This window comes from Balaenoptera ricei, chromosome 3 (genome assembly GCF_028023285.1).
Source record: "Balaenoptera ricei isolate mBalRic1 chromosome 3, mBalRic1.hap2, whole genome shotgun sequence".
NCBI classification, from domain to species: Eukaryota; Metazoa; Chordata; class Mammalia; order Artiodactyla; family Balaenopteridae; genus Balaenoptera; species Balaenoptera ricei.
This window is the reverse complement of record NC_082641.1, coordinates 173403914-173508719: the sequence shown is the minus strand read 5'-3', so window position 1 is coordinate 173508719 and position 104806 is coordinate 173403914. Positions and strand designations below refer to the sequence as shown.

General features: G+C 50.6%; 4 protein-coding genes, 1 long non-coding RNA gene and 1 other non-coding gene across 9 annotated transcripts; 2 read left to right on the top strand and 4 right to left on the bottom strand.

Annotated features, from left to right (window-relative positions):
* The first annotated feature begins 3616 nt into the window (after positions 1-3616).
* On the top strand, positions 3617-9976 carry LOC132364052 (uncharacterized). Its single transcript, XR_009502684.1, has 2 exons — positions 3617-3735; positions 8712-9976. It is a non-coding gene; the product is annotated as an uncharacterized LOC132364052 (long non-coding RNA).
* Positions 9977-11836: 1860 nt separating this feature from the next.
* ZSWIM4 (zinc finger SWIM-type containing 4) lies at positions 11837-31103 on the bottom strand. Of its 3 annotated transcripts, none has more exons than XM_059918279.1 (14): positions 30701-31103; positions 28458-28659; positions 26722-27078; positions 24958-25106; positions 24721-24871; positions 23694-23861; positions 22689-23051; positions 21233-21370; positions 20616-20870; positions 19843-19978; positions 17437-17591; positions 15813-15976; positions 14266-14347; positions 11837-13851 (listed from the first exon to the last, which is right to left on the bottom strand). In XM_059918279.1, exons 1-14 carry the CDS (start codon positions 30851-30853, stop codon positions 12992-12994), a joined length of 3333 nt encoding a protein of 1110 aa, XP_059774262.1. In that variant the 5' UTR covers positions 30854-31103; the 3' UTR covers positions 11837-12991. The 3 variants fall into 3 exon arrangements, with proteins under 3 accessions (XP_059774262.1, XP_059774263.1, XP_059774264.1); XM_059918280.1 differs by having other exon boundaries at positions 25027-25106; XM_059918281.1 differs by lacking the exon at positions 30701-31103 and having other exon boundaries at positions 26722-27002; positions 28458-28658.
* Positions 31104-37525: 6422 nt separating this feature from the next.
* C3H19orf53 (chromosome 3 C19orf53 homolog) lies at positions 37526-40544 on the bottom strand. The gene is made up of 3 exons (XM_059918278.1): positions 40414-40544; positions 40280-40335; positions 37526-37965 (listed from the first exon to the last, which is right to left on the bottom strand). The coding sequence occupies exons 1-3, from the start codon at positions 40508-40510 to the stop codon at positions 37822-37824; spliced, it is 297 nt and encodes a 98-aa protein (XP_059774261.1). The 5' UTR covers positions 40511-40544; the 3' UTR covers positions 37526-37821.
* Positions 40545-41790: 1246 nt separating this feature from the next.
* MRI1 (methylthioribose-1-phosphate isomerase 1) lies at positions 41791-47973 on the bottom strand. 2 transcript variants are annotated; one of them, XM_059918275.1, is made up of 6 exons: positions 46819-47973; positions 46505-46746; positions 45489-45664; positions 44034-44210; positions 43729-43953; positions 41791-42004 (listed from the first exon to the last, which is right to left on the bottom strand). In XM_059918275.1, exons 1-6 carry the CDS (start codon positions 47089-47091, stop codon positions 41859-41861), a joined length of 1239 nt encoding a protein of 412 aa, XP_059774258.1. In that variant the 5' UTR covers positions 47092-47973; the 3' UTR covers positions 41791-41858. The 2 variants fall into 2 exon arrangements, with proteins under 2 accessions (XP_059774258.1, XP_059774259.1); XM_059918276.1 differs by having other exon boundaries at positions 46505-46743.
* A 102-nt stretch (positions 47974-48075) lies between these two features.
* On the bottom strand, positions 48076-59916 carry YJU2B (YJU2 splicing factor homolog B). The gene is made up of 11 exons (XM_059918277.1): positions 59850-59916; positions 59075-59119; positions 57100-57321; positions 55659-55712; positions 54127-54209; positions 52330-52385; positions 50576-50636; positions 49952-50094; positions 49684-49856; positions 48872-49010; positions 48076-48774 (listed from the first exon to the last, which is right to left on the bottom strand). The coding sequence occupies exons 3-11, from the start codon at positions 57100-57102 to the stop codon at positions 48293-48295; spliced, it is 1194 nt and encodes a 397-aa protein (XP_059774260.1). The 5' UTR covers positions 57103-57321; positions 59075-59119; positions 59850-59916; the 3' UTR covers positions 48076-48292.
* A 31416-nt stretch (positions 59917-91332) lies between these two features.
* LOC132364199 (small nucleolar RNA SNORA62/SNORA6 family) lies at positions 91333-91493 on the top strand. The gene has a single exon (XR_009502746.1). It is a non-coding gene; the product is annotated as a small nucleolar RNA SNORA62/SNORA6 family (small nucleolar RNA).
* Positions 91494-104806: the final 13313 nt, after the last annotated feature.

Sequence of the window (104806 nt, the reverse complement as noted above, 5' to 3'; positions counted from 1 at the left end):
TAGGGGGGGAGACCCCCAGGAGGGACCCTCCTTAACCCTGCGCTTGCTGGGCCCCAGTCAGAGGGGAGATGGCAGCCAGATGCGACACCTCTTGGGCGCCCCCATTCTGGCCCGGTGCCAAGTTAGGGTGGCCGGCCAGGCCCTGATGTCATCCAGTGCTGGGTGGGTGGTGAGTCAGTCCTCGGGTGGGGGCTGGGCCAGGCCTGGGGGGCTCTTCCTATCTAACTCACCCCTTCCCCAGCACCCTGATGGACCCTGCCCTGGGGATTTCAGGCACCTGGCTGGGGGTCCCCATAGATCCCTGGGGTCTCTCTGCCCCTCTGAACTGTAGGTGGGTAGGCAAGGGCTTTTCTGGTTCTCTCAACACCAGTTTGGTAGGGTTGAATGAAAGGGTTAGTGGCAGTGAACTGGGGCCACCACACAATGTCCTTCCCCGGATGTGGGGAGTGGCTGGTGTCCTAGTGAGGGGGCAGGTGGTGGGATCCCAGCTCAGTCCATAACACAGCCTGTCACCAGGGTGATGGGAGGCAGGGGCCCTGACTGGCAAGGAGGAGCACAGCACCAGCCTGGGGCTGGGCTGGGAGGAGCCACCCTAACCACAGTGACGTGGGACTTCCTCGGCAGGGCCTGTTTGATGTCTCTGTGTGCAGCGTTGCCATGGGGCCAGGCAGGCGGCCCTGCGTATGAGCCGGGGTGACCTACAGGGTGACTGAGTCTGTCAGGGTCCTTTGACCCAGCTCCCCCAACCCAGGTCTGCATGACTGCGTAAACCTGGCGTACCTATGTGAACATGCTTATCCAGCTTTGACCCCGCCTCAGGCCCTGGACCAGGAAGGACATGGTGCAGCTCATCTCTGAATCTCATAACAACTGCAAAAGGCACATTTTCAGGCCCATTTTACAGATAAAGAAAGTGAGGCTCAGAGAGGTGTGATTACCTGGCCAAAGACATCCAGCTAGAAGCTGGGGAGCAAAAATTGGAAACTCAGTTTTTCCACTCTGCTCCCCCACCCCCCACCATCACACTGGTCTCCTCGCTGTTTCTCAAATACTCCAGGAACTTCCTGCTTCAGGGCCTTTGCACTGGCTGTTCCCTCTCTACCTGAAACTCTCTTCCTCCAGATGTCTGCATGGCTTCTCCCTTACCTCCTATAAATCTTTGTTCAAATGTCACCTCCTCCTCAGGGTAGCCTTTCCTGACCTGGCCCCCACCACCTCCCTCCTCATCTCCTTTGCCCCCTTCTATTCTCTCCCTAACACATACCACCCAACACACCATGTATCTTTATACCTGTCTATTTATTGTGTATTTCCCCATAGATGTGGACTCCATGAGGGCAGGGTTTTTTTTCTGGCTTGTTCTCTGCTGTGTTCCCAGTGCCCAGAACGGCACCTGGCACACAGCAGGCACTCAAGAATGTTTGAAGAATGAACAAATGGGCGTGTGTGTATGCCCTGTGCCACTTGACCGCTTGGCCTGGTCTCACCCTGGCCCTGTCCTCTCACCCCTCCCCGTCATTACAAAGGATCAGTTGGCCACTTTGGAGAGCTCCGATCCCTGTTGGCTGCTGTCCCTGGGTAAATTGGCCGGCTCAGGACGAGGGTGTGTGTGTGTGGTGGGGGCAAATGTCAGGAATCCAGATGGAGGGCTGAGGGCACCGGGAGGACCCTCCAAACTTGGGCTGAGGGATGCTGAGCTGTGGTGGTCCAAGCCACGTGCAGGGAAACGGCAGAATGGCTTACATGGGCTCAGGCCCTTTGGCACAGGTATCCCTGGAGGCCATCGTGGAGGAGGCATTTCCCCTAAATGTGTGCCCGATTGGACTAATAAGGAGAGGAGGATGGTTCTGGATGGGAGACCTTGCCCTGCGGTGTAAAGGTAGTGTTCTGTAGGGGCGGCGTGGAGGGGGTGCCCCACTATAATTTGGTCACTGTATGCTTCTGGAATGATGTGTGTGTGTGTGTGTGTGTGTGTGTGTGTGTGTGTGTGTCCACAGGAAGACTCTGGACCCTGGGAACTCCATTCCCCTGTTTGTAGCTGCTCAGGAAGCCATGTGGCGAGTGCCGCACCCCCTCTGGGCCCCACCCTGAGTCGGGGAATTCTGTGCCACCCCAAATCTCCCCCTGGGGCCCCACAGGCGGCTCTGCCCCCTCCTGCCCCAACCTGCCAGATCCTGCAGCCTGGGCCAGCCTGCCCCTTGGGCCCCAGAGAGAAGAAAGACCCAGGAGCCCCCAGGGCTGGGCCCCATGGGATAGTAGCTAGGTGTGGCTTCTGCCCCCCTCTCCGCAATCCCACCAAGATCCAAAGTAGGAGCCTATTGAGCTGAACTGAGAAATGAGGGACTCTGGAGGAATTCTGGGGTGCAAGGTGACCCAGAGGCACCCAACCAGCCCCTCCAGTCTTCTGCCTGGGTCTGTTGCTGGGTCACCCCCTCCCCATCCCAGCTTTAGTCTTATTGCCTGGGAAGTGGGGTGGTGAAGAATCTGACCCCCAGCCCTAATTATATGACTTCGGAAATGTTGGAGTGGGGGAAAAACTGTCTCCCAAAGCAATGCTCACACAGGTCTGGGAAGGGTCCTCTGGCTGCAGAACCTTGCTGTGGCATCATGGTGGTGGTGGTGGTCTGGAGGCCATTGGCCCCAGTCCCATCTTGGAGAGGGCAAAGTGGCATCCAGGCATGCCCAAGGAGGCTGGCTTGGCATCAGAGGGCACCCCGCCCCCCCTTTGCTGAGTTTTGTTCCCGGCCCCCCACCTGGGCACAGGGCCAGGCCCCAAGGCAGGGCCCCGTCCTGGGGAACAATGCCTCCGTGTTCCTCCTCCCAGTGGAGGGGAGGTCGGTGGAGGATGAGGTGGGACAGACACGCATGCAGGGAAGGAGGGAGGGATCCAGGGAGGGCCTCTCTCCCAGGGATACTCCAGGAGCTGGGGAGTTTCCCAGAGGCCCTGGGTGTGTGCCGGGAAGCCTGAGGGGGGAGGGGACCTAGACCAGGGACCACCTGGGCTGGGGTCAGAAAGTCTTCAATGGCAGCAGGAGAGGGTTGGGTAGGATAAAAGGAGGGACTTCCTGAGGCTAAAGAATGCACTGTGGAACTGGAAAGAGAGGGGATTCGCGTTTGGCAGAATCCCAGAATACCCAGGCCCATGCCCTCCCAGGGAAGGGAGGGGTCCGCGGTGGCAGTGTGACCGCCTTCCATCTCCCCTCCCCTTGTCTATGGCCTCCTGGGTTTCTCTCCCTGCCTAGGGCAGGACCTAGGCCAAGAGGAGTTTCGGAGGTGCGATGTGAATTAGGACCCCTGCTTCCGCCCTATCCCAGCAGGAAGAGCCTTCGCTGAAAAACTGGGGCTAGACCCCGAGTCCAGGACCCAGAGGGAGGAGTTGGGCTGAGTATTGGGCCCAGGAAGAGTTGGGACAAGGGAGGAGAAAGTTGGGGCTGAGTTGGGGACGGGACTGAGTTGGGGGACCGCAGAAAGAAAGTGGGGGCGGACCGGCTCCGGGGGCACATGACGGCGGCGCCCGCCCCGCCCCGCGCCCGCCCCCTGCCCGGCCGCGGGGGAGGAGACGGGGAGGTTTTAAAAGCGATTCGACCCCGCGGCGGGCCGGCCAGTGAGTGGGATGGAGCGCGGTCGGCGACCGCCCCCGGCTTGTTTCGGCCCCGCCGCCCGCCCGCCTGTGTCTCCGCCGGCCGGGCCGGGGCGGCGGCCGGAGCCCCGAGTGCCGGCTCCCTTCCCCCGTGGGTGAGTCAGGGAGGGAACCGGGAGGGAGGCGGCGGCGCCGTGGTGGCGGCGGCAACTTTTCCGCGCCGGACTCTTGGGCTGAGTGGGGGTGCGCCCGGCGGGTCCCCCGGCCCTTGGCGAGGGGGAGGGCGCCGCCCCGCGCCCCGCCGCCGGTGGCTGTGGGAGGACCGCGGGGCCCGTGTATCTGGTGGTGGTGGCGACGGAGTCCCGGGGCGCCCCCTACAGAGCGGGGGGAGGGCGGACCACCTCTACCCCGTCCCGTGGGGTCCGCCGCGGCCCCCCAACCACTCCCCCCCCAGGAGACTCCTGCGAGTGTGGTGGGGAGGACGGGTCCCAACGCGACCGGCGCAGGTCGAGGTGGGCAGGAGTTGGCCGCAGGGTGGGAGGGTATGTGCCTCGCTTGGGGTGGAGGGAATGGCCCCTGGGGGTGCATGTCTGGGCTTTGTGGGTCGGGGTCTCCCAGAATTATGTGGATGCGGGTGGGAGACAGTGGTTCAAGTTTTTGACATGTCAGTCAGTGAGTGAGGGGAAGGCCTTCCACAGAGGAGAGGGCTGGGGCCCAGCAGTACAGCCTGGGCTTAGGAGGGCTTGGGGGACCCTCTCCTCCCTTCCCACTCCTTCTGGCCCAGTGGAGAAGGGCTCATTCATAGGCAGGGGGCCAGGTTTGGGAGATTCCTGGAGGGCTGACTCCCCAGCCCTGTGTAGCTTTGGGGTCCCCGTGCCCTCGAGAGGCAGGAAGAGGGTGAAAGGACCCAGACTGAACCCCGACTCCTTCATCCTAGCCCCAGACTGACCTCTGACCCCAGCACCGGACTTGACTGCTACCAAAGCCCCCAGCCGTACACTGACTGTCCTATGCAACCCAGCCAGGCCCAGACCAGTGAGTGGCCTCTTGAATGCCTTGGAGGTGCAGTTGGCTCCCTGTCACCTGTCCCCTCTGCCCCAGCCCCAACCAGCTGCCTGTCCATGGCTGGTGGTATATGAGGGTGAGGCTGGGATGTGTGGGACCCTTGGCATGAGGGGTGTCCTCTGGCAGCCCTGCCCATGCCAGCGTGAGCTGGAGGGCAGTACCCAACAGGTGCCCAGGCTTAGAGGCGAGGTGATGTAGGACACACCCTGTCCGCTCGCCCACGCACCATGCCCGGGCCAGCCGGTGCGCATGTGTTCACATGCCGCCGTCCTGGGAAGGCATGGGCCCTAGGGCCTGGTGCCAGCTCTGTTCTAGCGCCCAGGGGGCACCCATTGCCCTCTGTCCTTGCAGGATGTCCTCTGGGAGATCCCTCAAGACCCCAGCGGGCAAGTCTTGTCTGTGGGCCTGGAGGGGGCCCTAAAATAGCTGCTAGCCTGGCTCGGGGCTGGCACGCGGAGCACATGCGTGACAGGGCGTGTCCGGGGGCGTCGGGCCTGTCTGTGCTGGCCCGGCCTCTGAGTCTCGCAGACCCTTGCTCACTGGAAAGAAAGAGCAGAGGCGGATGCTCCAGGGGTCCTCCCTGGGACCCCCCTACCAACCCCTGCCTGTTGTAAGTGGAGGCCAGATGTTCTGTGCAGGCCGCAGCTGCGGGGCAAACCCCTGTCCCATTTGCAGTCACAGGGTCACTGGCCCCATGGGTGCAGTGGGATGACCTGTTCTCCGGGGGCCCAGGTGCTGCTTTGATATACCGTAAGGCATTTTTCAGAGTTTGCCCTTCACTTTGGGAGGCTGGGTGGGGGAGCCTGTCCGAAGTGAAGGACACCGCAAGGAACCCTGGGCGGTCTGAAGAAAACTCCTTCCGGCCCCTCTCTGGGCTGGCTGGCTGGCCCTTTCCCACTTTGGATACACTTTATGCCAGGATCAGGCCTGGCTTTTCCTTAGACTTCCCGCATGATCTTGGGCCTGGTTCTGAATCCTCTGGGCCTCAGTTTCTCCATCTGTATATGGGAAGCATTGGGAAAAACGAGCGGAGAGAAGTGTGTGCTTCCCTTCCCTGTCCTGGGCCCTCACTTTCAGATCCCTTGGAGGGCACTCTGGCCACCTTCCCTCCTGCCATTGGGTGTCCTGGGTGAACACGGAGGTGTGCCTGGGGGAAGGCCAGTCCCCCGGGACGGACGTACTCGGAAGCCAGTGGGTGTGGGTGTGTGAGAATCCTTGGGCAGAGAAGGACACCGCCATGCTGGGCACAGCTGAGTCATGCTCTAGCGGCGCCTTGCCCCAGGGTGCTGGAGCTGGCGCCACCCTGGGTGTGGTCACTGAGCTGTGGCCCTGGGCAGAGCAGGCCTGGGTGGTCTGGGATGGGGTCCTGGATGGTGAGGGGCCAGGGAACTGACTTCTGAGATGCTAAGCCCCTTGGCCTCCCTCTGGCCTTGGTCAGGCGTCATCGTCCAGGACCATGGTCACCCACACCCTGAGAATACCTTGGGGAGCCAGGGAATCCTGACCTTTGGGCCTGGGAATTGTCAGGGTGCTATAGGAGGGGGACAGGGCCTGGAAGCCAGCAGCTGCCTTCAAGGCCAGTGGCCCCCAAAAGGCAGGCCAGGAGGCCAGGACAAGGATAAGGCAGAGATGGACATGGCAGTAGGGTGTACCCCTCAGTCAAGGGCCCAAAGTGTGGATGTTAGGGGTCCCCTGGGAATTCTGTCACTGGTCTGAGGGGGATTAAAGTTGAAGGCAGGGGTTGGAGCGCGGCGTGGCCGGGCACCATGGGGGCTGGGATGTGACTTGCATGGTTCCCCTATTTATAACAAGTGATTCAGTCCTCACTTACTCACCCCTTCCTGAGCCTGCCCCCCTCCCCCGAGCCCTGGGTGGGCAGCGGGGCCCACCCACTTACCAGTGCCCTGCCTTCCTCCAGCCGGGCGCCAACCTCTGAGGGCTGCCCATCGGGCCGGTTGTTATGGTGGCCACGTTGGGCTGGGGGTGAGGGGTGGGAGGCGGGTGGTCAGGCGGCACTTGGCTGGGCAGCCCAGGTTAGCGGCTGGCTCGGGGCCTGGCCTAGGGAGCCTCTGCGGAGAGTCTGGGCCCATTAGGCAAAGCGTTAGTGACAGGCTGGGAGGGCGGGCAGCAGCGGCAGGCAGGGCGGGGCCTGCAGCCCTTGGTATTTTCCGATCCCAGCTGCTCTGAGAGGGTGGAAAGTATTTGGGGACCAGGCTTGGGGGCGGTGGTGGTGGCGCCCCCGGCGGAAGCTGCCCCTGATTCATTCTTGGAGCATGGGGTTGTGGGGGGGCAGGCATTACAGAGTATGTCTCACGAGTCCACGCCCTGTCTGCAGAGCGTACTCAGACATACATCCATACATCCATCCATCCATCGGTGTGGCCTGGGGCCTGCTGTGCTCCCCGGGCCCAGGGCCCTTCCTCCCCACAATGCCTCCAGCTGCCAGGAGCTTGGCCCTCCTTGGACACCATCTCCCCAGAGCCTGAGAGACGCGCCTATGGTAACGGGGGCCCTGCTTCTGGGCACCTGCATGATGGTGCCCCCTCCGCTCGAGAACCAGGCCTTTTGCGCCTGCGGGGATGGGGAGTGGCCTTGGCCCCGGCCCGGGGCTCTGTGCAGGGGAAACCCCACAGGAAACGGGCCTGGCCAAATGGCCGCCCTTCCCGTTCTCGTCCCTGGGACACGAATGTGCTGTCTCACTTCCGGAGGCGGCCCAGGGAGGCCGGCCGCCCTGCGGGGCCTTGTCTGCTCCTGGCTGGTGCCCCTAAACCTTGAGGGAACAGGGCTGGGCTAGGGCCCGACCGTAAAGCGGGTGGCCGGCGTACATATGTGTGTATGGCGGGGCGGAGGCACAGAGCCGGACACCTCGCTCCACCTGTCTCCCAGCGGTGGCCACCGCCTACCACATCTGGACGCTGGGGTCCTACCCGTGTGCAGCGTCTTCAGTGCCGTCATCCTTCCTGTTTATGCCTGGTGAATGATGACAGAGTAGCCCCATCCTAATTACACACAGCACTCGCGGGATCCTTACCATGACATTATCCCTGCTTTGCCGATGGGGAGACGGAGGCCCAGAGAGACTGAGTGACTTGAGAGTCACCCAGCTGGGAAGCTGCGGAGCCAGGGTTCAAATGCAGCTGGACTGGCTCCAGAGTTGGGTCTCCTAACCGCAGGGCTCTCATCATATGGGAGGTCTCTGTTTACTGAACACAGGGCTGGCTTCACGGGCGTGTGACCTGTGCCATTCACAGGGTCACCCGCCACTGAGAAGGACCTGGAGCTTGGTTTCATGCTCTGCTGTCGTCTTGAAACTCTTCATTTGTGAACAAGGGGCCCCAAGTTTTCATTTTGCACTGAGTCCCACAAATTCTGTAGGTGGTCTTGGTGCCAGGTCCTTGCTAGGCAGCACTCTTGGTGAAACCTCACCATGCTATGTGGTAGAGACTCTTGGCTGCATTTTACGGATGGGGAAACTGAGGCTTGGAGGGCATTTGGGAAACTGCAGAGCTGGGATTTGCACCTCGAGCCTGGGTCCGGTGCTCTGGGGGCGTGCGTGCCTCGGGGGAGAGCTGGGCGCCCGCTGCCGGCATCCGCTCACTCTGGTGGGGCGCGGGCTGAGGCCTGAACACCAAGGAGACAGGGCCACGCGGGGTGGCCCTGGTGGTTTCCTCCTGCCCTTCAGGCTTCTAGGAAGTGGCGCCAGCTGGGGTGAGATCACTTCCTCACCCTCCTGCCCGCCACCCCCTCAGCTTCCTCTCCCCATGGCCCCAGTTAGCCTGCCCAGGGCTCAGTGGTGGGGGTGGTGAAGAAAGGGAGGGGGGACCTGGCTCTGGGAGCTCCTGCAGCCTCCTTGGCTGAAAGTGACCCTCTGGGTATCTCTACCTCTCTGGGCCTGGGAGGCATGGCTGGGGCTGGGGGTATCCAGCCTGGTGGTCTAGCTCTCTCTTTAGCTGCTGCTGCACATGGGGAAAAAGGGCTTCCCTGCAAGACCTCAAAGGATGGCAGCAAGCGGGGACCTGGAGGGCAGATGTCCTCAAATCTCATTACCTCCTTTTGTCTCTCCTAGGTGCCAGCTGCTGGCCCTGCCCGGTGCCCCCCCACCCCTGTGCCATGGCCGGCTGGGGTTCCTGGGGATGGGATTTGCTGCCTGTCACAAATCACATTGCCAGGGATTTCCAACCGACCCTGAGCCCTGCCTCTGGGGCCACCGCTGTCACTGCTTCCGCTGAGGACACTGACCCAGGGATGGGGATGGGGTGGCAGAGAGGCCTCCACCGCCTGTGTCTGGCCTGGGGAGCAGGGCTTAGCTGCTTGTGAGCAGGTCCACAGCAAGTCGTGTTCACAGTGGCTAAGTTCCGCCCCCCGGGGCCCCGCCTCCTCTGGCCCTGCCACCTCTCCCCTCCGCCTGCCTGTCCGACCTCCGGGCCTCTCTGGGCTCTGCCTCCCGTGCCTACTGAGCTGAAACACAGTTGATTTGTGCAGACTGGCTCAGTTCAGCAGGAACAGGAGTCAAGCCCCCTTGGAGTCTTCGGCCCCTGCCTTCCTTGGGTGGGCCAGTCGCTGCCTGGGAGAAGAGATGAGGACCCTGCCCTGGACCTGTGTCTGGAGGAGGAACTTGGGGACGAGTGGAGCCTGGGATGGGATGGGTGAACCCAGCTGTCTGCTGCAGGCCCCCTCCTCCAATTCTGCACTTGGGGACCCTCACACGGTCCCATCTCAGGCTGGGCTGTGTTCCCGGGGAGGATGGGTAGGCAGGCGAGTGGCCAGCCTTTCCATGAAAAAAGGAAGCCAGCTGTGTCCCCACCTGGCCGACCCTTGGCCCCTCCTCTCCCAAGCCTGGTCGGGGGATGGCTGGCTCGCATCTTCCCAGTAGTCAGTTACCCAAGAGGAAGCTGCCTTGGGCCCCCAGACCGTTAAATGCCAACTCCGGGCTTCCGGAACCAGGCTGGCCTGACCTGAACCTGCCTGGCCCCTTCTCCCTGGGCCCTGCGGCTTCCTAACTTGGGGGGGAGGAGCCATGACGCCCTCCTGGCACGTGGGGCAGGGAATGAGGTCCCTGTGGGCCCAAAGGACACAAGCAGGCCCTCTCAGTCCTTGGGTGGTCCCAGGGCATGGACGCATTGAGACTTTGTCCATCATCAGATGGAATGGGGCTCTTTTGGGGGTGAGACTGGGGAGGCAGAGTGAAGCCCCCCAGGCTGTCAGAGTTGGCTCAGTGTACCCCTGTTCCACTGGGGCAGGGGCAGACAGCAGCTTGGGGAAGTCTATGCTGTGTGTCGAGCCTGTTGTTCAATTAAATAAAAGCTGCCCCCTGCCTCATTCCTGAAGGTCTGGTGGTTTGTGATTTATTCTGGCCTCCAACCCTGGAGTTTCTGGCTTTTTGACTGGGGAGGGTTGATTGGTCTGAATTTACTGTCCTGGCATCCTGGGCTCCTGACTTCACAGGATGCCCATCCCTGCCCCACCTGCTCTGAGGAAGGTGATAATTTAGTCACATGGGTGGAAAGGGTGCCCTTGTCATGGAAAGGTGACCTTGAGGAGTGTCCTTGGGATGGGTGTTGACCCCGCATGAAACCCTGGGCTGGAGGGACTGACTTTCAGGGTTGGTGTGGTGACAGGGAGGACTGTTCTTGGAGGACTTAGATGGGATCATGATGAGGCACGCCCCACATCCAGGGCCGGGTGTGGGAGAGAATGGGACCCAATCTAAGCTGGTGGCTGGGGGTGACCCTGAGGGAAACACTGGACATTTGGGGATACCTGGGACCTGAAGGTTTTGATCTAGTGACATTTGGGGATGACTTAGACGTAAGGGACAACTTGGGCTGGGGGTAAGATTTGGGATGTCTGGTATCTGAGAAGGCTGGTGGGGAACTTGGGCTTGAGGTGTGTATGTGGGCCCAAGGGGGACATCTGGCTGTGACTGGGACCTGAGTCGCGCCCTACGTCTGTGGGAAACATCTATCTGTAGATGACTTTGAGAGGTGAGGGGCACAGTACGGGGCACCCCAGGTCTGAGGATGTTTGGAGGCAGCTGGGACCACAAGGGCCAAAGCTGATGTAGAGTGCTCAGAACTGCCACTCCTACCCTCCCAGGCCTACAGGCGGCACTAAGGAGCGTGCGGGTCAGCGTGGGGGTGGGGGTGGGGGGTCTCCCCGCACTTACCTGCGGGAATGCGTGAGGCGGGGCAGGAGGTGGGACCGCCTCCAACTGGTTCCCTCCAGCACAGGGAGGAGCCAAGAACCAATCGCCAGGCCCAGCGCCACCGAAGGCCCGCCCACTGCTGCGCGCAGGCCCCCGGCGCCCTCTAGCGGCCGGCTCCGCCCAGCCTCGCTCTGAGCCCCGCCCCTCCGGGAAGCCTCTGTCCTCGCCTGCCCCGGCCCTGACAGTGACCCAGACAGTCTGTCCCTCTGTCCGTCAGTCTCTAAAGACAGGAAGCCAGTAAAGGAAGGCAACCAAGGGCCTTCTTGCCGTCCACCAGATCCCTCACTCTATTTGGGGACTGGGAGCCTCATCCGCGGTGTAGGAGCCCAGACACGCCCCCCCATTGACCTCGCCCACCAAGACCTAGTCTAAGCCGAGTTCCCACCTTTGGGGGGCGTGTCTTCCCCACCCAGCGGCACCCAGCACCTGACACGCACCACCGCCCGTGCTCAGAAACTTGCAATTAACTCCAACAGCTAGTGCTGGAACCAGGGCACCCCCTAGTGGCCATTCCCAGCCCTGCATGGGCCATGCAGCCCGGGATGAGCAATCAGTGGCCCTACCCCAGCAAGGTACTAAATCTAGCTCTGTCTCTTTCTAAAACTGAGTGCCCTTTCTTAAACTTTGGAGCCTCAGTTTTCTCCTCTGTAAAATAGGAATGCTAATCCTACTGACTCATAGGGCTGTTATGACAGGTGTTGTAACAGATGACAGGTGTAAAGCGCGGGTGTCAGCCCCCGGCTTGCTCATAGTGAGCTCTCTCTCCCTGTCTGCTATCATCCATATTGTTACCACTGGAGGAAACCAGCAGTGGCTCCCATTGCACCCCTCACTTGAAGCTGTACCCAGAGAAGAGGCTGGAGATTTTCTGTGGGGGGAGGGGGGGGAAAGGCGGCCCTGGCAGGGGGCCACAATGGGGCGGGGGGGGGGGGCGGAACACGCCTTAGTCTCAAAATAAAATTAAAAAGAACAAACTGTGTTCAACCTTTAAAAAAAAGGAAATACAATATATGGTTCAATAAATAGAAAAAAAGTTACAAAATGTGGTAATCTTTGTCCTTAATTACAAGAGGAGAAAAGATAGAGGAGGGTGATTGGGGGGTGGGACACTCTCCTTCTCCCTGGGTCAAGGTAGGGGAAAGGGAGGCCAAAGAGAGAGAGCAGCTGGGACTTGGGGATGCAAATAGAAAGACAGGCTAGATGGAGAGAAATATGGGAAGGGGGAGTAAGATGAAGGGCAGAGCAAGGTGGCAGAGGATCAGCGGGAGACAGACAGAGGGCCAAAAAATGCTAAGATGTTGGCCTCTTTCCTTTCTAGATCGGGGGGAGGGGGGGGTGTCCTTGGCTTGCCTGCGCTTGTATCCCCCCCCTACACCAGGTTTGGAGGACAGTGTGAGCCTGGCTCGGTTCCTGAGTTGTATGTCCAGTGACTAGCAGGTAGGGGGAGGGACAGTAATGAGCCCCCAGCCCACCCTGGGACCCTGGCACCCAAGGGAATGGGAGTCCTGGCGGGATGGGTGGTGAGGTATGTGGCCGAGGCCTGAAGCCTCTTCAAATCCTTCAGTGGGGGTGAGCCATTGGTCCCAGCTGGGCAGCCTGGAGGGGGCGCAGACCTGCGGGTGGGACCCCTGAGGCAGTGAGGGGAGGGTACAAAAGTTTAGATGCCCTAACACAAGCCGTCTGGGCACCCAGAGTTGGTTGCAGGGAGGGTCTGCTACATTGACATTGAGAGCCAGTTTCTGGAAAGTCCTGCCTCCCAGCTCCTCCACCCCAGCCCAAGGCAGACCTGTGGGTTTGGGGAGGGAGAGCTTGCCTATTGCTTTTGGGGTGCTCAAGGTGGGGTCATACCAGCTGCACAAGCACACACCCCCTTCCAGGCCTCTGGGTGGTGGTATGGCTTCTGATCCTTGCGTCTTGCACACTCGCTAGGCACGCATGTGGCAGGATGCGACCCCCTGCTTCCCACCTCCTTCTGGGCTTGGAGGGGATGGCAGGCAAGACCACCCAGCTCCAGCCGGGCTCCTTCCCTGACTTAATACTGAAATGCCACATAGGCCTCCAGTGTTGAGGCCCGTGATGGAGGGCGGGTGCCACAGAAGCGGGGGCGAAGGCGGATGTCCCCACCGCCTGCCTGCTGCCCCTCAGCCGAAACGCTCCCGCACCAGGAGCATGAGCTTCTTCTTGCCCTTGTAGGTCTGTTTGAGGTTCTCCAGGAACTGCGCGAACTGCAGGTGCCCATCGGGCGCCAGCAGGAAGGTCTCGCGGGCCTTGCCCAGGAACTCGATGAAGTCGCCGTAGTGCCGCGGGCTGATGTGCGTCAAGCGAGAGTGGCTGGTGGTGATGTAGGCGGCCACCGCCGCGTCCAGCAGCTGGCACAGCGGTGCCCGGTCGGCGCCCAGCGGCTTGGCAGCCCGGCGAGCCCCGAGGGGCCCCAGGCCGGGCGCTGAGAGGGTCCAGCGGCGCAGGATATCGGAGAGCATGGGGGCGCAGTGGATGCTGCGGATGATGAGGGGAACGATGGCAGAGAGCTCGTGCCGGCCCAGCGAGTGGCTGAGCGAGCAGGCCCAGAGCACGTCGTTGACGGCCGGGTGGCTGTCCTGGTTGAAGGCGATGCTGAGCTGCGCCAGGGCCAGCGTCGCCAGCTTGTAGGCCCGCAGCGGCAGGCCGCGGTGCTCCATGTAGCGGGCCACGGTGAAGAGGTGTGCGTGGCCCAGGCCTCCGGCTGCGGCATCCAGCACGATCTGGTAGGCCGCCTCGAAGGCCGCGTGGTTCTTCTCGCACAGGGTGAGGGCGGGCAGGGCGCAGTTCTGCGGGTCCTTCATGGCGCACTGCAAGGCCAGGGTGCGGGCGCAGGCCCAGAGCTCCTCCCGCCGGGGCGCGTCCAGCTGCAGCCGCAACAGCGTGGCATGGGTGGTGCCCGTCACTGCCACGATGGTGGCTGCCTCCACCGGTGTGAATAAGGAGTACCAGTTTTGCATGATGTTCATCAGGGCTTGCAGGCCTGTGGGAGATGGCAGGGTGACACTGGTCAGGAATGGGACAGGGGTGTACCCTGTGTGCATGGGTTTACCCTAACCTACTATCCCCACCAGCCAAGGCTAAAGCTGCACCCCCTCTACTGCCACTCTTGGCTTGACAGAAACTTCACTTTACTTTTCCAAGGGAGGAGAGGGCAGCTGGGCTGGGTGGGATCTGGTGGGGTGGGGGGCTAAGCATTGGAGGGGACTGTCCCTTCTCCAAGCCACTTTAGCCTAGCCAGACTCCAGGTCTTTGTCCAGCTCGGTCCCCCCTCCCAACATTCCCTCCTGGTCTAGCCCTGAGCACAGGCTGGAGTCGGGGAAATGGCTCTGCTTCTCCCTCATGCCTGCCCAGTTCCACAGGGAGGTGGGTGGCGGGTCCCCTTGGGGACTCTCACCGACTTCCGTGGCACAGCTGACCAGCCAGCGCACCATCTCCCTCCGACGCCAGGTCATGGTGTTCAGGGTCATCCGCATCACCTGCAGCATGGGATGGGGAGGGGTAGAGAAGGGGGTCACCCAAACCAGGGCTGGCATGTGGAAGGGGGGCAGGGGATCCTTAAGGGCCCCGGGAAACTTGGAAGTTAAGGGCTGAATCAATGAGCCATACAATCTGGGCAAGGGGCTTCACCTCTCTGGACCTCAGCTTCCCCATCTGTAAAATGGAGATAAAAATAGTATCCACGTCATCGAGTTGTGAGAATTAAGTGAAAGTATGTAGGTAAAGCTCTTTGCACGGTGCCTACTTCTTCGAAGTGCTCAGCTGATGCCAGCCATTACTGTTAGTGTTGGTGTTATTCTGAGGCCCCATGGATCCTACCTGGGACGACAAACCAACCTGCCCCTTCTCTCTGGAACGTTCCATGCTTCCTGTCAGCAGATTTCCCCCTGCAGCCCCAAACAAAGCACCTGCCCTACAGGTCCCACCTTCTTCAGGTCCCACCCTCAATAAGCACCTTCCTTGCTGGCCTCTCTTCTGAGGCCCCATCCCCAGGTCCTGTCTGCAAGCTTCTAAATAGTGGGTCACCTGCCTAAAGCACCACCCTTATCTCAACTCCCACATATCCCCCACAATGGCTCCGCCCCCCTCAGGGGGTTGTTCAGAGGCCAATTTTGCCTCCTGCCAGCCCTTTGCTGGCCAGTTCTACCTGGGAAGGTATCACCCGAATCTGTACCTTATTCTGTTATTTTACTTTGGCCACCGTCTGAGTCCCCGCCCCCATGAGCCCCATACCTGTCTATCCCCTCAGGCTGCAACCATGCCTTTGCCTTGCCCTTGCAGCACTGTCCCTCGTCCGGCCCCTGAGGATGGCCTGGACACTCACCTGCAGGCCCCGCCTCCATGACTTTCAACCACAGACCCCACCCTCCAGAGATGGCTCTTCACTCACAGGACTCTCCCCAAGCCCCGCCCCTCAGTGGTGTGACCCCTCCTTCTAGGCTGCAGTCCCCTACAGGCCCTTTCCCCAAGAAAGCTCCTTGCAGGCAGGTTCTGCCCCCTCAGTTTCAGCTCCGCCCACCCGTGGTTCTTATGGCACACCAGCCCCAGGCCCCACTCCCAAGGCCAGCACCCTTAGGTTCTGCTCTCTCATGGCCAGTCCACTCACCTGCATGATCCGTGACCCCCTTCCTTGTCCTCAGCCACACCCCCAGAAGTAGATTCTCACCTTCAGGCTCTGCTACTGAGTCACTCATTCATAGGCCCCACCCTCACTGGTGACTCCATTCCCTCACTCTCAGGACTCTTGCTCACCGACCCTGCTCCTCTGTAGACCTGCCCAAGAGGTGCCGCTCACATCCAGGCCCCGCCCCCGGAGGCGAGGCTTACCCTCAGGCCCCGCCCCTAGAGGCAGACGTCACACTCAGGTCCCACCCCCAAGTGGCCCTCACCTGGCCGGCCCTCAGGCAGCAGCCCCCTGCCCCCATCCTCCCTGCGGCCAGTCACCTGCAGGCCAAGCTCCAGCGCAATGCCCAGCAGTGTGGTGTCCGGTGGTGCGCTGGCCGGCGTGGCAGTCTTGCAGGCGTCCTGCGCCAGCTTGAAGAGCAAGGCTGGAGAGTGGATGTTCTGCTGGATGGAGCCCAGTACTGCGTGCAGCCACTTGGGGTCTCCTGGGGTGGGGGGAGGGACAGAGGATATTGTGGGCATACCCAGCACCAGCCCCTGCTGCTGCCTGACCTGCTCACACTGGTTCCTGTACACATGTGCAAATGTGTGAATGTGGACAGTCAGGCACCTGGCAATGGTTCTATGAAGACCTGGACCACTCTTGGCACTCCCCTTTTTCTCTCCTCTGCCCCCTCCTTTCCAGTGGGAGGAAGCCACCCGGGGACCCACGGGACCCCTAATTGTCAAGGGCACCGATTCTGGACCCAGATGCCTGGGTTCAAATCCCTGCCACTCACAAGCTGTGTGACCTTGAGCAAGTCGCTTCACCTCTCTGTGCCTTGGCTGCCCCATCTGTACAAAGGGTAATACTAATGCAATGGTACGTGTCTCACAGGGCTGCAGTGAGCCTATACTTGTAAAAGCCTTAACACGGCAAGAGTTACACAATGTGAGCTTTTATTACTATTATTATCATTGGCCCAGATCCTACAATTCTGTTACTCTGCTCCAGCCACATCAGACTCCTCTCTGTTCCTCAAACATAACCAGGCACAGTCCAGCATCAGGGTCTTTGCACTGGCTGTTCCCTCTGCCTGGAATGCTCTTCCTAGATGCTATGGACTGAACTGTGTCCTCCCCAAAATTCATATATTGAAGCTCTAACCCTCCAGCGTGATAGTACCTTCGGGAGGTAATTTTGCTTAGATGAGGCCATGTGGCTAGGACCCCCCAGGATGGGATTAGTGTCCTTATAAGTAGAGCAGAAGACCAGAGCTCTCCCTTTCTCTGCCATGTGAGGACGCAGTGAGAAGGCAGCTGTCTGTAAGCCAGGAAGAGAGCCCTCACCAGGAACTGACCATGCTGGCACCCTGATCTTGAACTTCCAGTCTCTAGAACCGTGAGAAAATAAATTCCTGTTGTTTAAACTACCAAGTCTATGGTATTTTGTTACAGCAGCTGAGCTAAGACACCAGATACTGGCATGACTCCACCTTCACCTTCATGTCTTGGCTTAAGTGTCAACCTGCTTTATTCCCCTTCTTATCACTTATTACCTCTCACTGCATAACTATCTTCTTTACCTTATTTATTGTCTGTCTGCCCTCACTAGAATTAACACTACAGAGCACAGGATTTGGGACAGTTTTGTTCGCTGCTGCAAGCTCAGCACCTGGGACAGTGCCTGGTACATATAGAAAGTGCTCAAGGAGGGACTTCCCTGGCAGTCCAGTGGTTAAGACTCCACGCTTCCACTGCAGGGGGTGCGGGTTTGATCCCTGGTTGGGGAACTAAGATCCCACCTGTTGTGTGGGGTGGCCAAAAAAGAACGCGCTTAAGGAAAACTGTGGGTGGGATATGGTAAAAGGATAAAGGTAGGCAGGAAGGAATGAGGGAAAGGAGGGAGGGGAGTAAGGTAAAGGACGACATGGGGACGGGGTTAGGGGGCAGCCGCTGTCCTCACCCTTGGCGGCGGTCAGCATGGCGGAGGCCAGTTCACACTGGCGGGTCTCCAGGTGGCCGAGGATGAACCAGCGGGGGAAGCGGTTGCTCACGATGGAATCCAGTGGGTTGCCGTGAGGTTCTCCAGCTGGAAACGCTGTCTCCAGTATGGGCAGCCTGGGGTGAGAAGAGAAGCAGCCCTGCCCTGAGACAAGGCTGGAGTCTCCATCCTCTCTAGGAGAGAAAGGCCTCCTGCCTCAGCCAGAGCCTACCCTCCTAGGCCAGCAAATCCCTGGGCATCCAAAAAGATGGAGGATGTATGTTCAAGATGTTCACTGCATATATAAAATAGATAAATAAGGACCTGCCATATAGCACAGGGAACTCTACTCAGTACTCTGTAATGACCTATATGGGAAAAGAATCAAAAAAAAGAGTGGATATATGTATTGATATATGTATAACTGATTCACTATGCTGTACAACTGAAACTAACACAGCATTGTAAATCAACTATATTCCAATAAAAATTAAAAAAAAAAAAAAGATGTTCACTGCAGTGTTGTTTATACCCATCACTGTGGGGTTGATTAAATAAATGATGCTCTATTCACACACCAAGGGCTGATAAAGAGGTAAGGGCATTATTTGTGTCCTGTTGTGGTCCCACCCCTTGCTCACTCTGCTCCAGTCACTGTTCCCCTTGACATCCCTCACATACCACCAGGCACAGCCCTACCTCAGGGCCTTTGCACGAACTGTTCCCTTTGCCTGGAACACTCTCCCCTAGACATTCTTGTGACTCCCCCTCACCTCTTTCAGGTCTTTGCTCAAATATTTTTCAATAAGCTCTTCCCTGACATGCCCAACACATGGGAGAGTGCAACTTCCTACTCCCAACTCCTTCCACCCCTTTCTTGCATGTCACTATCTGACATAAAACATAGTTTACCTATAAATTTATTTACTGTCTCTCCCTAACTACAAGGGCAGCTCCATGAGGGCAGGAATTTTTGACTATTTGGTTCACCGACACTGCCTCTCCAGCACCAGGACAATGCCTGACACACAGCTGGTAAACAACAAATGTTTGTTGAATGACTCAATGTCCCCCCTAAGATATTTTGTTCAGCAGCTCACTGTTTACATGCATTCTGTGCTAAGAAAGTTTTTCTAAGCTGTTAAATGTAATCAATAGCATGGAATAGGAGTCAAGACTATCCTGGTTCCAAATATCTAAATGACTTTGCTACATAATTCGGGACACACCTTAAGCCTGTTTATGTGTAAAATGGGGGTAAACATACTTATTTCACTATGTGAGTCACAGATTTAGATCAGGGGGGTCAGCACCTTTTTCTGCACAGGGCTGGACAGCCAATATTTTCAGCTTTGTGGGCCATTTGGTCTCTGTCACAATTGTCACTGTTGTGTAAAAGCAGCCACAGACAATAAGGAAATGAGTGAAGGGTGCTCTGTGCCGATAAAACTATATTTCTGGACGCTGAAATTTGAGTTTCACATACGTTTCATGTGTCACAGAATATTGTTTTGATTTTTTTCCAAACATCTAAAAATACAAAAACCATTCTTATCTCATGGGCTGTACAAAAACAAGGCAGCGGGCCAAATTTGGCCCGTGGGCTGTAATTTGCTGGCACTGGCTTAGAAAAAAGTCTAGCACATGAAAGAGTGTTCTCTAAATCATGGCTCTTAACAGATTATTCTTTCCAAATATTCTGGAAAAATGCACTCCAAATTGTTAATAGGTGCCTCTGGAGAATAGGATCAGAGGATGGGGGACAGATTTCAATTTATCTGCTGGACATGGTTCACTATAGACGGGGACTTTTAAAATTCTGCTTCTATGATTTGCTGTTGCACATGGGAAATAACCCGGTTATTCATTGCAACATCTTTTTGGAAACAGTGTAAATGTCTATCAGCTCCAGATTGGTTTTTTCCTGGTGTATCCCTGCAGTGGTTCACACGCTATCTGACAGGATATAGCTTTTAAGATGCAAATGTTCAGTGAAAACAAGGTGCAAAGAATACGTGCAGGATGTGTCATGGCGTAAAGGAGAGCCAACTTTTAATTTTCAGATTATGGGTTTGCAGAAATATGGACTCTTGCAGTATAGATAAGAAAGTGGTAACACTGCTTGCCTCCAGAGAGCTTTGGGTAAGTTGGGACAAACCTGCCTAGAAAAGGACTCTGAATTCTGTGTCATGTGGATATTTCTCAAATCCAAAATAATATGACACATTTCTAATGTGTAATCAAGAGCACCGGGCAGTCTGGAATGCCCGGATGAGGGAGGCTGAATGAACCAAGCTGTGAGTACAGGCAGAAGGATGGGGCTCCCAGTAGCCTCCCATCCCCCAGTCCAGTCCGGCCCAGTGGGAGTTCCCAGCTGCCTCTCCTCACCTCATGGCTCGCAGCGCGAGGCGGTAGGCCAGGTCGGGGTCGTGGGGCAGCAGTGCAGTAAACAGGTAGCGGGCACAGGCGTGCATGGGCATGCTCTCCCGGAACAGCACTTCTCCAAAGCCACTGAAAGGACCCCCTGCAGGGGCAGCCTGAGATCAGCCTCCGGGTGTGGGTTTGCATGGCCCCTCCCCAGGTCTCCCCACACCCCAGGCTCTGAGCGTGGGATGGGCAGACCCAGGATAGAGTGACTGGGGCTAGAGAGGTCCCGGGGGAGGGAGCACAGGGCTAAGACTGAGACAAGCACTGGAAAATCCACAGAAAAGAGACCCTGGGCACCCCCTGGATAGGGGGCAGGACTCAGATGCAGGGTGGGGCCAGAGGGTGAAGGTGGGGCTGCACCTGCTCCAGGGGTGTGGCCAAGCCAGCTTCCCTTTGCAGTAGGGGAGGGGCCTCACGAGGCAGGACCGTGGGCAGAGCCAATCAAAGTCTACCTGGGCATCAGTGACTAGGCTCATTGGCTCCAAAGTGGGCAGGGGGTGGGGGTGGGGGGTGGGGCCTCATCACTCGAAGCCGTTATTGGCTGCCAGCACTGCTGGGGGCGGGGCCAAGGGCTGGAGCTCACCTTTTAGGAACTGCCAGGGTATGGAAAGACAGTAAGGACAAGGAGGTGGAGCTAGGGGCGGGGTCTCCCGATCCAGCAACAACCAGGCCACTACAGTACAGAGGCGGGACCCTATCTTTCAGGAACGGCCAGGCTAGCAGTGGGGCCTCACCTTCCAGCAGCTGTCCCGCCTGCTTGCGCAGCACCTGCACCAGCCGCTCGTCCAGCTCCACCTCCTCCAGCAGGGCCAGCAGCTGCTCCTCGTTGCGTACCACCTTGTCCTGGGCATACAGCCCCTCGGGCAGGGCCCGCTGCTGTCCCAGGCCCAGCAGTGCCACCTCTAGTGCCATTGCCAAGTAGGACTCCCCAGGGCTCCCGGGCACCGGGACGTGCTGGTAGGCCACCTTCCGCTTCTCAGGGCCTGAGTCTGTGGGAGAAGGACACCAAGGCGGCTAGAGGGGAACCCCTTTTCCTGCGACTCCGGTGGTCCTTGACCTTAAACATGGACACTGTGTGTGGGGTGGGGGGGAGGTTTAGGGAGAGCCCAGCTGCTTCCGCACACACCAGGGGGTGGGGCCCACCTTCCAACAGCAGATAGGCCTATGGTGGCCTCACTTTCAGGAGAAGCTAAGCCTCTTGGCACCTGGCACTGGCCGAAGGGTGTGGCCAAGTGTAGGGGCACGGCCAAGTATAAGGGCGTGGCCTCACTTTCTAGGGGTACTGGGCAAGGGGGCATGGCCAAGAGGTGGTGATTTTCCTACCTCCTCAAGGGGTCCCCAGTGTGGGTACCTGGGTAAATGGCAAGAGTCTCCTCCTCTAGGTGACAGGCCTCCAAGAGTGCCCTGCAGAGGCAGCCAATGGGGTCCAGGGGGTGGCCCACCCATCCTTCCATGTTGGTGATGCAGGTGGAGCCTTTCTGCAGTAGCTCTGCAGGTAGGAAGAGAGGGCTCAATGCCCAGCCCCCCTCCACCAAGCCCCCAGGGGGGGCTTCCTCTCCCTGAACCCCAAGCCCAACCTCCCACTGCCCACTCACCATCTACCCACCCAGCACCCTTTTCTCTGCCCCTTGAGCTCTGCAGCAGCTCTCACCTCCACGGCCCTGGCCTCCTGTCCCACACCCAGACCCAGGCCCGGCTAAACTGGGTGCTTTCTAAAACATCCAACCAGTGTCATTCCCCTCCTTATAACCCTTGATCCTTCCCACCTCTCAGGCCCAGCCAGCTTTCAGGGCTCCCAAGGACTGATACGAAAGTTTCCCTGAGGTGGTCACCCACCCCACCTGGAAGCCCATCCTCCAATCTCCTCCCACAAGCCGTGCTCTCCCTTGCCTCTGGGCTCCTGCCCATGCTGTTCCTTCTAACTGGAACATTGTTGCTCCCTCCCCTTCTCCTGGGAAACTCCTAAACATCCTTAAGATCTCAGCTTAGCTCTCGCCTCCTCTGGGGGGCTAACCCTATGCCTCGAGGCTAGGTCAGGGGTCTGCTCAGATCCCAGTGCCCCCATTTCTCCCCCATTACACCCTGTGTTCAATTTCCTGGTAACTGACCCATCAACTCAACTCCATCACCCAGAGAACACAACTGGTAGCCTCTCTCCTGAACCCCCATATCTAGTCCACAAACGTGTCCTTTTTTGGGCCAATACAATGTGAGTTTTTGTTTTTCCTAATACAGTTTTCAAATTGTTGCCCATATTGAAAAAAAATCAGTAAATTCCACATTAGATAATCTGGATTTCTTGCTTCTCTTGAAAAATCAGAAGATCTGGCCACACTGGGTCCATGTTCCTGAAAGGCACGTGGCTAGATCTATAGAAACTACATTTCCTAGACTTCTTTGTGTGAGGTGTGGAAGGTGGGAGAGAATGAGGCCATTACTCTCCTGCAGTAGCTGTGAGCAGGTGTGTGGCTGTCTGCAGGGCACAGACATGAGGTTTGCCAGCAGGTTCTGGGTTGTCCTCCTGGGAACTGCCCTGCCGCCCTGTGAGGGCTACAGCCTGCTGAACTTCCTGTGCTTCTGAAGTCCAAGTGTGTGAAGCCAAGCAGGGGCTTACCTGACCTTCAGTCCTGCAGCCCTTTCGGTGGTTTTGTGAGCCCTCAATCCCTGCATTAAATTCCTTTCTGCTCAAGACACCTAGAGTGGTCTGTTTTCCTGTTGTACCCACAGACTCTCCAGGTTGCCACAGCCCCCAGCTGTTGGCATTTGTGTCTGCAGCCCCAGGACATGATGATAATATTGGTGCCCACCTTTTTTCTGCTGCTTGTAGGTCTCAAGCTGATGTCGCCGCTGCAGCCGGAGTGTGTTGACTATGGCGCCTGCCAGTCGCAGGGCCTGGCGGGGGTATCCGTGGGCCCTCAGGGTGTCCACACGGGCACAGGCAGTGGGGAAGGGCTCGCCCAGCCACAGTGGGCGGCCCTGGGGGTCAAAGGTTGGCTTGTCACCACCCCCGTTGCTTGTGAGGCTGGGGCCGTAGGAGTCGCTGGCCAGGATCCTCTGCAGGTGGGCGTCACTCCAGTGCAGCGACCCAGCCTGCAGGGCGCGGCCAAACACGGTGTGGCGGGAACCTGCAGCCTCCACCTCCTCCTCCTCCTCCTCCTCCTCCTCTGGGCCTGTGGGAGAGGCGCCCAAATGCAGCCCCATGAGGGGGGCCCTAGCAGTCAGGCGCTGGTCAGCTCTGCCCCACTGAGTGCCAGCTTGGTGCTAGGCTCCGGGTGAAGCGATGAGTGTGTGTTATCTCCCCAAATCCTTCCAGCAGCCTTTTAAAGGTGTGTGTGTGTGTGTGTGTGTCAGTGGAGATATTCCTTCATATGAATGGACAACTGATCTTGAACAACTGTGACTGTCTGTCCATCTTTCTCCCTCCACACTCCATTTTTTTCTCTCCTTCTCTATCTTTCCCTCTCCCTCTCTCCCTCCATCTCTGCCTCTCTTTACTTGTCTCTCTCTTCTCAATACCTGTTCCCTTTTCTATCTGTTTCCCCTACCCCCTACCCGATTCCTGCCTCCATGGCCAGAAGGAGACTGAGTCAGGAGACCAGCCCAGAACTATAGGCCTCTTAAGTATTTCACATCGCTGTCCCTCGGGCTGCCTGCTGCCCCTGCCCTGGGTATTCTCTCCTGGCTGGGAGGCAGGCAAGGGCTGGTCCCCCTTGCCCTGCCTCCATTTCCCCCCAGAGCGCCGTGATGGGGTGGCTGGGCCACAGGAAGTAGTGATGGTTTGTTGGGGGGAGTGGCGGGGACCCCTCTCCTACCTGGGCCGAGGGCTACGGTGGGCTGCAGGCTGGGCCCATCAAAAGAGTAGTTGCCTTCTTCCAGCGGGCACACGTCCAGCTTGTCCCACTTGCTAAGCAGCTGGAGCCAGCTCGTCCGCTCCTCTGGTTTGCAGTGGGGGCTCAGGACGATGCACACCCACAGGGCCCCTGGGGAGAGAGGGCAGCAAATGTGGGCACGGGGGAGGCTCAACATCCACGCAACAGGAGCAGCACGCGCTTATGGAGTGCCCGCTGTGTGCTGGGCACTGGTCTCTGCTCAGCCCTCACCTCTGGCCTCTGAGGGTGCAATTCATCGTCTCTTCACTGTACGGTCCAGAGAGGTAAAATCACTTGCTCAAAGTCTGGCTTCTGGGAAGCCAGAAGTTAGGACTCAAACCCAGGCTACTGGACTCCTTTTGCAAAAAAAATTTTTTTTCTATAGCACTTGTCACCATCTATCACAGGGGTCAGCAAACTACCACCCGTGGAGAAAATCGAACCCGCCACGTGTTTTTGAATGGCCCGTAAGCTAAGATTTATTTTTACATTTTTAAATGGTAGAGGGGGTGGGGAATAAATAAAAAGAATATTTTGTGACTTGTGAAAATGATATGAAATTCAAATAAATAAATAGTGTCTGTAAATACAGTTTTATTGGAATGCTACCACACCCACTTTGTTATGTGTGTCTGTGGCTGCTTTTCTGCTACAACAGATAAAATCGAGTAACAGCGACAAAAACCAAATGGCCTGAAAAGCCAAAACTATTAACTGTCTGGCCCTATGGAAAACGTGTTGACCCCTGGTCTAATGGGCTTGTGGGATTTTCTTGTCCGTCTGCCCTACTAGGTGTCAGCTCTCTGAGGACAGGTATTTAATCTCTCTGATTTCTTGCTGTAGTCCCAGCGCTCAGTACAGTGCCTCGTACGTTGGTGGTGCTAATGAATGAGGAAGGATTCACGGGCCAGACCCTAATCTCAGGTGGGCAAGCCTGGGTGCCTGCCGCACTCCGGGGTCTGGGACTTACCCAGCTCATCCCACAGCTGGCGGCACTTGTCCGTCATGCCGGCGCCCTGTTGCCGCCACAGGGCCAGGCGCGGATCCTGCAGGAATTGCTCGGTCATGAGGATCAGCATGCGTGCGCCATTGGAGTCCCGCATTCGCAGCATCTCCCGCACCTGCGCCGGACCACACGGTGAGGAGGGAAGGGGGCTCCAGCACCCGACAGTCTAGTCCCGCCCCGCTGTCCCCGCCCAGCCAGCACCTTGCAGAACATGGAGCGCAGCTGCTGGCTGGCGCCATAATAGCCGCCGTTGGAAAGCAGCTGCTTCACCTGCTCCTGGATCTGCTCCTCGTCTAGGTGCCAGCAGTTGGCGTCCTCGATGCCCGCGCCCGCCGTGGGGTCTGGGGCACCTGTGGGGAGGGAGGGAAAGCTGAGGCTGGGGCTGGGGGGAGGGGGTGTCTGTCATCCAGTCCTTCAAATCACCCAACCCATCCCAGAATTCCATCCATCCCACCTGAAAACCCATCCATCCATCCATCCATCCATCCACCCATCATCTTCCCCCAAACATCACCTACCCATCCATTTAAACCACTCAACCATCTATCCACACCCCCATGCCATGCATCCTTCCATCCACACATCGTAACCCTTAGCACACCTACCCACCCCGTTAGTCCATCATCCACCCTGCCCATAACTCCCACCTACTCACAACTATATACCCATCCCACCAGGCCATCCATCCACCTACCCACCCCGTTAGTCCATCATCCACCCTGCCCGTAACTCCCACCTACTCACAACTATATACCCATCCCACCAGGCCATCCATCCACCTACCCACCCCTATTTGTCTTTCCAACTCATCTGTACTAACCACTCAAAATACCCACTGACCTATTCATCCACTGACCTACACAGCTGTTCTATCCATCCATCCAATTAACCCAAACTTTCCATCTATTCTTTCCCCACCAACCACCCTTCATAGGTATCTCCCCAAACACCCACCAGCCCATTGGTCCATCCATACATCCTACAAGAAACACCCACCTACTCGATCCATCCACCATGTTAGTCCTCACATAAGAACATTCATGCACGCATCAACTCACCCTCAATCCATGCACCCCTTGGTCCTTCCAGTCTTCCACCAACCCCATCTGTCCACTACCTCAAACTCCCCAATCAAAGCCCATCCCATCCAACCCTACCACCAATTACCACCAACTCCCTATTCACCTACCATCCTAGTAAATCACCCATCCACTCATTCCATCCATTTTTCCACACCAACAGTTCACAACACCCCATCATGAACACCTTCTATATCCACCCATCGCCACCCTCAAATATCCACTCATGCCTCCACCCACCATGCATCCGTCTACTCACCCACCATCCTACTCCATCCTCCCATCATTATAGTTAAGCAACACCTGTAGCTCCAAACCACCCCAGAACTCATAACACCTGGTCTATCTCCTACCCTATCCCACCTCTGACACCCACTAATGTCCACACATACTCCTTATGACCTCCACACACCCATACTCAGGCCTGCTCCTGTGATCTTGAGACACCCCCACCCTGGGGCTGGATCTTCCTACTGGCTGATTTCTTGACCATTCATCTGCCCACGGCCAGATCAAATCCAGGATCTGCTGCTTACTGAGGTGTGTGATCCTTTTTTTTTTTTTATAACATCTTTATTGGAGTATAATTGCTGAGGGGTGTGATCTTGACCTCAGGCAGTGGTGCTCCCCCACCCCTGCTCATGGATCAAGGGTACCTTTGTTTTTTTTTTGGCCGCACCACGTGGCTTAGGGGTTCTTAGTTCCCCAACCAGGGATTGAACCTGGGCCGCAGCAGTGAAAACACCGAGTGCTAACCACTGGACCACAAGGGAATTCCTTGGTCAGGGGTACCTTTGGATGCTGTGATAAATGCCTGTGGCACAGCAAGCGAGATGGCTGTGAGCTGGGGCCTCGCTGCCCCCATCAGACCTTGGTGCGCCCTTACCATGCACCAGATTGATCTCGGAGCCCAGGAGGAGGATCTCGTCCGCCAAGCGCTGAGCAGTGGGCAGCACCTCGGTGTGGTGGGCACTGATGAGGTACTGCACGAACTTCTGCAGCTGATCCCGGTTCATCTGGGAGAGTGTCTCAGAGATGGGTAGCCGCAGCTCCACCTGGCGGGCATGCCGAATGCGATACAGCGACAGGGCGACCACATGAGCACAGTAGAAGAGGTCTCGGTTGTCGCAGCCACAGCTCACGGATGTGATCTTGCAGCGGTCAAAGCTGATGGAGACATGGTAAAGGCGCTCGGGCTCTCCAGGGCCCCCTGGCTCCCGGATATTTCCGCTCAGGTGGAACCCTAAGACCAAAACCAAATTGTCACTGCTGTGTCACCCCAAAGATGGGTAGTCTTTTCCACGGTGCACAGCAAGACCAGGTGCAAATCCCAGCTGAGTAACCTAGCACAAGTCACTTAACCTTGCTGTGCCTCAGTGTCCACATCTGTGAAATGGGAACAAATAGCAACATCCTCGTCATGCGTTTGTAATGAGGATGAAATGGGTTAATATTGGCAAGTGCTTAGAACACTGTTGGCAGATAGTAAGTGCTAAATAAATGTTTGTTCTTCTTCTAATTCTGAATAATATTATTACAGCAATGTTGTTGAAGATGATTTTCTTAGCCCTTGGGTAATCATGGATACAGCCCAGGCTCCAGGCGCCCTGTCACTTCCTGGGAAGATACTTGGGGGGCGAGGGATTGATGTGGCCGGCCAGGGGCCAGGTCACCCCATCACCCCTCACCCCTCCCTGGCCCCTGGGGAGCCCAGATGCCAGGCTCATCCGACTGGTTGGGCAGCTCAGGCCCCAGCTGGCCCTGGCTGCGTCATGCAGGGAGACGGCAGCTTCCTCATACCGGCTGGAGGTGGCCGAGCCTGTGGCCGGCTGGGTCATGTCCAGGCAAGGGGGCCCCCAGGCTGACAGGGTTCAGAGAGGGTCATCTTGGCTGAGCCCCTGCCTCCAGCTGGGAGACATGACCTGCCCCCATGGGAGGTATGGCATTCCAGGGCTTACCTGCCTTCTGGCTCAACCTCTACTGGTTCCCTTCTGAGCCCTGCTGCTTGAGGTCTAGAATCATCTTTCATCGCTAGCTCTAAACCTCCATCCCTTCCCCTCGCCTGGACCCTGCTGCCTGGGGTTTAAGACCACTCCTCACAGATGATCCCCAGCTTCCACCCTAGACCCCACGGAAGCCTCGTTGCCTTAGGTCTGAGACCATTCCTAAACCTCTGAACCCAACCTCCACCTGAGTCTCTCTGCCTGACGTCCAAAACTGTCTCTCATCACTGGCTCTAAAACTTTGCCACTCTCACCGAGGACGCTGCAGCCTGACGTCTAGGATCATTCTTACCTCTGGCTCTAAACCTTGGACCCAGAGCATCCCTGGGTCCCTCTGTCTGAGGTCTGGAACCTCCTCTCACTTCTGGTTTACAATCACTCCTCAAAACCACTGCCTCAGCCCTGCCTTCTTCCCTGCTCTCCTCCCTATCCTACCACCTCTACCCCTATGCCCCAACTAAGCTGACTGAGGTCGAGGCAGATCCCTGATCTTGAGCTCATAATATCTTGTACAACCCTCCCTGGGCATCAAAGCCTGACATTTGGAACCTCCCGCAGCCCTCCACACCTGCTTTGGACCCCCTGGCCTCCCTGGCAGGGGTATGGGGCAGGCACTCACCCACTTGCAGCACACGATCTACGGCCCCGCTCTGTAGCAGGTGCAGTCCACGGGTGAAGGGCACCCGGGCATCGTGCTCGCCCTCCGGGGGCTGGTAACCCAGTGATGAGTACATGCATATCTCCCGCTCGCTGCGTGGAAACGACCAGAACACGATGCGCTTCTGGACCGGCTCTGGCACCCGGGAGAACCGCTCCTCAACCTGTGGGAAGGCCTGGTGCGTTAGAAACCCTGGCGCTTGAATCCTGGCTTTGCCGCTTACAAGTAGTATGACCTTGGGCAAGTCACTTTGCCTCTCTGAGCTTTGGTTTTTCTCGAGTGTAAGAAGATGTTAAGAGTACCTGCCTTCTGGGTGTCATGAGTATTACATATGCATTAATATATGTACAGCGCTTACAATAACACCTGGCCTATTGTTAGTGTTCTGGAACTTTCTGCTGCTTCCGTCCTGGATGTCAGTTCTCAGGGTCCTAATGTAAGGTAGTCTCACCTCTCAAGCTTTGAGGGGGGACGAGGAAGGAAGACAAAAGTGATGAGAAGACCAGTGATTAGGCCTACATGTTCTTAGCCGACATTGTGCTAAATGCTTTATGTGTGCGACTTCCCTTAATTCTCATAGCAACAACCCAATATTTTTGCAGCCTGGGGAATCTGAGGCTCAGAGGCGGAGTGAATTCACTTGTTCAGGGTCCCACAGCTGGTGAGCTCCAGCTCCCAAGACAGGCTCTCTGTTCCAGCTTCTAAGGGTTCCCAGGAAGGGAGGGGTGTCCTGCCCACCCCTGGGGGCTCTGGGCAATGAACTGATCTGGTTGAGCCTGCGTTCCAATCCAGGCTTGCTACTCACTGGCTGAGTGTCCTTGGGCAAGTTTCTCAACCTCTCTGTGCCCCAGTTTCCTCAAAGAAGGAGAACAACTCCCAAAAGGCTGCAGAGGATTCCATGAGTTTCTGCGGGGCAAGAGCTTTCCTAGGGCCAGACCTGCCCAGGGCAGGTACATGGGAGCCCTGGAGAAGGTTTTAGGATTACTCTGGGGGTCTCACACACAATGAAGGAGCAGGGACCTTTCAGAGCCCCCAGTCCTAGGTTTGAAAGGGAAGTGGGAGGACCAGTGACTGGCTCAGGCCTCGGGGACAGTTGGCAGATGACTAAGGAGGGATTTTCCAGGCCATGAATCAGAGCCCGCCCCATCCACACTTGGCCCAGACCCATCAGTCGCAGCAGACTCACTAACTCTGGAGAGGCCAGGGAGCAAAGAAAGCCCCCCAAAGCCAGAGGACAGAGCCTGTGGGGGCTAAGGAAGGCTTGGTCAGGTCCTGGCCACAACACCAGCTCCTTGGGGACCCACACTGAGGCTGGGAAAGGGGGCATCCTTTGCCCAGCCCTGGGGCATCCTGGCAGGGCCCCCCAGAAGTTATAGGGGCAGGATTCCAGGTGCACCTGTCCAGGTACCGAGACCCAGGCCCCACACCTGCTGCCAAACTCTGGAAGGACTGGGATGGCTGGGGGGCAAGGGGAGAGTGAGCATGGGGTAATGGGGAGGGGGGACTCTGCCAATGGAGTAATCTCTGCAGCCAGTCAGGAGGGGCTGGGCAGCCCCAGGTGGGAGGTAGTCCCAGAATTACTGAGGGGTGTGTGAGTGTTAGTGCCTGAGGGCAGGATCTGCAGGAGAAGAAGGGGGTCCCCATGGGACAGGTGGGTTCTGCAGGCTGGAGGCAGGGATTGGAGACAGAAAGGGGTGTCTTGGGGCTGGGATCTATATAAGTGGGGGAGTCCTCTACTGGGGGTGTAGGACAGAGATCTGGAGTCTCTAGGTGCTGAGATCTGCTCTGTTCCCAAGTGGGGGCGGGTTGTAGGAGTTGGAGAGAGGAGTGAGGATTGAATGGGGTGCCCTAATTGGGGGATGAGGATAAGGTGGGAAAAGAGAGGTACCCAGGGTTGTGAGAGGACCATGGGGCAGGAGGAGAAAAAGTGTCCCGAGTTGGGATCTGGGGCACTGAGGGAACCCCTGGGTCTTGTGGGCTGAAGGGCAGAGCTGCTGGGGAAGGGATGGGGGTGGGTCATAGGGTTTGAAGGAGCGAAATGGGAGGATGAGGGGATGTCTCGGGCAGAGTTAAGGATCTTGGAGGAGATCTCTGGGGGTGTCTCCGATGGAGGCAGGTCCGGAGGCTGGAATCTGGACAGGGGGAGAAGGTATGTCGGGGACGGGGCTGGGAGTGGGTCCCTCCCCACCGCACTCCTCGGTCACCTGCTCGAAGGCCCAGCTCTCGGCTACTCGCTTGGCGCTGAGGTCCAGCAGCGCTTCGGGTCGGCCCCGGCCGCGCACTGCCCCGGCCCCGGCGTCGCGCTCCTCCGGTCCCGCGGGGCAGTCCCGGCTCCGCTTGGCCGCGGGGGGGTCCATCCGGCCGGGCCGGGGCCGGGGCGGGGCCTGTGTGTAGGGGGGGGGTCGGTCCGACGCCTACGCCGCCTCACCGGCTCCCGCGACCCCTGCCCGCCTTCCTGTCCTTCGTCCGCGCTCGGCCGCCCCGGGACTCGCGCCGCACCCACCCCCGGGCCGGCGGGGTGATGCGGCCCCTTTAAGACCCTTCACAACAATGAAGCTGCCTCGGCCTCCGCTTTATCCTCCGCCGTCGTCCCGCCCCCACAGCCCGTCTCCATTGGCCCCCCCTTCGGCCTCCGAGACCCTCTTCCGCCATTGGCTGCACCGCCAGATCCGTCTACAAGTCACCGCTGTTCATTCGTTATATGCACTGCCTGTCTTTTCGGGACTACTCAATTAGGGCGCTCAGCGAGCAGCGCTGTCAATCACGGGACGCCGGAAACCAATCACAGTGGGAGGAGACCCCCCGGCGCCGGCCTTAAGCGGAGTTTCGGGGCGGGTCCTGGGTTCATTCACAACATTCCTCCCCCGCCCCACTAGGGCTGGACAGCGCTCCCCGGGCAGCTGGGGCTGCGCCCACACAAGGCTTTGTTTACTGAGGGTCGCTTCCGGGCGCCGCGAGGGGACAATCAACACGGCTCGGCCCGGGAGCGAGACAGAGCGGCGGGATCCCCGGGCAGTCCCTCAGCCCCTCCTCCCTTTGGGCTGTGTGACTGGAGAAATTCAGCCTCTTTGGGCGACGGGTCAAGTTTTGATGCTTTGCGGGATGGAGGGATCACAGGTCCCTTGGTAGAGTTTATGGGGGCTGCGGACACCCTCGCTAGAAGTGGAGCCCAATTCAAGCCCATCCTTGAGCCCCAAGCTAAGAATCTCCAATCCATTCTATGCCCTATATATTACGTTAAGTCCTATGAAATTACTGATTTTCAACAATTTTTGATACACTAAATGGCAATTTCATAAGGTTCAACGAATAGATGTCAAATCCGACCACCTCTGATTATTTTTTCTGATTCAGCTTGTTTAGGTCACATCTCTTGATGTGACCTTGAAGCAGGCGGTGGTCCTCATCGCCGGTCCCCGGCGCCACCACCCCTGCCATCTCCATGTTGCTAGAGAACCCTGCATTTCCCCTTCGCCACACTTCTCTCCGTTATCATTACGTTTCTTTATCTATTTCAGCAGTTGTTTAATTTCTGTCTCTCCCCGCTCCATGGTGAGCTCCAAGGGGCAGTCTAATTGTCTAACTGATGCACTGCTTTACCGCCAGCACCTGAACACCTCCGGACATACAGCAGTCACTCAATCTATATAGCTCATGCTTTGCTCCCATTCCACTGAAATGATCTACAGAGCAGGAAAACCCAAGCTGGCCCCTAAGTAGCCTGATTGCTGCCCCCTGCCTCTCCCCACATGGAAACTCTGCCTTTTTCCTTCCAGGAATTTCCAGTTTCACAGCTGCATTTTCTGGCCAGTCCCCAACCCACCCTTCAGTAAACTCCCTCCGACCTGCACTGTCTAGTATGGTCACCACTGGCCACAAGTGGCCTTTGAGTCCTTAAAATGGGACCAAGCTGAACTGGGCTGTGCTGTCAATGTAAAACACATTGGATTTTGGAGACTTAATAGAAAAAAAAAATAAGGCAAAATATGTCATTAAGAATTTTTTATATTGATTACATGTTGAAATAATACTATTTTAGATGTTTGTGTTAAGTAAAATACATTATTAAAATGAATTCCACCTTGTGTATTTCATGATATTTGTCTTTCTCTGTCTGACTGACTTAGTATGATAATCTCTAGGTCCATCCATGTTGCTGCAAATCAAGCCCTACATTTTAGAGCGGGCACTTGTGGTTTTCCTGGCACTGGCTGTGACTGGGGCTGTGATTGTTTCATTGTGTATTTATTTTATTTTATTCTATGCGGTATCAGGGCGTTTAAAGTTACATATGCAATTTGCATTGTAATTTCTGTGGAACAGCAGTGGTCTTGAGAAACCACAGCTGACCACAATGACAACAACAAAACAACAGTAATAATAATGTACTGATTGCTTATGTGGTGCTCTAGCTGTTCAGACACGTTATCAAATGTAAGCCTTCCAACAGCGCTGCAAAATGGGGATGTCATCTCCATTTCTCAGATGAAGAAACTGAGGCTTAGAGAGGTGGAGTTCTTGCCTGACTGGGAAGCCCTAGACTTATTAGAGCATGTCTTTCTTGCAAGGATTTGAGGCAAAGATAGACTTATGGGGAAGGAGAAATGGGTGGGGAGAAAAGCAGGGAGAACATCAGTGAAACAAGTCTTTCAGGTGCTCCCCTAGCAAACAGGACCCAGGGTCCAGCTTTTCCAAGCAGCCCCCTTCAGCATTTAGTATGTGGCTGGCCCTTGTCCCTGAGGATGCTTCCGTGGATGTCCTGAGATGCTGAATCAGAAAAGGCACTCCAGGCCAGTGGAACAGGATGTATAGGAGGAATAGAGAATGGGACATCACAGGGTGAGGATGTTTTATTTTATTCTCTCACAAGAGATACTAATATTTTCATCATCCCCATCTCACGGATGAGAAAACTGAGGCACAGAAAGGTCAGGTGACTTAACCTAGGTCCACAGCAGGAAAGGGTAGGGCCAGCATTCAGGCCCTGGTGGGTGGGCTGGTCTTGTCACATTGGCTGAGGATCAAATGCACAGTTTGGGAAACACCAACATTCTATTCCGTTACTCTGATTTTACAGATGAGGGTAATGAGGCCCAGAGAGGGTCAGAAAGTTGCCCAAGGCCACACAGAAATCCCTGGAGAATGTGAGAAGTCAGAAAAGCCCTTGGGAAAATGGGGGGTGCCTCCAGGATCAAGTCTCCAAGCCTGTTTCACGCCTACCCTCTTCCTAGCAACACTTTTAGGAAAGGCGACGTTGCAAGGGGTGTTCTAGCTACCCGCAAGTCCTCCCTTCTCAGTGTAGCCAGCGAGTTTGGGCTTCAGGAAAATGGAACCACATTTATCCGCCCGCTGCTGTGAGCTCACTGTCTAGGCATCCACAGCTCCTGACCCCAAACCCACATGTGTACTGACATCAAGACCCATGAGAAACAGGGTGACTCTGAAGGCTCGGATGAGGGGGGCCACGGCTCCCCCCACCCCCCAGCTCTGTGCCTCCCCATCCTAACATTCTGAGGGTCCCTCCCTCTGCCAACCCCCCTGCAGCACCCCAATGCCCCTGTTGACTCAGGCAGGAAACCAGCCAGGGCAGTTTCACTTCCTGGTCCCTTTGCAGCCCCTCTGGGCTGCCCAGCTGGCAACATTTGCTTCTTACATTTCTTTTCTTCCCTTTTGGAACACAAGTTCATGGGCAGAGAGTCAGGGCCCTGCCAGGAAAAATGGGCATTCCAGGCAGAGGGGGAAGGTGGAGGCAGGAGAGGAAAAGGCTTGAGCAGGAATAATTGTCTGAAAAGCAACATTTAATGACTGCCCTGGCCCTGGGGAGCGGGGAGGGGCAGGGGAAAAGGCAGGGAGTAGACAGGCTGAGTGGCTGGAACTGGGCTTCCCTCCCGGTCCAGGACACAAAGGCAGCTGTCACAGTCTTCAGGCTCCCCACATTTCCACACTCAGGGAGGGGTGTTAGGGTCTCCATTTAACAGATGAGGAAACTGAGGCTCAGAAAGGGACCTGCTGAAGAGAACAAGAGGTGTAGGGATTCCCCAAAGTCTGGGGCTCTTGGCTGCGACACTAACGGGGGATTTGTGGGCAGGACCCACATGCTAGGGAGGACCTAGCATGGGAGGAAAAAGTCACCCAGGTCAGTGGTGGGGTGGAGGGTGGAGGTGGTGGGAAAGTGAGGCTGTTTGGGGAGGCCGAGGGAGTGGGGTGAAGAGGGAACAGGTGGGTGGACATTCCAGATCCGAAACCTGTCACGCCTGAATGCCTTTCCTCACCCCTGGGGTCCCCCTCAAAGGGGCTGGCGTCAGAGGGACAAAGGGAGCCAGTTTACAGGAGTCCTTGGCCAGCCCGGGCGCCGCCAGCGGCAGTGGGCTTGGCCCGCGTTGGAGGCGCCTCCTGGTGGCTGAGGGAAGCGCCAGATGACACCCAGAGCCCAGCCGGTCCCACCCCTCACCCTTTCGAGATTCCAGATAGAAAGGTTAAAAGATAATTTTCAAAAGCGGGTGCAATCAAGGCTCTCACCGACAAATAAAGACGAACACGTGTTAAGATTTTTTTATTGAACTCCTGTGGGAACCAGGCAGATGTTATACGAGGTTCAAAAGAGAGTCTGGAAAACGGGCGCTTTTACAACATATCAGACTATTTGAGTAAATAAATGTGCGAATGGAGGCAAATTGGTTTTTCCACAGGGGAGGAGGGCTGTCAATGGAACCTCAGCTGCATGGGCCGGAATGAGCAGATAAGAGTGGTTCTGTATTGCTCAATCAGTTGCTTACAATTCATGGATGGAGCTGTGAAATAGTTCAAAGACGTTGTTATGAACCAGCTAACCCGGAAGGGAAGGGCGTGTTGTATAGAGATGATGCTTTGAATGGTCAGAACTGATTTACTGAGATGCAAAATGTTCCTTGCAGAAAGAAACAATTCCTTCCTTCCTTCGTTCAAGGAACACCTGTTCATGGAGCAACTATTGTGCGCTGTTCCAGGTGTTGGAGACACAACAAAGATGCAAAGTAGAAAACGGATGAGAGTGACACAGAGTGACCACTTCCAGGAGCAGGGGACGGAGAACGATTCTCTGAGGTGACACCTGGGAGGGGGAGGGAACAGGAGGTGCAAAAGGGCAGGGGGCGGGACTGGGAGGAGGCGGGGGTCTGGAGGGGGCGGCCTGGGGCTTCCTTGTTTTCTGTTCTCCCCACTAGAATGTCAGTTCTCAGCTCTACCTAGCCCAGAGGTTGGCATGCAGTAGGCGCACAATAAATGCCCAACGTGCAAAGCGACTCCATATTAAATGGCAGAAGTCACTCGCTGTCTGCTTAGGGGAGAAACTGCTGTGAGGTGGGCAGATGGCAGGAGGGTCCAGGTCCCGTAGGTGGGGCTCAAGGCACGGTATACTCTGGGCATCACAGAGCCAAGCGGCAGCCCTGCCCTCCAGTCCCGGGTCTCGGCCCCATCCCCCGCCCCTCTCCTCCCCCTAACAGAAACCCTGAGCCCCGGGCCCCAGACAACTCCAAACTGTGAAGTCTCGCCATCAAATTAGGGCTCTGCTGCCACAATTCCTGTGTTTTTGAGATGTAAATCAGGATTTATTTATTTATTTTTGCATGTGAAATTACCCTTCCTGCCTTTTCCGGGGGTTAAAACTCACATGGAAAATTCACCATTTAGAAGGGTATAATTCAGTGGCATTTAGCACATTTACAACGTTTGCAACCATCAACTTTATCTAGTTGCAAAACCTTATCACCTCCCAAAGATGACCCCATACCCACTTGCTGTCACTCCCCATTGCCCCGCCCCCCCAGTCCCTGCCACCCCATAGGGAACACTGTCGCTATGGATTTGCCTCTTCCGGACATTTCCCATGAATGGAATCACACATTATGTGGCCTTTTGTGTCTGGCTTCTTTCATAATGTTTTCAAAGTTCACCCATGGTGAACTGTATCATTGTTTTATGGCTGAATAATATTCCATCCTGTGGACAAACTACACTTTGCTTATCCAGTCATCTGTTGGCAGCATTTGGGTTGCTACCACCTTTGGGTGACCGTGACTGGTGCCGCTGTGAACGTACGTGTACGAGATGCCGAGTCTATGCTCGATCCCTTGGGGTGTGTGCCTGGTGGGCAACGGCTGGGTCACGTGGTAACTCCAGCCTGAACTTACCGAGGAGCCACCAAACTGTCTTCCACAGTGGTTGTCCCTTGCTTTTTAGAAAAACGTTGGGAGTTAAGTCACCAACTCGGGGGAACAGCCACCGCAAAGACAGCGGCTCAGCACCACCCAGACTGTTGCCTGCCTGGTCCCTGAGCTGTAACCTGCTCCCCACCCCCCATCAGAGGGAGGGAGGAAGGACCTCAGACCAGAAGAGCTCCTGGCCGATCCCACAGGCACAGCTGAGGTTTTAGGGGAGGGGAGCCCAGGATGGAACAGAACGGAAACTTGGTCTGTTAAGAGAGGCAGCAGATGGGCAGCTGAGAGCACATACCGGGGCTCTGCCAGTGCCGGGTTCAAGTCCCTGCTCTGGAATGTTAATGATGTGACCTGACCTGGGCATCATGAGGACTGGGGTGATGTGTAGAAAGCACCAGAGCAGTGCCTGGGCCACAGGCAGTGCTTCGTACTTGCTGTTATGACTGATGACTTTTTTTTAAAGATCGAGGTGGCACTGAGAAGTTTATAAGCACATTCTGGCTTAATCAGCATTTTGACTCTACAAGGTGGTGTCAGTACCTGTCCTGCAGATGGGAAAGTGACTCCCCAGGCTGCCTGGCCGGTCCCCGGCAGAGGGGGTGACACAGGCATGTCTGTGGAGGGTATGTAGGTGAGCCACCCAAGGCAGGAGGAAAGAAAACTCTCCCCTGGTTCCCAGGCTGGAGGTGCAGAAGCCCATTCGTCCTTCCCTGGCACGTGGCTAGTCTCCTGTGGAAACTGCTGGGGATGACCCGGTCGGAGCACCTGGCCCCAGGCCCCAGCATGTCCCGCTCACAGGAACATGTGAGCTCACAGGAACATGTGACCGTGGGAGGAATGACAAAGTCAGGTTTATTGCTCCGGGTTAAACCAGTGGAGACAGGATGTGGGGAGGGGGAGGGGGACACAGGAAGCTGGTGAAGGCATCCTCCTGGCCTTGGCCTGCGCTTGGCCTTGGCACCCTGGGAAGCGAGTCGGTGCACTTCTGACCTGCTGATCACCTGCTCACGGGCCAGGCCCCCAGTAAAGTTTGAGGCGCAACCCAAGGCTCTGGGGAGCACGTTCCCTCCTCCCTGCACAGGTCTGAGCACAGAGAGGGTTGCGGTGATGGCCTCTGCTGGGCTGCATCCTTAGGAAGGCGTCTTGGTGGAGGAAGGGGCTGCTGCCTTCTTTTTGGTGGGGGCCTTCAACAGGGCCAGCTTCTTGGGCAGACTGGTGCTGGCTTTCATCAGCACATCATGTTCGATCTTCTTACGGATCCCGACCTCCAGGTTCTGAGGGAGCAACCGTGGCACAATCAGACTGGGACCTGAGGTGGGAGGGAGGGCCTGGTCTGCTGCCCTTTCTCCTGTGACCTCACAAGGGGCTGGGTCAGCAACTCCCCCCGAAACAACACCTGAGAGTCTGGTGGCTGGGGGTTAAGCCCTGCTTCTGCCCCATACTCTGGGAACACTGCACACAGAAAAACCCCTTCTCATCTCTGGATCTCAGCTTCTAAACCTCTGCCCATTCCCATTTTACAGCTGGGGAAACTGAGGCACCTGCAGTGAGGAGGCACTTGCCCAGGATTCCCAAATCATGTGAGTGATGGGAGACTGGAACCCAGCACGCCCAGAGTCTCCAGCCTCAGCCTCCAGGCGGGCAGCCTCCTCTTGTCTCTGCTTTGCTAATGGTGAACTGAGGCTCTGAGATTTAGGGGTGCAGGCAAGTAAAGGAACCGGAATCAGAACCCAAGTGTTTGGGTCCAAAACTGGTAGTTTAATCATATTACCTAAACTGCTCCCTTGCCCTGCCTATGAGTTCCAATGACCATGACAACCATGACCGTCACCACACGCCTGGGCGCAAGGGAAACAACAGTAAAGACACAGAAAAACCTCTGCCCTCATGAAGCTGACATTCAGTGCGTGTGGACAACACAGCTGTCAGTGACCCACTCTGGTAAACTGTTTTGTGGTTTTTTTTTTTGGCCACGCCCAGTGGCATTTGGGATCTTCGTTCCCCAACCAGGGATCGGAACCGGAAGCGGCGCCCCCTGCAGTGGAAGCGCAGAGTCTTAACCACTGGACCGCCAGGGAAGTCCCTCTGGTAAACTGTTGAAGGATGACAGATGATAAGTGCTGCTATGGAGAAAAGCATACAAGGGATGATGAGTGAGGGGTGGGGTGAGGTTGCCATCAGGGATAGCTGCTCAGAAGCAACGCTTGCAGCCAGACTTGACTTGGAGGAAGGAAGCCGTGTAGATCTCTGGGAGAAGAATCCAGGCGGAGGAAACAGCTAGTGCAAAAGTTCTGAGGTGGGACAAGGAGCAGTTAAGGGGCCAGTGAGGCTGGAGGGAGAGAGGGAGGAGGTGAGGGCAAGGAAAAGACAGGAGCAGAGTGTGCCGGGTCCTGTGGGCTGTGGGGAGAACCTGGGCTCTTCCTGAGTGAGGTGGGAGCCACCGAGGTTTCTGAGCAGAGAAGGCAAGTGCCCTGATTCAGGTGCTCACAGGTGCCCTCTGGCTGCTATGGGGAATGGCGGGGCCAGGAGATCTGGGAGGATGTGACTGCCCTGGTCCAGGTGGGAGATGATGGGATGGGACCAGGTTGGGGGGTCAGAGAGATGGGAAGTGGGTGGATTCTAGATTAATCCTGAAGTCAAAAAGGACGAGATCCAACCTGGATGTGAGAGAAAGGGGGAATCCCGAGCATCTGGAAGGAGAGACTGTGGCAGGATCATGGTGGAGTCGGGGAGCACAGTGGGGAGAGGATCAGGAGCCTGGTTCTGGACATACTGAGCTTGAGATGCCCATGAGACACCTTCCCCCCTTGGCTGCGACATGGAGGTAAGCAGGTTGCTGGGTACCCAGGTCTAAGAAAACTGAGGCTCTGGCGATCCAGTGGTTAAGATACCGTCTTCCACTGCAAGGGGCACGGGTTCAATCCCTGGTCGGGGAACTACTGAAATCTGTGTAGTGCAGCGAAAACAAAAAACAAAAAACTGAGGCTCTAAACAATTTGCTGAAGATTATAGGGCGAGTTAGTGTGTGTTGTACAATTAGAATTCAGGTCTGACTCCACCAGATCTCTTTGTAACTTCTCTTTGCAACCTTAACAAAAATCTCTTTGCAACTTCTTTGTAAGATCAACCCCATTCACCTGCACACGAAAAAGCTACACTTAAAAACAACCACAAAAACGTCTATTTCAGCCCTGTGCTGTTTTCAGGGGTTTACAGGTGTCCTATGACATTGAATCCTCACAACTCTAGGAAAAAGTGCTATCACTACAACCATTTCTTCTTTAAGAAGCTCAGGGTGAAGATATACTAGCTGTCGATGGAACTGCGCTTTGCTCCCAGCACTGTCTTCTTGCAAAGCTGGGGTTTTCAATCCCTTTCCCAGGCTGCCTTCCCTCTCGAGGTCTATTAACGAGGACAATTTGAGCGAAAGCAGCTAATGTGTGCTGAACACATTTTGCGCACCAGTCGTGGCTTTAGGAGGCTCACTGACTGGAGGTAATGTTTCCGTACACACTGCACAAGGGAGGAAACTGAAGCTCACAGCACTGGGAGTTCTCCATCCCCGGCCTCTCACACGCTCGAACTCACCTTCTTCAGCTTTTGCTGTTGCACGATGCGTGCCTTCTTGGGTGCGATAACGAGACCTGGGGAGAGATGCGCTCTCGTGAGGCCGGAGAACCTCGGGCCCACCTCGCCCCCCCAGTCCCCGGCCCGCTCCTCACCGCCCTTCCTCGGGCCCCGGTTCCGCTCCGAGGCTGCCGCAGCTGTCTTGCTCTTCGCCGGTTTCCGCGCCTGGAACTTGCGCTGCCCCTGCGCCATGATCAGTCATGCACCGGAAGAGGCGGGGCTCTGGGAGGTCGCCGACGAAAAACGCAGGGCATGATGGGATACAGTGGGGCCGGAGGGCGCAATGACTCACGGGATACAATGTGGCAAAGAGTTAAAGTGACCACTACCCACGACGGTCGACGATAGCCAGCATTTCGCAAAAATTTCGAAGTAAAGGTTATAATGATAAGCTAACACTTACTGGGTGCTTATCTGCTTTGTAAAACTTATGGTGTTTTATGCTCTTTATACATAAACTTCAAGTCTAGGACTTACAGTCAGGCAAGTGAGGCACTCTGGTGCAAAATTTAAGGGGCGCCCCGAACTTAAGTTATCAAGATAAAAATATAGTCAACATTCAAAAATAATATTTTAATACAAAGAAAATCGAATCGTCCAACTACAGCCTGTGGACTGGCTGCTTGATGTTGTAAATAAAGTTTTGTTGGAACGAGGGCTGGTATCAGGAGTGAAGGGAGTAGGGTCAGGATATGCAAGGTCAAGGTTTCATTCTATTTAATATCTTTATATTTTGTTCACCATGGATTGTTTTTGCATTAATTTTGATTTTTCAAAAATAATGCATGAAGCTATTATTTATCTTGACTACTAAGGTTCTTAGGGCCTCCTCTTAAATTTTGCACCTGAGGTGTCACCCTAATTCCAGCCCTGAGAGCAACCAAAAAGGGAGGTACTAGTATTGTCTCCATGTTGTAAATGAGGAAAACAAAGCATGGAGAGGTGAAGTGATTTGGCCAAGATCACACAATAGAAAAAGTGGTGGAGGACTTCCGTGGTGGCGCAGTGGTTAAGAATCTGCCTGCCAGTGCAAGGGACACGGGTTCGAGCCCTGGCCTGGGAAGATCCCACATGCCGCAGAGCAACTAAGCCCGTGTGCCACAACTACTGAGCCTGCGCACTAGAGCCCACGAGCCACAACTACTGAGCTCGCGTGCCACAACTACTGAAGCCCGAGCGCCTAGAGCCCGTGCTCCGCAACAAGAGAAGCCACCGCAGTGAGAAGCCTGCACGCTGCAACGAAGAGTAGCCCCCGCTCTCCGCAACTAGAGAAAGCCCGTACGCAGCAACGAAGACCCAACACAGCCAAAAATAAATAAATAAATTAAAAAAGAAGAAAAAGAAAAGGCGGTGGAACTGGGATATGAACTCAGGCAGCTTGACTTCAGCTGCTGGGATCTTAAGAGCCATGCAAAGGCCCTGTCTGCTTTCTCTGTTCTGGGAAGAACTGTGGTTGGGGGAAAAAGGTCAGCTTTTGGGCAGGCCATTCAATAAGTTTATTATAAAAATAATGGGGGCAGGATATGGACAGCTAGGTTGGTTACTTCTGGGGTCCACCTAGGGTGACCGTGGCACCTAGGGCTGCCCGGAGCTCCTCAGGGGCAAAGACACCCAGCTCTGTGATGATGCCGCCAGTGATGAGGTCGTGGGGGGTGACATCAAAGGCAGGATTCCAAACCCCAATTCCTGCAGGGGAGAGGGGGGAGGCAAGAAAGGCAGGTGTTAGGCTCAGTGAGAGTTCTCAAGCTATTGTCACCTGTCTCACTCACAGTGGTTTTTGGGATTGGGGAATCCTTGAGAATCTAGAGATCCTTACCCCAAAAGTGCATGAAGGCATGGGTTTTGATACCAGTAATGAATTTAGACCCCCTACATTCCTGGATTGTCACTGCCTAAGAAAAATCCTTCAAAGTCTTATATACATCCACCCACTTGTGCCTGCTTCAAGAATCTCTTTAGGAAACTCCGAGAATCCACCCCGGGGCCTTTGCATGGGCTGTGCCCTCTGCCTGGATGCTTTCCCTCAGATACGCACATGACTTGATGTTTCACTGGCTTCAGGTTTTTGCTCAAATATCACCTTCTCAGTGGGAACAGATAATCCTGTCTAATCCACCCCCTGCACAGACACTTCCCACATCCTTCTGTGCCTCATTTATTTCTCCTCAGCCTTTACCCCCTTCTAACATACACTGGAATTTTGTTATTTATCTCGTTTGTTGTCTGTCTCCCCACCGGACTGCCAGCTCTATGAGGGCAGGGACTTTTATGTCTTTTTTCACTCCTGTTTCCCCGGCCCTATCATGTCACCTGGCACTGGCCAGGTGCTCAAAAATATTTGCTGAATGGATAACAATCTCTTACACAAGAGGCTGCAAACTCTGTTTTCTCTGGTTCACAGTTTTTTAAGACCACTGAACTAGCTGCCAGCTTTCAAAGTGTGGGAGCTTTCAAACATATAACAAATGTAAGGCTTCTCTTGGAAAAATCAGAAGGAAGACCTGTTCTCCTGGGGTCTGCATTCCTGTGATCCTTGGCCAGAGCAGAGTATCGGGGTCCCCAGACTGCACCTGGCCCGTGTTACCTAGCTTTCTTGGGGGGAGGGGCACGGTGGGTTGTCAACTCTGTTTTCCATGGTCTTACGGGTTTTGATCAGTGCTAAATAATTAAGCCTCCAGGAAAGCAGGGGCACCAAAAAAATAACGAGAAAATATTTTTTTTCCAGAATTAATGTATCTATTTTTATTATTTATTTATTTATCTATCTGTCTGTATTCTTTTCCATTATGGTTTATCACAGGATATTGAATACAGTTCCCTGTGCTATACAGTAGTTCCTTGCTGGTTATCCATTTTTAAATATAGCAGTGTGTACACGTCAGTCCCAAATCCCCTCTCCGTAACTGGTCCTTTTTATAAAAGGTTTTCGATCATACTGGTTACTATTTAAGGAGCACTGCGGGCCAGGCACTGTTCTCCACTTCACGTGGGTTAATTACACTGAACCGCCTGGGGTGTATGAAGTAGGTCATGAAAACAGCTCATGGGGCTCTTAGGGATGAATTTTAGGCAACCAGGCTACACAGCCAGGAAGTGTGGGGAAGCTGAGAAATATCTGTCTCTTCACAAGCACTCGGCCAGGTGGTACTCTTATTTCTTATTCAGGTGAGAAAACAGAGCTGGAGAAGAGCAAGACAATTCGCTCAAGGCTTCCCAACTCATTAGTTGTATCTTCTGACCTTGAATCTGACCTCCAAGACGTGTCTGCTCTAAAATATGGCTTGAAGGAGCAGCTTATGCCCCAGAAGGCTGATGACACCCCAAATACCACCTGCTGCCTGTGAAGGGGTCAGGGTGCCTCAACAGAGGTGCCCAGGCCTATGGTGCCCCCCTCTGGGCGGATGGCTTACCGGGTGCCGCAATCCTGACCCCATTGACGTGGGTCAGCTCCTGGCCAGGACGCTCCTCGATGATGATCTCGCGGCCCGTCTTCAGGTGGAGGTCACACGAGGAGCTGGGGGCAGCCACATAGAAGGGGATGCCGTGGTGCTTGGCGGCGATGGCTAGCTGGTAGGTGCCCACCTTGTTGGCCGTGTCGCCATTGGCAACCACGCGGTCAGCTCCCACGACGACAGCTGGGGAATGAGATGCCGGGAGTCACCACCGGGCCCTGGATGCCTGCAGCCCTGCCCGCTGGCGCCCCCCACCTGCTGACCTGACACTCCATAGTGGGCCATGGCGGCTGCCGCCATGCTGTCGGCGATGAGGGTGGCGGGGATCTGCTCGTAGACGAACTCAAAGGCCGTCAGCCGGGCTCCCTGGTTGTAGGGCCGGGTCTCCGTGCAGAAGGCATAGTCCAGACGGCCCAGGCTGTGCAGCGAGCGGATCACACCTGTGGGGCCCAGCCCACCAGGAGGATGAGATGCAAAGGGACAGATGGGCAGGGCAGCCCACTGGTTAGCAGCGTGGTTCTCCGAAGCATGCAGTCCCACTCCCGGGCCCTTGCAGTGGCTGTTCTCTCTGCCCGGTACAAATGTGTTTAGAGAATGCCTTCTCCATGAGGTCTGCCGGGATTCCTCCATCTCACATAGCAACCCTCACGCTGCCAACCCCTGCTCTTTCTCTTTAGCACTTACCGCCTTCAAATGCATCATACCTATTTGTTCTGTTCCTGTGTCTGTTCCTCCTATTTTCCTGCTCCTGATGGCAGAGATTTGATCTACTTTCTCCACTGCTGGGTCCCTAACTCCTAGAACTGTGCTTGGCACACAGTAGGTGCTTAATAAATGCTGAGTGACTGAAGGAACGGATGCATGTATGAATGATGGGGTACACAGTAGATAAGCATTTATTAAGCATGGATATTTGTTGAGTGAATCAATGAATGAATGTCTTGCCATCAGAGCCTCAGTCCCCAGGCACAAGGGTGGCACCTAGGTAGGTAGGGAAACCTCCTGGAGAATTTAGGATCAAGTGGAATCTGCTGCCTTGAACCCCAGGACCCAGTCCCCCTGGTCCCGGTCACAGCTACCCTAATCTTTCTTTAGGGGGCTATGCCCTACCCCTCAGTCCTCTTGGAGTCCACATCCCACCCACTTTCTTTTTTTTAAATTTTAATTTAACTTTATTTTTATTTAAAAAATATTTAATTTTTTTTTTGGCTGCACTGCACGGCTTGCGGGATCTCAGTTCCCCATCCAGAGACTGAACCTGGGCCACAGCAGTGAAAGCATCGAGACCTAACCACTGGACTGCCAGGGAACTCCCCCCACCCATTTTCTAGGCTCATGGCACAGGCCAGGCCTATCGAGTGACTGATCCTAGATGGACAGATGACTCCATCAGAGCCCCCGAGATACAAGGAGACTTTTCTAACACTGTCGGAATAGAGACCCTAGGCTCTTTTCCTTGTGATCTGAACCCTGGTCGACCAGTGGAGCATAAGGATGATGCCACCATGGAGAAGGGCAGATCTTAGGGATATGGATAGATGGACCCTGATGCTATTATTTGAGCCCCTGGATCCAGTCATACCTGAAGCCAACCCCCTGAGTGTTTCTGTACAAAAACTAATAAATTCACATTTTGGGGGGGGTGTATAAAGTGGTTTGGGTTTCTTTCTCTTGCATCCAAAAAGGGCCCTCCCCTATCCCTGTGGATGCTCACTCACCTAGGGCTGTGCCATAGCCAGCAGTGGCCAGTGCACCAGTGTTGCAGTGGGTCAGCACGATCACCTTGCCGCCCTGGGGTGCTGCCCGCTCTAGGAGGTGGTGGGCTCCCAGGTCCCCGATGCTCCGATTGTCCCGGAGGTCTTTTGCCAGCATGTCCTCAGTCCAGCGGATCACTCTGGGGCCGACAAGAGACTCTGAGCACAAGTCACAAGGCTGCAGGGTCCACACCAGCCCCTCCTCCCTGCCCAACACTGCTCTCCTGGAGCTCTCCTGCTGAAAGCCTCTCACAGCTGTGGGGCTGGACCCTTCTGCCACAGCCACCTAACTGTAACTCCATTGGCTCTCGAGACACATTTACCAAGCACCTCCTGTGCGTCAGGGGCTGGGGGACACAGCAGTGAACAAGACAAAAATCTCTGTTCCTATGGAGCTGACACTGAGGTGGGGGAGGCAGGTGATGAACAGACAATAAAGTGAAGGAAAAGGCAGCGGAGTCAGGAGACAGAGGACAGGAAGGAGCTGTATTATATGGGGGGTGGGGAAGGCACAACCTGAAATTTGAAGGAGAGGAGATTAAGTAGATGGATACCTGGCTTGCAGAAATGGTGTGTGCAAAGGCCCTGAGGCAGAAGGGACCCTGGTGGGGGTTAAGAAACATGGAGAGTATCTGTGCAGCAGATGGGGAGGGGGGAGGGAGAGAGTGGGAAGAGAGCAGGGAGAGGACCAGGGCTAGAAACAAAATTCTTCAAAAGCAAAAACTAGGTAAATGAGGTGGCACTTAAAAGGGCCTCCAAGGGCAGTTAGAGCTGGGGACGTTCAGGGAGGTCAAAGTCAGGGCATTGAGTTCAAGGACCGGGGCCAGGCTGCCCGGTGGTGAGTCCCAGCCCTGCCTGTGTGGCCCTGGACTAAGAGCACACTGCCTCAGTTTCCCCATCTGTAACATGGGTCGTTGCGCAAAAAAAAAAAGAATGAATAGCCGCCGGTTAGAGCAGCGCTTGGCACAAGGCCCCTCTACCTCTCTCGGACCGCCTCCTCCGTGGCGCCCTCCCGCTCCGCTTCCTGGGCTGCGAGGTCGGCCAGGTCTCGGGCGGCGCGGGCCATGTTGACGGCGGTGGGCCGGGCGGTGACAAGGAAACTCAGCGCGTCGCGCACGAAGGCCACGAGCGCGGCAAGTCCGGGTCCCCCGGCGCCCGCCTGCAGCTCCACGGCGAGGCTGAGGCAGCCCACGAGCGCAATGGCTGGGGCGCCGCGCACCTGCTGGGGAAATGGGGGCGTCAGGGACTGCAGGCACGGGAAGCCCCCCACCCCGGTCCCACCGAGCGGCCCCACCTTCATAGCGCGGATGGCCTCCCAGGCCTGGCGCACCGAGCCCACCGCCTCATAGCGGCTCTGCTGGGGCAGCAGTAGCTGGTCGAGGATCTGTAGTGAGCCCCGCGAGTAGCGGATCGCCTCCAAAGTCATGCTGTTGCAGCCGCGATCACCGCCGCTCCCGGGGCTCAGCTGGCCGCGCGCACCAGAGGCGGGGCCGGAAAGGGCGCAGGGGGCGAGGCCAGGGCCCCAGGGGTGGGACCTCTCCCGGGAGGAGGAGGAGCGTGCGCACATCAACTTCGCTGGCTCCTGGGACCCGCCATCCAGGCGCCGGGTCCTACTCCACCTTTCCCGCCAAACCTGGACAGTTAGCCGCACCCTCGGAACCACAAAGGTGCCACTACTTATAGGGCAACTATTGCATGCCAAGTCCTGTGTTTAGCGTCTGGCTATAGCAAGACTGCTAAGTGCCAGGCGGGTACCCTCAGGTGCCTGACTCCTCCAGCCAGAGCGAGTGCTGCCTGTGGCCTCACGTAGAGCAAGGCACCAAAAGGGGGTTCTGAGATCGAACAGACTCTTACTGCTGCCTTGAGACCTTCCCATCCCCGCGGGGAGTAAAGGCCTGCGGGCTGGGGGCCACCACCACCTCCCGACAGGGCACATTACAAGTTCAGCAGAATTCAGCCAGAACCTCAGCCCCGAGAGGTCCGTATGTCTGGTTTGTTCACCGCTCTATCTCCAGTGGCTAGGATAGCGTCTGGTGCACTGCAAGTGCTCCGTTAATATTTGTGAAATGATCCTTCTCCAGGGCTTAGGGGGAGGTGGTGGGCCATGAGTCACCTGGTTGGATGCTCAGCTGTTTTTTGCTCAGTTTACTAGTTGCCTTCAAAGGAAGCAACACGCTGGGGACTCTTTCATGACCCTTCCAGGGTGTCCCCATGGGTGGGGGATAATGAACAGCCCACACCTGTGTGCTCCATCCCCTCCTGCATCTGGCCTGGATCCTGAGCACCCCTGCTGTCCAGTCCCATTTTCATCCTTCACACTCAGGATGTGCCACCAGTGTGGCACCTCCTGTGCCACCTCCTCCAGGAAGTTGGCCCCGATTACAGGCCAGCCTGGGCTACTACCTTTCAACCCTCATCACGCTGGGTGGGGACCCAGGCTGTGGTCACAGCATCAGCATTGGCTGATGAGATGCTGGGCAAGCTTAGTTGGGTTGCGGGGGGAGGGGTGCAGGCATAGCTCCTGGGCCCATCTAGTAACCTGAGGCAGAGGCAAAGAAGCAGGGTTTTAATGCTGGGAGGTCGGGGGTCCCACAAGGCACAGACACCCTCTCCAGGACCAAATAAATAACAACTCTATTACTGTGAGGAGGTGAGGTCTGGGGAGGGTGGTAACCGAGCTCTTCAAGGGCTGGCGGGCTAAGGGGCTGCAGCCTGTGAGGGGCCTCCTCGGTGTGTCTCGGCCTCCTGAGTGAATCTGGCCCCCAGAATCACTCACTCTCCGAACCGGAGTAGTCAGCCACGAGGGAGAAGCTGAGGCTGCAGGGCTGTGGTGTGTCCTGGGGATTGGCTGCCTCCTGGGAGGAGCCTGGCAGGGGCTGGGGCCTGTCCTGACAGCTCTCCTCCTGCCCCGGTGGCCCACTGTTCTTGCAGGTCTTGGCGGTCTCCTGAGGACAGTCTCTGGGGGATGTGGGCCTGTCCTGGGCGGTCCCCTCTGGCACCCGTGGCTCCCCAGACTTGGGGGTCTCAGCCGTGTGCTGAGGGCTCTCTGGGACCTCCCGGGACCGCCGCCGCACAATGCCCAGGTGCCCCACGGTGATGGGGGAGCCAGTGGGAGCAGATCTGCGGTTCTGGGACAGCTTCTTCAGGACACTGCTGGCTTTGCTGCTGCTGGCGCCGGGTCCCGGGGTGGAGGGGAACCAGGAGCGGCTGATGATCTCCGTCCGCTTGAGCTTCTGCTTGTCCTCATATGCTGCGGATGGGGAGAGGGAGGTCCAGAGCCGCCCTCTGCCCGGGCAGCCCCCCTTCTCCCCCTGCCCCGACCCCCTCGCCCACTGGCCCCCACGCACAGTCTAGGGTGTGGAACTTGAGCAGGGCGGCCAGCCTGCGGTCATCCTCCGTCTCCGGCACCAGCGGGATGTCCAGGCTTGCCTTGGCCTGCAGGGCCTGGTCCCTCTCTTCCTCCTCCTGCATGGCTTTTTTCTTTTCCTGTGTTGGGGAGAAGGGGTTGGGGAGGGATGGTGCGTGTCAAAGCCGTGCCTCTTTGCCCTCTGGGCTGGAGGGGAGAATCCCTCCAGTGTTCAGGGTCTCAGTTTCCTTCTCTTCAAGCTGATGCGAGGAAAAGGCCTCACACAGTGCTCGCGACATAGAATTTGCTCAACAGCAGGAGACACAATCATTAGTATGTGTACCACTGGGTTCTTCACTCATTCATTCTTTCCACAGATATTTACAGAACGTCTTTCTGCTGCCAGGCCTTGTTCTAGACACTAGGGACACAGCAGTGAGCAGACAAAATCTTTTGCCCTGGTGGAGCTGACATTCTAGTGGGTGAGCAAGACAAAGTGGTGAGGAGAGAAAGAATGCTGGGAAGAGGGTAGGAAATAGGCAGGGGGTTCAACTTTAAATGTGGTGTGCATGGTAGAGGGGAGGGTTAGGGACAGTCTCCTGAGAAAATCACGTTTGAGAAAAGGTGTCTGAGTGAGGGAGCCATGTGGGTATCTGGTGGAAGAGTGTTCCAAGGTGGAGGGAACAGCCTGTGCAAAGGCCCTGAGGCAGAAGTGCGCTTAGGCTGCTTTTTGTTCTCCCCGCTCCACTGTTGGCGATGCCCGGCAACCCCCGCCTGCCCGTGGTCCTGACCCTGGGCCGCAGCCCTGCTCACCCGGAGCCTTTTCCGCAGCATGCTGTTGAGCGCGAAGTCGTCCTTCCAGGCGCTCTGGGCGTCCTGGATGTGGCTCAGGGTGGGGAGGGCCTTCTTGAGCGTGCTCCGGTCAGCCTCACCGTGCTCCAGTCGGAACATGGCATCTGTCTCCAGCTTCTGCTTCTTCTCGTGCTCTGTAAGGGTGAGAGTGGGGCTGGGCCTTCAGGGCCCTGGCTCGGGGTTGGGGTCAGGGTCGGGACTGGGCTCGGAGCCCACCCTTGGCGCTCACCTGTCGTCAGCACCTGCTCGTTGTCTGCCATGTCCCAGCGCTCCTCCTTGCGCTGGGCGCCGCTCACGATCACGTAGTCGCAGTTGGCGGGGTCTGTCTGCATCTCGATGTAGTTGACGCAGAGGTGGCATTTCATGCGGAACCTGGGAGGGTGGAGGGCGGTGGGCTACAGTCAGGACACTGTGGCCTGGTTCCTTCCATCCGTGCGCGTCATCAACTAGTGTTCACGGAGCACCTGCTACATGCTGGGCTCCGTGTCGGGGGGGACAGCCGTGGGTGAGACAGATATGGTTCCTTCACCCCGGCACTGACCTTCTGTCCGGAGTTTGTTCACTTGTTCATCCAACCATTCATTTGTTCGTTCGTTCATTCATTCAACAAACCCTCCTGAGGGGACGGAGCAGAGCCTGCGGGGCCTTGTGGGCCACGGGGAGGACTCAGGCTTTTACTCTGAAGAAGGTGGGAGCCATGAAGCGTTCTAGGCAGGATGTGCCCTGACTGACAGACCATGATGGTTTCCAGGAGACCCCCAGGGAATAATCATCAGGCAGAGGGTAGAAACTTCCCTCCCACTCAGACTCCTTTGTAGCCCCCTCAGCCTGCAGCCCACCAGGCTGCCTCTACCTGTAGATCGGGGTCGTGTAGTAATTGCCAACCTTCTTCTTTTCTGCATTGTAACGAACACCTAGGAGGAGAGGGAGAGAACGAGGCTAGGGCTCAGGCCACCCTCAGCGTCTTTTCCTGGGGTGGGGAGTAGACGGGGGTGGTATTTCACTCCCCTGCAGGGGAGACACCTCTGGAGGACACAAATTCAAGCAGAAAAGAGCCATATCTAGGCTGCGGGATGGGTGCTCAAGCCACAGAGGAGGGTGGGCTGGATGGAGCCAGAGGGCCCGGGTTCAAACCCTGGCTCCACCCCACCAGCTGTGCGACCTTAGGCCAGCTGCCCTGGCCGTCTGGCCTCAGGTTCCCCATCGATTGGATAGGGATGGCTATGACGCCTACCGCACAGGGCTGGTGTGAGAACTGCAGAAGCTAGTGATACACACGGATCGCTTAACACTGGGCCAGGTGCTCAGCAAGCATTCAAGAAGGGTTGGCTTTTGGGAATTCCCTCCCTGTCGGTCCAGTGGTTAGGACTTTGTGCTTTCACTGCCGGGGCCCAGGTTCAATCCCTGGTCGGGGAACTAAAATCCCACAAGCTGTGGGGTGCGGCCAAAAAAAAAAAAAAAAAAAAAAAAAAAAAGGGTTGGCTTTTATTATTTTTCTAGAGAATATCCAGGTTTTTTGTTCCTTTTTCACTAATTACATGATATATTCTTGACTCTTATCTTGCTTACTGAGTGAAAAAAGCTTAAACTAGAAAAACAGAGCTTGCGGGGGTTGGTGGTGTGGCCTGGCTGGCTTTTCCTTTTCTGGGGGGCTGCTTCTGTTCACGGCCCTGAGGTTGACCCACGTGTGGTGTCAGGCTGCGCCCTGCGCTCTGCCGCCTGAGCGCCTGGTGGCCTTTGGGGCAGATGCCCCTTTGCTGGGTCTGATCAGGGGGATGTGCTGGGGTGAGTCATTCCACTTCAGCAGTGGGGTGGCCTGGCCCCTCTTTCTTGCACTGGACCCTCCTGCCGAGAGCTGCCGGCTCCTGTTTACAGAGCGAGCTGCTGCCCTGGGCCAGGCGCCGTGGGAAGGGCTGAGGATCCCTGTACTATAGCGGAGGAAATGGAAGCCAGGAGGGTCGAGTCACCTGCCGCAGGCCTCAGGGCTGCTGAGCAGGGCCGCAGACCCATGTCTGTCCGTCCATCTGTGCACCTGTGGGCACGATCAGGGGTCTGAATGCTAAAGGTAACAGTAAGGGTAGTGGCAGCAGCAGGTTGAGTTTACGAGCCCTCACACGTGCCACATGCTGTGCACTAAGCACTTTACTTTTTATTTATTTTTGGCTGCGCTGTGCGGCTTGTGGGATCTTAAGTTCCCCAACCAGGGATCGAACCCATGTCCCCTGCAGTGGAAAGCGCAGAGTCCTAACCACTGGACCGCCAGGGAATTCCTTGCACTAAGCACTTTATATGCCACACAGGCGGGCACTCATACCACCTGAATTTCACAGATGGGTAAATTGAGGCGCATGGAGGCTCAGTCGCCTGCCAAGGGTCACCAGCGAGGAAGTGGCAGGGATGGGATTTGAACCCAGAGGCTCCTAACCGCTCCGCCATGAGGCATCCACAGCCCACCAGGCACTCCAGCCCACTGTCCCCTACTCGACTCCTGATCGGGGGCCCGGCGGAGACGGTCTCTCACGGCGCCCAGCAGTTAAGGGGCTCGCTGGCCGTGGGGCTGAATGGTGGGGGTCAGGGTGGGGAGCAGGGGAGCGGGCGGAAGCTCACCCATGCCGATGTGGTTCTTGCAGCCGTCACACCAGATGTTATAGGGCATCTCAAATCTACACAAACAGAGAACAGCTCATTTGTCCCTGTCCACGTGGGCTCTCCCAGGATCTCCAGGTCTGCGACTCTGGCTGCAGTCACATTGCAAAGGGCGTGCAAGCGGGAGGGTAAAGAACGGTGGTCATTCCTGCAACCAGGCCAGGCCCATCACGTGGCTCTCTGGCCAGCTGACCCAGTCTGGGCGAGCGTCTCCGCTGGGTGCTGCCCTGTCTTCCATATCCCACCACGTCAGCTACACAAGTTTCCAAGCAGAGGAGGAAGCAGGCTTCAGGGGGCACTGGTGTTCGATTCCAGTTTAGCTAAGTTGTTGTAGTGACACTGGATTTTTTTTTTTTTTTTAATACATTTATTTATTTATTTTTAGCCGCACTGGGTCTTCGTTGCTGCACACGGGCTTTCTCTAGTTGCGGCGAGCGGGGGCTACTCTTCATTGTGGTGCGCGGGCTTCTCATTGCGGTGGCTTCTCTCGTTGCCAAGCACAGGCTCCAGGCGCACGGGCTCAGTAGTTATGGCTCGCGGGCTTAGCTGCTCTGCGGCATGTGGGATCTTCCCGGACCAGGGCTTGAACCCGTGTCCCCTGCATTGGTAGGTGGATTTTTAACCACTGCGCCACCAGGTAAGTCCCTGGGTTTCTTTTATCCAGTTCTATTGGCAACGTGCAATTCCGGTAAATTGCCATTAACAGCAGTAATGGAGCTTCTCTTTTAAAACAAAACCATTAAGTAATGAATGAGGTGAATTTAAGACACTGTACAGATGAGATGAGGGCTTGGCAAACAGACTGGATGAAGGCAGGGTGGGTGGTTGGCTCTGGAGTGTGGAGGCATGGCGGGAGTTGGAGGTGACCTTCAGCTCTGTGACTCTTGGGGCCACTGCTGAGATTTGCATCTTGACTACTTTTCCATAGATGTTCCTGCCTCTGATGGTTTTGGCACTGGATGCTCTGCTCAGGCCCAGGGCGGACCCCAGAGGCTGAGGGCAGAGTTCACGAGGCAGAGAAGGAGGCAGAGAGGGGCTCCTTCTGGGACGACACAAGCTGGCTTCTGCTTCCCGCCACGGCTGACCCACAGGGTGCTGGCCAGAAATAAGAGGAGAACCCCGGGAATGGCCATCGTCCTGGCTTGACTGCAGTAATGGCTGTGATTCTTTATCCTCCCCATGTCCGTGCCCTTTGCAAGATGACTCTGCAGCCATTCCTGTCAAGAGGTGCAGTGTGTTGCCCCACCCCCTCCCTGCATCATGACTTGCTTTGGGGAATCAATGAGACAGAAGTGACAGGGTACCAGCTCAGGGTCTTTGCCTCAAGAAGCCTTGCGTGCCTCTGCTGGCTCTCTTTTGGAACCCGGCTGCTGCTGTGTGAACAAGCCCAGGCTAGCCGGCTGGAGGATGAGACACACTTGGAACACAGCCCAGTCATACCAACCAAGGCCATGCTGGACCGGCCAGTCCCCAGCCAGGCAACCCCCAAACATGTGAGACAGCCCAGCTCAGGTCAGCCAAGCCCAGCCAAGGCCAGCAGAGGCATCCAGCTGAGCTGCAGACTCGTGAGCAACACGAGTGCTTAACATGTGCTTATCGTTTTGTTACGCAGCAATGGCTGACTGATACAGCAACTTTCTGCTTTATGGAATTAAGACCCTGCAGCACTGGGCAAAATCAGGGGGTGCTGAAGGCTCCTTGAGGTTGACACCAGGTGGCACAAAGGGCAGGGGTCCTCAGGTGATGCCAGGGCCTTACCTGATGATGAGGATGCCCTGGGACAGCTTCCGAGCCCGCTCCCGAAGCGGGTGGCTGTTATGGTATCTGTTGAGTGAGCCATGCTGTGTGGAAAGGAAGAGGGAGCAGATTAGCACTGCTGAGCTGGGGGAGCTCAGGCCCTCTCTTCACAGGCCGAGAGAGGTCTCATTCTTATGTCCTGCTGGGAGTGTTCACAGCAAAATGGGAGGCACCTAGGCTTTGGTGAAGCAAGTGGGCTTGGAATCAGGAAAACGGGAGTCTGCATCTTACCTCTCCCATTTAGCAGCTAAAAGAGCTGTGTGACCCTGGGCAGTGACCTCACCTTTTGCCTTCCTGAGCCCTATGAGTCAACTGGGGACGAGGATCATAATTACCTCCAGGTGTTGTGGGATCAGGTGAGATGACAAGACCAGCAAATCTCTGCTGGGTACTCTATGTGTGTCATCTCACTTTAATCCCTCAATGCTTCTGGGAGGTCAGGTTGTTTTGTTTCCCCTTTGGACCTATGGGGAGACTGTGGTGTAGAAAGGCCGAGTCATGTGCAGGGGACCACACAGCTGGGACATGCTGATTCATTTACTAGCCCCTTACTGAGCGCCCACAGTGTGGGGACACAGACACAAATGAGAGAGGTGAACATCCCTGCCCTTGAGGTGCAGACGTTCTAGAGGGGGAGATGGGGGACTTCCCTGGTGGTGCAGTGGTTAGGAATCCGCCTGCCAGTGCGGGGGACATGGGTTCAGACCCTGGTCTGGGAAGATCCCACATGCCGCAGAGCAACTATGCCCGTGCGCCACAACTACTGAGCCTGCACTCTAGAGCCTGCGAGCCACAACTACTGAGGCCTGCGTGCCTAGAGTCCATGCTCCGCAACAAGAGAAGCCGCTGCAATGAGAGGCCCGCACGCTGCAACGAAGAGTAGCTCCCGCTCGCCGCAACTAGAGAAAGCCCGCGCGCAGCAACGGAGACCCAATGCAGCCAAAAATAAATAAATAAAATAAATAAATAGAGGGGGAGATGGACAATATGCAAATAAATGGGTGATGCATCAAGGAGTTAAGAAGGCTACGGAGAGAAATAAAGCACTAGGTCATGCGATAGAGAATGAGACGGTGGTCAGGGAGGCCCTCTGTAAGGAGAGACCTAAAGGAAGGAAAGGAGTCTTGGGGTCAGAGGGGGGGAGAGGTTCCAGGCAGAGGGAACAATGAGGAGGCCAGACGAGCTGGAGCTGGGAGGGTGAGGGGATCTGACCCAGAGGCCGTGTGTGGGACCTCACCCTGGACTCCACTGGAAACACACAGCACTGGGCATGCTGGTGTTTACATGGGTCATTGACGAGGGTCACACTGACCACCTGGGAAGGAAGGCTGCCCCAAGACGCAGGTGACAAGTGCAAGGCAGGGAGACCTCGGGGGCCGCCCGGGCTTCTGCAGCTGTGGTTCTGACTCCAGGAGGGGATGAAGAGCGTGGGGCCCCTGCCCTGCGGGGTCGCTATGCTATCGTGGACACGGAGAAGGAAGCCTGCCCCTTACCTTTGTAGGGTTGAAATCCGGAGGGTAGTACTTGTTTACGCCTTTCCTTTCACCCTGGAAAGCAGAAGAGAGACGTGAGTCAGCGAGGGTCCTACAAGAGACCTACTCGTGCAGCCTTGAGGGGTGAGACCTGGACAAGGAAGACAGGGATATCCTGGAGGATGGCCCAGGGCTCCGTGTCCCATCGAGGACTGGTGACCTGGCGGAAAAAGCCCCACTGTTGGGAATTCCCCGGCGGTCCACTGGTTAGGACTCAGCACTTTCACTGCTGTGGCCTGGGTTCAATCCCTGGTCAGGGAACTAAGATCCGGCAAGCTGAGCGGCTCAGCCAAAGAAAAACAAACAAAACAAAACCCACTGTCGTCGCTGTGGAAAATTCCACAAGGGTCAGACTCTCCTAGAGCAATGGCTTTCACAGTTGTTTTAGGACCGTGACTTAAGGTAAGACATATTTAACCCCAAATACACAAGCACAGGTTTCAGGAAAGAATGCTCACCCAGCTGTGACTCTTTTAAATGCTGGCAGCCACCTGCTGAATTGACTTATTGACTTAACGATCCACTGAAGCAGTGGGTCTCAAACTTGGCTGCACGTTACAACAACCCGAGGAGTTTCTAAAATACTGATGCCTGGGACCCACGCCCAGAGGTTCTCCTGACAGAGGACCTGCTCTGGGGCATGGTGCCTGGACACAGGGCTTTTCAAAAGCAACCCTGGAAAACACGTGTGTATACACATCCTTGTACATACAGGTTCACTCACAGTAGCCAAATGGTGGAAACAACCCATGTGTCCATCAGTGGATGAAAGGATAAACAAAACGTGGTCCATCCATATAATGGGATATTATTCAGCCATAAAAAGGAAGGAAGCTCTGATGTATGCTGTAATGTGGGTAAACCTTGAAAAAATCATGCTAAGTGAAAGAAGCCGGATACAAAGGGACACATGGTACATGATTCCATTGATATGAAATGTCCAGAACGGACAAATCTACAGAGGCAGAAAGCAGACTGGTGGCTGCCAGGGGCTGGGGTGGGGGAATGGGAGTGACTGCTATTGGGTATAGGGTTTCCTTTTGGGGTGACGGAAATGTTTTGGAACTAGATAGAGGTGGTCATTGCAAAATATTGCGAATGTACTAAATGCCACTGAATCATATGTTTTAAAATGTCAGTTTTATGTTGTGAATTTCACCTCATTAAAAAAAAAAAAACAGGAAAGAAAAAGAAAAAAGCTCCCTGGGTGATTTTAGTACAGCGCAAAGTTTGAGAACCGCAGCACCGGAAGACCATGATCCAGAGTCTGAAAATACCTGCGAGCTTGGGGTCAGGGGTGGGGAAGGAGACTTTTAGGGGAGGGAAAGGGCTATTCAGGGGACCCCTTCCCTTCACCTAAAGATCAGAAGAGAAACCCAATGAGCACAGCCTGTCTACTCACCATCTTGGAAGCTGCCTACTGGTCCTCACCCACTACTCAGCCAATCGGAAAAGACGATGAGACACTGCTTTGTCGACTCACTGCCCAGTGCCACCCTCCTGGACAGCCTGGCAGACAGTCGCGGCTTCTTTGTGAAGATGCGGTGGGCTGTGCGTGGTGGTGGCGGCTCAGACGATCCTCCCCGCAGGTGTAGGAGGCGTCCAAGGAGCGGCGTTTGTCTGTCTGGAAAGGGAGTGTCCTGTCCACCCTCCATCCAACATGTATTTCCCAGGTGACACTTCTCACCCCTCCACGGCCCCCATCATCGCTCGCCTGGACGAGTACAGTCACCTCTTCCCTAGGCTCCTGGCTCTGCCCTTGACTCTCACGGTCTGTTCTCCTCGTAAGGGCTAGAAGGATCTGTTAAAATATAAATCTGAACTATCGCTTTCCTGCTTAAACCCCTCCAGTGATTCCCTTCGCTTTGAGAATCAAGTCAAACCCCTCCCCATGGCCTATGGGGCCCCTGCCTGCCTCTCCGAGCCCACCTTTTACCCCTCTCCCTCTCGCTCACTGTTCCACTCACACTGGCTTCCTGGCTGCCTTCGAAAGCTCAGCAGGTGCAGGCCAACTGCCTTGAATGCTGCTAAACGCCCGCAATACACAGGGTAACACCCACCACAAGTGTTCTTTGTCACAGGTCTCAGCTCAAACATCACCTCTGTCAGAGGCCTCATCTGATCACCTGATCTAAAGTCTCTTCTTCCCTGGAGCTTCTACCACATCACCCTGTGTCTGTTTACTTGTTTACAGTCTGTGTCCTCTGCCTGGTCCCACTGTGCTATGTCTCTGGCACCCAGGACAGCTCCTGATAAATGCTGACTTCATGAACCTCTGATAACTGACTGAGGTTCCATAAGACTCAGTGTGGGTGACACAGAGACACTGGGAATTTGGGGTTAGCAGATACAAACTATTACATATAGAATGGATAAACAACAAGGTCCTACTGTATAGCACAGAGAACTATAGTCAATATTCTAAGATAAACCATAATGGAAAAGAATATTAAAAAAAGAACATATATATATGTATAACTGAATCACTCTGCTGTACAGCAGAAATTAACACAACATTTTAAATCAACTGTATTTCAATAAAAAAATTAAAAAAAAAAAGAGAGATACTATGAGGGACTAAAGTGTAGTCCAGAATGGGGATTGGCAGATTTTCTTGATTGAGGGCCAGAATTTCTGTCCCAACAGCTCAACTCGGCTCAACTCTGCTGTCACTGCTAGAAAGCAGCCATAGACAATATGTAAATGAATGGGTGTGGCTACATTCCAACAAAACTTTATTTGTGGACCCTGAAATTTGAATTTCACATGATTGCCACATGTCACAAAATATTATTCTCCTTTTGATTTTTTCCCCACAATTTAAGAAGTTAAATCCATTCTTTGCTGGTGGGCTGTACAAAATCAGGCAGTGGTCTGGTTTTGGCCTGTGAGTGTAGTTTGCTGGCTCCCTGTGCTTGAGTCAGGAAGTCTCTAACTGTTTCTGCCAACTTAGCTGTGTGCTCTCTAATAGTTACTGTGTGCTACCCGCTGCAGAGTCCAACATCATTGCCCCATTTACTCTATACTATGTTAGTATTACCTCCAGTTGACACATGAGGATGTGGGAGCTTAAGTAACTTGCCAGGGGCCAGAAGCTGATAGGAAGGCAGAGCCAGGGTGCAAAGCCCCAGATACAAAGTGTTCCACCATCCCCCCAAACTCCTCTCCACCTCGGATCTTCCACCTGTAAAGCGTGCCCCTGGACCAGATTTTCTTAAAGCCACTTCCAAACTAAAAATGCTTTTGCCAACAAAATAGCTAAGTGCCCACCCAAGCTCTGGGGGCACAGTTCCCTGGTCTGGAATCCCTGCTCCATTCCTCACTAGCTGGGTAACCTTGGCCAATGTCTGGGCCTCCCTGAGCTTATATTTCCTCACCTGTAAAGAGTCGATGACGGCAAGAGGACTGACTTTCTGGAGTTGCTGTAAATGAAATAACATACAAACATGGGTAATGCTTGCACAGAGTAAGTACTCCATTTACAGGAGTTGGGGGTCTTACCGTGGTTTTATCACCCCAGTGGGTGGTACAGGTGGGGCTACAGGGTGGATGTATAGAAATCTCTGGTCCTTGGTGTCAAGAATAATGATAAACCCCACTGGCTCAGGGCATAATGCTTGGGCTTGGATTCCGACTCTGCTTTGCTTGCTAGCGGCTTGACTTTGGGCAAACTGCTTCTCTCTCTTGAGCCTGTTTTCTCATTTGTAAAACGGGGTTTATACAAGTATCAACCTGATGAGGTTGCTGTCAAGACTCAGTGAATTAAAGTATCTGGAAGAGCGCCTGATGCTGAGTTAAACGTTGGTAGTTTTGATTATTTCTCATGCCAAACCGTTTTACAAGCGTCATTTAAAAAAATCTTCACCGAGACCCAGAGAAGTAGGGGCTTACTGTCCCATTTTCCAGATGAGGAAAACCTGAAGAGGTATAATATGGGCCAGGGTCAGGTCTGGGGTCGCGGCCAGGGCCCGGGGTTTTGGGTCGGGGGTCGCGGCTGGGGGGCGGGCGGCTCCGAGCATCGGGCCCACGTTCCCAGAGCCCCGCGGCCCCCGGCGCGTTCGTCCCCATCGGGCGGCTCCGAGGCCGGGTGAAGCAGTGGACAGACCCCCAGCCCTACCGGGCCTAGCCGCCCCTCTGCCCGCCTGCACTTACCTGCCCTCCTCCTGACGTCACTCCGCGTCCGTTCCGGAAGTCCCTGCTGGGTGCGTAAGGGGGCGCGGCGCACTCCCCGCGTGACAGAGACGCCTGCGCGAGGCGGGGCGAGGCGGCAGCGCAGCGCTGACTGGCTGAATGTCGAACACGCCGCTCGCTCACAGCCGCCGGAGTGGACCAATCCGGGCCAGCCCTTCCCAACTGCACGCACTACACGATGCCCCACCCTCGGCCCCGCCCACTTTGCCTGACCCAATCCGAGGACCGCCTTTCTGATGTTGCTTTCCAGAGAGCGGGATTTCGCCAGCTGAAGCGGTGGAGCAATGGTGGGCAGATTCCAGCTCCTGGGCCAAATCAAACCAGCCCCTTGTTTTTGAATGGCTAGCGAGTTAAGAATTGTTTTTCCATTTTTAAATGGTTGCGGGGGGAATCAAAAGAATAACATTTTATGACTTGTGAAAATCAAATGAAGTTCACATTTTAGTGTCCGTGTATAAAATTTTATTGGAATACATCTGCGCCCACTCATTTACCTGTCTGTAGCTGCTTTCCCACTACAGTGGCAGAATTGAATGGTTGTCACAGAGCGCCTATGGCCCATGGAGGCTGAAAATGTACTGTCTGGCCGTTTACAGAAGTGGGTCAGCTCTTGTCTTAGAGCCTTCAGACCAGCTTGATTTTGCCTTCTGCACAGGGCAATGGCTTTTGAATGTACTTTTGTGCCTTGTAGAGTTTAGCAAAATCTGTTTGTTCATTTGTTCGCTCAATAGCTGTTTACTGGGTGCCTGCTATATGTCAGGCCACGGGGATTATGGAGTAAAGGACACACCCTTTTCTCACTGATGAGGCTGGCATGTCAACTGGCAATTTATCGAGGACAGTGTGAAAAATGATGACACTACTACTGCTATGATTGCTACTATTACTATACTATTTGGTGCCAGGCCCTGTTCTAAAGCCCTCATAAGTCAGATCTTGTGTAATCATAGTGCTGCATATGGAGTGCTCACTACTCACCAGGCATCATTCACCAGTGCTCACTATTCACATGAATCACCTCAGGGAATGCTGATTCCAGGAGATGGATACTCTATCATTTTCATTTTATAAATGACGAGACAGGCCCAGAGAGATTAAGCAACTGGCCCAAGGTCACACAGCTAGTGAAAGGTGGAGGATTTGACTTACATCTGCTGACACTAAACCTTGTTCCTTTAACCTCTGAGCTATACTGCTTTGGGTTGTATGCATTAAACATAAGGGCTGTGGGAACCAGGAGGAATCTTTAACAAGGGTGGGGTGTTCAGGAGCGGGCAGAAGTGAGGGTCAGTGAGACCCCTGTGAGGGGTGACACCGGAGCTGGATAAAGAGAAGCCAGGCAGAGGAAGGGTGCGGGGGGAGGGCAGAGGAATGCTCACAGATCCTGAGGAACAAGATGGAGCTGCACTCAAACCCCAGTAATCTTGCTTGCTACCTCTGGATTTTGGTTGAGTCCTTGTCTTGCACCTGAAAGAAGAGCTAGTGACTGAAAAGCCACAAAATACTCATTTGTGAGTAATATTTTGGTGAGAAGTATGAGAGCCCTTGGCTTTCAAGGGACATGTAGAGCCCACTCTTTTTTAAAAAAATCCTTTATTTGTTTATTTTTTGTTTATTTTTGGCTGTGTCGGGTGTTTGTTGCTGTGCACGGGCTTTCTCTAATTGAAGCGAGTGGGGGCTACTCTTCGTTGCGGTGTGTGGGCTTCTCAGTGCAGTGGCTTCTCTTGTTGCGGAGCAGAGGCTCTAGGTGCGCAGGCTTCAGTAGTTGTGGTGCGTGGGCTCAGTAGTTGTGGCTTGTGAGCTTAGTTGCTCTGCGGCATGTAGGATCTTCCCGAACCAGGGCTTGAACCCGTGTCCCCTGCATTAGCAGGTGGATTCTTAACCACTGCACCACCAGGGAAGTCCCGAGCCTCACTCTTATTACTCACACACAGCTCAGGTGATGGAAACAAACATCAGCCTGGGATATGAAGAGACTGTCTATAAAGATGCCAAGCGCAAGGCATTTCCCGTGGGACCAAGGGAACTGGCTCAGGGAGAGGAAGACAATTAGCCAGGCTGGGCAGGGTGACAGGAAGGGACCTGGATTCTAGCTCTGGGGGACCCTGACCAAGTCATGTCACCTCTATCTGCTTACCTGTAAAGTGGGATATCTCAGCCCTGCCCATGGGAACAAATGCAGTAAATGCCTACCAATGTATTTGTAAAACAGTTTGAAGAGGAAGAGAGAAGCCAGTGGGCCGGGAGGGGCGTTCCAAGATCATGGTGTGGCTTCGGGGGACAAGAGCAGAATGACCGAGGAGGAGGCGACCTCTAAGCACCAGGAAGTTCTTTACATAAAACTGAAACCCACTTCCCTGCTATTGGCACCCACTATGTGGCCCTATTCCTAACTTTGGGGGTCACTGAGGACCGACCCCTCTTCCACATGCCAGCACTTCAGCTCCCTCCCACCTCTAAGAGTCTGTGGTTCAAGCCTGCCTCTGTCTTCATGCCCCAATCACCAACCAGCTCAGAAAGCAGGCGCAATAGGTTAGACATTTTATATTTAATCTGTGACTGTGACCAAAACTATTTGGGGTGTCTGCCCAGCCCCCACTCCTACCTTTGTGTGAGAACATCCAACTTCCAGAGGATGCTGCAGCATTTCTATTTATGGCCCATCCTTGGCCACAGCTGATTGGATCAGGGGTATAGATTTAACCCAAGCTGGGCCAATGGGGTTTGCTCCTGGCAATTTACAGCTGGGATCCAGACATGCACAGGAATCTGCTTGTGGCTTAGTCTGAGGACATAGAACTTTGGGACTTAGTGGGAAGACATCTTTAGCCATGTGCAGAGAAAAGCAGAGATGAAAACCATGTGGTGAGAAAGAGAGAGATAAAGAAATAGAGATAAAGAGGGAAAGAGAGAGAAAGAGAAAGAAATAGAGAGGCAGAGAAAGAAATAGACAGAAAAACTTTCCTTATCCCTGGAGACCTTTCAGTTCTTAAGTGGCTTGATATATCCCTGTATCCCTAAAATAAACTCTCCTCTTTGACTAAGCTAATCTGAACAAGTTTCTCTTTCTTGCAAGCCAAAGAACTTTAACAATATCTGTGTCTAAGATGCAGAGTTGGTATGTGGAATTTACAAACTCCAGATCATTCACCTTATTTTTTGTGAAAACTGACACCAAGACTGGGGGGTCTCAAACAATTCATTTTATAGGTAGAACTGCAAAGTATGAAATAGCTATAGAATGGTAAAAATGAAGTCCAAACCAAGTTAATCATCTTTTACAAGTGAGCACTGAGGCTGGTCGATAATGCAAGCTCTCTGATTATGGAAGACAAGGTAACAGGATTTGAAATTCAGGGGGCTACAAAACCAGGACAATGGATCTTTGTGCAGTCCTACTGGTCTGGGTCTCTTAACATGAAGCTGTACTTGCAGGTTACTTAACACATTTCCCAGGAGTATCAGAGTTCCAGATTTGGTGGTTGAGGGGGTCTGAGTCCAGAGAGAAAATGAAAGGTCGAATCAAGAACTTGACAAAAGGAAGCGTGACACATTTTCAAATCAACTGCAGACAAAACAGAAAACTCAATGACAGGCCTATATATCTGCCTCTGTCAGATCCTGATGAGATCAGGACAACACTTGGGTTTCTCGGATAAATCCTCTTCCCGGTGCAAGCTGGAAGACAGAGAGGACAGGGCCAGCTCCTGCGTGGGCCACTCCTCCGGTGGCCAGGCTCTGAGCACACAGGGCACCCAGAGAACCTTGGTGTCCTTGCCATGATCCTGTAACTCCAGAGGAGGGGGCAGGAGAGGACCTGCAAAACGAGCAAGTTCAGTGCCACACCTCCAATTGTTAGCTACTGCACCTGGCTTATTCTGCAGCTAAATTCTTTGGGGGAAACAAAAATCTTGAAAAGGAACATCTGACAGATAAACAAGGTCTTACTGTATAGCACGGGGAACTATATATATTCAATATTGTGGGATAAACCATAATGGAAAAGAATATAAAAAAGAATGTATATGGGACTTCCCTGGTGGCGCAGTGGTTAAGAATCCGCCTGCCAATGCAGGGGACATGGGTTCGAGCCCTGGTCCGGGAAGATCCCACATGCCACGGAGCAACTAAGCCCGTGCGCCACAACTACTGAGCCTGTGCTCTAGAGCCTGCGAGCCACAACTACTGAGCCCGTGTGCCACAACTACTGAAGCCCTCACGCCTAGAGCCTGTGCTCCACAAGAGAAGCCACAACAGTGAGAAGCCTGTGCACCGCAACGAAGAGTAGCCCCCGCTCATTGCAACTAGAGAAAGCCCGCGTGCAGCAACGAAGACCCAACACAGCCAAAAATAAAAATAAATAAATAAATTTATAAAAAAAAATAAAGAATGTATATATGTGTATAACTGAATCACTTTGCTGTACAGCAGAAATTAACACGACACTGTAAATCAACTTTACTTCAGTAAGAAAAAAAGAAAAGGAACATCTGATTAGAAATACGTTTCGTGTGTGAAAAGAGGAGTGTGCGATGCAAAGGGCTTCGAGTCCACGCAGGGCAGTGAGAGCTACTTAACTGGGCTGCTGTCTCTAAAGAGGAAGAAGGCAGGATTGGATTAAATGAGAGAGGGAGCCTCCCTTCCCAGTGGTGGAAGGGCACCTTGAAGCCACGTGGCCCCATCACGCTTTGTGGCCCTGTAATCAGCAAGAGAGGACATGGAGGAGGTCTGGACCTTGAAGAGTTCAATGCCATCTGCAAACTACCTCCAAACGAGAAGAATGACATGCTCAACTCAGGCACTGCTTTTAATGTACCGGGTTCAAAGGACTTTTAAAGGAGGCCTGCGCCTTTATGGGTTTAGGAAAACTGGATTCTCGGGAGCAGTGGGTTCTATTCTTGGCTCTGCTGCTTGCTATTTTGGTTGACCTGGTGTGCCATAGGAAGGGTCTGACAATCTCTTGGAGCCTACCGTTCTTGAAATTTAAGGAGAGAGCAAGGAAGCAGAGATGCAGAGACACTCATAGCATTTCTGGTTTTCTAAAAGCCTTTTAAGGAATAACTCAATGCATTTTTGCTTGCGGCTGGGGGGAGGCGGCCAGGAATGATCAACGGTACCAACAGAGTGCACGAGGAAGGCATTTGCTATTCTCTTGGCGGCCCTGTTGCAGTGGTGCCTTATTTACCATTAAATGCCCACAAATGCAGTTTACTTCATAATGTCCTTCTGACAACCAAATCTGAAGGACACGGGGGCGATAAGCACAAGGGTGCTGTGATCAGTCACAGGCAGGTGGGCCAGAATTTGGGCTAACGCATGCTTTGGTCCTGGCTTGAAGCCTTAGAGTCTGAGGCAGCGTCGGCAAACTTTCTGTAAAGAGCCAGATAGTAAATATTTTACACTGGTGGGCCAGACAGCTCTGTAGCAACCGTTCAGCTCTGGGGCTGTTGAATGAAAGCAGCCACAGACAATATGTAAAAGAACAGGTGTGCCTGTGTGCCAGTACAACTGTATTTCTAAAACCAGGCAGAGGGGGACTTCCCTGGTGGTGCAGTGGTTAAGAATCCGCCTGCCACTGCAGGGGACATGGGTTTGATCCCTGGTCCGGGAAGATCCCACATGCTGAGGAGCAACTAAGCCCGCGAGCCACAACTACTGAGCCCGCATGCTGCAACTACTGAAGCCCATGTGCTAGAGCCCGTGCTCCGCAACAAGAGAAGCCACCTCAGTGAGAAACCCGCGTACTACAATTAAGTGTAGACCCCGCTCGCTACAACTAGAGAAAGCCTGTGCAGCAACGAAGACCCATTGCAATGAAAAATAAAAAAATAAAATAAAATAAAATCAGGCAGAGGGCAGATGGTTTGCTTAGCCATGGTCCAAGAGATCAAAAAGGTGAAATCTTTATTTTCAGTGCATCTACAAGTCAGATCTACAAGTCTTTTTTTTTTTTTTTTTAATATTTTATTTATTTATTTGTTTTATTTTATTTATTTATGGCTGTGTTGGGTCTTCGTTTCTGTGTGAGGGCTTTCTCCAGTTGCGGCAAGTGGGGGCCATTCTTCATCGCGGTGCGCGGGCCTCTCACTATCGCGGCCTCTCCTGTTGCGGAGCACAGGCTCCAGACGCGCAGGCTCAGCAATTGTGGCTCACGGGCCCAGTCGCTCCGCGGCATGTGGGATCCTCCCAGACCAGGGCGCGAACCCGTGTCCCCTGCATTGGCAGGCAGATTCTCAACCACTGCGCCACCAGGGAAGCCCTACAAGTCTTTTTGATAAAAGCAGCTGCAAAGCTGCTGTCGACAGGGTGCAGGGAGGTCCCGTGTTTGGACCATGATCATCTGCTTACTGGTTGTTACAAAGAGTTTAACTTCAAATCTAGGGATTTGAATTCGGGCCCCATCACTTCCTAATTCTGTGACCTGGGCAAAGTTGTTAACTACCGTGTGGCTCAATTTCATCACCCCAAGATGGGGAGAATGATCCTCAAAATTCAGAGTTGCGGAAGAGGTTTCATGGGATGACACTGGGAAGGCACTTAGCATGATGCCTGGTACTTTAGTCTAGGTTCCCCCAATGTTGCCTCTGTAGTCTTTGGCTCAGAAAATAGGTTTTCCCCTTTCCCCTGCATAAATGAATTGGTGTTTATCAAAACGGACACGAGACAACCAGTACTTGTAACTTTTGGTCTTCTGCATCTAGGACATCTATGTTGAGTCACTACATCAATTCATGACGATAAACATTGTCCATAGGAGAAATGGCCCTAAAGAAAAGACGTGTGTCCAGAATATCACCCTTAAAACAAATTAAAATCTTAAAAAAGAATGTTTGGGAGTTAGGCTTGATGTAACTGCTATATACAGACAATTGAACTATGGGAGAAATGGAATGGACACCCTTACCCATACCAGCCCCTTGGCCAAATGGAGACTATCTATCTATCTATCTATCTATCTATCTATCTATTTATTTATGGCCGTGCCATGTGGCTTGCGGGATCTTAGTTCCCCAGCCAGGGATCGAACCCGTGCCCCCTGCAGTGGAAGAGCAGAGTCCTAACTACTGGACTGCCAGGGAATTCCCAATAGAGACTTTTACTACAGATGGTTCTCCTCCTTAAGGAGTGTGTTGTCCAAAAGAAATGAGTACTATTGACAATTTTAAGAGGAAGTCTCTCCTTTTGTTGCTTCTGAGATGGATCTAATAAAAGCATGGAGACGTTAAGAGAAAGTCAGAACTCGGAGCCTTGGGACTTCCCTGGTGGTCCAGTGGATAAGACTCCGTGCTCCCAATGCAGGGGGGCCTGGGTTCGATCCCTGGTCAGAGAACTAGATCCCGCGTGCATGCAGCAACTAAGAAATCCGCATGCTGCAACTAAGAAGCCCGCATGCTGCAACAACAACAAAAAGATCCCGCCTACCACAAAGAAGATCCTGTGTGTCGCAACTAACACCTGACGCAGCCAAAATAAATAAATAAATAAATAAAAACAAAAATCTTAAAAAAAAAAAAAAGGTGAGTCAGGCATCCACTGTCTGACTCACCTGCATTAAGGTGATGTTTTCAAACAGCAAACCACAAGCATATAGAACAAGCTTTTGGGATAAGACCAGTATGCAACACAGCAGGGGCGGGGCACAGGAATCAGGCTTAGGGACCACAGAACTGCCCCCCGTCCCCCACACCATGAGCTCCAGGTAATAAATTCCTTCTCCTCCTGCGACCAGGAACACATGTGAATGCCGCCCTCCAGAAGGGTGCTGATTACACAGAGCCGACCCAGATGAGGGAGGAGATGCTTTGTCAGATGAGAGAACTGTTGAGGGTAATAGAAAAAAGGGAGGAGGGAAAAAAGGGAAATGTTGTCTAGTACACCAAAACTTCCTAGAAGGCTGAAACATAATCTTAAACCACAAGCAAAATATTTAGATTGACTTTATGTATGACTTACCCAAATATGCCTTGTTCAGTCATTCATTAGACACATTTATTCAGTGTTACTAGGTGTCTAGCTTTGGTCTAAGCACTGGAGATGCAGTGATAAACAAGACGGGCAATCTTTGCCCTCTTTTTTTTTTTTTTTTTTTTTTGGCTGCACCGTGCGGCTTGCAGGATCTTAGTTCCCCTACCAGGGACTGAACCCGGGCCCTCAGCAGCAATCTTTGCCCTCTTGAGCTTACATTCTGGTGGGTTCAGGTTGCATCATCCTGGCCAGACCATTCTCTATGAGCAGGATCCTGATTCCTTCAAGTTTCTGCTCTCTGAAGATAGGTCATAGAATCTTCTGATCCATTACTCCAATCTGGCAACTGCAGAGTACGTGGAAAGGCAGGTGGATGCTGAAGAGAATTAATTAAAGGGATGATCTATGGCTTTTTGTATGAAGACCAGCCAGCTCAGAATAATTTACGTAGATGCTTGGGACATTCCTATAATTGAAGCACCACATCATGGGGCATTTTAAAAGGTCAGTTTTAATTTAATTTTATTTTTCCTCACGCAAACATCAGGGTGTCTTGTGCTTAAACACCGTAATTTCCCACAAACAAGCCTCTGCCTCTGCTGTGTTAAACACCACCATAATTTACTTGTTAGAATCAGGAATAATAGTTTGTCTGAGTGGTAACAAAAGCCTGGAAGGACTGACTCTTTAAGATGTGTTTAAGGAACCAGGCCAGGAGGCTGCGAGAAGTAACAAAAGACATTTGGGAGTGAAGGGGGCACTGAGAGGGAGGCTGGGTGGCTTAAATAACTTCAAGGTTGGGGGAGGTATCTTGTCAGAATCTGAGCGTTTCCAGGTCCTTAGAAATCATCTCACTGTCTTCATTTGACAGACGGGAAAATCAGTCCAGAGAGCTTACGTGAAAAGGCCACAGAGTTTGTAATGGCAGAACTTGGTACAGAACCCAGGTCTCCAGATTTTTGCTCAACGCTTATTCCACAGTTGACCTGTCTGTTACAATCATCCATTGTACTTCATATAATCCAATTGCGATAACCAGTTTCCAGAAAATTGGGCTATTTTTAGGGTCTCCAGAGAGAGCGAGAAATAATATAATATATACTTCGGGGCATAGAACATGGTTCACGAATTCAAAATTTACTTAGTGAAAAAGGAATAAATTGATCTGTCTTTTTTTTTTTTTTTTTTTAATTTTTATTTATTTATTTATTTATGGCTGTGTTGGGTCTTCGTTTCTGTGCGAGGGCTTTCTCCAGTTGCGGCAAGCGGGGGCCACTCTTCATCGCGGTGCGCGGGCCTCTCACCATCGCGGCCTCTCTTGTTGCGGAGCACAGGCTCCAGACGCACAGGCTCAGTAATTGTGGCTCACGGGCCTAGTTGCTCCGTGGCACGTGGGATCCTCCCAGACCAGGGCTCGAACCCATGTCCCCTGCATTGGCAGGCAAACTCTCAACCACTGCGCCACCAGGGAAGCCCTGATCTGTCTTTTAATTTTTGGCCCTGGTCAGTGGTTCTCAACTGGGGAGAGTTGTCTCCCAGGGGACATTTGGTTGTGACATCTTTGGGGGGTCATGTTCGCGGGATCTAGCGGGTAGAGGCTGGCTACGCTGCTAGACAGAAACATCTCACAGTGCACAGGCCGGTCCCCGCTACCACAAAGAATGATCCGGCCCCACATATCAGTAGTGCTGATGTAGAGAAACCCTGCGCTAGAAGCACAGGAAACAAAATGGGAGCTCAGATTGGAATGTGGACCCTGGTGGAGATGCTAGGCGGGCTGAAGAATTTGCCAGCAAAGGTACTGTTTCAAAAGGTAAGCATCTTTGGGCTCCTAAATCCATCACTTTCCCCATCCCGTTTATAATCCGGATGGTATTCGGGGCATTTGGGGCTGCTATGTCTTGCCCTCACTCCTTCTTCCCACTCCCAACATTTAAACACAACCCGCTCACTCCTGCCAAGGCACAAGGCGCATCGCACCCCTAGATCCTCCAGCGGGGGTGACCCCACGGTGGGCAGCTTCCCCTCCTCGTTCTGCCAGGCACTAGCTGAGCCCCTTGAGTGGGTCTCACTTCACTTTTCTGGCTTCAGTTTCCTTCCCTGTAAAAAAGAGAATAATATGCCCACCTCCTCGGGTTGTTGAAGGGCACCCCTTCACCCTACCACTCCCACCACGAAGGCCCCTGAGCGGTCACCACGGAGCCCGCCCTGTTTCCAGTTTTATGAATCTTCTTCGGCCTCTGAGGTAGGAACTGTGAACCCCCACTCTACAGATGGGGAAACTGAGTCTAGCCAGGGACCTGGAGTGCGGTCTCATAGCTTTGAAGGAAGGTGCCGGCCTGGAAGGCGGGTGTCTTCTCCAGAGTCCCCTCAGAGGGCCCTCAGCACTAAGGGGGCGCCCAGACGAGCTTCTTATCCCTGTTGGGTCCCTGTGATCCCGCTTCCCCGCTCGGCGACGCTCTCACAGATGAGGAGGAGCCAAGCCAGGGTCTGAGGAGCCCAAGGTCGGTGCGGCCTCCGCAGCGCAACGCCCGTCCTCAGGCGCATGCGCGAGCGCCAGTGCGCCGGGGCCTTCGGGAGGCTGGCCACGTGTCCCAGGCTCTGCTCTGACGCCCGCTCGGTTGTCAGGGCAACCGGGACGGGGCGGGCCGAGAACTTGAAGGCCTAGGCTTCCTTTGTTCGTTCACAGCCTTTTAGCTCAACTTGATGACGCTTCTCCGAGTTGTTCTGTGTTGTCCCTTCGTTCATTTACTTTCCGATTGGACAGAAGCTGATTTTCTATCCCCATGACCATTAAATGACAACCACGGGCGGGCAGATCCCGGCCAAGATCAGGTGCTGGTGGGGACCACTTTGAAGATCTCCCTGTGTCCATCCGGTTCACACCCACGTGCCATTTTTTTCTTTCCTCTTTTGCTTTTGAGTACTCTATAATTTATTACCGATATCTATAATTCATCTGACTTCTCCGGCCAGATCCTGCTAAGACCAAATCACGAATCTGAATTTTGTAGAGATGACTCATTGGTGACTAATTCCATTAGGAAAGCATTCTCTGCAAAGGAATTCGCAGCAGGATTTCTTTAAATAGAAAACTTCCTCAGTGCACTCAAAACGATTCACTTTATATAAAATTCATTTAAATACAAGATCCCACCCCCCTTTTTCTGCGTATAGATATAAACTGCTGTGTATGGCTCTTCATGTTGTGCCTGGCTGAGAGGCTGGAAAGGGGGCTGAAATCCAGCCTAGGCTGTGTTCCCCAAGTTGAAGGACAGTGCATCTTATTCTAATTCTGTTAAAATGGATGCCTTTTTCATGGAAACTTTGCATGAAGTTTGCATCCGCGCCAGCTACCTTCCTGCACATAATAATTTTACCGTAATTAGTTGCATGGCTTTTAGCTTTATGGAATGTTTATAACAAGCTTTTATAGTACGTCATTCCATTTCATTCGCCACAGACTTTGTGTGGACTCAAGTCTTTGATTAAAATTAAACAGGGGCAAATAATGTCATGTAGGATTGGGTATTAATTCTTTTCTGTGCTCCATCAGGTCATCCAGGAACCCAGATTCCTTCCATCTTGTTGCTATTCCAGCTCCTAGGGTTTGTCCTCAGATACACAGTAGGAGCTGGCTTGCCTCTATATCCAAGTTCCCAGCAGAAGGGGGAGGAGGAAGTCTAAGGCGAGCAGTTTTGTGTTTAAGGAGATGACCTCCAAATTGCTCTGATGTTTGCTTGAATCCCATTGGGATTCAGCGTAGTCACATGGCCACACCTGGCAGCAAGGGTTCCTGGGAAATGTAGTTTCTAGCTGGGGGCCATGTGTACCCCTACAATTCAGGAGGTTGTATTACTTAACGGAATAAAGAGAGAGTGGATGCGGGGGATTTTTTTTTTTTTTTTAAGTTGTGAACCTCTTGAGGGTAAGGACTGGCTCATCAAATTTTTTGAATAAATAAGCAGACATATGGTAAATGTTTTGTTTTTGGTTGATGGAGAAGGGTCCTGTTATATTTGATAAGCAGCATTGCATAGTAGAGAAGCAGGGATTCCAATCCTCCCTGTGCCACTTACTGACTGTATGACCTTGACCAAATTATATCATTTCCTAGCCTCAGTTATTCTAAGTGTATAAAGTATCCTTTATAATATCCTTTATAATAAACCAGTAATAGTAACTAAACTGTTTTCCTTGAGTTATGTGAGCTGATCTAGCAAATTATTGAACCCAGAGAGGGGATCGTGTGAGCCCCTGATGTATAGATGGTTGGTCATAAGTACAGGAGGCCCAGGATTTGTGATTGGCACATGAGATGGGGGACAGTCTTGTGGAACTGAGCCCTTAACTTTTGGCATCTGGCATGAACTCTGAGTAGTTAGTGTCAGAACTGAATTGAATTGTTGGACACCCAGTTGGTGTCCAGAGAGTTGGAAAGTAGGTTATTGGTGTGGAAAAAATACACTTGGTGTCAAAAGTGTAGGTAAAAACATCTCAGCAGTGACCTTATTTGGAAATACGGTCTCTGTAGATATAATCACGTTAAGAAGAGGTCATTAAGAGGGCTCTATTCCAATATGACTGGTGTCCTTATAAGAAGAGGGCACTGCAGAGAGAAACAGAAGAAGGCCACGTGAAGACAGAGGCAGAGACTGAAATGTTGCTGTCACAGGCCAAAGAAGTATGGCCATGCCAACACCTTGATTTTGGACTCTTGGCCACCAGAACTATGAGAGAATAAATGGTGTCTTAAGCCACCCAGTTTGTGGCAGTTTGTTAGAGCAGCCCTAGGAAACTAATACAATAGCAGAGCAAGGGAATGAAAGTACCTGGGTCCCGAGTGATCAAACAGAGAGCAGCTGCCATGCACAACAGGACCACTTACCTGAGGACAGTTACCTGAATAAGGTTCATACTTCTGCATTCATTATACTGGTACATTTTTGGGTGTCTGTTATAGCAACTTAGCTCTTTTTTACCCTGTTAATGATCTTTACAACATGGAACACTGAAGTTTCTTTCTTCCAGAAGCTGCTCTTTCACTTTCCTCCTCCTTCCTTTTTTTCTCATTCCATCTGTTTTAGAAAGCTAACTTTTTCCTGTCTTGGAATATCCCTTGTTTACTACTCTAGTTTTGTGACTGACTGCTTTTGAGTGTTGCTTTCGAGGGAGAATTGTAGAAGTTGTGAGAGATGTATGTGACAAACTTGGCATTCTGTAACACCAACCAGATTACCAGGTTTTTTTTTTTTTTGGAAGGTTTTGGAGAAAACAGCATGAATCAACCAAATTATTTGTAAGTAAAATTAGAGTAGTTTCAAGCTGTCACTTTTCTCTGCCCTACACACGTTATTTGAATAAGTTGGCAGGAGAATGGTGTTTGAGTTTGTGTTAGGGAATCATGGGGATACAAACCTGGGTTTAAATTAGTGAAATTTAAAGTGGAAAATACTTTAATTCTTAGAGACAGTATAGTGTAGTCATCAAGAGGGCAGACTCTGGTGCTGGGCTGTCTGGTTGATGCCTTATCTCAACCATTTCCTGGCTGTTAGACCTTGGGAGAACACCTTAATTTCTGTGCCTCATTTTCCTCATCTGTTAAACGGGTGATTGTCCTAGTTTGGGTCCCCTTGAGATAAGGACTTGGGATCAGGTTGTTTATTTGGGAGGCATCAAAGAAAAATGGCACTGGACAGTGTTAAACAAGCAAGGAAGATTTCATTCAAGACTATGGAAGTAGGGGAGAGAGACTGACCTCAACTCCTAATACAGCAGTGGCAGCTGGGAGGTTATAGCCAATGGGTAGCGTGGGGGAATCAGTGGATGGAGAGTTACTAAGAGGAACTTGGTTATGTGTCAAGTGTGGGGAGATTCTTGCTCAACTGGGCTCAGCAGGACAAGGACAAGGGCTGGCCAGAGAGAGCTCAGAGGAGCCTGACTAAAGTTTGGCCAGAGAGAGGGGTCCTTGTCAGAGGTGACCCCAGGGAGTAGGAGTGAGAGAGCTGGGAGACTGTGACCAACAAGGGGGAAAAGCCAAGATAAGGTGTGTTATTGCGGTCACTGCCGTGGGCCACAGGGTAAAGATTCCTCCTAGCAATGTCTGTTGGAAAGCTGGAGGCAGGAACATTTATCCACTGGATCAGGTTCTTCATCGGCTGAAGGTCAAAACCTGAAGTCTTTCTTTTTAAACTTTTTATTTTGAAATGATTTTATTTTTTTTAATTTTTAAAAATTTATTTATTTTTATTTTTTTATTTTATTTTATTTATTTATTTTTTTTAATAAATTTATTTATTTATTTATTATTTTTGGCTGTGTTGGGTCTTCGTTTCTGTGCGAGGGCTTTCTCTAGTTGCGGCGAGCGGGGGCCACTCTTCATCGCGGTGCGCGGGCCTCTCACTATCGCGGCCTCTCTTGTTGCGGAGCACAGGCTCCAGACGCGCAGGCTCAGTAGTTTTAGCTCACGGGCTTAGTTGCTCCGCGGCATGTGGGATCTTCCCAGACCAGGGCTCGAACCTGTGTCCCCTGAATTGGCAGGCGGATTCTCAACCACTGCGCCACCGGGGAAGCCCTATTTATTTTTATTTTTGGCTGCGTTGGGTCTTTGTTGCTGCACGCGGGCTTTCTCTAGTTGCGGCGAGCAGGAGCTACTCTTCGTTGAGGTGCATGGGCTTCTCATTGCAGTGGCTTCTCTTGTTGCGGAGCACGGGCTCTAGGCGCGCGGGCTTCAGTAGTTGTGGCACGCAGTCTCAGTAGTTGTGGCTTGCAGGCTCTAGAGCGCAGGCTCAGTAGTTGTGGCGCACGGGCCTAGTTGCTCTGTGGCACGTGGGATCTTCCTGGACCAGGGCTGGAACCCATGTCCCCTGCATTGGCAGGCGGATTCTTAACCACTACACCACCAGGGAAGCCCTGAAATGATTTTAGATTTACAGGAAAGTTACCAGGAGAGTACAGAGAGTTCTTATATACTTAACTCCGCTTCCCTGAATGTTAACATCTTATATAACCAGAGATTTATCAAAACTAAGAAATCAACATTAGTAGAATACTATTAACTCAGCTACAGCCTTTCTTAGGAATTCACCAGGTTTTCCACTAGTGAAAGCTTTATCTGGACCAGGAACCCATCCACGACAGCACATTTCATTTAGTGTCACATCTCCTTTGTCTCTTCCAGTCTGTGACAGTTCCTCAGTCTTTCCTTATCTTTCATGATCTTAACATTTTTGAAGCATTCTGGCCAGGTATTTTGTAGAATGTCCCTCCTGATATTTTCTCAGAATGAGGTTATGCATTTTTAAAAATTTTATTTTACAAGTGCTTGTAGAAATAGGATTATAGTTCTACACCCAGAAAATCAGTTAAAAGTATTATGGTAAAGAATGGCCATCACCAAAAAAATCTACAAATAATAAATGCTGGAGAGGGTGTGGAGAAAAGGGAACCCTCTTGCACTGTTGGTGAGGATGTAAATTGGTGCAGCCACTATGGAGAAGAGTATGGAGGTTCCTTAAAAAACTAAAACTAGGGGCTTCCATGGTGGGCCAGTGGTTAAGACTCCACACTTCCACTGCAGGAGGCACGAGTTCGATCCCTGGTTGGGGAACTAAGATCCCGTGGGCAGCCAAAAACCAAAAAACAACCCCCCCTACGAAACCTAGAGTTACCATATGATCCAGCAATCCCACTCTTGGGTATATACCCAGAAAAGATGAAAACTCTAATTTGAAAAGATACATGCACCCCAATGTTCATAGTAGCATTATTTACAATAGCCAAGACATGGAAGTAACCTAAATGTCCATCAACAGATGAATGGATAAAGAATATGTGGTATATATACATAATGGAATACTACTCAGCCATAAAAAAGAAGGAAATAATGCCATTTGCTGCAACATGGGTGGAACTAGAGATTATCATACTAAGTGAAGTAAGTCAGACAGAGAAAGACAAATGTCATATAATATCACTTATATGTGGAATCTAAAAAATGATACAATAGACTCACAGGCAAAGAAAACAAACTTAAGTTACCAAGGGGGAAGGCGGGGGGAGGGAGGGATAAATTAAGAGTTTTGGATTAACAGATACACACTACTATATGTAAAAGAGATAAACAACAAGGACCTACTGTGTAGCGCAGGGAACTATATTCAATATCTTGTAATAACCTATAATGGAAAAGAATCTGAAAAAGAATATATAAATATAAATATATATACCTATATATATTTATATCTGAATAACTTTGCTGTACACCTGAAACTAATACAACTCTGTAAATCAACTATACTTCAATTAAAAAAAACACTGTGGTAAAATAGGTATAGCATAAAATTTGCCATTTTAACCATTTTAAGTGCTCAGTTTAGTGGCATTAAATACACTCACACTGGGAGTTCCCTGGTCATCTAGTGGTTCGGATTTGCTGCTTTCACTGCTGTGGCCCGGGTTCAATCCCTGATCGGGGAACTGAGATCCCACAAGCCTGCAGCACGGCTGAAAAACAACAAACAAACAAACAAACAAAACCCTCAGAAAACAACAACAAAAAACCCCACTCACATTGTTGTGCAGGCATCATCACCAACCATCTCCAGAGCTCTTTTCATCATCAAACTGAAACTCTGTCCCCAGTAAATACTAACTGCCCATTCCCCTCTTCTACAACCTCTGGCAACCATCATCTACTTTTTGTCTCTATGGATTTGACTATTCTAGGTATGAGGTTATGCATTGCTGGCCGGAATTCATAGAAGTGATGTTGTATTGTCTTTGTTTTAAGTCTGTTTGGACTGCAATAACAAAACACCATAGATGGGGTGGCTTAAGCAACAAACAGTTATTTCTTACAGCTCTGGAGGCTGGGAAGACCAAGAACAAGGGACGGGCAGATTTGCCATCTGGTGAGGGCTTCCTGGTTCATAGACGGCATCTTCTTGCTTTGTCTCCAGGTAGCACAAGGGTTGAGGGAATGATCTGGGGTCTGTTTTATAAGGGCATTAATTCCATTCACGAGGGCTCCATCCTCATGACCTAATCACCTCCCAAAGGCCCCACCTCTTTTTTTAAAAAAAATACATTTATTTATTTATTTATTTATTTTTGGCTGTGTTGGGTCTTCGTTGCTGTGTGTGGTCTTTCTCTAGTCGCAGACAGCGGGGGCTACTCTTCGTTGCGGTGCGCGGGCTTCTCATTGTGGAGCACGGGCTCTAGGCGCATGGGCTTCAGTAGTGTCACACTGGCTCAGTAGTTGTGGCTCACGGGCTCTAGAGCACAGGCTCAGTAGTTGTGGCGCACGGGCTTAGCTGCTTCGCGGTACGTGGGATCTTCCAGACCAGGGCTCGAACCCGTGTGCCCTGAGTTGGCAGATGGATTCTTAACCACCGCGCCACCAGGGAAGCCCAAGGCCCCACCTCTTAATACCATTACATGGGCACTTAGACTTTTAACACCTGAAATTTGGAAGGACACAGACTTTAAGTTTATGGCAGTCCTTTTGATTATATCCTGTTAGGGAACATGTGATGTGGTATGTTGATGTTAACCGTGACAAGCTGCACCCCAGGGGTCTTCAAGCCCACACTTTTCTCCAACCTGCAGGGTTGGAGAAGGCTGGATTAAGTGAAAAGATGTGTGGCATAGTCTTGAGATCGGACACAATCAGCAAGAGGTCACGTGAAGCTGGCAGGAACTGTCCCCTGAGGCTGAAAGCAGAAGGGGCTGAAAGAAAGGGACGTGTAGCACTAGAGGGTCTACTGCACAAAGGATGACAAGACAGCCCATCAGCTCCCAAGAGTATGCTCAAGAGAAAATAGATTAGGGCTTCCCTGGTGGCACAGTGGTTGAGAATCTGCCTGCTAATGCAGGGGACACGGGTTCGAGCCCTGGTCTGGGAAGATCCCACATGCCGCGGAGCAACTAGGCCCGTGAGCCACAACTACTGAGTCTGCGCGTCTGGAGCTTGTGCTCCGCAACAAGAGAGGCCGCGATAGTGAGAGGCCCGCGCACAGCGATGAAGAGTGGCCCCCGCTTGCCGCAACTAGAGAAAGCCCTTGCACCGAAACGAAGACCCAGCACAACCAAAAATAAATTAAAAAAAAAAATAAAGGAATTCCTTTAAAAAAAAAAAAAGAGTAAATAGATTAATATGGTGCTTGGTACATAGCAAGCTCACCAAGGGTTTTAGCTACTACTACAAGATGCCAAATCTGGGGCAGTATCTGTACGAGACTGTCAAACTGTGGACCCCACCAGCTTGCCCAGTGGCAGCACCTTCATTTCTTGGCATTTCCTAAGACCAAGAAGCTAAGCGTCCCAGTAGCACTGAGACCAAACATTTTGTGTCTCTCAAGAAATATTTCAGAAACCGACAGAAGTAAAATGACTGAAGCTGGAGGACTTAGGTAACTTCAGCATCTGCTCCTGCCTTGTAGTAAGTCTATTCTCCATACAGCAGCCAGAGGGAGCCTTTGTTTTTCCTTTTAGCAAAGTTTTCACATTTGTCTATCACTTATTTTTTTGCTTTAAAAAATTGAAGCGAAGTTCACAAAACATAAAGTTAACCATTTAAATATGAACAATTCAGTGGCGTTTAGTACATTCACAGGGTTGTGCAATTGTAGGCAGATAAGGTAGGGGTCCCCAGAGAAAGAGAACCAGACATGGCTTTCTTTTCTTTTGTTTTCTGTTTTGGTTGCATCTCCCGGCATGTGGGATCTTAGTTCCCCAACCAGGGATCGAACCTGCGCCCCCTGCATTGGAAATGCGGAGTCTTAACTACTGGACTGCCTGGGAAGTCCCAGGCATGGCTTTTTTTTTTTTTTTTTTTTTTAAATATTTATTTATTTGGCTGCTCCAGGTCTTAATTGCGGCATGTGGGATCTTTAGTTGTGGCATGTGGGATCTAGTTCCCTGCCAGGGATCAAACCAGGGGCCCCCGGCATTGGGAGTGCAGAGTCTTAACCACTGGACCACCAGGGAAGTGCCCAGGACAGGCTTTCTTGACGTAAGTGAAGCCATTTCTGGCCTAAGCCATTTTGTGATCTAAACCTGGATGCAATGCTTGCCCTTGAACAGGTCTCAGTAATCAGTGATCTTCAGGGAAGTGAGGGAATGCAGGAACACGGGAAAAGCAGTCAAGAAACAATAGTTCGATGATAAAACAGAGCCCTAGTTCCTCCTCGAGGGTATACATAAAAACCTGATACATGTCTTTGAGTTCTGCAGGAACTAAGGCCCCCACCCAGGTGGAAGATGGCATGATGATGTTGACCCTCAAGACTCAGTCAACTAAAGCTTGGACTCTGTCGACCTTTGCTCCAATTCTATGCTGAGTTCTCCTCTGCTTAAGCCCCTTCATGAATATGCATGTACCCTTAGCTTAAAACTTCCCCAATATTGCTGTTTGGGGAGACATTGCTTTGGGAAATATCCCCGGTGTTCCCCTTACTTGCTGCAGGTAATAAATCCTTCCTTCTCCTGATCTTTGGCTTGGTTGTGCCTTTTGGCTCGATATCCACCAAGAGGCAAACTCAGTTTTTGGGTAACACAACCATCACCTCTATCTAATTCCAGAACATTTTCATCACTCTAAAGGAAATTCTGTACTCAGTAATCATGAATTGAATGTAATAGCCAGAACCCCCATAGTATTGGGGCTACTTGGAAGGTTTTTTTTATGCCTTGTGTGAGGCTGCATCCTTTGTCATGCCCTTATATTACTCAACTTTGCTTTTTTGCTTGCACTTCTCATTTAGGTGCAAGCTGAGTAAACAATCAATTAAATCACTCACTGATTTGGTTGTGGACAATCATTTATTTTGTGTCAGGTGCTGGACCAGATGGTGAAGCTACAGGGATGGAAAAACTTGCCCTTGTCTCAAGGTAGTTACACTTGGTAGAGGAGATGAAGCAATTCAGGCATGGTAAATATCAGAGGTTCGCAAACTATGGCCCCAGGGCCAAATCTGGCCCTCCACCTGTGTTTGTAAGTAAAGTTTTATTGGAACACAGACATGCCCATTTGTTTACCTATTGTCTATGGTTACTTTCATGCTACAAGGGCAGAGCTGAGTCATTTCGAAAGAGACCATTTGACCAGAAAAGCTGAAAATATTTACTTCCTGGTCCTTTAAGGCTCATCAACCCTTGGTATATATAATTATAGCAAATTTAAAGTGTGGACAGAGAGCCTTGGAAACTGAAGAAGAGCAGTTAGCTGGGGGTGGGAACAGTTGCAGTGGTAGGAAAGGCGTGCTGGTGCTAAAACTTAGATCCATAAATGGATACATCTTAAGCATACAGCTCAATGAATTTTTACATTTGTATACACCCAAGTAACCACTACTAGCTTCCAGAGGTAGGACATTTCCAGCTTCTCGGAGGCTCTCAAAATCACTGGTGTAAAGGACACTGTGTCATTAAGTCGCTTCATCCAGCTTTTCATTTGCACTCTTCTGCTATGTCCTTCCAACTTGCTCGCCTCACTGCTGCCTGGAACTCCGCGGATGCTTCGGATCGCATGTGTCTGCAAGGCTTGGAGTCCCTGTGGTTCTCACCAGTTGGTCTTCGAACTGCATTACCCATTCTGGCGCATGACACCCACAGGAGGGTACAGGAAATCTGTCGCCGCACCCAGATATTAGACGTTGTCTCAGAAAGAGTTCTTTTATTTACCCTTTCCTTCTAATTTGCTCCACGAATGTGAATTTATTCACAAATCCTACCTGGATTTTGATTATTTATTTTTTTCTAACATTTGGAAAGAATGTCAGCCTTACAAAAAAAGTTGCCAAAATAGCAGAAGAAATTCCATTCCTAGGTATACACCTCAAGGAACTGGAAAGAGGTATTTTGGAAGCAAAAACTTGTACACAAATGTTCATAGCAGCATTACTCATAATTGCCGAAAGGAGGGAACTACCCAAATATGCATCAATGGGTAAATAGATGAACGTTGTATATCCACACAATGGAAAATTATTCAGCCATAAAAAGGAATGAAGCACTGTCTTGTGTAGGGAATGCTTTGAGATTTTGCAAATATCCTATTTCTCATCAAACTTTTGACCACTAATTTTAGTATCTAATGATGGTTCTTGCCTGAAACAATTATTATTGCCTCCCTGGATTAAAAAAATTGTGGCAACATAGGCATAACATAAAATATATCATTTAAGCCATTTTTAGGTATATAGTTCAGTGACATTAAGTACACTCCATCCCCATCACCACCATCACATGCAACCATCACTGCTATCTATCTCCAGAACCCTTTCATCCTCCCAAGCTGAAGCACTGTACTCATGAAACAGTAACTTCCTATTTCCCCTCCCCTCAGCCCCTGGCGGCCACCATTTTATTTTCTGTCTCTATGAACTTGACTATTCTAGGGACCTCATATAAGTGGAATCATGCAACATTTGTTCTTTTGTATCTGGCTTATTTTGCTTAGCATAATGTACCTGGAGTTTTAAGATGAGAAACTGTATTTTTATTCCCTCTCTTAGAATGAGCACAGGTGTTATGGGTTGGTCCCTAGGTATGAACTCATATCAGGAGGGTTTACCAAGTTTTTTCATGTCTTTTTAGCAACTCTGCTCTTTTGAATATCTCCAATGCCTTTACCCACAAGTTGGAAGAAGAGAAATAAGACAGGTAGAGATAGAGGGAAACATATTTATTTACTTTCTCTATAACTTTTAATTAACTATTTTCAGAATAGAACTAAATACTTCTCCTTTGGCCTTGGGATGAATTAGTGATTTGAAATGGCTTTCTTTTCCCCAAATCCCAATTCTTCTTCTTTTTTTTGTCTCACTGTGACTGTAATTTGTGGTCTGTCTGTAGCATTTGACATTATGACCACTCTTTGTCTTTAAACGTGTTCTCTGCCATTGTGTCTTAGTTTTGTTTTTCTGATAGTTTATTTGGAAAGTGGCTTCAGGAAGTAGTAGCAGAGAAGCTGGGAGAGGGAGACAAGGAAGAAGGGAACCCCAATAAAGGCTGCATTGTTGAGCTGGTTATCACTGCGGGCACATGGTGAAGAATACACCTCAATGTGGGCCCTGTGTAGGAGGGAGTTTGGGACATTCACCCACTGACTCCCTTTCTCCATGGGCTCAGAGTTTCCTCCTGGGGGCTTGATCTCCCCTGTACTCCTGGGCTGCACCTGCATGCAGAGGAGACTTCTGTAGCTTCAGAAAATCTCTGAGGCAGCAAAAGGAGTTATCATGGACTGTACTTGAGGTGGGAGGCATTGTGGATGCACAGAACTTATGTCGCTTCTGTGTTGAAATCAGAGGTGGGCTAAGGGCATGGGACATGGGGCAAAGAAGTGTCTGCCTTGGGTTTTCAATTATCTGTACAAGGTTGAGTAGTGTCCCCTCAAAAGTCATGTCCACCTGGAACCTCAGAATGTGACCTTATTTGGAAATAAAGTCTTTGCAATGTAATTAGTTAAGTTGAAGTCATCCTGTATTAGGACAGGCTTCGTATTAGGGTTCTCCAGTGAAACAGAACCAATAGAACTTCTGTCTGTCATCTATCTATGTATCTGTGTGTCTATCCGTGTATCTATTTCCATTTATTTCAGTCCTTATAAAATTCTCTTAATGGAAAAAAATTTCAATTCCCTGGAAGACTATAAAAGGCACCTGGAACAGTTCTTTGCTCAAAAAGATAAAAAGTTTTGGGAAGATGGAATTTTGAAGTTGTCTGAAAAATGGCAGAAGGTAGTGGAACAAAATGGTGTATACATTGTTCAATAAAGTTCTTGGTGACTTATTTTTCCTTAAAAACCGAAGGAACTTTTTGGCCAACCCAATATTTATCTATGTATCTATCTGTGTATCTATTTATCTATGTAGCTATCTGTATATCTATATCTCTATCTATCTACCTCCATCTCCATTTCTTTCTCTATATAGCTACATACATCTATATCTATATATATCTAGGAAGAGATTTCCTCCTCCTCCCCCTCCCTCCTCCCCTCCCCTCCCCCCCACCCTCCCCTTCCCCCCTCCCACAGGTACACTCTCACAGGTACATCCAGAAATAAGGTTTAACCAGTCATCTGGGCATCCTGTGGCCCAGTCAAGTTGACCCATAAAATTAATCATCACAGCCCCAGTGACTGGTATCCTTATGAGAAGGCCATTGAAGGCACAGAGAGACACAGTGGAAGATGGCCATGGGAAGAAGAAGGCAGAAATGAGAGTGATGTTGCTACAAGCTAAGGATCACCAAAGATTGCCAGCAACCACCAGAAGCTAGGAAGAGGCAAGGAAGGATTCTTCCCAGAGCTTTCAGGAGGACCATGGCTCTGCCAACACCTTAATTTTAGACCTCTGGATGCCATAACTGTGAGACAATAAATTCTGTTTTTTTAAAGTCACCTACATTACTGTACTTTGTTATGGCAGCTCTAGGAAACTAATACACCCTCTTCTCCTTTTCTAGACATTCCTTTCCAATCTCCTTCATGGTCACCACACTCTTTAATCCATAGATGGGTCCCCCTTCCCCTTGGATTTCTGTCCTTATTCCTCTTTTTCTCTCTACTATCACTGACCCTTCTCACCCACACAAGTGCCTTAGCTAGAAACAACATGCTTTCTCTTCTGCAGCCCCAGAACTCTCCCCTAAGTTCCAGAATCATATTTCCTGCTGAAGATGAGATATCTTCACTGGAATGTTTAAATTAAAAAAAATTAAGATACAATTGACATATAACGTTAGTTTCAGGTATACAACATACTGATTTGATATTTGTATATATTGTGAAATGATTGCCACAATAAGTCTAGTTATCATTCACCACCATACACAGTTACAGAATTTTTTTTCCTTGTGATGAGAACTTTTAAGATGTACTCTCTTAGCAACTTTCAAACATACAATACAGTGTTATTAACTATAGTCACCATGCTGTATATTATATCCCCATGTCTTATGTATATTATAACTAGAAGTTTGTACCTTTTGACCCCTTCATCCATTTTGTCCACCCCTGCCACCTCTGGTAACCACCAATCTGTTCTCTGTTTCTATGAACGCATTTTTTTTTTTAAGATTGCACATATGATTTTGACTTTCATCATGCCCAGAGATGATTCTGGTATTTCACTAACCAAACCTTCTCACTCCAGCACTCCCTTCTCCATCTGCCTGTCAGACCACTGAAGATGGGAATGTCCTCCTGGACTCTCCTCTCTCTTTTCATTTCTCACAATGAACCAGTCACTCATCACTTTGGATTATACCCTGTATCTGACTCTCACATTTGACTCTTTAGAATATCAGCTCCATGAGTGCAGGGAATTTTGCCTCTTTTGCTCACTGCTGTATCCTCAAGGCCTAGCGCAAAATCTGGCACACAGTGGGTGCTAAATGAATGCCTGATGAGTGAATGGACCTTCACTGCTAATGCCTTAGTTCAGATTTTTGTAACTCATATGGGTACTGTCAAAGAGAGGTAGAGCCAGACACTAGTTAAAAGCAGTAAAGATAGATTTTATTTAGTACTATGGCAACAGGGAAAAAGAGACTTCAGTATAGAACTGGGCTCAAGTCCAAATGCGGCAAAGACTCATAGCCAACAAGCAGAGTGAGAGGGTCAGCGGAGACCTCAAAGTTAGGGGGATTCTTGCCAAACTGACTTAACAGGACTCTTGCTGAAGGCAGGCCACAGTGATCAGATATCACCTTAGGGGATGACTTAGCGGGATTCTTTGCTTGGACTGTTTTAGGCAGGCTGAGGACAGGGCCCAAGGATGAGGCCTTGTTGAAAAGAGGGCTCAGAAGAACCTATCCAACATTTGCTTAAGGAAAGAGTTTTTGTCAGTGCTTCAGTGGCCTCTCAACTGAATTTATTTTAACTTCCTGTCTCCTCTCCAATCCCCCATACTATAGATTGATCTTTCTGAGGTGCAAATCTGATCACATCAACTCCCTACTTAACCAGGCTTGAAACTCTGAAGATTTTGAGATAAAACTTCAATTTAAATGCCTCAGCAAGACTTTCTCTCTTCCTTCCTTCCTTCCTTCCTTTCTTCCTTCCTTCCTTCCTTCCTCCTTCCCTCCCTCCCTCTCTCTCTCTCTTCCTCTCTCTTCTTTCTTTCTTTATTTCTTTCTTTCTTTCTTTCTTTCTTTCTTTCTTTCTTTCTTTCTTTCTTTCTTTCTAGTGTAGTTGATCTACAATGTTTCAGGTGTATAGCAACGTAATTTGGAGAGATATATATATTCTTTTTCAGATTCTTTTCCATTATAAGTTATTACAAGATATTGAATGTAGTTCCCTGTGCTATCCAGTAGGTCCTTGTTTTTTTTTTTTATCTATTTTGTTTTATTTTATTTTTCTAAAATAAATTTATATATAAATATTTATTTATGGCTGCATTGGGTCTTTGATGCTGCGCGTGGGCTTTCTCTAGTTGCGGTGAGTGGGGGTTACTCTTCGTTGCAGTGCGCGGGCTTCTCATTGTGGTGGCTTCTCTTGTTGTGGAGCATGGGCTCTAGGCGAGCAGGCTTCAGTAGTTGCAGCATGCGGGCTCAGTAGTTGTGGCGTGTGGGCTCTAGGGCACGTGGGCTTCAGTAGTTGTGCCACACAGGCTTAGTTGCTCTGTGGCATGTGGGATCTTCCCAGACCAGGGATCGAACCCATGTCCCCTGCATTGGCAGTCAGATTCTTAACCACTGTGCCACAAGGGAAGTCCCAAATACTGTCTTGTTGTTGTTGTTCTTCTTTTGACCATGCTGCACTTCTGTTTTGTAAATACGTTCATTTGTATCATTTCTTTAAGATTCCACATATAAGTGATATCATATGATATTTGTCTTTCTCTTTCTGACTTATTTCACTTAGTATGATAATCTCTAGTTCCATCCATGTTGCTGCAAATGGCATTATTTCCTTCTTTTTTTATGGCTGAGTAATAATCTATGGTGTGTGTGTGTATATACATATATGTGAGATATATATATGTGTGTATATATATATGTGATATATATATATATCACATTTTCTGTACCCATTCATCTCTTAGCAATACCTTTCTTGATTGGGTCTGGATTAGCTCTTCAACTTCATTTCCTGCTGCCACTCATGCCTACCCTATGGGCCAGCCACACCGAAATCTGTGCTGTGTTTTTCATGGCTGTGGGCCTTTACACAACTTTTTCATCAGTCTTGACTGTCTCTTAGTCATCTATGTAATTCCTTTTGTATTCAATGCTCAGTTCAAGCATCACTTCTTTCCAGAAGTTTTTTTCTTATCCTCTGAGTTAGGCCCCTCCCACCTCTGTGAATTAATAGTACTTATCACAATGTTGTAATCATTAGCTTTCTCCTCTAAGGGCAGTATAGCAAAGTGGCTAAGAACCTAGACTCCAGAGTCAGTCTGCCTGAATTTGAATCCTGCTTTTGTTTCTCATTAGCTATTTACATAAACTCTGTGACTCTGTTTACATACATCTAAAAAAGGAGAAAATAATAGTATCTTCCTCCTATTACACTTATAAGGTTTTAATAAATTTATATAAATATATAAATATCTTTAGATATAATATAAATATATGAATATATATTCTTCATAAGGTATTTATTTATTTATTTAAAATATTTATTTATTTAATTAATTTATTTGGCTGGGCTGGGTCTTAGTTGCGGCACATGGGATCTTCATTGCAGTATGTGGGATCTTTAGTTGCGGCATGCAGGATCTTTTAGTGGTGGCATGCAGGATCTTTAGTTGTAGCATGTGGGATCTTTTAGTTGCAGCATGTGGGATCTTTTAGTTGCAACATGTGGGATCTTTAGTTGTGGCATGTGAACTCTTAGTTGCAACATGTGGGATCTAGTTCTCTGACCAGGGATCAAACCCAGGCCCCCTGTTTTGGGATCGAAGACTCTTAGCCACTGGACCACCTGGGAAGTCCCTCTAAGGTATTTAGAATACACTGTAGATGCTAGTTATTGTAGTAGTCAGCTATTGCTGCATAAGAAAAGAACCCCCCCAATACTCAGTATCTTGAAACGACAATGTTTTAAGCTTTCTTCCTTTGAAATATAGGCATTCAAAGCTAATTTCTCTCTAATCACTGCTTTAGCAGCATCCCACAGCTTTTTACATGTTACATTTTCATTATCATACAGTTAAAAATATTTTCTAATTTCCACTGTGATTTTTTTTCCTTTGGTCTATAGGTTATTTAGAGCTATGTGGTTAAATTTCCAAACAATTGGGACTTTTCTAGTTATCTTTCTGTTGTTGATTTCCAGTTTAATTCCACCGTGGTCATACTCTGTATGATTTCAGTCTTTCAAAATTTATTGAGACTTGCTTTCCAGCCTAGCATATGGGCTACTTTGGTGAATGTTCCAAAAGTAACTATCTTTTAATCTTGCCTACACATCTGAGGGTTGACTGGGACTTGGCTGACGCATGTGAGGATCAGCTGGCCTGCCTTGATTCATGCATGAGCTTCTCTGTAGATTGCATCCAGGTCCACTTCTACTCTCTATGTGTTTATTCTGGGGCCTCATCCAAAGAAGTAGCTGTTCCCAGGGGGAAGCTCTCTGCCTGGTAATGACAGAGACAAGAGGGCAAGTGGAAACACATGAGGTCTTTTGAGGTCTAGGCTTGTAAATGACATAGTGATTCTTCCACTACATTCCATTGACCAAAGCAGGTCATATGACCCAGTATCAACGTGTATTAACTATGTCTTCTTTTTTTTTTTTCTGTATTCTGATGCTTTGACATCTGGGGTCTTGCTGACCCTGCAGATACTGCCCCTCCTAGGGTTAGTCATTTCCTAGAGATAATAAACAACTTGCCTATGACTGTACCTTTCCTGTGCAAACCAAGCAATCCTGAGTTCACACTCCAACCACCTCTTTTATTGGGCTCTTGCACTCAGGGCCACTATCCACCTGACCTAATCAACTCAAGCTCAGGTATTGGACAACTTGGGGCAGCACCTATATCCAGGGACTGCTGAAAGTACTCAAACTAGCCAATCCTGAGTCTTTTTACCCAGCCTCACCTGTTTCCTCCTAAGGGAAACACAATAAAGTCTCCTACCCACACTTCCCCTTCCCTCTTCCTCTGGCTGACCCTGGTGCATCCATGTGTGGCCTCACATGGCTTGGCATGAACGCCTCCTTCTGGGAACTTGGAGTAATAAACTATCTTTTCGATGGAAATCATCTCCTGATCTATTGGTCTTACTGTAAGTCAAGCTTTCTAAAATACATTTTTATTTTATTATATTTATTTTGCCTCGCTGGGCAGCTTGCGGGATCTTAGTTCCTTGACCAGGGATCAAACCTGGGACCATGGCGGTGAAAGCACGGGGTCCTAACCACTGAACCGCCAGGGAATTCCCCCTAAAATACACTATTTTAAAACACAAGGGGCAGGGATTCTACCTCTAGGGAGAATGACAGTAAAGTCCCATGGTGCAGGGTATGGTTTGAGGAGGGGTAAAGAAATGGGACCAGTAATTCAATCTACCACACTTGTTACTACTTCTCTTTGTTACTATTTACTCTTGTTACTACTTCTCTTGTACTCCTCACTGTACTACAAGCTTCCAAGGGCAGGAACTGGCAGAATCGTCTGTTTTCCAAAGCTTAGCATAGCACCTAGAACGTAAGCACTCCATGAATGTATATCAAACAAATCAATTAATAATAGGAAGCCCAACTATTCTGGCACCCTGATAGACTTGGATAAGGTGGTGTTGCTCCCCAGACAGCTGAGAAACTGTCCTGGTTCCACAGCTGGGCACTTTGACCCAGATTTGGAAAGAGAGGAAAAGGGTATGTTTTCATGTATAGCTTCCACGCTCTCTCATTTTCTCAAAATCTCTGCTTGACATTCAATCACTGTGGGATGTCGAGGTCCCCACGCGGCATTTGTCTGACATGCTGTGAAAGGGCGTTTTGAACATCTTTATTTCGGGATTTTGACAGCATCGCCTTCACACCCATCAACTCCCTCCTCTCAATCTGTTCCCACAAGGGCAGAGACGTTTCTACTTATCTTTGTGTTGACCGGGAGTTGCAGATGCCTATTTTGTCTTGCAGATATTTTGTCTTTTTTTTCTCACCAGCTTCAAAATATTCTAACAACCCACATTCCAAGATTCGCATCTATCCTAAGGTTCCCTGGCCCTGAAATGGTTTATGCAAATCTTGAAAGCATTCCTACTTTCAGAGGAGAAAAATGGCTCTTTAATCTGGACAACACAATGTTGCTGGTGGGTAGAGATGGAAAATGTAGATCATCCATGGCAAATGTGTATTGATAACCAAATATTTTCTGAAAATCTCCAATATTCTTCCTCTATTTCCTTTATTAAACTCTAACTTGGGGGGCATTTTGATACCCAGATTCTATACTTGAATTAATTAAAATTTTGGCAATAGACTAGGTAACTTGTTCTTCTAACATTTTATTTTGAAAATGTTCAAACCTATAGAAAAATTACAAGAACAGTACAATGAACATCCACAAACCCTTCACCTAGACTCTCCAATTATTAACATTTTCCATGTTATTTTCATCTCCCTATGTCTCTATCCGTCTTTAGTGGTATATGTATATACATTTACACACATATTATTTTTCACAGTTTCATTGACATATAACATTGTATAAGTTTCAGGTGTACAACATGATTTGATATATGTATATATATATTTTTATTTTATTTTTTATTTTTTTTATTTTTTTAGATAGTAGTCATCTTTTCTTTTTTAAATTTATTTATTTATTTATTTATTTATTTATTTTTGTCTGTGTTGGGTCTTCGTTTCTGTGCGAGGGCTTTCTCTAGTTGTGGCAGGCGGGGGCCACTCTTCATCGCGGTGCGCGGGCCTCTCGCTGTCGCGGCCTCTCTTGTTGCAGAACACAGGCTCCAGACGCGCACGCTCAGTAGTTGTGCCTCACGGGCCCAGTTGCTCCGCGGCATGTGGGATCTTCCCAGACCAGGGCTCGAACCCGTGTCCCCTGCATTGGCAGGCGGATTCTCAACCACTGCGCCACCAGGGAAGCCCTATATATTTTTAATTTTTTTGAAGTATAGTTGATTTACAATGTCATGTTAGTTTCAGGTGTACAGCATAGTGATTCAGTTATACATATATACATATTTATGTATACACACATATATGTATAATATTTTTCAGATTCTTTTCCCTTATAGGTTGTTACAAAATATTGAGTATAGTTCCCTGTGCTAGACAGTAGGTCCTTGTTTGTTGACATATGTATGTATTGTGAAATGATTACCATAGTAAGTTTAGTTAACATTCATCATTGCACATAGTTCAAAAATCTTTTTCTTATGAAGAGAACTTTTAAGATCTGCTCCCTAAGATTTTTTTTTTTTTACTTAAAATTAAAAAAAAAATCAGCTTTAACTTCTTCACATCTCATTTTCTGTAATATGTAGTGAGGAGGGAGGGACAGCTCCTACCTCACAAGATTGTTGTAAGGATTGAACAAAATAACCCACAGAAAAGGCTTTGTCTAGTGTCTGGCATACAGTGTGTGCTCACCAAATATTATAATCATTCCCCATACCCCATCACAGTGTCTTGCAAGTAGTAAATCCCTCAATTGTTAAATGACAAATAAAATCAAGAATTTCAATAGAATATTTTAATATATGTTAACACTGATAGTGGTCCCAGGTTATCAATAGGACAGACCATTACCAGGGACATAAGCTCTTTTTTTTTTAATTAATTTTTATTGGAGTATGGTTGCTTTACAATGTTGTGCTAGTTTCTTGCTGTACAGTAAAGTGATCAGTCATATGTATACATATATCCACTCTACTCCCTTAGATCTTATTTTCAAATATATAATACAGTATTGTTAACTTTAGTCACCACACTGTACGTGACCCTGATTCTTTTGAACAGTGCAGGTTGAGTACTTTGTAGAATGCCCCTCAGTTTGGCTTTGTCTGATGTTTCCTCCTGATTAATGCTATTTTGGTGCGAAAGTTGTGGAAGTGGTGCTGTGTTCACCTCTGGGCATGGCTGGGGACTTTTTGGCTCTAGTGTGCACTTGGATTTTGTCTCACATGGATAAAAAGAAAATGGTGCTAGTTTAACAACGAACCCGAAGAGCACTATCTGGGAAGTTTATTGGATTGTGGGTTTGGTAATCTGCGAGGAACGTTTAACCCAGTGATTCTCGACCTGGGGTGCCTTTTCTCCTTGGAGAGTTTGACAAAGCTGGAGACATTTTTAATTGTTGTGAATGGGGTCAGAGGGGGCTACTGCCATCTAGTGGGTGGAGGCCAGGGATGCTTGTGAACTTCCTATAATGCGCAGGACGGCCCCCACTGCAAAGAAGGATCTGGACCCAACTGTGCAGAGGTTGAGAAACCCTGGTCTCTGTTTACATGAAACCTACAGAGCTGTCATGCCCCCAGAAAGGCCCAAGTGTTGGTACTATTCCATGAGATTCAGGTTTAGTAAAAATACAGCCACTGGCCGATGAACTCACAAGTGTAGGTAGTGTTCTACATGAGGGGCAAGTTTTTCGCCAACACCACAAGGGTCTCTGGCTCAATGAGTGGAGTTTGATAGTAATACTTGCTACAAATGTATGGTTTTAATGTACGAAAGCTTTAAGGAGAGATGAAAACATTTTAAAGATGGCCTGTGTTTTCTTCTGCTTTTCTCCATGATTTCTTCATCTTGGACCTCTCAGGCATTATTTGGCCTTTCTGTTTTCAGACTAACTTGATGTATCCTGCTGTACGATCCTAAAAAGGGAGCTCACTCAGTGGGTCTGAGTTGGTGGATGCTTACCTGGGAAGTTCTGCGCACGCGTGGCACCATCTCCCGTGAACACCCATGGGAGGTCATGCCTGATTTCTACTTCAACAGAGATCCTGAAGAGATTGAAAAGGAAGAGCAGGTGGCAGCTGTGAAGGCTGTGACCAAGGAAGAATTTCAGGGTGAATGGACTGTTCCAGCTCCTGAGTTCACTGCTACTCAGCCTGAGGTGGCGGACTGGTCCGAAGGTGCTGCAGGTGCCCTCTGTGCCTATTCAGCAGCTCCCCACTGACTGTTTAGCCTGCCACTGAAGACTGGTCTGCAGCTCCCACTCCTCAGGCCACTGAATGGGTAGGAACAACCACTGAGTGGTCTTAAGCTGCTCTTCCACAAACTCTTAAAATGGAAGTAGGTTGACGGAAAATAAACAGTTTCTAAAAAAAAAAAAACAAAAAATACAGAAGGTTGGAGCATGGGGGCTGTATGCCTGTGGGTGGAGAGAATTCTAGAGCACCGAGGATGGGATTTGAACTCAAACAGGAAACAATAGGGAGGAAGAAGAAAATGAAAACCTATTAAAAAGTCAACACTGAGATATTCCAAAATTAGATATTCCAAAATTTCCATAAGTCAGATATTGTAAAGCAAGTCATTCATTTGTTCATTTATCCGTTCCTTCAATAATATGTATTGTGTACCTACTATGCACCAGGTACTTTCTAGATGTCTGAGCTACAGGAGTGAATAAACAAAGCTCCCATCCTCAAGGGGTTTCAATTCGAGTGGAGGGTGGTGGATAATAAACACGAGACATAGAGACTTCCCTGGTGGTCCAGTGGTTAAGACTCCATGCCCCCAGTGCAGGGGAAGTAGATTGGTCAGGGAACTAGATCCCACATGCCGCAACTAAGACCCAGTGCAGCCAAAGTAAATAAATAAATATTAAACCCCCCCGAGACATAAAGTATGTTAAAAGGTAGTAAAACATGGTCCAAAAGGATACATGCACCCCAATGTTCATTGCAGCACTGTTTACAATAGCCAAGACGTGGAAGCAACCTAAATGTCCATCGACAGAGGAATGGATAAAGAAGATGTGGTACCTATATACAATGGAATATTACTCAGCTATTAAAAAGAATGAAATAATACCATTTGCAGCAACATGGATGGAACTAGAGATTATCATACTAAGTGAAATTGGTCAGACAGAGAAAGTGAAATATTGTATGACATTGCTTATATACGGAATCTAAAAAAAAATGATATAAATGAACTTATTTACAAAACAGAAACAGACTCACAGCCTTAGAGAATGAACTTACGGTTATGGTGGTGGGGGAGGGGAGGGGTGGGGGGAGGGATAGTTAGGGCGTATGAGATTGACATGTACACACTGCTATATTTAAAATGGATAACCAGGGACTTCCCTGGTGGCTCAGTGGTTAAGAATCTGCCTGTCAGTGCAGGGGACACAGGTTTGATCCCTGGTCTGGGAAGATTCCACATGCTGTGGAGTAACTAAGCCCGTGCACCACAGCTACTGAGTTCACGAGCCCAACTACTGAAGCCTGCGCCTAGAGCCCGTGCTCTGCAACAAGAGAAGCCACCGCAATGAGAAGCCTGCGCACCGCAACGAAGACCCAATGCAGCCAAAAATAAATTAAAAAAATAAAAAATAAATAAAATGGATAACCAACAAGGACCTACTGTATAGTACAGGGAACTCTGCTCAATATTATGTAACAACCTAAATGGGAAAAGAATTTGAAAAAGAATAGATACATGTATATGTATGACTGGATCATTTTGCTGTACACCTGAAACACAACATTGTTAATCAACTATACTCCAATATAAAATAAAAAGTTATTTCCTAAAAGAAAAAGGTGGTAAATACTATGGAAGAAAGAATATAGAACAGAGTAAGTGGGTCAGGGGTGCTGGGGAGTGAGTTGCAGTTTCAGGGGGTTACAAGTGGGTTAGAAATGTGAGAACTGAGCAAACTTGATGCAGGTGAATGAAGAAGCTGGGAGGAAGGAGCTTTCTAGGCAGTGGGAACAGCAAGTTCAAAGGCCCTGAGGTGGGACCATGCCTAGTATGTTTGAGCAACAGCAAAGAAGTCAGTGTGGTTGGAGGGAGTGGGTGAGGGGGAGAGTGGGAGGAGGCGAGGGCAGGGAGTTGTTGGCGGCAGATTGTGCAGGGCTTTGGGGGATGTGGGAAGGACTTTGGCTTTTATCCCAATGAAGTGGGAGCTGTGCAAAGTTCTGAGCAAGGGAGGCCAGTGGCTGGAGTCAGGTGCTCACTGGCGTCCTCTGGCTGCTGCAGGGGGAACAGACCATCAGGCGTGAGGGCAGGAGCCAGGAGACCTGGGCAGAAACAACAGCACTGGTCCATGTGGGAAGTGATGGAGGCTTAGACCAGGGTGTTAACAATTTGTGTTATTTTAGATCATCAATTTTCACCTTTTGCATTTTTGTATGATAAATTCATTGTTATGGGTTACAAATTTATTGGAATGGTCTGGGCAAAAGAAATTACGTACGGCAAAGGAGCTCAGGTGGTTAAAAAAGTTGGATATTGCTAAATTTAATATATGTACAACTCTAGGACTGTGCCTGAGCTGTTATTATAATTATTTTTCTTCTGCAGAAGTTTGTTTCCTCCTTATCCTGCCTCAGGCATTCAGGCATTTTCATGAAATGTCTGCATGCCAACCTCTCATATTCTAATCTGATGAACGTGACCTTTCAAACTGAGGACATGACACAACTGCAGAGAGGAGAAAACTGGAAGTAAATTTGGATATAATCAGTTTTGTGCCTGGAAAACTGTTCCTGTACTGAGGACAGACCAAACGTAAGCAAATAAGCCATTTGTTAATTTCAGTGAGTTTCTTGGCAGAAAGAGTCCTGAGGATGTTGCCAAAATCTCTGCCAAGTTTAAATTTAGGACAGCAGGTTCCCCAGGAGTGGAGAAGCTTTAGAATTCTTGCTCCCATTCTCAGTATAACCTTTTTGTGATCTTCAGGGGTTGCTGTACGGAGGGTAATTATTTCCAAATTTCCTCTCTTCTCCCCTTCCCCAGTTTTTTTTTCAGACTGAAATTAAAATCAAGGAAATTTTTTAAAATGAGAGAATGGATTGCAGAGACTTTCCCATACAGCCTTCCAAATGGGGAAACTGAGGCCCAGATTGGCGAATTGATTTATGTGCCTCACTCCTAGGAGAGGCTCTTGGCTATATCCCCTTTAAAGAGACCCCATGGCATCCACTATGTAATAAATGATTTCTCCTATCTCATGAAAAGGGGATCAGCAAACTGCTGCCTATAGGTCTTAGTTCTTCACTAAGTTCTGTGAATTCTTCTCGGAGAATGAATTATGCAAATTGTAGCTGGGGAAAGTGACATGTAACGTCTGCAAAATTTCCCTGAGAATTCTCCCTTTGTCCACAAAGTAGGCTCGCTAGTCAGTGTAAGGCTCCGTTCAGCGGTGATAACAAACAAACTGGGAACTTTCGTGGCTGTACCCAGCACAAGTCTGTTTCTCATTCCTGGGAAGCTGGTTAGCAGGGCTTGCATCCAAGCAGTGACTCAGGGATCCAACCTTCCTCCATTGTGCACCAGCCCCGTCTCTCACAGGCTTCCAAAGCTACCTTGGGAGGGGAAGAGAAGGAGAGAGGGGGCACACCAGCTGTTAACTGCCTCCATCTGGTAGTGAAAATCCATTGGCTAGAATGAGTCACATGGTTCTGTTCTAACTGCAAGAGGGTCTGGGAAATGGAGGAGAACATATGGGTGAACACCAAACACTGCTTATTCTTTCTGTTAGAGAAAAGAGAGAGACTTGACTTCCAGTACCTTGGATATGGCAAGAGAAGTGTTTGGATACTACCAGGGTCATAATACTTCATCCTTCTCTTTCTCCTCCTCTTTTGCTAAATTGTGCTTTAGAGGGTCTGGGTGCTCAGTTGCCTCTTCTAGGAAACACTGGAAATCAGAACCTGACTTGTTCATTTGTGGCTCGGATCAAGTGAGATAATGTACCTGAAGCACGTAGAAGAGTGACCCAGAAAGGACCCAGAAATTGGCAGCTCCTACTATCCCAAAGTAGAATAAGTCAATCAGAAATGACACATCTTGATAGCAGAATACTTTCTAGGGCGCCCGCTCCATGTTTGATTAATCCATGGTTCAGTGTGACTGTCCCAGATGAAATAATGCACCATATTGCTTTTCAAAAATCCTTGGCATTTGGCTATTTATTCTTGTGGTGTGAAACTTCCAGTCTGTTTATTTAATTGCTCTGATTGGAGCTGTAAGAAATTGAATTTAACATCTGTAAGCAAGGTTTTTATGACATGGGATTTTGGCTAACAGGGTAGGATCTTATCCCAATTTTGACCAGTGGGAGCCCCTTCAAGCTAGTTTGTGTGTTCTTTTGATAGAACCCTTAGTCTTTAAAAGCCCTTTCCTTGCTTTCAGACACAAGTAGATATTCTAAGCTCGTCCTGTTTATTTCCAGGGCACAGATTTTTGTCTGCTTTTTCCTTACTGTGTTCCCAGTACCCAGAAAAAGGCCTGGCACTGAATGAATGAATAAATTCTTTCATTTCCCTCTTTCTTCTGCTGCTTCCCCAATAACTCTCAATTCACACCATCTACTAAATCAGATATTGTAACTTGCACATTATAAGGATGCTCAAAATCCTCTCTGAGGTGAGACTTCTCCACTGACATGCTTTTGCTGCAGCGAAGTCCAGCCTGGTCACAGCCTAGATCCTAAGGTTAAAAAAAGCTCAATGCAGCCTCAACAGCTTCCAGCATCCTGGTTATTTTTAGGACAGAGGAGGGGGTGAAGGAAAAATGTGACCAAGAGTCACCTCCAGGGAGAAGCATCCCCTTCCTCTGGCTCAGAACTAGGGGGTCTCACCCAGCTAGAGATGCCCACTCCTGTGAACGGATCAAGTTTGAGAAGTGGGTGTTCACAAGATACGGTTTCCCCCATTACTGGATTGTGAATACTAGGCAGATTTCCTGCTCTGCTGGGAATGCAAAGAAACACAGTGTCTGAGGGTCAAATCAGGGAAACCACTAAGATTCTATACAGGCTCTTGGCTTTCACTACCAACTGCTGAAGAGTAATCATTCCGTAACTCATGGACTATATGGATCAATTTATTCATTCAATTCACCGTGACACGTGCTGTCCTAGGTGCTGGCGTTAGAACAGGGTCTACTAAAACAGACAAATGTTTATGCTTCATGGGGCTGGCACCCAGTCTGGGAGTCAGTCAACAAAGTAAAGAAGGAAACTGCACAGTATGTCACGGATTGTTAATTGTTGTGGAGACAAACCATGCAGTAAAGGGGAATGGAGTGCTGGCATGGGGTTTTGTGTTAACCATGTTTCTGATGCTTTGACATCTGGGGCCTGGTTGAGTCTCAAAAGACTGTCCCTCCCAGGGTTAGCCAATTCTTAGAGCTAGTAAAGGACTCCAATCCAGATTCCACACCCCAATCACCTCTTTTTATCAGTTCCAACACTCTGGGCCACTATCTACCTATCCTAATCATTCCAGAGCCAGATACCAGACAACTAAGGACAGTTCGTATGCCCAGAAGCCACTGAAATTATCCAGACTAGTCATGCCTAAGCTTGCTGACTGTGCCTCACCCATTCCTTTCTGTAGAAACCACAATGAAATCACCATGTTTCCCCTTACTCCCCCTGCCTCCTGACCAATCCTGGTGCTTCTCTGTGTGGCTCTTCAAGGCACGGTGTGCCTCCCCTCCTGCTGGGAACTGTGTCTTTTCAATGGCAGTCCTCTCTTGATCTGTTGGCCTCACCATACCTGAATGATAATAAAATCTACATCTTAAAACAGGGTTGTTTGCAATTTTAGATCAGATGGCTTGGGATGGTCTCACTGACTTTGAAGGAATTAAAGGAAGTGAAGAAGCAATCCCCATGGTTATCTGGGAAAGAGCATTCCAGGAAGAAGGAACAGAAAGTGCAAAGGCCCTGAGGCTGGACCAGGCATGGCACGTTTGTGGAATAGCGAGGAACCTGGATCAGAATGAACGAGGTGGGCAGTGGGAGGAGGTGAGGGCAGGGAGATGATGAGGCAGGGCCTTGTGGTCTACAAGACAGACTTGGGCTTTTGCTCTGAGTGAGGTGGGAACCATGAAGGGTTCTGAGCAGAGGAGGGACATGATCTAACTTAAGTTCTTACAAGCGCCCTCTGGTTGCTTGTGGGGAGGATACAGGGATGGGAGGAGTGAGGGTGGAAACCCAGAGACCAGAGAGGAGGCAACTGCACTAGACCAGGTAGGAGATGGTGGAAGCTGGACCAGGGTGGTAGCAGTTCAACAGAGACTATTAACCTGAGTATGTGGGGTGCCCCTGAAATCTGGACAAATATTTTTTCTTTAATTTCCTTATGGTTACTTTGAAAATTATCTTTGGGAAAAAAGTTTTTACCTGCCCAGTTATGTTATTTACAGATTATTTCACTCCAAATGTAGGACGTCAGGGAACATCAGTCAGAGTTTTTGTCTGCATGCAACAGAAATGGATTCTGTGCATACTAACTTTAAAGGATGAGTTTTATGGAAATAATATCAGAGGCTCACAAAATTGACCAAAAGCTGTAGAAATAGTCTTGGAGAAAGGGGTGAAACTGAGGGCTCTCTGGTGGACACCGTGAGGGTTATGAATTGCTGATGCTAAAGATGAATGGCCGTAACCTTTGGTAGATAACCCTAGCTGCTAATGTCTGCATCTTTTGCCCAACGGGCTTCTCTAAAGTTGCCAAAGCCTGCACAGCATGTTAGAAGTGCCTGGGAATGAACAGCTAACAGCTACATCTCCACCCCGTCACCATCAGCAGCCATCAACTAAGAACTGATGGGAACTGGTGGATCAATACCCCAGCTCCCTCTGCCCTCAGGTGGGGTGACTCTGAGGGGCATGTCCAATGCAGTCCCCCAGAGTTTCCTAGCAGGGCTGGGCCAGAGTTGCCTACAGGGGAAACCTGCTCATCTGTGCACCAGTATCGGGTGCCCTCCCCTTTCTTTCTCATATCCCTAAGCACCTACTGGTGTTTCCTGGGTTTGCCTCCCAAATAAATGATTTGCCCACGAGTTCTTGGGTCAGTATCTACTTCTGGGGGAACCCAAGCAAAGACAATTGCATCCCATGGCAGAAGGCCCCACATTACTGGATTAGAACCCACATTGAGAGTGAAGGGCTGAGAAATGGTGTCAATATTGACATATAGAATTTTCCTTAACATCTCCCAGTCATCTAGAGACAGTGGCCCCAGAGACAGGAGTTGGGCACAGCAAGTTTGCCCAGGTCTGGGAACACAGTTCTGTTCAGATTTCCTCTTCTTTCTAGCCAGCTAATACTTCATGTTGTGGGGAGGGGGGAAGTTCCCAGCAGGGCCCAGTGCATCCCTTCTCCTGGTCGCTTGTGTATTATCACAGGACGTCGGTGAACTTTCATGATGGGTAGAAAGTTCATAGGAAGTACATCCTCAGCGCGTCTGTGTTAGATGAGCCTTCCTCCTTGGGGGCCAGTGAGAGGATTCAGAGCCAAGGTCATAGAGCTGGCAGACAGATCTGGCCACATGCTACCCCTGCCACTGTCCTTCAAACACTTTCAAATGACCCTGGGCCACTCATCCAAGAGTCAAAACAATGAGCCTTATGTTGGCTGAGCATGGGTCCCATTCCTGCCCCAGGAGGGGAGGCTGGTGTTGGAACAACCATTATGCTAAGACTGTTCTCAGTGGGGAATTTTCCCCCTAAAAGGGAGATCAGGGCTTCCCTGGTGGTGCAGTTGTTAAGAATCTGCCTGCCAATGCAGGGGACATGGGTTCGAGCCCTGGTCTGGGAGGATCCCACATCTTAATTGCACGGAGCAATTAAGCCCGTGCGCCACAACTACTGAGCTGGCACTCTAGAGCCCGTGAGCCACAGCTACTGAAGCCCACGAGCCACAACTTCTGAAGCCCGTGAGCCTAGAGCCCGTGCTCTGCAACAAGAGAAGCCACCACAATGAGAAGTCCACGCACCGCAAGGAAGAGTAGCCCCTGCTCACCGCAACTAGAGAAAGCCCGTGTGAAGAAATGAAGACCCAACGCAGCCAAAAATAATAAATTAATAAAATAAATAAATTTAAAAAAATAAAAGGGAGATCAAGGTGATCATAGGAAGATGGAAGGTTAAATGACAGGTAGCCAGAAATATAGCCAATGTCAGCTCCCCAAGGGAATTAGGTGCTGTCACCTTCATAATTTCTTGGTTGCATTTGCAACAAGTTTCTAGAGACAAAAAAATAAAAATAAAGATATTTTGTTATAGCAGATACTATTGGTGCCGCTACTGCCTTGGACTGCCTTGGAGGTCACTTGCAAACAGTTCCCTTTTATACCACAACTGCCTTCAGCTCTCTGACTGCATTAGTTTCCTAGTGTTGCCATAACAAATGACCACAGTGGTTTCAGAAACAGAAATCTATAAGTTCTGGAGGCCAGGTGTCCAAAATCAAGGTATCAGTGGTGTTGGTTTCTTCTGGAGGCTCTGAGGGACAAGCCATGCTCTCGCAGCTTCTGGTGGTTTCCAGCAGTCCTTGGCATTTCTTGGCCTATAGCTACATCCTTCCAATCTCTACTTCCATTGTCATGTGGGCTTCTTCTCTCTGTGTGTCTCTATGTGTTACCTCCTCTTCTTAGGAGGACACCAATCATTGGATGTAGGGCCCACCCTAAATCCAGGATGATCTCATCTCAGTATCCTTAATTACATCTGAAAAGACCCTTTTTCCAAATAAAGTCACATTCACGGGTTCTAGGGGTGAGGGCATATCTTTTGGGAGACCATCATTCAATTCACTACACTAAGGCCATTCTCCTCAGCCTGTGTGGATGTTATGGACTGAATGTATGTCCTCCCCAATCCCAAATTCATATGTTGAAATCCTAATTCCCAATGTGATGATATTAGGAGGTGGAGACTTGGAACACAGTTATGTATGAGGGCGGAGCCCTTGTCTGTAAGATTAGTGCCCTTGTAAGAAGGGGTCAGAGAGCTCTCTTGCTGTCTTTCTGCCCAGTGATCAGACAAGGAGAAGTCAGTATCTACAACCCAGAAAATGGGTCTCACCAGAGCCTGACCATGCTGGCACCCTGATCTTGGACTTCCAGCCTCTAGAACTGTGAGAAATAAATTTCTATATAAGTCACCCAGTCTATGGTAATTTGTTGTAGTGCCCCAAAGGACTAATACATACTATAAAATTATTGCCTTTGGAGTGGTCCTCAAACAATATGGGACAGGCATTGGTGGATAGATATTCCACTTCCTCACTCCTCAGGGGGTCAATTCTGAGGGCTCTGCTATATGGTCTCTCAGAGTGCCCTGGAAGGATTGAGCTCTCATTGCTAAGGGTAGGGATGTGCTTGTGGAAGACAGACTCAAAGATGATCCCCAACGATCCCTGCCTCCTAACCTGGATTTGGGACGCTTAGAAACTCTTAGGTTAAAAAGTGTGTTAAGTTGCTAAGTTTTGGGACTTAGCAATAACTAATTAATACAGTGTTTGGTATCACACATTTTATTGACTTCTCTTCTACGTCTTGATTCCCCATTCCTTCACCCTGCTTCCTGGGATCACCTCCCCAATAATTGCTCACATTGAAATAATTGTCTTCAAGTCCGCTCTTGGGGGAACTCAGACTAATACACCTGTTGTTAGGATTATGGGCCATCTGCTTTTGTTTATATGGGAATCAGTGCAAGTTGGAAAATGCCAAAAACAGAAAGCGTCTTAAAGTTTCCGCCTGGAGGTCGATATGGGTGGACTTACACTTAGTCTCCATCCCAACACCCTTCTAATATCTAATGCAGAGACTGGTCAGCAAAACATGACCTTTCAAAGAATCCCTTGCAGCTAGAATGTTGGAGATGAACTGGGTCCAGCCAACTGGAAGCACTCTAGATTTGGAAGGGGGGTGTGGGTTGGAGGCCAACTCTTTGCTGTTTCAACTGTTAGTACTGGTGACTAATTGTAACTGAGCAGGACCCTATGAGGCCTTCCCAGAATAGACCCTCACCCATGTCCTCTGCCTGCCTTTTCTTTTTTCTGTGTTTCTTTCTTTTTTTTTTAACATCTTTATTGGAGTATAATTGCTTTACAGTGTTGTGTTAGTTTCTGCTGTATAACAAAGTGAATCAGCTGTATGCATACTTATACTCCCATATCCCTTCCCTCTTGCATCTCCCTCCCACCCTCCTTATCCCACCCCTCTAGGTGGTCGCAAAGCACCAAGCAGATCTCCCTGTGCCATGCGGCTGCTTCTCACTAGCTATCTATTTTACATTTGGTAGTGTATATATGTCAATGCTATTCTCTTACTTCGTCCCAGCTTGCCCTTCCCCTCCCTGTGTCCTCAAGTCCATTCTCTACGTCTGTGTCTTTATTCCTGTCCTGCCCCTAGGTTCTTCATGACCTTTTTTTTTTTTTAGATTCCATATATATGTGTTAGCATATGGTATTTGTTTTTCTCTTTCTGACTTACTTCCTCTGTATGACAGACTCTAGGTCCATCCACCTCACTACAAATAACTCCATTTCGTTTCTTTTTATGGCTGAGTAATATTCCATTGTGTATATGTGCCACATCTTATTTATCCATTCATCTGTTGATGGACACTTCAGTTGCTTCCATGTCCTGGCTATTGTAAATAGAGCTGCAATGAACATCGTGGTACATGACTCTTTTTGAATCATGGTTTTCTCAGGGTATATGCCCAGTAGTGGGATTGCTCGGTTGTATGGTAGTTCTATTTTTAGTTTTTTAAGGAACCTCTATACTGTTCTCCATAGTGGCTGTATCAATTTACATTCCCACCAACAGTGCAAGAGGGGTCCTTTTTCTCCACAACCTCTCCAGCATTTATTGTTTGTAGATTTTTTGATGATGGCCATTCTGAGGTGTGAGGTGATACCTCATTGTAGTTTTGATTTGCATTTCTCTAATGATTAGTGATGTTGAGCATCTTTTCATGTGTTTGTTGGCAATCTGTATAACTTTTTTGGAGAAATGTCTGTTTAGGTCTTCTGCCCATTTTTGGATTGGGTTGTTTGTTTTTTTGATATTGAGCTGCATGAGCTGTTCATAAATTTTGGAGATTAATCCTTTGTCAGTTGCTTCATTTGCAAATATTTTCTCCCATTCTGAGAGTTGTATGTTTGTCATGTTTATGGTTTCCTTTGTTGTGCAAAAGCTTTTAAGTTTCATTAGGTCCCATTTGTTTATCTTTGTTTTTATTTCCATTTCTCTAGGAGGTGAGTCAAAAAGGATCTTGCTGTGATTTATGTCATAGAGTGTTCTGCCTATGTTTTCCTCTAAGAGTTTTAGAGTGTCTGGCCTTACATTTAGGTCTTTAATCCATTTTGAGTTTATTTTTGTGTATGGTGTCAGGGACTGTTCTAATTTCATTCTTTTACATGTAGCTGTTCAATTTTCCCAGCACCACTTATTGAAGGTGCTGTCTTTTCTCCATTGTATGTTCTTGCCTCCTTTATCAAAGATAAGGTGACCATCTGTGCGTGGGTTTATCTCTGGGCTTTCTATCCTGTTCCAGTGATCTATATTTCTGTTTTTGTGCCAGTACCATACTGTCTTGATTACTGTAGCTTTGTAGTATAGTCTGAAGCCCGGGAGCCTGATTCCTCCAGCTCCATTTTTCTTTCTCAAGATTGTTTTTGCTATTCAGGGTCTTTTGTGTTTCCTTACAAATTGTGAAACTTTTTGTTCTAGTTCTGTGAAAATGCCAGTGGTAGTTTGATAGGGATTGCATTGAATCTGTAGATTGCTTTGGGTAGTATAGTCATTTTCACAGTGTTGATTCTTCCAATCCAAGACCAAAGTATATCTCTCCATCTGTTTGCATCATCTTTAATTTCTTTCATCAGTGTCTTACAGTTTTCTGCATACAGGTTTTTCTCTCCTTAGGTACGTTTATTCCTAGGTATTTTATTCTTTTTGTTGCAGTGGTAAATGGGAGTGTTTCCTTAATTTCTTTTTCAGAATTTTCATCATTAGTGTATAGGAATGCAAGAGATTTCTGTGCATTAATTTTGTATCCTGCTACTCTACCAAATTCATTGATTAGCTCTGTAGTTTTCTGGTAGCATCTTTAGGATTCTCTATGTATAGTACCATGTTATCTGCAAACAGTGACAGTGTTACTTCTTCTTTTCTGTTTTGGATTCCTTTTTTTTCTTCTTCTTCTCTGATTGATGTGGCTAAAACTTCCAAAACTATGTTGAATAATAGTGGTGAGAGTGGGCAACCTTGTCTCTTTCCTGATCTTAGAGGAAATGGTTTCTGTTTTTCACCATTGAGAATGATGTTTGCTGTGGGTTTGTCATATATGGCCTTTATTATGTTGAGGTAGGTTCCCTCTATGCCTACTTTCTGGAGAGTTTTTATCATAAATGGGTGTTGAATTTTGTTGAAAGCTTTTTCTGTGTCTATTGATATTATCATATGGTTTTATCCTTCAATTTGTTAATATGGTGTATCACATTGATTGATTTGTGTATATTGAAGAATCCTTGCATTCCTGGGATAAACCTCACTTGATCATGGTGTATGATCCTTTTAATGTGCTGTTGGATGCTGTTTGCTAGTATTTTGTTGAGGATTTTTGTATCTATGTTCATCAGTGATATGGGCCTGTAGTTTTCTTTCTTTGTGACATCTTTGTCTGGTTTTGGTATCAGGGTGATGGTGGTCTTGTAGAATGAGTTTGAGAGTGTTCTTCCCTCAGCTATATTTTGGAAGAGTTTGAGAAGGATAGGTGTTAGCTCTTCTCTAAATATTTGATAGAATTCGCCTGTGAAGCCATCTGGTCCTGGACTTTTGTTTGTTGGAAGATTTTTAATCACAGTCTCAATTTCAGTGCTTATGATTGGTCTGTTTATATTTTCTATTTCTTCCTGGTTCAGTCTCGGAAGGTTGTGCTTTTCTAAGAATTTGTCCATTTCTTCCAGGTTGTCCATTTTATTGGCATATGGTTGCTTGTAGTAAGCTCCCATGATCCTTTGTATTTCTGCAGTGTC

Bases quoted from the DNA above. Each gene is read 5' to 3' on its own strand.
- ZSWIM4 (XM_059918279.1), bottom strand. From the start codon at position 30,853: ATGGACCCCCCCGCGGCCAAGCGGAGCCGGGACTGCCCCGCGGGACCG. The intron at 23,052-23,693 runs GTAGGAGAGGGG...CCTCTCCCACAG, and splicing joins CACCGTAGCCCTCGGCCCAG to GCCCAGAGGAGGAGGAGGAG. The intron at 13,852-14,265 runs GTGAGAGTCCCC...CATCTCCCACAG, and splicing joins CAGCTGTGCCACGGAAGTCG to GCCTGCAAGCCCTGATGAAC.
- YJU2B (XM_059918277.1), bottom strand. The intron at 50,095-50,575 runs GTAGAGGCAGCC...CCACCCTCCCAG, and splicing joins TACACGACCCCGATCTACAG to GTTCCGCATGAAATGCCACC. The intron at 48,775-48,871 runs GTGCGTGGGGGC...CCCCATCCGCAG, and splicing joins CAAGTTCCACACCCTAGACT to CATATGAGGACAAGCAGAAG.
- C3H19orf53 (XM_059918278.1), bottom strand. From the start codon at position 40,510: ATGGCGCAGGGGCAGCGCAAGTTCCAGGCGCGGAAACCGGCGAAGAGC. The intron at 40,336-40,413 runs GTGAGGAGCGGG...ATCTCTCCCCAG, and splicing joins CCGGGGCCCGAGGAAGGGCG to GTCTCGTTATCGCACCCAAG. The intron at 37,966-40,279 runs GTGAGTTCGAGC...TTGCTCCCTCAG, and splicing joins AACAGCAAAAGCTGAAGAAG to AACCTGGAGGTCGGGATCCG.
- MRI1 (XM_059918275.1), bottom strand. From the start codon at position 47,091: ATGTGCGCACGCTCCTCCTCCTCCCGGGAGAGGTCCCACCCCTGGGGC. The intron at 46,747-46,818 runs GTGGGGCCGCTC...CCATTTCCCCAG, and splicing joins AGGCCATCCGCGCTATGAAG to CAGGTGCGCGGCGCCCCAGC. The intron at 44,211-45,488 runs GTGAGTGAGCAT...TGGGCCCCACAG, and splicing joins TGGCTATGGCACAGCCCTAG to GTGTGATCCGCTCGCTGCAC.